The sequence below is a fragment of the Sebastes umbrosus genome, chromosome 14 (genome assembly GCF_015220745.1).
Source record: "Sebastes umbrosus isolate fSebUmb1 chromosome 14, fSebUmb1.pri, whole genome shotgun sequence".
Classification (NCBI taxonomy): Eukaryota; Metazoa; Chordata; class Actinopteri; order Perciformes; family Sebastidae; genus Sebastes; species Sebastes umbrosus.
The window spans coordinates 17,200,271-17,344,449 of record NC_051282.1 but is presented as its reverse complement, the minus strand read 5'-3'; the positions used below and the strand labels follow the sequence as shown (position 1 = coordinate 17,344,449).

Genomic DNA, 144,179 nt, shown 5'->3' with positions numbered 1-144,179 from the left:
TGGGACCAACCAGGTGGCCGATGTGGTGTTTGTCATCGAAGGGACGGCAAACCTCGGACCTTACTTTGAATCTCTAAGGAAAAATTATATACTGCCAGCTATTGAGTAAGAACAATAAGACACTCCTCCTTTGCTAAGATATTCCTTTATTATTCATACTGTCATGTCTAAATGCATATGTTCTATTTTTGATTTTATTTACAATAGATTTTTCAATGGAGGGCCCCCAGCAGAAACAGATTTTGGTGGAGATGTGAGTGTTTCCCCCTTTTTTAAATGAGAAAAGCATTTTTTTTTTTAGAAAAGCATGTGTTAATATTGCTAATATAAATATTCCTGTCTTTCTTATGTCCTTCTAGTATGGAGGGACACAGTACGGCCTTGTGGTGTTCAACACAGTGGACTGTGCTCCTGAGTCATATGTCCAGTGTCACGCACCAACAAGCTCTGCCTTTGAGTTTGTCTCGTGGATCGACAGCATCCAGTAACTTGTTAAACATGATTTACTTGATTATTACACAGTTGATATTCTTGTGGTTAAACGTTGCTTTATTTTATCACAACAGAGATAAATGATTTTGCAAATGTTAAATATTACCCTGTTTTTCCACACAGGTTCATGGGAGGTGGAGCAGAAAGTTGTAGTCTAATTGCTGAGGGACTCTCTGTGGCCTTGCAGCTCTTTGATGACTTTAAGAAGATGAGGGAGCAAATGTAAGGCAGTCGTTTTGTTTCGCACTGCTAACTAATTCCCTGAACATTTTCAAAGTACAATCACTGCCCACCAATGGAGGGATCATTACTAAGCAATTGCTCCCTTAAAAGTATTTAACACTTAGTCTACTACAGCTTGGAAGTGTATCCTGTTTGGTCATTATAAAGTAATGAAATCTGTGTGAGCAATCAAGGTAACAGAACCTTGTTCATGGACAAAATTGTTGACCTGTGACTTTTAAATTCTTACATTAAATTCAACCTTTTTTTGAAAATCCACAATAAGTTAGCAACTCAATCGGTAATTTATTCTCAGATGGGTTCTAGTAGTGATGAAAATGTTTTTGCTTTCTCTTTTTCTACCTTTGCCAGAGGTCAAACCCACAAAGTGTGTGTGCTGCTATGTAACTCTCCTCCATACCTGCTTCCTGCTGTGGAGAGTGTCAGCTACACCGGCTGCACAGCAGACAACTTGGTCAAAATCATCAGAGATGTGAGTTATCACTTATATTGTCTCCATTAGGTGCTAAGTTGGGTATGACACATATAATTGTGTCATTATTTGAGGTAGTACTGTATCAGTGATATTTGTATTTGATTTACTTTATTTGATTAGGTAAAAAGCAAAATGAACATTACATGTATTTCATTTTCATGTTTTGTAGAGAGGAATTCACTTCTCTGTGGTGGCTCCTCGGAAACTGCCCGCTCTACGGTCTTTGTTTGAGCGGGCGTCTCCAGTAGGAGGTGCAGTTGAACCCCACCCAGACTACAGTCAGGACCCCTTCCACATGGTTCTAGTAAGAGGCGTCTCGCTTCCAGGTGAGAAACATCATTCATTTGTTTGTGTGAGGGCCACTGCGCTCAGATCAGTTTGTCCAAATCAATTTAGATATTATAGTAATATACAGAGGCCTTGATTGTTGCCTTGTTGCACTAGACTGATGTGAAATCACTTAATCATTAAGTTGTTGGAGAAGGGGACCTGACAGGAGTTGGTTCTAAATGACTACCGTGTCCTCAAATGACTGTCCAAAAGGACAAGCACATCTTCCACATGCCATAAACTAATGTTAGGGCATACCGACACATGACCTAAGGATACTTGTACCATCATAAATGTCTGTGTCTGTGTACAAAACGTGATGTCTGACCATTCACACTCAGACTGTTCTGCAGATTGTCTCGGCTTTATTCCGTGTCAATAAAGTCCATCAGATCCACGAGATCGGTTTCATAGAAGTTTGTTTCTCTTATGTGTTTTTCGTAATTCCACCACAATATTTTCTGAAAGAAATAGAATTGCATTAGACTGTGAAGATATGTTTAACAATACTTATAGTATGTACTATCGTGAAACCCCACAGATGGCAAAAGATATCTGTCTCACAACCCAGAATTTAAGCACTAAAATAACAGTCACTCATATATGCATTACCCAATCTTTACTAACATCTATCAAAACGCCCCTGATAAAAGAAATTGTACTGCTACTTGCTAAGCATTAAACACCAGACGAAGTTAGCGGCTGGCTGGTGCAGGTGGTTAGGTGTAGCCGGTTATGATTCTAGATGGCTGCAGTAAATGCAAATTCAAAAACGTATTATGATGTCAAAAGTTTGACATCATGTCCAAAGCACAACAGATGTCGCCCGATTGGGAACATGTTGTGGGAGAGATAGAGGTAAAGTTACTGACACTGACAGCATCGGAGTTGAATGACTTATGCGCAGCTCTCGGTCTAACTGTGGATAAGAGTGACAAAGACTTTCCTCGTAAGCTGAGGAGGCATATTCTCCAGTATCTGGAAGGGGAAGATGTTATTTCACGAGAGGACGAAGGAATGTCTGTATTACTGCACTTAAATGACAAAATTGACGACCTAAAAGAGGAATATGGCGATAGTGATGAGACCCAGCCTCAACAAGTAGTGCAAGAATACCGCCCCGTGGACGAAAATGGTATTGCACCCACTAACTCAGATGAACAAAGAAAGTGTTTCTACCCCCCAATGCAAAGGAAGAAGCCTCTGTTGCTAGTCAAAATGTTGCTTATGTCCATCCACTGTACAGAAGGGAATTAAAAATAATTGGACAAATTGGAGAACCAAATCAAAAGGATAAATTAGCATACACCAGTTTGGAAAGACAAATTCAAAGGATTGAAAAAAGGATATGACGAGGGAGAAGTTGTCGATGTCTCTTTAAGGGTGCAACACTGGCATTAATGTTGTGTGTTATCTCCTTCCACGCATCTTTTTATCTTTTTTTGTCTGTGCTTTTCAGTGTGGTGCTAAATTGCCCTTTTTATAATTTGTTTTCTCTGAGACACCTCCTCTACCAGCAGCAGACTTTCCATATGGTTGCAAGATACTAGTTGCTAATTTCACATGTGTTAACTGCAGCAGGAGGTGATGTGATTGGTCATGTGAAGTCATTCTTTAGTTGGCGGTAGCTTCAGCAGTCATAAATAAAGATTTGAGCTACCTTTCTGTGAGTAGGCATGGATTCCTTGGTAAATATGTCTTATCCGTCACGTTTAGTGAAGCACCATTTTACTCTTACATTGGAAGCCTCCTTAAGTTTACATCTCAGGACTGTGTAAAACTGTTAAGCTCATCCCACTGTCTGTCTCCAGTGTCTGTTTCCTCAGGTGGAGGACCTGGGCCGCTCAAACCTGTCCTCCCTCCTCAGGCGCTGCCTGTTAGTCAGCCTCTTCCGCCTCTTGGTGGAGCTTCACAGCCCCCTCCACCCATGAACACAACCCACCCTTATCAGGTAATGGGCAAGCGGCCACGCAGCGTAAGGCTGCCTGGAGACTAATTCCTGCCGCCTGCTTTTGGCTCCGTTTCAGACAGTGGTGTTTATGCTCCTTCCCTAAAACGTTTTACCCAGCATTGTCTTCCTTTAATCTGCTTGCTGACAGAATCCGGCCCCCATGACTGCTGCTCAGGTGGCTGCACAGATGGCCGTGGAGGCAGCCAACAACCAGAAGAGTCGCTGTGAGTTACCAGTGGACTCTGTGGGCCTTTTGTGAACAATTTATGTTAGCCAAGCTTTTAGTTGCGTGGTTTCTGTCTGCATACTGTATGTGTGACTGTGTCTGCACTTGTCACTTTTTCTGGAAAACAATTTTCCAAAGATAGTATTGCTGTCCTTTTTTGGTATTTACTAGATGCTCTCACCAGGAGTGGACTATAATAACAGGATCTTTAGATTAGTAAAGATTAAAAGTAACCGGAAATAAAGGTCAGAATGGATTTTTTTTTTATGTGCCTTGTAGGATTTTAAACTTGGTATCTGTTCTGACTTTTGTTCGCTCTGCCTCCTCCAGTCCCGGGAATGGTCAATCAAGGTCCTTCGTTCCCCAGTCAGCCAACCATCCCATCAGTTGCTGGGGTGAAGCTCAATCCACCCAGCCTTATAACAGTCACTACATCAACACAGCCCTTGATGCAACAGCAACAAGTTGCTCCCAATCAGCCAGTCCCACCCCCAGTACAGCAACCCAACCAGCAGGCGCAGGCACCACCTCAGCAGCAACCCCCCGTGAATCAGCCCATAGGTCCTTCAGCACAGCCCATCATGGTAAGTTATGATAATCAAGACCAATAATACCCATATTATCAGTTTTATTGTTGTTTTTTAATGGAAGTTTTCCATTTTCTGTTTTCGTAGCTGAAAGTGTAACCATTATGTACTCGATGTGTAACCTGATAAGTAGACAGAGCCAGGCTAGCTGTTTCCCCCTGCTTCCAGTCTTTGTGCTAAGCTAAACTAACTGGCTGCTGGCTGTAGCTTCTCATTTAATGGAAACATACGAGAGTGATACCAGAGTGGTGTCTTCTCATCTAACGCTATTCCAGCTATTCCTTTAATAATACAGAACATAATATGTTTATATAAACACTGCAAGGAAGTGTGTTTCAATACACACGTAATATTCAGTTTCAGAATATCCGACATGCATGTTTAGCTATTGTAGAACTGTGGCATCTCTTTACTGCATTATAACCTTTTCAGAATTATACTAATTGTCTTAAGGGAGTGCTATAGTTACAGTTTAAAATCCCAACCAAGGCTTTGTTGCATCTCTGGCACTGTAAATTCAAATTAGATTACAGTTTATGCGCAGATTCAGCTTGTCTTAACCAAAATCTTTCCCTCCTGGTCCATCAAGTGACACCATATTGCATTTTCAAAATAATTGTTTTCTGTTTCACTTATTTATTGAGCCTGCATCATTTATCCCATCAACCAAGCTTTTGTCAGTGTAAAATGGGTGTCCTGAGTCCACCAACATGTTTAGATGAACTGCCTTGAGATCAAGACTAGACATACACAATTAAGTCAAGTCAATTTTATTTGTATAGCCCAATAATCACAAATCACAAATTTGCCTCAGGGGGCTTTACAATCTGTACAGGATACAACACCCTCTGTCCTTTACAGTACGACCCTCTCATCGGTTAAGGAAAAACGTAACCAAAAAAACATTTTAAGAGGGAAAAGAAATGGAAGAAACCCCAGGAAGAACTGAGGAGGGATCTCTTTTCCAGGATGGACAGACGTGCAATAGATGTTGTGTGTACAGACAGAGCAACAACATAATGAAAATACAACATACACAATCCATATGACAAAAATGGATGCATATAATGTGAACATATATGAAGAGATGGATCCAGGTGGATGTCAAGCAGCTTCCAGGCGTCCACAAACAGATAGAGCCAGAGCAACACGACCTCTGTGCAGAAATACCAGGTTTAAACAGGCTAAATAGACATGCAAAAATCAAATAGCTGCGCATCATTCTAATGCTGATTTAGAATTTCAATGTAAACGTTATGGAAGTTAACCCTGTATTAAATTGTAGTTCATAATGTTTTGTAGTGAGTTATGGTGCGTTCAAATGAAACTCGTGAGCTAACAATTTAGCAAACTAGCAAGTGGGTAGCATAATGCTGGAAATGCAAAGGCATAATGACAGAGGAAAAAGATGAGGCCGTTGGGAATATCAAACATTTTTTCAGACCTATTATAAAATTATGAAGAAAAACAATATACGACTAAAATTTACAATATATTAACTTATTATGCACCAAAAAAAAAATTAACTTCCATGGCCTCCTCCATTTCTGACAACGTCAACAAACACGTCACAAGTCGTGGACTCCGAGCTTTCAGAAACCTTTACACTTACGAGGTCGTAAATACCACGAGGGGGGGCGTTCATAGGGGCTCAACTCGTGAACACGGTAAACATGACCCCATTTGAAGGCACCATACATCATCGCCAACATTCTGTGGAGTTTAAATAACTCACAGCACTCAGCTGAAGACTTGATTTGGTATTCTCACCCCCCTTGTAAACACTATCAATGTTTAAATCAGATTAATATTTTCAAATGCTAAAGTTAGATATCAGAGAACCGAGACTTGAGTCTGTGATGCTGTACTGCCAGCAGCCTAGAGCTGAGTTTGCAGACTAACACACTGTCTGAAGTCTAATATCAAAATGAATTTTAAATGTAAGTACTACTATCAGATCAAAACCAGAAGATGTTCCCTTTTCCCTAGAAAATCATTGTGGGTATAGTCAGTGTTGTTTTTTTCCTCTGTTTTCCAGTTCATTCATTCATTCATTCATTCTTCTTAGTAGTACAATATACTTGTGAGTCTCATGTTGATAAAGATTAAATTGCCAAATCTAATATTTAATGATGTTCCAGTTGAATTATGTACAGAATTACATGCTTTATATTATTCACTTAATGGAAATCATCTATTAGGCTGTGTTTTTTCCTTTGAATCAACTTGTATTTCCAACTGGTAAAGGGATTAAATTGTACTAGTACACTACATGTAACCCTCTCCTGTTCTATTTTCTTGACAGCCTGGTGTATCTGGACCTCCAGGCAATACAAATCCAATTGTACAGCAACAAAGTGTGGCCAATAAGATTGTAGCATGGACGGGTGTTCTGGAGTGGCAAGAGGTAATACCTAGTAAAAGGTCTGATTTTGAATGGTTGGTGCCCTGAAAATAAAGCTGTAAAGTAAAGCAATATTAGAAACCTTTAAGAGAAAGTGTTGTTCAGATCAATCCCTGCAGTCGAATCACTTATAGTACTGACAACAGAATGTTAAGTGGTTAGTAGGATTAAAACTCAGCGTTCTGGCTGAGGTGAAAGCCATCCTAGTTCAGTGCTCCCACACTTTAGTCCTCCAGTTTAAGGGGACAGAAGTCAGTTAATGGAATAATTCAACATGATGGGAAATGTCTTGATTTGCTTTCTTGCCAAGAGTTAGATAGAAAGATTGATACCACTCTGTACGATAGATATGAAGCTATAGGCAGTAGCTTAGTTTAAGCTTTAGTCCAGAAGGACATCAAATCTGCATACCAGCGCCTCTAAAGTTCACACGTTATGAAGATGTTATATCTCTTTTTGTTTAATGTACAAAACCAACGTTTTTGAACGCTTTTAAAAAAAGTTGTTGTATGTTTTTTTTAAATTGTGATTTTTATGAGGGATTATGTGCAGGAGTTTTTCCTTGGCCAGGCACAGTAACTTCTCCTCTGGTTGCCTGGTAACCTCACAGTGACGACATGACTTCAGGAGCAAGATATAATGTTTTAATTAGTGAGCTTTAGAGGTGCTGATAGGTGGATTTTGTTACGCACGTATATGCTAAGCTAAGCTAACCGCCTGCTGTCTCCAACTTTATATTTACCTGACAGATATGAGAGTGCTTTTATTTATCTACTCATCTAACTCTGAGCAATAAAAAGAATCAGCGTATTTCCCAACATGTCGAACTGTTGTTTTAGTTAACTTTGATTGACCTGATGTGACATTTCAGCTTTAAACTGTTAGAACTGGAGTCGGGAGCCTCTGCCCTGCTAACATACTGTGATCATCACCACTGTCTAACATATCACTGTTGTGAGTCTTTATAAACCACCTGTCATTGATTATTGTACAGTATGATTAATTGCTCATTATTTTACCGTCCTACTACTATTGCTTTAGCTCAAGGTCAAATCGATTTAGTTTGCAGTTGCTGTGCTGAGCCAGGAAAATGGATGTTAATGGCTTTTATGCGACACTCATGAGGCCTTCAAGTGTTTGTGTTTGTGGACAGACTCGGATCAATCGCCTCTATTGACTATAGTCTCATCCTCCCCCTTGTGTTTGTCAAAATTATCTAAATCCGTTAAATGGACAGGAATAAAAGTGGGAAGCTCGGGAAACTCTAAATCTTGCCTGTGAGCATGTACAGCCACAAGCAACCCTGAGTGGACAGATTAGGAGCACGAAACATTGCTCTTAATCTGCTATTTCCTTCTCCAGTTCCCTCATTAGGCTTTCAGCTCTGTAAGTGATTCTGTTTTGGAGTAATCTGTAATGTTGAGGAGAATTACACTACAGACACTAAAACTCGTTTGAAGAAACGGCTGTTGATAAAAACTCTCACAAGGGATGCCAGCACACTTGGCTGGAGCTCGCTCCGAGTACAGTGTTATCAATATGGTTCGCTCTGTTTTGGCTGAATTTCAATCTGTTAATTCCGGAAAGCTTTTGTTGTCTAAAATGTGGGGTAACTTTCCAGAATGGTTTTGCTGACATTATTTTTTTAATCCGCCACTGATTTAAGGTAGATGTGTTTTATGATAGGATTGTTTTGTTACTGTTCACATCTCAGGCTCCCTTTCATTCTAGCAAGCCCTGGAAATAGATAACCCATTTGTCTGCAGAGAAAGGCCAGCACAATACATTTGTAATGGACAGCACAGGGACTACAGTAGGCCTGACTAATATGTGATTGATTGATCATTGATCCTGCATTGATGCCCTGAAGATGAAGCGTGCTGGCGGTTTTCCCAGTGGGATTGCAGCCATTGATGCGCTTAGAAAGTACTTCTTTTTTCTTTCATTCTTGACGTTTTACTAAGGAACAGGTTATCTGCAGGTCTTTAAAAGTCCATCCATTCGTCCGTTTTTTAATTGCTTGTCCTGATTGGGGTCACAGTGGCAAAAGGGTGATAAGGCAAGCCCCCACATGTCCTTTTCCTCAGCAATATTCTCCAACTGCTCCAAGGCCAGCTGGAACATGTAATCCCCCAGCATGCCCTGGGTCTTCCCTGCAGTTGTTCCTTCCCAGAGCATCTCCAGAAAGAGACACCACGGGTGTAATGGATATCAATGGATCACAACAGCAACCCATGCACCCCATATCATGCAGTGCCTCTGCAGTTAGAAGCTTTTGCCAGATTAAAAAACAAGCATGTAGGCTTTTAAAAGTTGCTTTGATTATGTAATATGTAGTACTTTTTTTACTAAACAAATGAAGAGACCGATTTATTGAGTTCCTTGTCTGTTTATTCGAGAGATGAGGCACCCAGTCTGCAGAGTGGGGAAAATCCTGACACTTCTTCATAATGCATAATCTGTTATACAATTTTGACAGTGTCTTATCTATTCTTTAGGCAGAGCAGGATATAATCCCTTAACCTTGAACAAAACAGAGACCCATTCATTCTATCTATTCTTAACACAAGACACAGGAAAACATGTTTTTGCAAGAGCTTGACCTTTTGCCTAGTTCCAGCAGTGTACCGGCTTAGTGAAGTCAATCAAAGGGCTGATCATATATAACTGATTTTACACTACATTACCTTGTTGAATTGAAAGTGTGGTGGTTCTGACTGCTTTGTTTATTATTGTGTTTGGTCGTAGGGTCAGTATTGTAAAGCTTACTTAACAGGTATCATGTGGGATTTGAAGTTGTTTGCCATGTGCTCCAGATGTTCTTTTGTCTAACTTTCCTCTTCTGTTTGTGTCACTCCTCACCCCCCCCCTTTCCTGCAGAAGCCTAAAGCCTCTTCTATGGATTCAACCACCAAACTCACACGATCTCTGCCATGTCAAGTGCATGTTAACCAAGGGGAAAATCTGTGAGTAGCCAATCAAACACTATGGACTTTATCTAAAGAGGTGTTTTTTTTTCGTGCACATAGTTTACCGCTGCCATTGTGTCTATAAACAGAAACACAGACCAGTGGCCACAGAAGCTCATCATGCAGCTGATTCCACAGCAACTACTGGTGAGACCATTTTTTAAATGTGTGAAAGTGTTGTGCTTCTTTATGAATGATGCATAACAAAGTCCTCTCTTGCCCGCTCCTTCTCTAGACGACCTTAGGTCACCTCTTCAGGAACTCCCGAATGGTTCAGTTTCTCTTCACCAACAAAGACATGGAGTCGCTGAAAGGCCTGTACCGCATTATGGCCAATGGCTTTGTAAGTTTTCAAGCACTCTATTTCCTGAGATTAAAACGTGTGTTCCCTCCATGTCCCCAATCATATCCATCATTCAGTACACCTCAATACATTTTCCATGAGTGCAACTGAGTGCAGGTCCCACCTCTGTCCAGTAGTTGGACTGAGCATGAAGCTGCGTTGCAGTGTTGTGTGAAAGACTCTAGAGGGGGTTCCAGGCCATACATTTAGTCACCTTCAAGCCTGATAGTATGATTTTAATTTTAAACATGCTTTTTCATCAGCTCAGACAAAAACCTTTAATTGTTTAGATTCAGTTCCAGAATAGGGGTTTTGTCAGTGTGGTGCATTGTTAATGAGGTAATACCATTGAGAAATAGCAGAGGCATTAATAGTATTCAATCCGGCTGGGGCTCTACCTCGTTGCCTGAATTTGATTTACGGCCCAGAAAGCACAGTATGAATTAAGTTAATACCATTTGCATTCAATTTATAAAACTGATATGTTTGATTGGGCAAAGAAGCTCTGGAGTAAGTTATGTCCCCCAAGCCCGAGCCCATCCCATAATTACAACAGGGTCCCATGTCAAGGTCTTAATCTGCCCTGTGACCCCTCCCTGCAGGCCGGCTGCGTCCACTTCCCCCACACCACCTCGCCCTGTGAAGTGCGGGTGCTGATGCTGCTCTACTCATCCAAGAAGAGAATATTCATGGGCCTCATCCCCAACGACCAGAGCGGCTTCGTCAACGGCATTCGGCAAGTCATCACCAACCACAAGCAGGTCCAGCAGCACAGAGCGGTGAGTGGTGATAGCCAGGAGGAGGGAGTGGGGCCGGTGGGAAGAGAGGAAGGTTTCAGTGTGGAGCGGGGAGACCAAAAGGAGGTGATAATGAGCAGGCATTATAGAGCAGCACTGGGGAATTGAGGTGCATTGTTTACGGCATTAAGGTGCATTGTTATTGACATTTCATTTAGCACGTCCAGTATCTTCACAGCAGCCACTAACGTCTCTCACTCTAGTAGAGGCTAATGGGGCTAGCATTAGCTAAATTCCTACTGCAACATTAGCTGGCTGTTGCTCTCCCACCTCATTATCTCTGCTTTAGTGAGGGAAATATAGGTGCAACACATACCGTGTGCACTCTTTATGTTGAATTGGTTGCATCCTGTGCATTATGTACTGTGATAGGTTATTGTTTATGGTAAATATACTGTGTTAACATGCATTAAGGTGTAAAAAACAAGTGATTTGATGAGCATTTTTCAAAATTTTTGGAAAAATAATCAGCAGATTCATCAATATTGAAAATAATGTTAATGTTAGTTGCAGCCTTTGTCTTGTTTTACATTACTAGTGCAGTGTAATGCCATCCCATTAGTTAAAAAATACATTCATGCGTCCTTGTGAGTTGATTACTTCATAAAAACACAATCATATCATAATCAAATCAAAATTCATAAAAAGCACACTAGTTGCTCCGCCATCTATGCTATAGTATGAAACGGTGGAAAGTTGTAGAGTCGGCATTGAACAAAGCCCAACACGGTTAGATATGCATTTTTAAACTTCAGGCTGCACAGATGTTAACATTACATGAGTCACGCTGTAGCAGACACCATGGAGTGGTGTGTGTGCCAATCTTCAGGGACGGGATCAGGAAATCTAGAGACAAGGGCCTCTCCTTCCAGCCTCGCTGCTAAAGGTAGACCACTTCTTGTCTCCGAGTTCATTACAGGTTACAAATGCTGCTGCCTTGTCCACATGACATGGAGATTTCACTTCCCCTCTCTGCTCATCTTCATCCCTGGAGACAGGGTGATTTAAAATGTGTCCTCTGGATTAGCTGTCTTTTCCATCACAGGGCTCCACTCCAGCTTATTGCATCCAGTGAGGAGGGATGCTGCGTAGCTCTGAAACAATGCAGCATCCAGTCACAGAGAAGCAGCAAGTCTCCCATTTAAAAATGAAGCTGGTTGTCTGGATTACATGAGTTAGATTACATTTTCTCTTCGCAGTGTGCTCTCATCAGCGGCGACGGCGCTTGTTTACTCACCCTTCTAATTTTATGTCTTCGCAGAAGCACATCAGCCCTACAGTATATGTAACTTGAAGCCGTGTGTGTGTGTGTGTGTGTGTGTGAGCATCAGGGCATTTAGAGAACGCACAAGACATGAAATTGTAATGAAGTTTTTTTTTTTTTTTGGCTCTTGTGTATCATCACATATTCAGTGCTGCATTGCTAATAGGGACGCGCTACAGCAATCTTAACGTAATTAAAATTTCCATTTGGACCAGTAGTTCAGGGTTCTCTGTGCAAAGAGCTGGAGTGGCATTCTTCAAGAACCAGTTTGTTCTCTTTTACAGCAAGACAAAATTGAATATTTCACCCCTGAAAAGTGATGCAGGCCCTAAATCGTGATCGGGGATTTTACAGGTTACTGGGTTAAAGACGGGAGATAAATCATTGACAGGAGAAGAGAGAAAGAGGCAGCTGGTTTGTTAATGTTCTCAAAAGACCTAAAGCTGTGTGTTGCGCTGTTATAGTTGGTCAGAAAACACACCGTGCATTAGCGCAGTCCCAGGGTGATTTGTTCAGATTCAGCAAGATGGATGAGTGAAGGTGTTTTTCTATCGTTTTTTTTTTTTTTCCTGAGTCTAGTTAATAATTTGTGTTTAGAGGAGGGATGAAACACCCTTCATTCCTCCTCGTCTCTCCCTCAGTGTAGCCAAGCCACCACAGCACAGCTAACTGCTGCCTGTCTCATATGTTGCCTTTTTAAGCAGTCTTCATATTGCGATTTTAAGTACAGGAGTGTGCAAATAAAATGTGAAATGGGGTCAGTGTACCTTTTTCGAGTTATATTTCTGAATAATCAGAAACTACCTAGCAGGTGTGTCTGCAGAATCTGCTGGCAGGTAAAGCAACAGGTTGCTTCTTTTCTTCCTCCTCGGCATTTAACTCCGGATGGATATTGTATATGACTTTTTTTTTCCTCTTTAGACTTTGCTAACAGTTTTAGTCATCAAGCTTCAGTTTGTTTTAAAACCGTGAAATCTGAAGCATCAAACAGTGCAGCAGGTGGTGCTTGAAGTTAAGTCTCCACCGGTGTATCATCACATCCATGTTTGTTTTTGCTTTCCATCTGCACACTCATGAACAAAGTGAATATTTGGTTTCAGCCCAACACTCTCAAGGTTGTTAACGCAGTAAACACCCATTACATGCGGAAAATATGTGGACTGAAAATACAGATTATGGATTGATCATAACAATACAAGAATATCCAAATATCAAATCAGAGGGTTGTAGTTTCAGATTTTTTAAAATTAATTTTTAAAGGATAGGTTTACACTTTTTCATGACCTGACATGGGACAAAATCCACAGCCCCCTTTCGTGCAAAGATTCAGAGAAAATGTGGTGCTGAAAAGACTTTAACCTCGGAAGATACCCTCTTGATTTGTCTAACTCGGACAGCTGAAGCCTCATCTTTGCTTCAGCTGAACCTCAAAATACATTTTTGCACAAAACGATGGCTGATGATTTTGTCCCCGTCGCTCACATTGAAATTGAAGGGATCTCTTTAAGGGCTAGTATGAGAAAGACCAATTACAGCGACCAGTAAAGCTTTTAATGTACTTATGGGCTTGTGACTATTTATGTATTGAATTCTTTATCCAAACACTCTCATTGAGATCAAAATCTCTTTTTCAAGCAAACATACATAGAACGTGCTTGTTTATGGACAGACCACACTGAGGATGATGCTCTCCTCTTCTTTGACGGTTGTGGTGCTCTGGAGCAAAGCGGTTAGCCACAGTCACCCTCAGTCTTTAACCTAAGCACAGGACAAGCAAGAGGAAACAACTATGCATTTGTACTGCAGGGCCTCTGTAAGGTGTTAATGAGTATAGAGGTGAAGCAGAGGTGAGAGAGAAGCGTGTGCATGCTGAGTCGATATATAAAGGTGATAAAATGTTCCGTACGACACCGTTGGAAAAAATCGACTTTCTGCTGTTTCACTTTCTCTCTGTTTCTACGCAGCAGTTGGGAGGAGCAGGTCCGATGCAGCCTGGTCAGGTCGCCCCCAACCAGAACTTCCTCAACAGGCCCCCTGGCCCCATTCCTGTCTCACACGGCAACGTCCAGCAGCAGGTAAATGAACCATCTCTGTGCTGGCATGTCTGCCTGGGGTTTCACACCAGTTTCCCTTTCACGCTGCCTGTTGTTGACACCTTTTACTGCCCTGGTGCCCGCTGATCTCTGCATGCCTTACTGGTAACCCTTTCCTCCACTGTTTTCTCACACTCTTCCTCCCCCTCCTCCTTCTCTCTGATCTGTCCTGTGTCCAGTCTGTGGTGGTGGGTATACCCCCTGTTAGTCAGGTCTCAATGATGGAGGAGCAGCAGAGGCAGAACAACATGGTGAGACCGCAGTAGCCTCTTAACATACAACCAACATGTGTTCAAGGTGTCCACGGGTACTTTCCTACTACTATTACTTTAAGGGCTTTTTTTAGATCATCTTTCAGTTATAGGTTTTTATCTTTTTCCACTGTGCAAATGATAAGTTTCCTTGAACTACATAGATTAGCACACGACAGATTTATCAGTACAATGTACATTTTCCAACACAATGTCCTTTATCTGTCCTTGTTTTATGTTGCCCATATAGATATAGTGTCAGTAAAAACCATAAATAAGAAGTAAGCTGCTTTTTTCTGCGTTTATTTTGAATGGTGTTAAACTCATTTTCAGTCTTTGTGGACATCCTGTCTTTTTTTAGGAATCCTGTGTTATACATGTAGAAAAACACAGACGCACTGTCAGACCCATTCCACTGCTCAGCATCAGGCTGGCGGACAGCTAACTTCCTATCAGCATGTGTCGACTACCCGTCCCTATTGAATGTTCCTCTTGTAGCATATCTCATTTATAACATGCATGCCTTCGTTTGTATATTTTATTGAATAGGAACTCTTGCATTGTGCATGAAGTGACGAGCACAAAACCAACAGCACAGATAGACCTGTTCCAAACATAATGGTTTACTTCCACCCTGTATAACTGTTCCTGTTTATACTCCAAGGCTGCATTGATGTCATCTAAAACATCTTAGACAATAGCTTCACTAATACCAGCCTTAAGGTGGTAAACACTCCTGTATTCCATATAAAACCAACAAAGAATTATTTTCAACATATGCAAGTCGACTTGTGACAATCACTTCTAAAAATGCCCTGACAGGACGTAACCACTTACTCAAATTTTTGACCAGTAACCAAAATCTACAGGAAATTTTAATCTTGGTATCTGTATGTTCTATTTTTCTGTTTTTTAGAAGTAGGTCATAATTGGTTTTCTTATACGACATCTTAAACTTTCCTTCAGATGACGATGAGAGCAGCCGGACCAGCCAACCAACAGCCGCCGGTCAGCGGCGCTCCACCCAATCAGGTCGCACAAAGCGGACAAGCGCAGCCCCAGGGTCCCATACTCCGCCTCTCAAACCCTGGAGCCAATCCACAGCTTCGTAGTCTTCTCCTCAGCCAACAGCAGCCAGTAAGAGTGCAACAAATGGCTGAGTGAATCAGCCTGTAGTAAATGTCTCATACAGTAACTTCTGGGAGTGTGAGATTGTGTAGAGGTTAACGTGGCTCTTCTGTCTCTGTGTCTTTGCAGCAGGGTGGAGTGTCTCACATGTCAGGCATGATGTCCCACCAGGGTTTAGGGCAGCAGTTGGTCCATCCGGCACCAGGAGGGGGGGCTCAAATGCAGGGCCAGTGGAGGCAACCCTTGGGAGGTCAGCAAGCACCCCCTACAGAGGTGGAAAGAGTTCAGAAACATGTGACTCAAGTTGACCAAACTTTTAGAATATAGGTCTGAAAATTCACTCTTTGAAGGGTGATGTCCAAAAGAATAAAAAAAAAATTCAAAAACTCATGTTGATAAAAATTGAGTTTCTTAGTCAGACATCCAAAGATAAATGTAGAAAGGCCTTAAAGAGCAATTTTAGTTCTTTTTATCCCATTTACTACCAATTCATGCCAATTTTACATACATACATTACATTTTTATTTTTTACACATTTTTACAAAACAATGTTTTTTTTTCTAATTTCACATGCAGCCATCTGTATCTAACAAAACTTGCAGACATGCTTGAGTTAGATATTCCATCCCAGTGTGCATGCTGCCCAAATTTCTTTATATATTACTTCATTTTTGTGCACATTGATTGAAAAAAATCACAAAACTTCTGGTGCATTTATATATTGATTTGAAGCTCCAACTTTGAAGATCTCCATTGTTAAAAGATCAATGTCCTTTTGGTGGCCAGACTATGATCCTGCAGCATGGTCCTGTGCGCTGAGGATGACTTACAGCCAGTGAGAGAGGCCCCTTGTCAGTCATTGGTTGCCATTTGTGTTTTGACAGGTGATTCACACTGCATTTCCTCAAAAGACAATTCAAATACTGTATTCTAAATCTTTTTCACCTCGCTCTTTGAACACAGACGCTTTGCAGTTCACCTCTGCCCCGACACTACCAGTGGTATCATTCGATTGTAATGCATGTTCATTTGTGTTTATGACGAGCAATATGTGTGAATAATTACTTCAAAGAAAGAAACAGCCATGTTCACACTATGCTCGTCTAGATTTGCTCTTCATTTGTTGCTCAGGTTTGATTTTCTGACAAAATAGAACAGGAATACATCATTGTTGACTTAGAAGTCCCGGGTGTCTAAGCTTTGAGGCAACACATTTATGCACGATGTAAACATTTCAAATCACTGTACGGTACACAACAGTAAAGTACCTTGGTGTTTACCTATGTCAATCAAATATCAAGTGCCTCTAAGTTGACCTCCCTAACAAAATGAATGGAAACAGATGGCTGCATGGGAGAAAAAAAACACGCTTGAAAATGTGTGGTATGATTTAGTAAATAGTGTGTAGTAATATAAATAATGTTTCCAGATATAGGGGCAAAGCATGACTTTAAACTGCAATTCAAATCCAGAATTCATGGTGCTTACTGTATGTTTAATTAAGGTTAACACCTAAAAGTACTCAAAACTATAAAACATTCTCTATGGAAAGTATCAATTCTGAAAAAAATAAAGAGAATCCATAATTTAAATCTTTAAATCTCTTCCTCTCTCTTCACCCCCTCCCAAACATCCCAAACTTGTGTGCAGGTCAGATGCTGATGTCTGGAGGTCAGAGAGGTGCTGTACCCCAGCCCGGGATGACCAGTGTCTCCAGTGTCATGGAGGACGAACTTCTCATGGACCTTATCTGAGCGTTGTGGAGTCAGAAACAGGATTTTTAGTTGAATCTCATCAGCCATTTGCCAGTTTGGACACATGCATCCGCTCTGTTGCTTTATTGCTACAAATGTTCAACATAATTAAGGAACAAATCATGAGTAGTTTCGGGGTTTTTTTCTACGGGACTGAGCAGCTGAAGTTAATTAGGGGCAGACAATGCAAGCATTAGTTTTTCATGTAAATGGTCAAACCGACAGCACGCTAATCCTTCATGCTACTCACCGGATGAAGCCAAACCAGTGGAAACAGTCAATTATGTTATGCTTCTGGACTCTACTTTTCTATACGTTTTTTTTTTTTTTTTTTTAGAATTTTATCATTGTAACCAAATAGTTATTTTTCCTTTTTAATTGAAATTTTTATCTTTTTTTGTTAGGTTTCTTTTTTATTATTATTATTATTGATAAAGATGTTTTATTAGGATAAAATAAAATGATGGAGTATTGAGCACTGAAGAAGTTGTCTTCATTGTGAAGAGGTTTTGCTGTTGCACTTGTGCTTGTGACGGCCAGCCAGAGTCTCCACCGTCCTGCCTCCCCCTGTGTGAATGCAGCTTGGACCCTTAAGGTGAGAGAGAGAGACTGAAATAGACTCAGTAATAGATAGTTCAGTGTCTTTTTCTGCCAAATAGTGTCACAGTGTTAATTTTAACTACTCCAATATGTCATGGAACCATAGAGAGTCCCCTCGTGCCAAGTAGTCCTACCAGATGGCATCAGTTGGCCATGTTTCCCTTGGCATAACGTACAATCAGGCTGACCGCATGCGCACATGGCAAACACTCCATATATATGCCCACAGTCTGCTTTCAGAACGTGCACTTGCATGCACACACACGATGCATGCGAGTTAAATCCCGCACACCAGCAAACACTATCCTGTCATGTACCTGATGATGACTGATGGGTGCTGAAGCTGTATAGCCGAGCCGGCTGAGGAGAGTGACACGGGTGAACTTTGCTCAACCTCACACGTATGTTCGTGACACGTTCACGTATCGGTTTGTGCATTTTTTTTTTTTTTTACACTTTGGACACTGTGTACACACACATGCACATTCACCAACAGGAAGTGATGTCAGTCCCTGTCACCTGGGAGACAGAGACGGTTGCTAAGATACCGTGACAGTGGGTTCTTGTTTCTGAGCTTTTCCTCAGCCCCGCTTTCACATGGACTCACACAGATAGACACTAGTCCCTCAGTGGCTGGTGTTCATCCCTCCCATCCCTTAATCACTGGCCGGCCCTCGGAGCCCCGGCTTAGCTTCACTTTATCTTCCTCTCTCTCACTCTCTCTCTCTCCATCTCCATCTATCTGCCTCTATCTCACTATCGAGCTATTAGCGCCTGTCTGAGCTCATAAGTTTTTCAGTATCTCTTTTAATAAAAGCAAAAATGTTCACAAGTCCATGTGATGAACTGTAGTGGTAAATAAAATGGTGACTAAAGTGACCTCAAATCATGATGGTCGTTCAGCAAACATCCTCCATAATCATTTTTGGAAAATCAATACTTAGCGAATTACATTATAAGAACAGCATTGTTTTTTATGCTTTTCCCTTTAAACCTTCCTAGCCTCATAAAAGCTTCATCAATTTGATGCTTTTTATTTGCTCTAAAAAATATTCTGGTTCCAGTTGGGTCTATTATATTTCCCCACCAAGGCTCATGATGTTAGTATGTCACCATGGTGATTCTGTAGGTGTGTGCAGTATGTCCACATTTTGTTTTGTTTCTTACAGAAACTTAATGAAGTAACCTTTTGTTCTATCAGAGAACCATGACCTGATTAGGTTCGATTTTCTCAAACATAATAGAAATCCTTCATTTATTGAAATACTGAGTTCAATAAAACATGAAAAGTTAAGAAATAAACAGCAGAGGACTTAATGTGTGGTTTAAGTGTCAACCTCTGACACTGCTGCCATTTCTGATCAGCATTGGACACCTGTAGGGATGCATGGAGAAATATGTACGTGTGATTAATTTCACAAAAAAAGATAACTTGGGAGCTGTTGCTTAAAATCATATAATTATTTATATAAATATTGTATTAATTCTGAAAAGAGAATCCTGATTTTGAGATTGAAATTGGCTCATCGGGATTTGAGTCACAGTGGTGGAAGGTTAGGGAATTGTCCACCATCTTCTCCTGGGGGATCCAGAGGAGTTCCCAGACCAGGCTGAATGTGTAGTTAGGGTGAACTGGGTGGCTGGCTGGTCCCAGTTCAGGAGGGCCTCACCGCTCGTTTCCGGAGGGAGTTTTCCTTCATTCTTGGGGAAGCTGGAGAAATTGAAACCGAGTGGGCAATGTTCAAAGCCTCCATTGTGGAGGCAGCTGTCTACATGAGCTTTGTGGACTTGGAGATCGTGTCCCCTGGGGTGTCATGTGGGGGTTGCTGTGGGAATATGGGGATGCAGGGCTGTTGATATGAGCCATCAAAGCCATCTGGGCCTTATACACCCAGAGAGAGCTCCTTAGTATGTTCTCTGTGGGTAGGTACATGAGGTACAGTATTCTCTCACACATATCAGTCCTTTTATTTCAAAGTTATTGTAGAAGAGCATCATTCTATTGTTAAGAATGAAAAAACTGTTGAGCTTTAAGTGTTTTTTTTTTCTGTGAGGAGAAAAAAAAGTTCATAATTTTGGGTCAAATGACAAACAATAGCTAAAAGTAGCCTACTGGTAAGGGATACATGGTTGAAATTGCTGTGGATAAACTGTTGAAACAGTTAAATAAAAGTAATGGATAAATAGTTTAAATAGCTAACGTTAAATGTATCAGATGACTGTGAGTGTGAATGGTTGTCTGTCTCTATGTGTCAGCCCTGTGATAGTCTAGCGACCTGTCCAGGGTGTACCCCGCCTTCACCCAATGTCAGCTGGGATCGGCTCCAGCCCCCCAGCGACCCTGAATAGGATAATCGGTTACAGATAATGGATGGATTGATGGATAAATGTATCGGATAAATGGTTGAAAAAGTTAGCTTTAAGTAAGAGACAGTTAAAAAAAAAAAGTAATAGTTAAATGTTAAGCAGGGATAGCTAAGGATAAACAGTTGAAGTGGTTAGCTAGAAGTCATGGATGAAATGTCCAGCGACATCTCCCACTCCAAGTGGTAGTATTATAAATGCAATTGACCAAACAGAACTAAACATCAGTTCAACTGTATAAAAACATTATTGCCTTATGTAATTAACAGATTAACAAGTTTAAAATCAATTGAAATGAACAGATTTGGAACATGAAGGGGTACCGACAGGGCTGTGGGGGTCAGCCTACTCAGACGAAACAAAGGTTGGGAACAACTGGCGACAAAGTGTTGGTTTAAAATATGTAATTAGGACACAGAGATAGAATCAAACAGATGTAAAATAAGCAGGTATGACAAAATAACTCCTGTCATGCATTAAACATCTCAATATAAAGCTTCTGAGTATGGAAATGACTCATAGATTTATGACATTTGCATTATAAATGTGATTAAACACTTTAAGTGCACTTAACCTTGCCCATTAGATCCATGAGTCCTTACATATGACCGACGTCTGGGCTGTTTGACTGCTCTTTACTGCAGAGTGCTTTGGGTCAGAGCAACAGTGGCTTAAAATACAAACGCTCCAGCTACGTGTTGGTCGTGTGGCATTTTGGTTGTTGTCCCTCCCTGTTGTCGCCATGAGGAAAGAGGCAGTGGACCAGGTTGAGGGCCAGTTAGGGGAGGCTATGGGCTAGAGATGACGATTATACAGCCTGGTGGCAGAAGTGCTGCTCAGCATAATGGGGTTTATAGGCCTGGAGGCAGAGTTTGTTTTACGCCCTGCCGGAGGAGGTGTCGACAGGAGCGAGCGATGGAGGAGCAGGAGAGACAGTCTTATTATTAAGCCTCGCCACACAAAGAGTGAATGTGTTGTGATGGTAGAGGTGCTAGATGAGTTTAGCCTGCACATGGAGAGATTAAGAGGAGGGTGCGGGTCAGAGGAGCATATAACACCTAAAATTGGATTTGTCTTCAGGGGCCGATGGTTGAGGTCCACTTGGCTTGGGTGTGGGAAGATCAATGGTACTATTGGGCCTAATGGATGCAGTTGCCAGATAGGGCTGTTTCTGATAAGGGAGGAGTATTGGCTTTAGTGGTGGAGATACAAGCTTGGTTAAGTCTGTGTTTAAAAGAGCTTCTTTCTCTGTGGGTGAAAACACAGTGTTTCAGGGTGTACACAGGCATAAGCGTTAGAGCGTTCAACCCTTGCTTGCTAGTCACGACAGCCCGAGTGTTCAATTTGGTATCACACAGGTTGGAATCTCTGCAGCCGGTGGCGTGCTGTTTCACCATCAGATACGGATCAGGGCTCAGTTAGGGCCTCGGAGGCTGTGGAGAGTTCAGTCTTGAGATATCGTGTGAGGAAGGAGGGGGGAGATGCAGAAACGGCAGGAGGAGAAAGGCAGGCGGCGTGTTCTCAACACCACCGGCGTTTCTGCCCCACTTCCTCTCGCCACGCCGTTCCAGCACAGCACGGCGATGGCAGAGGTTTCACCCCAGCGCAGCAACTGCCGCCGAGGCCCCGGGACCTGGACATAACCCGGGGCAAAGAGAGCGCCTGCACGTCTCTCAACCAATATGCCAGCACAGCATAACACACAGCAACACAAGGCAGAGCACAGGAGGAGAGAGCAGCCTCATCCACCGGGCAGAGGCAGAAATACTAGATGGCAAGCTTTCTGTCTTCATATGAGGCACATTAATCCTCACAGTGGCTCCCATCTTTATTCATTCATCGGCCTGTGGTGTCCACTCAATCAGTCAGTTAAAGGCTGGCCTGGTGGAGCGAGCCCTGCACACCCACCACGGTGAGGGAGGAGGGATGGGGAGGGGAGGTTATACTCCACACCATATAGCCTGAGCAGACACTGCAGTACAGAGATACAAACAGAGTGGGTTGGGGAGGAAGAGGAGGAAATGTGAGGGGGCTCTTTTAAATAATGAGGCAAGGGGGGAGGAGAAAGGGAGAGACAGGGCGAGATGAGACAACTGGAGGTGAAAAGAGAGCAGCCTTGTATCAAGAGTGAGCGAGATTGAGAGGTTCAAAGTAAAGGAGGGAGAGAACAGTCAATATCAAGAGCGAGCGATAGGGAGAGATCCAGGACGACGACAACACCTCCACAGACTACAGAGGTATGTATGTGTGAGAGAGGGAGGGAGGGAGGGATGTGGTGGTGGAGAGTGTGTGAGAGTTAGAGAGAGGGAGGGATATCCACTGCACTGTTGTGTGACTGGAAATTTAATAGAGAGAGAGAGGGAGGGAGGCAGGAAGGCAGCAGGGGAGGGGAGGGGAGAGGAGAGAGAGAGAGAGAGGAAGGAGCGACGCAATGCAAAAGCACTGAGCGAGAGCTCGTTGTTGTTGGAATTACAGAGGACTGGGACAGGCTGTGGACGCTGCTAGACCCTCACTGCAGAGCGTGGGGCTGTGGGGGGGTCAAGTGAGCGAGAACATATTGTGCATAAAGTGGAAAAGGGCGGCCAAGGCCATGCGGAGTGTGCAGTGTGCAATGTTTAATAAGAGAGATACAGGTTGGCCACCCTGTTGCTGCATCCAGACTGAATAAGCAGGGGTCAGTCATTACCTGCTTCTACATCTAAATTGTGTGTACGTGTGTGTGTGTGTGTGCGTATATGTGTGTGTGATAGAGCAGAGCTGGAAGGAAGACACGTGTGTGAGGAGTGTGTGTGAGAACACGTGCCTGTGATGGAGAGCTGGCGTTGAGGAGCAAGGATGTGAGAAAGAGCGATCCTCTGAGTCTCGATATAGAACGTTATCAATCCAGCACTAATCACCCGTCTGAACGCCCCCCCCCCCCAACACCTCCCTCCCTCTTTCCTTCTGCTATCTGATGGACACTCAACCACCCACCCACTCTCTCACATACGTCCTCACGTTAATATCTTGCTGAGATGATTGACAACTCAACCCTGATCACACCTGTAACCTTAACCTAACCTTAAACCTCACCTCACTCCCCCTTCAATTATGCACCCCCCCACTCCTCCTCCTCTTATCCCATGCAGCCTCTATACTAAACTGCCCTCACTTGAGATCAATCACGTAATTTCTCTTTTAAAGGAGAATTTGTAAAACAAACACACAACCTCTCCTCTCTCCTTTACCTTCCTCTCTCTCCCTCCATCTCAGCATGTCAATCAATACACCTGTATAGGCACTGTACTGTATATAGCCCACCGTATATATGTGATGGGGAACTGCAATGGCAGGCAGGACTCCAGTCCAATGAGGCAGTGCTGTACAGGTGGGGCTCAGCATTGTGTGTGCTTGAGCGTTGCCAAGGGAACCGGCCAAGCAGCAAATGTTCCCTGTAACAAGCTGTAAACACCACCATCATCATATTATAGAGATTACATGACCATATGGACACACGTGTGCCTATGGGATTTGAAATACAAAATAAACTGAAGATGACAAAATGAGAAGTTAAATATTAAAATGCAAACACTGTAGAGGGGGTGAAGTGTGGGTTCATTATAGCAGCAATAACAATAATGAAAATAATTATATAAGATGTCATTTTTATTTTGGGGTTATTAATATTTAACCCTTTTGCCATGGGCTGTCTGCATGGGGTCTTGTGTGCAACGTGCAAGGTGATATGTCTGCAGATTATATTCATATTTTTGAATAAGAAAATAAATATTGCATTATAAATAAAGTTGCGTATTCAATGCCCCAGCATGCAGCAGAAGCAGTGTAACGTCCCCTCGCCGTCGGCCAGTGGTTTCATCCACCTGAAGATTTCTGAGACAATTCTCATTACCAGCGGTGGCAGCGCAGCACTTGGAAAGGGTGAATCAATCTGAGAGAGAGAGAGAGAGAGAGAGAGAGAGGAGAAACAGTGAGGGAGACAGAGGAGAGAGAGAGAGAGAGAGAGAGAGGGAGAGAGGGAGAGAGGAGAAGAAGACAGCGTCGGCGGCGGCTCTGCAGTGGAATAACGCTGTTTATTTGAGGAGAAGGTGAGAGAGAGATCTCGGAGTAGCGAGTTGAGCGGAGACGCGTTCCAGAACTTGACCGCAGCATCCTAAAAAATCAAATAAAGGTGAGTCTCTCATCACTCTCGAATGTTTCTGTTCGATGACATCCAACGCATTCGAGATGCAGATTCTAGAGCTCTGATTCTCCAATTCTGTCTGGCGCGTGTTGGAGTGTGTGCGCGCGCTCGCATCCAGGACAGTTTTGTGCGCATCTGCTCCAACACGCGCAACAAACGCAAACTAACGCGCTGGAATGGAAATCCGCATTCATGACCTGATATGATGTGTGTGAACTGTCCTCGTGTGTATTGCTGTGTACAGGCCTCCTCCTCTGCATGGCTCATATCCAGGAATTACATACATGTATGACGAAGACAGAGAGAGAGAGAGAGAGAGAGAGCATTGGGCAAAATACATTATCTGATTTTGATGCATAACTTTTCTTAAAGCTTCTTTTTTTTTGTTTATTTTTTCATCTTTTTGTTTGTCAACACAAGTTAATCTAACCTTGGAAATAAAAAGAGGAGCATCATCCACTGTGTAGCGCATGCAAGCTGTTGACAGGGCTTAATATTTGATCCGGTTAACGCGCAGCTTTCACTCAAATATACTCCCATTAAACCGCCCTAATCGGACCCGTATGCGGTGTTAATTTGTGTGTTTGGGGGTTCAGTTACCCTTTGCTGGATCCCCCTCTGATGACCCCAGATTTGGAGGAAAAATGCGCAGGCACCTTGCGGCTTATGCGCGGTGGGTTAAGCTCTGAGTCAGAGCCTGGGGGCCCCTCCGGCTGAGAACAAGGAGCAGATAGATTAGGACTGATGAATGAAGATCTACTGCCTCTATCTGCGACACAATGATACGGTTATGAGAGGATTTGAATGCTAATGTGCAGTGTTTGAGAGAAAGAGCCGAGCAGGCTGCATGGGACTGGCAGGAGGAGATTGCTGGCAGTGTGTGTGTGTGTGTGTGTGTGCTGTGGACCAGCTGGATGATCTCCTGAGTTTTATGATAGAGAGAATAAGTTATTAATGGGGTGTTGGAAGGTGAAGTGGGGCACTGGGGCAGGATTAGACAAGAGAGGGGTGGGAGGTAGTGTTGAGCTGTGTGTAGGAGGGATGGGGGGGTTTTGGGTGCACAGAGAGACCCCAAAGACACTGCAAGTTATTGCAGATTTGTATATGTGAGGATGGAAGAAGATGAAGAATTTAAATTCTGGAGGAGTGCTGTATAGGGCATTTTTGTTCGACACATCACTGTCAGATGGCTGGTGTCATTTAAAACATTTTGTCATCCCCACAGGCCGATTAATCACTTCTGTTTTTTGCAGCTTGCATTTTATGTCCATGTGATTTGTATTCATGCACCCGTATTACATTTAACGCTTTACCTGTAAACTTTCTACACCATCATAGCTCAACCCTGGAGTGAATGACCATGATACATACCATTTATGAGCCCTCACATCATATTCTTTCCATTAGATCCAAATGGGCCTACAGAAGTAAAACTTTAAGAGGATGGCAAGTTTTTATGTTGCCTGTAAAGAAACAGTATGTGTTTTATCCATGTGAGCTTGACGTTCAATAGTGAGGAAGTGAGGCTTCTCTCCCAGCTGATCATGGACTGTATGTAACAGCACCAGTCACTGCAAGGCCCGGGCTTCATGAGAGGCTTGTCACATGATATCACATTTAAAGGCAAGGTCTATCCAGCTCAGGGCAGCGCTTCAAAATATCAAGACGTCTCGCTGCTGCAAAAGCGAGGCCAAAATGTCAGTGGAATTTGTTCGTCTTGAACTTTGTCGCTGCCCTCCTCCCACTGCCCGACCAAAGCGTTACCTAAGCCAAAATGAATTCGGGTTACTAAAAGGCAGCCATTTATGAGAATGTGGCCACTCAAAGCAAAAACAAGAAAATGGTCTATTCAGCGTTTGTGATGTGTTTTTATTATGGATGGAGGGATGTAAATTCCTTCAAGCCTCATTCTCTGGAAATTCAGGGACAGGCTGTACTGAATTAGTAAAGGCCTGGAAGTAGAGGGAAAATATCGCACACCTTAGGTCAAATCTCCTTTTAAGTCCTGAAGGATCAAAGTCACGACACCTCTTGACCTAATATGCATGTTATTAAAATTGAACAATGTCATGATTCACAAGGAAAGGTTAACACAGATTAGTTAATGGGATGCTGGTGGAATGTTTTATTCAGTTTATTCCCCCTTTAAGGATTCTGGACCTGCAACAGGCTCCACCTTTAGACTGTTCCACTGGTGGCTTCAAGAGAAAGAGGAAAGACATTTTGACAGATTTTTATAAATTCTAATATGTAAGAAAGCTGAACTCATACAGCTTCCTTTCAACAATTCGTACAGTAGCAGATCCACGTTTTATTCTAGCTAGCTATTCAAGCTCCTGTAGAAAAAAGAAACAAAGAAAGGAAATCCTTTTTGCCCAATATGACGACTTAAAAAAAATAGCAAAGAAAATGTGCAACCATCTTTACAAATTTTACCTGTCAACCGTTAATTTGAACACATAGGCACGTGTCCCACAAAACCGAGAGCCGACTCCTTCCTGCGTCGCAAATTAAGCACCGGCTGAGCGATTCCAGTCATTTGAGGAATCAGGCCAGGCTGCTCTTTAATTTCCGAGGCACACCACTTATGCATGGCCGATGAGCTTGATGAAAACAAGCAAGCAGGTTAACAGGGACATGGTAAATTACACCTGCACACCTGGCCTAGAGGGAAGGTGTGACTTTGAGATAATGCTCAGGCCCCCACTGCTCCAGCGCTGTTGGAATTGTGGAGCCATTGCGGATTATTTCCAGAGGAGATAAGAAAAAGTCAAAACAAACACACAAGGGGGGGAAAGGGCACGAGAGGAGTCCAGCATATAAACCATTACCCCCTAAAATATCGCCCAATGTCAACGTTTTGTGCATCAAATGAAGCTAAGATGCTTTCAATCTGGTTAGCGTGTAGTTTGTCTTTCCTCGTCCCCTTACTGTACCTAAAAGGACAAAGGACTGCATTAATTCTGAGGGACGTCTCTGCTGCTACATTAGAATGCAAAGAGAGTAACTGTTGCCCTAAATTTGGTGTCTGTGTGAGTGTGCGTTTGTGCGTGCTTGTGTGTTTATGCACATACACTCATTTCTGTGTATGGGAGAGAGACAGAGATTATAGATGACACTGAAACTGCTCTAATCAGGGCAAGCTGGTCGCTGATCTCTTCACAGGGCGAGGGTGTCGTTGATTGATGGCTGCACGACTTGCTGATGTACACAGGTTGAAGGGTGAAGGGAGAGTCGCTGATCAGCCATGAGAGGCTGAAAATTGTGGGAACAACCTCCGGCTGTCCCTTAATAATGCAGCACGACGAGCCCCCATCTGAGACGCTGGGATCATATCACACATGTGCCCGCCGGTCGCCACGTGCTTGCGCCATGCCTGGACCTGGGGACGGAGATCTGAGATTCTGTTTTTGCGCATGATATGGCACAATTTGAATCTCAGTAACCAGGGGGCTGGGAGTGCATTAGCACTGACCCATCCACAGCCGCAATGCTAAGCCGCCTATGATGGCGGGGTGGATATAATCAGCCGTGATTGGTTTGATTGAGTCTCCGTCGAGGCCTGGGTGCTGACCCTTTGGGGATCATGATGACTGTCCGAGCATTAATTATTGAATAATAGTTGGAAAAATGGCAATGGTTAATGACACAAATGAATGCTATAATCCATTGAAATGACATAATTAGAAATGGTGAGATTTCCCCAGAGGAATATATTCTCATCATGACCTAAAGTGGAGAGGGATGCCTGAAAAATGGCCTGAGGCGATGCCTTTCCCCTCCCTCTTCATGAGTTTGTGAATGCTCCATGGGAGAGTTGTGTGGCGGTGCTCGGCCAAATATCTGATCATGCGTTTCTAAAGATGGTCAAAAGTAGCAGCTCGCTCGCGAGTCATCGCGGTAACTCGAGAGACTGAAACAGTCTTTATGCTGTTTGAGATGAGAAGGCCAGAGAGAGCAGTCAGCCCTGCGTGTCTGATATTGAGTTTGGCAAAGAGAAGAGATATTATCTTCTTCTGGTTAGACTAAGTATTAGTAAATGTGATTGGGTAATGAAGGCGGTCAGGCCTCAGTGACCACCGTGCTTTGCAGCCACTGCTGGCTTGGCTGCATCTAGGCACAGAGTCTTGAGGGAGTTTGTTTCGGGTCAGTGATGGCATAAGAGCTCAATACAGCATTGCAGAGTCAGGCTGGGGCCTTTCCTCTGTCTGCCTCACTGACTGGCTGCGCTGGCTGGAGGCACAACAGTAGTGGCATACTGATGCTGATGATGATGACACTATAAATATTGATGATGTAGATGGCAAGAAACAGATAGTGCATGAGAGCAGTAAACATGAAATTATAACCCTGATGACCAAAGTGTGATGTTTAACAGTTTTTTTTTTTTTTTTTTTTTAAATCTCTCTGTTGTTTTTTTTTTTTTCACTCCTTGTGATTCAGTCCTGACACAGAACGGTTTGGTTTCCACGGCGCTCTGAGAGATCACGATGAGACGCCTGGAGAGAAGCGTGGGTGCGCTGTCGCACAAGATGACACGTAATCAAACGTCCTTTTTGGATCTGGTTGGAGGTTGTCGTATTTTTAGGGGCCGCTACGGTGGTGGGGGGGGGCACTGATGTCACGGTGAGATGGTGGCTCCAGAAGAGGGCGATGAGACATGCCAGCAGTCGTCCCCGGAGGCCGCTAAGAGCCACAGAGGAGGTAGTTAGTGAAGCTAGGCGCCATCGCTGTGATAAATCACAGATTGGGCTGTATGGTTAAGACGATTACTCTCAGTGCCATCACGTGAACTCGAACATGCCTTCACTGTTTGTTTTCCCATTCCCTGGACTCTGCGCAGTATATGTAGAGTGTTGACTCAGTTGTACTAGTTTATTTATATATTTTGCCCCTCTTGCACTTTTCTCTTGTGGTAGCTTTGGATAGGGCGGTGCAGCGGTGAGGCGCTCAGTCTCAAATTTCCCAGTGTGGACTCTTGAAACAACGGCTGTTAATTGGTATGGTATGGTCCACTATTTGCCATATCTAAAGTCCAAGTGAGTCCTAATTTCATCTTTTTATTGAAATGGAGAAAGTTGGAGGCCATAAAAAACTTATTTGAAGCATTCAGAGACAGTTTTCCTCTCAGCTGTGTGCCTGTGGTGACCTATGTCTAATAATACATCAGAGTGACCTGCAGATCACAATTGTTTTGTCAGTTATCAGTCATTGCTTCCCTCAGAAATGTTGTCATTTGGAAGTTTCATGAGACGAAAGCAGATACTATCCGCGAACTTTCCCATCACACTGCAGGGTTTACTGAACTGACGCCCCGCTTTGGGAGCTGCAGAGCAGGGCCGCGGACGCCCCGAGCCCCCGCCGACGTGACGGAGACACGCAAGATGGTGAGTGGTTACTATGGCAGGTTACTATGGCAACCTCAGGTCTCTGTGAGAGCTTCCATTTCGCACAGCGTGGGAGAGAGGGAGAGAGAGAGAGAGAGAGAGAGAGAGAGAGGGAGAGAGGGGTGGAGAGAAGAACCCGCAGAGAGAGGAGAAGGGTGGAGAAATCAGCAGAGGAGGTGAGGTGTGGAAATAAACAAGCCTTAGGTGTAGGAAAGGAAAGGGGGCGAAGAGAGGAGCAGATGCGGGGGAGAAAGGAGGGGAGTGTAAAGGAGAAAAAGTGATGGAGGTGTGTGAGTGATGGGGTGAGAGGAGTGAGGTGTGAGAGGAGCAGATCGAAGGGCAGGGGAGACGATCACGTGGCCCGTTAGACCAGATCTGCACCGCATCCACACAGACGCTGGAATATTTCAGCGCTGCTTTGCAATCATTCTGGTGCTGCACAGTGTGTTTCCACTCTTTATCTCTCGCTTTCTTTTCTTTCCTCTCCCTCACCTCTCTGATTTAGTTGGCACGGCGCTCGGCTGCGAGAGACTTGTGTCAGTCTTGGTGACTGGTCTCCATGGAGACGTCCATCAGTCAGTCCGTGTCAGTGTTTCGTGGGCAAAGCCTTATCGTGTTTGTCAGTGTGAGTGTTTATCTGTCTGTGTATTAGTCAGTGTGTCACTCATAGGGAAAGCTGGGGCGAGGCCTGAACGGATGGGGGCCAAGAGAGTGTTGCTTATCACGCATGCATGCACATGCCGTTTGTTTGTTTGTAAAACGACAGCCATTTATACACAAAACTGTAAGGTGCCGTGTACAGTCATGGAGCTGGAGATGCACAGACAGATGGACACATAATTAAAGCCTATCCACCTCTGCTCCACATGTTGCACCACACTGTCTGAATGTTTTTCTCCCTTTTTTTCACCTCTGAAATCCTAATTAAACACTGAGCTCTGTTACAGTGTAAGATCTGCTGCAGAGGGCTGCTGATGTTGCACAACTCCTTTTTCTTCTGCACATCTTTAATGTTATTTTGTCCATTCAGTGCAATATGCCACAATGTGTCAGCAACATGAAACTGTCACAACATTATGTAACTGACTCATTACAATGCCATTAATATTCTCATATTGTGGTCTTTGCACTACCTCCCTGTTTTACACTAAATATATACAGATGTGTAGTGTGTTCATACAGACTACAACTTGACAATTGTTAGTCAGCTGCATTATTGTCATATTTGTATTAAATATATAACATAGCCTCCCCATTACTTATTTTACAGAACTGCTCACTTGTCCCTTTATCATATTTCAGTTTTTAATTTTTTTAAATATTTTTTTTATTTCTAATTGTTGCTGTTCTCAACATTGCATGCCTTTATTCCCATGTCTTTTTCTAAAATGTGTAGCATGAGAGGAGGCCAGAGCTCCATTTGTTCAATCCTATATTAATGACCTTGACCTTGACCTTGAGTAGTGAACTAATACTTGTAATGATATTACTTATTCTGATCACAAACAAGTGTGTCTGCACTGAAACAGTGCTCAGGTGGTGCAGTTTGGTTGAGTGTGTGTTCATGGTGGAAGTGAGACGGACTTGACTTATTGTTAAAGAGGATATATCAGGAAAAACTCACTTTTTCAGTGTTTGTGCTCATACATTTGGGTATCTGGAGTACCTACCAACCCACAAACTGTGAGATAAGACAACCCAGTCAGTTCTTTGTGGGCTGTCTAGATCAGGAAACATGTGATTCAACAAGTCATTGAGATTTGGCTCCCCTTCCTATGTCACATGCAGGCTCATTAGAATATATCGCCCACAGCTTGAGAACTACCTTTGCAAAGATGCACCATATTTTTCTCTCAAGCCCATCAGAGCAGACTGGGCTTTTTCAGGAGGGGGTCTTAAAGAGACAGGTGCTAGAACGGAGCGTTTCAGACAGAGGGTGAATACAGGTATCATCACACACAGTATGAGAAAAATAGTCTTTTTTGAACATTAAAGCATGTCAACATACTATATGTCTCCTTTAACTTTAAAAACGGCAGCTGTTAACTCCAACGTGTTGCTGTTGCACAGCGTTGTTGAAAATAAGCAAGTTCCCCGCTCCAATTAGAAAATCAGCGAGCTGTGTCCTGGTATGTGGATGTGCAGCACACCAGCCTCCAACTGTTAGATTTATACTTAATAATAAGAGTGCACACTCTGGGGCTCTGCACCACCTAAATAGTGCAAACTATAAATCCCCTCAGCATTACACACAAATAAATGAACATAAAGGCAGAAGTTGACTCTTATAAAGAATCTTTGAATGCTCCTCCAGAGAGTCTCAAAAATGTAACTGTAGTCTAAAATGGTGCTGAATATTAAATTCGGCGTAGCACAAACAATGTGTTTTAGTCAAATATTTGCATTTGTGTAGGAGTATTTGTAATTGCTGTAATTGCCCATAGCCTCATATTATTTGTGTGGCTGCAAAACATTCTCCACGCATTAGTTTGCTTTGATTTCAGTATGATGTAAAAAGATTTCCCTGATGTACCGAAAGTAATCCATCACAGTGAATATATCATTTTTATGTTTTATGAATACCTCCTTATTGTTTTATGGTAATGCAGTTTTAAGTGTAGACTCCTTTGGAACATATATCGTTGACTTGATGATGCTTTCACGTGCTGATGAGATGCTGCGAAATGTGACATCCGAGAGTTAGCTGCAGCATTTTGACAGACAATCCAACCCAGAAGAAGCAAGTATATATTTAGTTAAAAGTAGAATGTGAACTTGACAGCCAACTATTGTTATGCTGCTGTTATACTTCAGTATTATCATAAGCGATTGTAGAACAATCACTTTAATGCATCAATAATCCAAGGAGTGTCAGTGAAAGAAAAACACATCTCCAGTTTTATCCAAATGAAAATAGTTTTTCTGTCTCAACAAATGGATCCTGTTGCCAGAAAAGCAAAAGGATACATGCGGAAAAATCAATGGATTATTTCAGAAAATGACTCTTAAAATGAGAATGAGGATTTAACAAGTTAATTTAATTGATGACAGATTTGTGTTCGTAAGCAAACCCGATATACTTACCTTTATCTTTGCACCTGAATGTAATCTGGAAGGAGGGGGAAGTTGTCATTCTTTTGATGATTGTCTCCTGATAAAGGAACACATTGTTAAACCAACCCACCCATCTCTGCTCATAGACGTGGTACGTAAACTTAAACACAACGTCCTGTAGCTTGTACTCTCAGACTTGTAACTTTTTGTCATGAGATACACTCACTGAATGCAGCATAGACTGACCCCATCTCAGAAATGTCACCAAAACACACACACAAACAATCACATTCAGAGTTGACATGCCACAGTTTGACCTCCCGAAAGAAATCACACACGCAAACACACACACACACACGCACGCACACACACACACACACACACACACACACGCACACACACATACACACACACACACACACACTCACACGTGCTTTCTCCTGAGCAAAAAAAAAATAGCGAAGCAAGGGCAGCATGAAACACAGAAATGCTGAACCAAGTCCTCCTCTCCAAAACAGCTGGGAGCAACAAACGCTCAGCTCAGAAACACTGGGAAAAGGTTTTAGAGCAACCCAAAAATTGTGCAGTTTACATTGCTCTGTAAATGGCTGAGAGACATTTTGATTAGCTGCTGGCTTTGGCTTCCCCCTCAGCGCACAGGAATTGAGTGTATCAACACACTTAACAACCTTAAATACGGATTAATTGTTCACCAAATCGGCGTCCCGACCAGGCAGCGCCACAGAACGGACAGTAATAAGTGGATTTTATTTGAAGTTGAGAGCTGGCGTAGTGAATGTGAAGATGTTAACATTAAAAAGACTTTTATCCCAGCATGTAGTGACAAGTGGTATGAAGCCCCCAGTTAGGGATTTGAACATGTGGGGTAGGTAATGTAATGTCTGTTAATGGGAGTGCTTTAGCAGGGTGATGAACACAGTGACTTTTAATCTGCAGCTCTTGGCCCCCTCTGAAGGGGAGGAGGTCCCCGCTCCTGTAGGAGCAATTCTGAATAGATCAGGGCTCCTCTCTGCATCCTGCATCCTAATGAGAGCAACGGCGCGTCTTTGGACATTGTGAGTGGGAGGACGAAGTAGGAGACAGATACAGTGCAGAGGGGGCTGCAGTATATCCTATTTGACAAGGATGAGTGGTGATTAAAATGTGGAACGCTGAACGCTCCGGTTTAAGAAACCTCATCAGGCTGTTGTGCTGTTTTCTAAAAATAAGCGCTTATTGTAATATTGCGCCAATAAACCAAACTGAACAGTTTGTTGTAGCAAAACACACATGGAATGCGTGAGAGTGTAACGGCATCTGAGGCTGCATGTCCTGTCATGAGATGACATTAAGAAGCTTAATAAGTAAACAGGGAGGAAATGAGGAGGAGTTTCTGTCTAATTAATAGTTTATCACACAATCATAAGCTCAATTGACCTTCTGTACATTCAGTACAGTGAGGAGTACAAAATGAGAGATTAGCTCGACTTGTAACAAGGCATTATAAGACATCACAAGTGCATTTACTACATTATGGATATGTTATATTTATTACAACAGGGACATGATAATTAAACCAATGTGAGGAGAAATAACTTGCAGTGTTCTATGTGGCGTTATACAGGAAGTCAGAGTAGTCTTCTGAAGTTTGTGATAATGATGATTTTGTTTTAAGGAAACATTGATGAGTGTATAATTTTCTTATAATCCACTAAAATGCAATTTAATGCAGGCATTTTCAAGTAATTGGGACTTTTAGAGCATCTTGTGTCTATAATTTCACACATTTTCATTCAAAGCTGAATGTTAATAAAGGTATGTGATCAAAAGTGGGTGATGAAAAAGATGAGAGTATTGGTAGGAAAGTCTAGTACACATGTCATCAACTAACCTCTCTATAGAGAGTGCACACTTTCGCCAAGGCTGTACAAGCTGTGTTTGTTTAAAATGTTTTACAAATGTTCAATCTGCACAAAGCTCCACATGTATCAAAATACACACAGTGATAGACAATTGTGCGATAGTGATTTTTTTTCATTAAAATAAGTCCATTCATTTATGAGATTGAAGAAGTTAAAGATTTCTTGCATTTGCACCAAAACCCAATCACTTGTTCCTTGGCTATTTGTTCTTTGAACCAAATCTGATTTGTATAGATTCAAATTTATCCTCCTGAAAAAAATATGGAGGGAAAAATCTCCAGTTTCCAGGTTGAAAAATAATAGTTATGAGTAGTTTGGGCTTTTATTGTTAACAATCCCCCGTTTCGTCCACAGCTTGAAAAATGACATACTGTACCCAAAATGAAATGGCTCCTTTTCTTTAAACGGTTTGGATTACAGTTCTGGGGCCTCATTACAGAAACTTAAATCTGAAATCATATCTTATCTCAGTTTAGGATGACATTTAGGATTTTTGGTATTACCATCCTAACTTAGGGATTTCCCAAGTTAGGAATCCTTTGACGGAACAGTTTGTAACATTCAGGGGGATCTATTGGCAGGAATTTAATATAATATGTTTTCTCTAATGTATAATCACCTGAAAATGAGAATCGTTGTGTTTTCGTTATCTTAGAATGAGACGTTTATATCTACATAGGGAGCAAACCCTTCATGGAGCCGGCCGCTTTGTTTCTACAGTAGCCCAGAACAGACAAACTACTGTGTTAACTTTTCCTGCTTCGGCCGGAGTCGATGACGTTACTCGCTCCCGTCACTCCACTGAGCCGCCGGGAAACACAGGAAACCTTTGTTGGTCTTGAGGAGCTGCAGCATTTATTTCTGCACAAACTGCAACTTCCACTAAACATTCACTTGATATTCTCAGAGCTCTCTCTTCCTTGCTTCACCAGTCACTTCCCACATACAAACACACTCTACGCATTGACTCTGCTATTCTCCAAATGACCTCCGCTGCTCTTACAACAGCTCTAGAGAGGGACATTTGAGTTTTCACGTCGGCCACCGTAGTTCTTCTACATGTTTGGCACACAAGAGAGGTTTTTATCTGCAACCTCACTGCTAGACGCCGCCAGATGTTACACAGTGTACTTTTTAAAGATTGGGATGGCATAGACCTTTTCTAAATTCACTGTTGTTATGTCTGTATAGCCATGACAATGAAGATGGGGAGAAACACATTCAGACACTCTTTCCTCTTTTTTCCCAAATTGAACAGCCGTCTTTTTTTGTCCATGATAGCTAGCTAGTGACAAGTGAGAGCTGTTGTTATTATGGTTTGTCCATCTCAAGTAGCTTACCAGTAGATTATAAACCTAGATACTGTACAGGACAGGACAAGACGAGTGCCGGCTGAAGAATCTAAACAGTTATAGTTTCTTTGATAGGAGGTCTGAGATAGGAAACAGCCATGAGTTTAGGAATTGCTTCTGTAATAGGAAAGTAGGATTTTTCCTGTCTTTGAAGCTTACAGTAAGTTAAGAAATAACAACAGTTAGGATATGTTTCTGTAATGAGGCCCCAGATCCTGGTTTATTCTAAAAGTAAAAACACTTTGGAGTTTATAATCAAAAACTCACAATTAGTCTAAGTGATACTGAACCAAATTTACAGAAACCCCATCATGGTAGAAACGTTGGCGTTTTTCACACCTCTTTTTGTGTTTCTTTTAATTACTGTATTATTACTATTATTATACTGTTTTGTTTTGGGTTAGAAAATTGGCAACTGTGCTTTCAGACAATGTAGCCCAAATAAGGTAACAGACTCATATAGCGTCTGCAGCTAGTTAAGGGGTTAAATTGGAATATACAGTATTAGGTGAAATATGATTTGAATGTGACTTTAAATTGTTCCAGATATACTTCAGAGGGATTCATAAGATTGTATATCTGTACACAGGACTCTGCCTTACAGTAAAACATATCTCAGGATGCAGATAAATGCAGTGTTTGACATTGTAGCATTACATCCTTGCAGATACATATCTCTCCTTCAAAGCGCTTCAGGTTACAACGTAGCAGCCACTTAATGATATCAGCTATCAAACACAGATTGAGTCAATAGGTAGGCAGACTCAAATATGTTTCTCCATAAACCTATACTTGAGGGGAAATCACTGCTTGCAATAGGAGAAAAAAAATCAATATCAAGTACAATAGTGGTGTTTTCACCTGAATCTGGTAGCGTGCTGGCATTACACACCCCTGTCCTTAAATCCCTGTCGAGGGGGGAGTTATTGACTGGCATCATTGATTCACCTGTACTAACATCTAACGTCTGAATATTTCAATAACCTGGGGGGCTCCTTCCCCTGGGAGCCACACATGAATCAGGTATAACTGAGGCAACACAAAGGACGTTAGTACGCTATTAGTCACACTGCTTACAGTGTGTGTGTGTGCGTGGGCAAGTGACGTCAGGGCTTCATTCACCAGCAAGGCCAGCGCTCGTCCAGCTTTCTTTCAGTGCCATGGGGTGGGAGGGTAAACACAGCGGAGGAGGCCGGCAGACAAGACAGAGGGAAGGAAGTGTGGGGCTTCCTCTCTCCCATCCAGCACAATACCACACAGCGGCATCCCCCCCCCACCGCCTCACCCCCCCCATCACCACCACCCCCACTTAAAAACTATTCACAAGCACCTTCTGTCATAGCCCCATATTCCCACCCCCATCCCCCCCTCGCGATCATTAAAAAGAGAAAACCCTCTGCGTGACTCGGCTACTTCTGCAGAATAAAACTGCTTTTTTTTTTCTCCATTAAATCAGGGCTTCTGTGTCCTGATGCAGAATTTCCCTTTTCATTTTTTAAAAGCCCCCTGGTCTTTCATCCCAAAGTCAATTTTGCCTGGCGGTTAGTCAAATGCTTTAAATGTTTATAAGTGCCTGTGAAGAGTGTAAGCTTTAAGTGTGATAGACTACCCTGGGACCAGGACGGGGCTGAGTGTGAAGGAAAAATGAGGCTAGATGAGCAGACTGGGCTAGAAATTAATGCCTGTTGGTGGCAGACTGTGGAAGGTCTGGATGGGATTATAATGGGCTGATTATGGTGAAACTGTCTCTATGGCAGGATTACTATCTGACATGACTATAGAAAGATGCTGTAACAAATGAAATTAGTTTCATTGTATTATTTAAATTATTTAATATGTATTTAGGTTAGGTGGCACAGTTTATATTTAGTCTGGCCTCTGTACTGTATGTTATTCTGCATGAGCTGCTTTATTTCCTGGTTGGGACAAATCCGATATTGCAGGCTGAGTAAAGGGGGCGCCTGCCAAATGAAAATTTAGTGGTTGTTTTATGTTAACTAGCAGACACTGAGGGTATCATATTATCATATATCATATTATTATCATATTAGCGCTGATTTATCATGTCCTAAATTTGTCTGCGTCTTATGAGCTGTGCAGCATGGAGATCACACTTGTGATAGAGCAGCTCCGCCTCGGCCAAGGAAGGCCTGGAGAAATTAACGTCTGGGAAAGTGAAAGACCTCTCTGCAGCCTCTTACTTGATTGTATTGTGGTCAGTCATATTCCCTTCTAATAAGAAGCACTGAGATGAGACTGATTTGGTTTGGCGCTTTGTGTTCAAATGTAGTTCACTGGAGGGGCCAGCCTCTTTGGAAATCTGAATCACTTGAAGAAGTTGTGATTGAGCTGATGTGGTATTTAGAGGACGTTCGTCTGCTGGTCAAAGGACTTTTAAACGATGAGAAATCTGAAAACGTCTACGTCTCCCTGGTACTGTTGGATGTTGCATGCTAACACTTTAGCATTCACTAGCCTAGTATATATTGAGAGAGAGTAAGCTTTTGGCGCTATGAAAAGTGCTAAGACTGAGCTTTGAGCACTTTCAGTGCTAATTAACAAATAAAAGCAGCTATGATCAATATTTTATATTAACAATGGATCACATGACTACTTGTTTATGAAAGGGGTCACTCGTAATGACCGGCCCTGACTCCTACAACATTATGTTCCCACACAACTAAACGTCATCCTTAATTATGTTTTGAGGGAAATTTATTTTCTCCTGGATTATGGTTGCAGTTTTAAACAGCATTAAATACGTGATTATCGTTGTGAATTGAAACAAAACAAAACAAAAATGCTACAAAACTACTTTGTTATGTTTAGGGATCAAATTGGTTAGGTTTAGAACATCATAGTTTGGCTTAAAATAAGAATGTTTGTTACGTTATTTACATTACAGATGTAAATAAGTCAACATTGACTTTCACACGAGACACAAACAGGCCTGTTTGTCACTCTTGACAGTGTGGTTTTCGCTGCAGGAGGCAGCTGTTTTCAGTAAAAAAAAAAAAATAATGTACCTGCTCAGTAGCAAACAGCAGACAGACACAGTTAGAGACTAGCTGGTAAACATAGTGGAGCATTTAGCAGCTAAACACACAGATATTTTTCTCAGGAGCTGGTGGAGTCCAAAACAAAGCTACAAAGAAGAGTAAATCTTGGACTTGCCATGTGACCAGAAACACGACTCCAAATGAATGCTAATGTTGCTCCACATCTAATGGATGTGTAGATAAGCAACTGTTTGCTCACAAGTTCACCATATAAACTTAAATGTTGATAATGCAGCACAATCTCATCCCAACTTGTCACATATGGTCGTTTTGTCACGCCCCTCGGCGTCACAAAACCAACATAATTACCCTTGCCGCCACTTTAGGTTTAGGCGACAAAACCACTATAGTTGGGTTTAGGAAAGAACTACATGGTTGGGCTTTAAACTACTACGCTTGTAAAGTGAAAATGAAACTGAATGTTGTGAACACGGGACACAAACGAACAGCTGATTGTAACGTGAAAGTGAAACATAATGCACGGGACATGAATGGTTACCGGTTTCCTAGATTAAAGTCTTTCGCTCTTTAAAACACATCACCACAGTCACTCCTGGCACTTTTTCTGAGCATTCACATTGTGATTAATGGAAAGCTTGGTGCGTCTCATACTGAAGCTAATATGTGCAGTGGTATCAAACGCCGATGGCCGTGACAAAGCCTCAGTATTTGACGCCCTGCTCAGAACGGGCTGGATAATAAGTCTGTTGTTTCCTCTGCCCCCAAATAGTGAAAAAGTCAGTTTATTGCATTTAAACATTCACTGGGCTGCATATGTTTAGTAAAGTGAAAAGACTGAGCTTACATTATTTTCAGTGCAAATACACACTGAACATCCCTCCTATCACTCACATAGTGTATAAAACTGGATTGGCCAGGCACACAGTGAGTTGACCATTGAGATAGGCACCCAAAAATGTGTTGTAGTCCTAAAAATGGAGTTCAAAAAGAATCTCCACAAAGATAGGAGAGAGGGGATGATCCTCTGTTCGACACAGAGAACCACTTTTCCCGTGAGACTTCGCCCCCTAGTGATGCCTCAAGTGTCAAGACTGTGTCAGTTTGTGAGGAGACATCCTCTCGTCGCTGTTGGCGTTCATACTGAAGTGGGAAACAGAAGGGTTGGAGGGAACCAGGCAGAAGGTGGATCTGGGTTCTTACTCCTGCCCTCTTCATCACCCTCGCTACACCAACTCGCTGCCAGTTGTAACCAATTAGACCACAAGCATTGTTCCTCTTTACAGACATCTTGTGTGCTGCAAATTCTGCCAGATTGTTTCTGAATCGTTTTTTATTGGTATCTGTTATGTGGGCTGTTAAGGCCGATATTGATGCTGTTTAGATCGAAGCAGCCAATTTCCCTCAGAATTTTATTTTTCTCAGGGTGGTAAAGTCTCGGAAACAGCAGTTACAGTATAACATGGCGGGGCACTAAAAGAAACACAAGATAATAACAAAAATCTAACTGCTTTCTGTGGAATCTGATCATTAAATTCAGCCCAGATTAAGAGCTTCAGATGGTGTCGTTGAATCAATATTGATATTGTCCATCATATCAGACATGGATCAACGCCAGCTGAATTTTAATATATAAGTTAATTGATTAAACTGATTCAGTAAATCGAGTGAACCAGCAGCTGCCATGAAGCATAACATGTATCGCACATTGACAGAAGTATCAGCAGCTGTGGTACAGTAGGTAAACTAAAATCTGTCTTTGGTTATTATTTTAAATGACTTCCTGGTCTCAGAAATTGGGGTGTGTGAGAGCAGCATTGCCTTAAAGCCTCGCAGGCACAACCCTGGTTGGCGAGATGTCACCGCGATCAGGAAAGGTCATGGCTCTATTCCCACCGCACACAACCGGACATGATGAGCTTTTCTCTTTCATTTTTTTCTCGTTGGCTGCATGAGCTGCCATCTTGGTGTGTGCAGAGTCATTATTGATGTGCAGACAGGACGCTGGAGAGACGGAACGCACTCCTGTCTGTTCGACTCGCCGCTTGTTCGACTGTCAGCGCATCTTTCTGGTTCCCTCTCCGCCTGTTTCTCACTCTTTGTATCCGTTAGAGGAGTTTCCGTCTAACCATCTGCTGCACAGTCCATTCATGGTCAATACACTCAACTGGTGATCACTCGATTCTATTGGAGAAAGAAGCAAAATCCTCCTTATTCTGCTTCTTTTCCCACCCTCCACTCTTACAATGTGGTTCTGTGGTCACAGGTAGAGATGTACTTGAGGGTTAAATTATCCAAACTCAATTACCCAACCTTTAGAGGCTGACATAAATCTTTATGAAGTAAAAATTCACAGGAGGATACATCATTGCAGCTAGGATCAAAAACACAAAGAGGGTCTTTTAACCTCTTCAACCCTACGGAGCCTTTGGCGAGCCAAGCATACTGGGAAACCAAGCACGGATGCACAAAACCTGATTTGGAATTCCTGTCAAGATCCCAAAGATATCAAATATGTCAGACTGAATTACACTGAAGTACTGTATGTGTAAAATGATGCACGGGGCATTGAGAATTTTTCATCTGATAGAATCATACAGCTTTAAAAAATGGTCTTGAATTTTAATATTTTATAGAACAGAGAATATACTGTATATGTAATGCTGTCCATTGGTGTGGGAAAAATGTTTTATTCAACTTTGAAGCTACTCTTTGAAGCTCAAGGGAAAATTTAAGAGGAATACTGGGAACAATCTGGGTCGACGATTAAAGGGGGTAAAAAGCATGAATTATGTTTTTTCTTTCATTACATTTAAAGGACTATAACAGTAGTTTTGCATGTTTTATCCCATCCACTACCAACTTTTCATACTTTACATCCCAACCAACCATTCTGCAAGCCATGTACCATTTTCGAAATTTGATTGTTCCAAGACTCCACTGGTTTCCATTTATTTCCGTAGGAAAATCTTAGCTATTAGCAATACGCTCTTCAAACTTGTTTGAGTTAAAGTACGGTATGTAGTCCATCAATGCTACATTAAATTTCACATGAATGTTGTGAGGTAATGCAGTGCAGACTTTTCAAAACGATCTGAGCTTAGATTGCATTACAAATCAGTGATGATGTAACAGACAAGAATGAATGCAGACGTGATGTTCACTGTGATGGAAAACACAACATACGTTTTCATACAATAATTTATTTTCAATCTGAACAGAAATTAATGACAAATAATGGCTGTCTGGAGCTGTAGGAGAAAAAATTATTTCTCATACTTAAATTCTACATCTACACGATTCATCTTCCTCAATGAAAAATTCAGAATCAATGATTTATATATATTTTTTTAATACAACTCCTGCTGGGCACAAGTTGTCTTCTACTTCACTGAAAAGTTCGTTCTGAGTGTATGTTCACCAGAGTTTCCACATCAGTCAGTTATATTGATGTTCCAGTTGTTTGTACGCACATGTCTTAAACTGAGATTAAATGTGAGCACAGACAAACTTTCCTCCTTCAGCAGATGAATGTGAGAACAGCCTTCTGAGGGAAGCTCAAATATCCAAATGTTAATGAAGTGGACCAATTTAACTCAAACAGCGTTTCCCTAACCTAGTTAGTATACTAATAAGTATATACTGTATATACATGCACTTATTTTGACCCAAACCGTGATCATTCCCTGAAACCTAACCAAGTCGTTTTTGTGCCTAAATCTAACCAATCCTTAGAGGGCGGGTCCATTAGTTTTGGTTTTTATATCACTCTGTAGCTTCCCAGTGGTGTTCCTTATGTATTCATATTCAAACATTCAAATTTTGGTCGAGGTATGTTCTAAAACGTTTTACCTCCTGACGTAGGATACAGCATGATGACGTTGCTACATATACCCTTATCCATCGTTAGTGTGTTACCTACAGTAGATGGCGGTTAGCATGCTCCCTGTTTGGAGAAGCAGACAGGAGTATGAACTGCTGTTAGTTTAGATCCAAAAGTCACACAATAACAAGTAAACAAACTAACCGATCGAGGCAGCGGTGGACCGGCAAGTTCTATGTTCTGTGGGGTAAAATGACTGTTTTTGTCAAAGGAGTCTGGTGGCTTTGAAGAGAGCATAGATGTATATAATGTCTTTAGTTCCCTGTTGGAAAGGGCTGTCTGATGTAAAGGTAAAGTGGTCAAAATATTCTAAACATAGCGTAAACTTAAACTGATATCGATCGATGACATCGGTTTTGCTGCTGCCCTCGTCCACAGCAGTACATTTTTGTTTTGCTCCCATGCTGGTACTCCTGTCTGTTTCTCCAAACTGGGGGCGTGCCGACCGTCATCTACTGTAGATAATACACTGACTATAAGTACCTCATACAACCCCACTTCAAAACACCTGAACTATCCCTTTAATGCTACCTTACTTTGGTAACCTACGTCTCTGCTTTTTGCTAACGGCTGAGGGTGCGTTTCCATTTGAAAAACCCAGAAAAAAAGAACGCAGATGGAGTCGACCTTTAACCATAGTGTTGTCACATCATGCAACTTTGAAGGCACAGACAAACAATTTTGTCCTGCCGATAGAATCAGAAAACGCTTCTATGTGTCCCTCTAGGGAGCATGGACAAACAGCATATTTTGTTGTTTAATATGGAGGACTTGTTGCGTAGTAAGAAACTGATTGAGAAAATAGGTTGTCAGGGTCTTTAAGGAGCTAAAACACACTAGTATTGTCCTTTAATTTTCTTTTATTTCTTTTTTTACTTACCAGAATGTCAGTTTACTTACCTTACATGTTGCCATTGGATTATCACTCATAGGAGAGATGACCCTGACCTTTGCTCTGGTGATTTGTGGTTGCTTGTCATTTCTGGCGACACACAGGACAAATTAAAGTGCATTCACCTTCACTGTAAATCACAGCAGCATCGTCGTCATCAGTGCTCAAAGCAGTGATGCGGCCCGCTGTAATGCAGCCTCATGGTTGCAGGAGTGTTGATGTCACTCACACTCATGTCTGGTTCGTGCCATTTTGTATACGAGTGTGTATAGGGTGCTAATGAGGGCGGAGGAGGCGGAGGAGAGGGGTGCATGTGGAATTGGTGGGATACAGCTGGACGGAGTGGGAGACTGTGGTGAATAGGTAACCATGGTAACTCTGTTGGCTAAGATTTGAATGCAGAGAGAGAGCAAAAAGGGGGAAAGGAAGCTGCAGTGTGTTTGTGTGCAGTGGAAGGAGAATGAGGTGGGGGTTAAGGGTTAATATGCATCATTGTAGCAGGTTAATCTTTCATCAAACTGCGAGGTCAATGCAGCGTTTACCCCCGCCACTGGACACTACAGTGTGCAGGGGGGTAAATGGAGGTCCAGGAAATTAGTAGTAGTAGGGCGGAAGGAGGTGTAAGGCAGCTAAGAGAGGAGGAGGGAGGAGGAGGAGGGGGTTTGAATGAGTTCTCAAAAGAGTTCGCAGAGAGGAAGAGAGTGTTCCTACTTTTATAGAAGGAGATGGGAGATAGGGGGGAGGAAGATATCAAGGGAGATGGAGAATGGAAGAAGAGCGAGAGGATGAGGAGGGAGAGTTACAGGTAGAGACTATTGTAACATGTGGATAGTGATAGCAGTGAGGTAGGATACAAGCAACCAGCCTCCAACCAGCTGTCAGCTCCAACTAGTCTCAGTCTCCTCTATGGACTCTCGCTCACCACCTCAACCCAACATCTGAGCTACCATCTTAACCTCAGCCTCAGCCTCCACCGGCTCGCCTTTTTTTTTTTTTCTTCTTTTTTTTTTGCACCTTTCGACTCTGCTCAGACGCTGTCTACCTGAAATAGCTCTGGCACTTAGTTCTCGCTGGCAAGAAAAAAAAAGAGGAAAAAAAAAAGGTGGCTGGAAATTAAAATACATAAAAAGGTGAGAGTCGATCCAAAAATAACACTTGAGTGCCTCTTTATCCGTCGCTGCCGCCATCTGTGTCGGGATACAGATGAGGAGCAGTTGCAGGGCAGCACCATCCGCTGTCCCTGATCACTGTTGCATCGTTGCCTGGTGTTGCAGTTGCTGTTGATGTTGCAGTTGTTGCTGTTGCAGTTGTTGCTGTTGCAATTGTTGCTGTTGTTGCAGTTGCCGTCCTACTACACTGGTGTCCTGTTCTGTCTGATCAGAGATGCTGCTGCCGATATGATTTATCATAGTGTCCTTGTGTGTGTTTTAATGTCATTGAACTACTGCGTACGCATTATTGATCAATCTCGCCCCCACCCATCCAGCCCTACCTCTCCTCCTTCACTCTCTCTCTTCGTCTACATCTCCACCTGTTTCATATTCTTCCCTCTGTATTGTCTTTTGCCTCCATCTCTCCGTCGCGCTCTGTTTTATATGCGTCTCTGTGTTGTCATTCCCCTCCCTCCATCTCTGTCTGTTTTATATTCATCTCTCTATCCAGCCCCTCTCCCTTCCTCCCCTCTTTCTCTCTCTCTCTCTCTCACTGAGCGAGAGATTATTAATATTAATGTGTCTCTTCTTCTCTCTCTCTCTCTCTCTATTTTCCCTCTTTCACTTTTCTTTGTCTTTCTTTTACTACTGATCTCTTTTCTGCTCTTCCCACTATTTATACCTCTCTCTGAGTCTTTATCCCTCATCATCTCTTTCACTCAACCTCCCCATCTCCATCTCTCTCTCTTTCTCTCTCTCTCTCTCTCTCTCTCTCTCTCTCCGGCCCGCTCTCTGCAGCTGTTCAGTATTCATCTATTACTGTAGTGTTGATAATTCCCTTCTCTGCCTGCAGCCATACAGTCATCTATCAGATTAATAATCCTTCTCCCCTTCTCATTCTCTGTCTCTCTTTCTTCCCCCCTGTCTCCTTTCTTACTGTGCCAAGTGAGGATGCTCAGCGTGTCAAATGAGTTTGCGTGTCAGAGTCCCATCATTACAACCATCATCATTAATAACCGTATCTAGATTGCTGGATGCCCTTATTAAGGTTATTCAGGTCTAAATAACCTGCAGAGGCAAAGAGGCTCTGTGCCTCTCCAGGCTGGTGGAGCCTGACTTGAGCTGGCCATCTATTAGTGTTAATGTAGACTGCACCATTCACTACCATTCTCCAGCCCCTAGAGCATGCAATGCTGTGCTCGTACAGGAATGGAATTACCATTTTAGTCCCACCACCGCGTCTATGCTGCTTACTGGATTCAGTCTCTTATTGTGTCCAAGGTTTGGGACTTGATTCGATGAGTATGAGTTTAGTTAAAGGTGCTGAGAATAGCATGTTCAAACATCAATATATCATAGTTGTATTAATTGTTATACCTTGGTATAATTAGCGTTAACAAATGAGAGTATTGCTGAGATGATTGGAAGTCTCTATCTCACACTAGGGGTGTTATTAATGCTTCTCAAAATCAAGACCACATGTCCCATAAACCCTGTTGCTTCCTGTCACTGAGCTTTTTTTTTGTACTGAAGAGGAAGTTCTTTTTTCTTTCACCCCTTCCACCATCTGCCATTGCAAGAAAGCATTCATTTGCACTGGGAGAACGGTCAATTCCCCATAAAATCCAACATTGTTTCACACTTTGTAAACAGGGAATTGTAGTTTTAATTGATTGTATGATTGAATTTGACTGTATTTTGTTCAGCAGATCACACCCATGACTTTTAATGGTTATCTTTCTATTTATATTTATTGCATGTGGAGATTATTGTGTTGAACATATGTGCATCACATACGTCTTACTTCCTCTATCTTTTAAAAACCTAGTTAGTGCTGAAACTATTAGCTGATAATGAATTAATCATTTAAATACAAATTATACGTGTTCTAATCAAAGCTTTACAAATGTTGTGCTTATTTCTTTCATATTGTGTAAATTTACTTCTACTGGGCAAATGTCATTATTTTTAGACATTTTATTGTATCCAGGTAACGAAAATCAGCTCCTGCTCACTGTCAACACTTATAGCCTAGTTCATTTGTTGAATAGCTACATTATTTAATAAAGTTAGTGTCTGGTTGAGCTCATTTTTTGTTAATTGGACTCTTGGATCACTTATTCTCCTATATGTACATGTCTGAGTACAGGACTGCAAAAATAATTTGATTGACTATATGATTAATCGATCAATTAAATTGTTTTTGGATGATTAAAATAATTCCTAATTTCTAAACCAAGTGCAATTTTCCATTGAAAATCTGCCTTACATGGGAACCTAGAGTGGAACTAAACGTGACTGTTTCAGCGTGTGTGATGGTGCTCATTTGTTAACAACAGTTATACCATGTTTAAAAAATGAATGTCTCTCTTTCATTCATGTTTTCATGTTAAATGCAGTCATGTAAAGAAGGAAATACCATGTTGTCCTACTTTTGATTCCATGTTTCCACATTTCCGCACCACCTCCTTGAACCATTAATTACAGAAATCGGCTTCCACCTGCCCTGGGTGTAAGGATTTGATTTCTGACAAAATGTCTGCTCAGGGATTATGTGGGATTTGATATGAGCAGTGACACAGAAGTTCTAATGCTTCTCAAAGACAACCCCTCCCATGATAAGCTATATACTGTAGATGTCTACCTATTATTTGTTCTATTCATTCTCTGTTGGTGGAAACACGAAGCGCAGTCTGTGTTCTATCTTTAATATCTGCTCTCTCCCTCTCCCTCTCTTTGTCTCTCTCTCTTTTGTTCTTCCACAGTAACTCCTGGATTCTTCTCACTTCACAAAAAGCCTCACTCAAATCCCCAGACAACACGAGAAAAAAAGGGAATAACATCTGTTTATCTGCATATTTCTATGTTCAAAAAACAAGAGGAGAAAACACAGAGATCGACAGAGGACAAAAGACATCTCAGAGGATGCGGAATTAGAAAGAACAAATTGCCACTGGAGGACCAAAGGGAAAATAAACCTCTTCTCGCAAATCCACCAGCGTGGAGTCACCTCACCTGTACCTTCGGATTAAAGAGCAGGGTCATGTCCCAGTTGCCATGCGCATCGCCACGCTGACCTGCCTTCCCGGCCCTTCCCCCTTCCTCTTTCTATTGGCCCAGCTGCTACTGCGGCTCCTCCTCCCTGGGCCGGAGTTGGTGGGAGCCGCCTCCTCCTGCCCCTCCCTCTGCACCTGCTCCAACCAGGCCAGCCGAGTCATCTGCACCAGGCAAAACCTGGAGGAGGTGCCCGAAAGCATATCAGTCAACACAAGATACCTCAACCTGCAGGAGAACTCGATACAGGTAAATATTGGCTAGAGGGAACTCACTCATCAGGTCAAATCATGTCATGTCAATGTTGATTTGTGTCGTGCATTTTACTTTGCATGAAAATGCATGACAAAAGTTTTGTATATAAATATCATAGAGGCACATAATATACAGCATATAACCCACCTTTTAGTCCCCCAAAATAAATACATTTGTATTATTAATCACTGTAATTTGCAACAGGTGATTTAATTTAATGGTTATATGTATATATATATATATATTTTATCTGCTGGTTGTTCCTCATATAATGAAGACTGACTGGAGGTCATGGCTCGTTTTTAATTACAACTACATCACAGCATAAATGACACAAACAAAAACAAACATTTTCAGCACCTGGCCTAGACATCTTAATACATGTTATTTATTTTCATCTATTATCATTGTTCCTATTTATATAGTTATTGATGAAAAAGACAAATTAACAGGTGGAAATGAAGATACAAAGGGCACAAAAACTGATGGTTATGTGTATGCATTATTTTTTTTGCCCATAATAAGACGGAACATTTGCTTTTGCATGCCAGTTGTGGATGTCAGGATTGACTTGTTGATGCAGGTTGTCTCTTGGAAACTTTAGCTTTGAGAAAAGACAGAAACGTAAACGGCAATAATGGTAGAAAAAGGCACTTAAGCCTCCGCTGAACTGAGGGAATATTTTATGAATTGAAAGCAAGGCATATTTCCATGACACCGTGCTGCCTTTTGTATGCATTACCAATTTATCTTGAGTCCCTAGACAGCGTTATGTGGCTTTACAGCTGCAAGGGAAGATCATTTAACCACAGACCATCGATACAAAGCACATGAATCTCTACAGTTATAAACAGAGTGGGTTGGTTTTACTCTTTGCAGCAGCATCTGAAGTAATTGGATCCATCGTCATGTTGCTGACAGTGCTTTGTTCTTTTGTGATTTTAAATTCATTTCCACTACATTTTATCTCATCTAATGAAAAGCAACGAGTATCCTAAACATTGTTAAAATAGTCCGGTGCACCTCTCATCATGTCTGTTTGTTGGACAGAGATGCCCTTTTTCTCCTAGAGAAAACATCTTATTAAACATTATGTGACGTTAACGGAGCATAAATGGGACATTTTGCCACATGGTTTGGTATATGGGGTTTTAAGAGATGCTGTTCACATGAAAGACAAATTTAAGAAATAATAACGATATTCGTTGCATTTCGTTTTTAGCCTACAAATTCCGATTCGGTTTGTTGTATCCTGCAGCCCCACTTGAAATGATTAAAAATCTAAAAATGTTTTAACACCTGAAGGCATCCTAGATTCTCTGGCTTATTTTTTCCTTCACTGAGTACCCTGAGAGTAAAGCCTTGACAGCTCCCACCCCCTCTTAACATCTCCTCCCCTCCCTCTCTCTCCCCCCTCTTTGCCTATCGCCCCCTCCCGCTCCTGCTCTACATACAGAAGAGGCAGTGGCCTGACTCCAGGAGTCTCCGTGTGTCTCACAGAGGGCTTTGGCCACACATATCTCAAACAATCAGAGATTTAAGGGGCTTTTAGTCGTGCTCACTGGCTGTGTGTCTTTGCCTTCTCGCCAACTGAGCTCCAGTTGGGCCGCATCGATGCTAGTGTGTGCCGTCCAGGGCCTGTGGCGCCCATGTTTTTCAGAATCATGTCTTCCAACAGAGAAAACATATCTATTGGTTGTTCATTTGTAAAATCGATTAAAGAAAGATGTCACACAGAACGTTTAGACAGTTTTAAAAATGTATTAATATATCTAATTGTTTTGTCTACCGTGGTGATTTGTGGCGACGGTAGTCCAACACTGATAAACAGCTAATTATCAAGGGATTATAATGTGTCAGAAGAAAGTCCCCTGAGTCTCACTGAGACAACAGTGTGAAAAGCACTTTAGTGTCTGGAGCAGGCACTGAAATAAGGGCAGGGTAAGGAATAGGACAGGGTTTACAGTAAGTTCACCATAGTGCTTAGAGATGAAGTCCAGTGTTAAACCCTGCTTTTGCTTGTTGAATATAAGCATTGAACTACAAATTAAAGGTGCAATGTGTAAGATTTGGCCAGAATTTTAGTTTAAAGCATTCAAAACATGAACTAACCTTATCAACAGAATGTGAAGAGGTTACAGTGTTGATGTTATGTCAGAGACATCTATGTACTGAGTTGCAGAGGTATCTACTGAAATGAGCATGCTAACCAGCCACCCCTGGCCCGTCCTTTCTTGTAATACCACTTGTTTCATTTCCCGCTCTTGGCAAAGCAGTCCCCTGTCGGCGGGGAGGACGAAACAAAAACACGACTCGTTTCCTTGTCTCTGCCACCCCGGACCCAAGCCAATAAACAAACTATCAAAACGTAACTTTACAGGGACTGTATGGCCCCCGGTTAGTGTCACAGTAAACACACAGATGGCTAGCGTAAACTATAGGCCGACGCCTCATGTGCAGATTATAAGATAGCAGTGTTATTTTGACCGGCTCTTGCCCTGCTGTTAGTTAGTAGTTGGCTTCTGTCTGTAAATTTAGATTGTATGGACCCAGCAGTAGAAGTGAAATATTAACCCTTATTTGTTTGGAGCAGGTGACGTTGCACCTTTAAGTTTGAGAATTATTCAGCATCAGTTCCCCACAAATTGTGCCTCGCCATGGTACCACGGTTATACAGCAGGTTGTGAAATGGAGTGATGCGTATTGTTTTATCTATAACATGGAAGCTCCAATATGGAGGTCAGGGTGGCCCTTGGAGCCAAAACAGAGGCTGTTTAACTGTCTGGTGTCGCTGTCAGCAGTCAGTGGGAGTCTGTCTGAGAAGCCCACCTTCCCCTGCAGACAGCAGCAGTAGTCACTGGGGTGGAAAGATCATCTGTTACCGTTATGAGCAGAGAAATTCATTATTTATATTTGTATGGTTTGTTTATTTAAACATGCGTTTAGACATATTTGTGCCTGTGAATCATTAATTGGCAATATTTGTTTTTCTTTACATGGTTTTGTAAGGCTTTACTCATCTCTAAAATGAATAAATAATATGTTAGTATTAGAACTTATTGTCTGCTAAAGGTTATATGGCATGATAAGGCTAAGACAAGTCAAGAATCAACAGCTTATACTGCATGTGATCCTTAATTAATAAGAAGTGACAGACAAATTAAAGTCATTAAAACAGAAAAGAGCCAACTTCAGAATGTACATAGTTGATTCCACATAGTGCAGGTTAAGTCCCCCTGAGTTTGTCTCAAATGGCTCTTGTAAAACACATTAATCATCCACTTTTTCATTTTATTCCAAAACCTTCCATTGTCAAATGTAACCACACAAATCTCAGTTGCAAACACTTATACAAATATATTTGTAATCTACATGAATCATTCTGCATGTTGTACAGTAATTTCATCATTATCTGTCCCTGCAGGTTATCAAGTCAGACACTTTCAAGCACTTGAGGCACCTTGAGATCCTCCAGCTCTCCAAGAATCAGATCCGTCAAATTGAAGTCGGAGCATTCAATGGCCTCCCCAACCTCAACACACTGGAGCTCTTCGACAACCGCCTCACACTGGTGCCATCACATGCCTTTGAGTACCTCAGCAAGCTGCGGGAGCTGTGGCTGCGCAACAACCCCATTGAGACTCTGCCGGGCTATGCCTTCCACCGTGTGCCCTCGCTACGTCGCCTGGACCTCGGTGAGCTCAAGAAGTTGGATTTCATCTCTGACGCAGCCTTTGTGGGCCTCATCAATCTACGCTACCTGAACCTGGGCATGTGTGGGCTGAAGGACATTCCCAAACTGACAGCCCTTGTGCGTTTGGAGGAGTTGGAGCTGTCAGGAAACCGACTGGAGATCATCCGACCCGGTTCCTTCCAGGGCCTAGTTTCCCTCCGCAAGCTGTGGCTAATGCACTCACAGGTGTCCGTTATTGAGCGTAACGCCTTCGATGACCTGAAAAGCCTGGAAGAGCTCAACTTGTCCCATAACTCCCTGCACTCCTTGCCCCATGACCTTTTCACGCCCCTTCACCAGCTGGAGAGAGTACACCTTAACCACAACCCCTGGATCTGCAACTGTGATGTGCTTTGGCTTAGTTGGTGGTTGAAAGAGACGGTGCCCAGCAACACCACCTGCTGTGCCCGCTGCCATGCTCCCCCATTCTTAAAGGGCAAGTACATTGGAGAGCTTGACCAGAGCCACTTCACCTGCTATGCGCCGGTCATTGTGGAGCCACCCACAGACCTCAATGTCACTGAGGGTATGGCAGCTGAGCTCAAGTGTCGCACAAGCACCTCCACAACATCTGTCAACTGGATCACCCCTAACGGCACACTAATGACCCATGGCTCTTACCGGGTGCGGATATCCGTCCTGCATGATGGCACACTCAACTTCACGAATGTCACCCTCCGTGACACGGGCCAGTATACCTGCATGGTCACCAATGCTGCTGGCAATACCACGGCGACAGCTGTCCTCAATGTCACTGCTGCTGATGCCAGTGTCAACTACACCTACTTTACAACAGTCACAGTGGAAACAGTGGAGACCCTAGTTGATGGAGATTCTGCATTCAATGCCATCAATGAGACATTCTTCGGTGTTCACCACGGCCCCACGCCCTCGGGCCACATGGGGCCAGAGGGTGTTCCTACCACACCCTCCTCTCTGTCAGCAGGCTGGTCCTCCCCGTCTCCTCGGGCCACCCGACCCACGTTCACTGTGCCCATCACTGAGCCAGGCTTCTCAGGCCTGGATGATGTGATGAAGACCACCAAGATCATCATAGGCTGCTTCGTAGCCATTACCTTCATGGCAGCTGTGATGTTGGTGGTGTTCTACAAGCTGAGGAAGCAGCACCAGCTGCATAAACACCACGGCCCTGCTCGTGCCATCGAGATCATCAATGTGGAGGATGAGCTGGGGGCCGGGGCCAGTGGTCGGGGCAGCGGCATCTCAGGAGGTTCCACGGTGACGCAGAGCGGAAGCAGTGGAATAGGAGGGGGCCAGAGCCTCAGGCTGCACCACCCAGAAATAGTCAACCTGCCGAACCTGGCCCGATCGGAGCACCTCAACCACTACTACAAAACCCATCACTTCAACAACAACATGATGGGCCTGGGTATGGGCACGGGCTCTGGTATGGGCCTCAACAACAACAACAACCCCTCGCCTTGCTCCCTGTCTCAGAACACGTCAATATCCTGTTCCCAGGTTCCAACCAGTGGAGGAACAAACACAGGTGGCACCCTGCCCTCCCCTGTGCCCCTGCCCCAGTTGGGTCTCCACAGTTCTCTGAAAGGCCTTATGGGGAAAAGCCAGAATGAGCCCCTGCTTTTTAAGAGCGGCTCCAAGGAAAATGTGCAAGAGACTCAAATTTGAGTAAAAGTGAGAGTGGAAGTAAGCGGTAAGACAAAAGAGATGCTGGTAGAGACAGTGAGACAGAAATAGCCTGTGAGACCGAGTATATGAGACTGATTGTAGCTTACTGTCCTCATGGACAGATTCCAGAGAAGATTATATTTCACGTAGTCACTGCTTTGTGTTGTCAATCTGTTGACAGAGAGAAGCAGATAGGAAGACTGAAGGGGACAGAGTACGATATCTGATCAGCACTGGTCCCACCACTAGCATCCGCACATACTTTTCAACTAAACCTGACACAAAGATATACGATGTAAACCACAAACATCAGAATCATTCAGTTTCCTGTGCAGCCTGCTATAGTCTTTGCCAAAGTCCAAGATCAAGCCAACTCTTTTCATTTGCATCCACAATCACAGTGGAAAGCTATGAATAATACACATGTGCAATGAGCCTCTCTAGGTTTTTCTACAGATTGCTTCGTATATTTCCAGACACATTCAGTGTATATATTTGGAGGGAGACATAATATTGGCCATTGAACATGTTGTCAGATTAGTGTTTGGCAGAGACTCTGACTAACAAACAATGGTTTGGGTGAGCGGTACGGTCCCAGGTTTCCAGGAAGCACTAAAACAAAACAGAGAAAGCAAAATTAGAGCAGTACAGCGATTCTGTCCAGGACACATGTATCAGAGTAGTACTTTGCAGGGAGACAGAACAACAGCTATTGTTTTTCAAGAGCGGTTTCACTCTCACTTTCTCACTTTTTCCCCTTTTACACCTTACTGGCTACAGGCTTCGTTGAAGGAGGAGAGAAACAGAGTGCGTTATCATGGGAGAAGAAAAATCCCATGGCATATAAAGGACAATGAGAGATATAAAAAGGACCGAAAGTACATATTATATATACCGTAAATATATTTTCATTCAAAGAAATAAATTATAAAGAATCTTTATCAAGCTTCTGACTGAAAACAACAACGTCTGAAGAATATATAAAAAAGAAAAAAAAGAAGTACACACAGCCGTTGTAGTGGCTCTCCCTGACAACTTGTCCGAACTTGGAGCAAGATGGCCGCTCTGACTGTGCTGCATAAGGACACGTCTAGGAGAGTGGCATCCGTTGAGAGGGAGCTAAAACAAAAACCTGGCAAAGTGTTTGAGTGAATTTATTTTGGTCTCGACTTTTTTGTAGCCACACAAAGTGTTTTCCCTCTCCTGTCGCATTCACATAAACAGGGTCATTGGAGAAGGGAAGTCTTTACACTCCACTGCGAAAATATGAAATACGACTACAGCTCCTCATCACTTGGTATACAGTGTAGCTATAGCATTAATAATAATGATCATACTGGTAATAATGATAACAAGCTTTAGCTTTATTTGTCATAATGGCCATTTAATGAAGAACACATTAAATGATCAACACTATGTTACACTATTTTACTGTAGAGCATGCTCTCTAAAAAAAAAATGAATTTACATTTGCTCAACATCTGGTTTTAACATATATCACAATGATGATATGACACATTATTGTTATTATGTTATCATTATTATCATTCATATGACTATTATTATTACTCCTTGTGCCTACAAATAGATGAGAAGTACTTTTTTTTCATTTGTATATGACACTGAAGTTGTTTTGTGACTGATCCTGTTGGACTTCGGCTAATGAACGGCAGTGGGACGGACTCAGCGCGCCACTAAGTGAACTCCACATGCATCAGCAGGAAATAACCTGGCCCTCAAAATGGCTTCCTCTGTCCAGCCCTCACTGACTTGTCTGCTCCGATGTCTCAAGCAGTCAGGACCCCTCATGTTATCACGCATTAAAGACAGGACATGAACCTTTGATGAAGACTGCTCCTTTGCAGGGGATTATTTCACAACTGTATCTCAGTGTTATCGTGTATGAGTGGATTTCATGGCAGCAGGGAGCTAAATGGACGCCAGGCATTGCCAAGCATTTTTAAAGGTAAGCGAAGCTCGTTCAGTGAAGGAGAAGGTGACATACAGTACAGTATACAGTGGTGGGTGGATTTTTTTCTAAAGAAAAAGGACAATTAAATGAAAAAATATAGAACCTTATAGATCTCTTTTAAAAAAACAAAATTATTATGATAAGTGTTTTTCATTTTGGGTTTTTATCTAGTTTGATTATTTTCTGTTTTTTTAAATCAAGTGATATCTTTATTGTAATATTGTTATTGTTATTATAATTAGCTAATTACACTGGTTATAATTATGAGAGATGTTCTGTTAGCAGAGGTCACTTTGAAAATTAAAAAAACCTGGCACATAAAATGGCAGTTGAAGTGTGTGAAATTTGGTGGCTATTTTATTTTATTTTTCCTTTTTTGTTCTAATCAACTTTAATTGTAGTATCACTGTTTGTATCCCTTTGGCTCTGCTTGAGATGAGACATAGCGAATGTGAAATGGTCAGCACTGGGTCCTTTTTTTCTGCACAGGGGGACAGGAAAGGCCCTGCTCTGGTTTACAAGCTCACTCACACTCGCTCTGTGCTTTCCTGAATGTCATCGCCATCACAGTGTTCAGAGTGCGATTGCGCTATGTCAACACCTCGTTGCCATGACTACACACTCAGACAAATGCGCCAAACGGCGTCACCATCAGCGCCTCGTAAGGCACCCCGTTGCCCCTTGTCAGTCACGTTCCTTTTAGGTGCCATATCTCGACGAGCCGGCCAGTGTTCCTTCAATGGTAGCAAATCACCCTGAGCATTGTGCCCATGTCCTCACATAAAACTACCCCCCCACCCCCCGCCCAACCCTCAGCATCCTGCCATCAGGTTTCCCTGGCAACTGTTGCTGCTGCGACAGCCCTTATCACAGCGTCTTGATTTTGGTTTCGAATGCTAAACAGACAGGAGCAGACAGTATAGAATTTCATCCGTGTGTACACGAACATCCATCGCAAAGATCTTTTCCTTGTTTCCTCGTTAATGTATTTGATTTGTTTACACCAGCAACTGTATTTCTTACACCACTGACTTTCTGTCAGTGAATCGTGCAATTAACATGCCACCATCCCCTATGCATTTAATTTGCATAGGCTCCACACCATTGCTAAACACTTTATGCACCCTACACTTGTGATTAACACTCATACCCTGCATCAGTCATTAACATATTCCTTTCCCAGCACAAGGGATCCATATTCCCCTCACAAGTTATTTACATATTCATCTGCCTCTGTGTGTGCAAATAACGGAGAAATTATCATGTGGGCATGCTAGTGGGTATGACAGCGGTGTGTGTGTGTGTGTGTGTGTGTGTGTGTTGGTTTTGTGTATATCAGTGGCTGAAAGCAAGGACTGTTACAAAAAGCTATTTCCCCCTAATTCCTCAGATACTGTGTGCCCTGCCTATCGCCTGTAGTAGCTCATCACTTTGGAAAAGCATTGTGTAGCCCCTATAGCTCCTGTGAAGTGGCACAAACCAGAGGCCATGTTATTGAGGCTCGGTGGTAGAGGGAGCAGCGGTTGAGCCGGAGACACACAGTCACAGTGCTGCAGTGTCTGAGTCACAGAGCACTGAACACACTCCCAACACTCTAATGGAAATGCTGTGTTTACTGTGCAGGAAGGGACCCGTTCATTCACCCATTCAGGGAATAGGTGAAAAACACCAGAATATGTGTGTGTGTGTGTTTGTGTGTGTGTGCAGCTCTGGATTATGAAATGCCTGTTGTACTGTTGTATAAGGCAAAGAAATCAGGACATTTGAAGCGCTACGCTGTTTATGGCAAAAGATGTTACACCATTGTTGATGCAATACTGCTCAGTGTGTGTGTGTGTGTGTGTGTGTGTGCGTGCACATGTGTGTGCGTGTTCAGGTGGGCTTACGCTAGCTAGGTTGTGTAAGGAGGGGAAGAGGGAGGAGGGGCGGTCAGACCTCCATTTTAAATCCCCAGTTTAAACCAGCTCTGTCTGTCTCCCTCTGCTTCAGGCTACTTTTATGATCCTCTCACTGACACTTAAAGTAAAAACAGGATTTTTTTTCTTCACTTAAGCAGCTCCCCCCTCCTCTCTCTCTCTCTCTCTCTCTCTCTCCCTCTCTCTCTCTCTCTCTCTCTCTCTCCATCTCTCTCTCTCTCTGCATATTGGGATAAACAACCCAACTGATGAAAGGTCTGTTCAATCAGGCCAACCTCTCCTTTCAAGAGAACATCCCCAGCCTCTTAGCTCTTTGTCAATCTGCCACAACAAATAGAGGGTCAAGGGTCAAGTCTAGTGGCAGCTTCTGTTTGTACATCCTCAGCTAATCAAGGTTAGCGTTCCCATTTCGAATTGTGCCATTTGTTTTTATTGTTTTGCCCTGGCTCAGCTATATACGACAGTAACACCTGTTGGTGAAGCTTAAGTGATTTTTAATGTGCATTTTCAGTGGCTGTATTTATGGTTAATCACCTTGACAGTGATGTGACTTTTAGTCATAATCATAACGATGCACATGAAATGATTTTCTGCTGCTGCTCTCTTATGGCGCGTGAGGTTTGTGTTAGCACAGATACGAGGGCCATCCAGGTTCAGTCTGCTGCTCATCGTGGCCACACTTGCGCCGATCCCTGGGGGCGGTGTCGCACACATGTTGACCTCGGCGCTACGGGCCCTTTGTGAGCTCCACGCGGCTTAATTTCTTTTCTGTCACCCCCCCTTTTAAAAATAGCAGTGAAGCGACAGCAGAACTCAATGCATTATTGATACGCATGGTGTCAATGATGCATGTGCTTAGGCACCAGTGCTAATTTTCTCCCCATTGCAGGGGCCAAGAGCATCAAACCGCTGTAATTTATATGCGTCGTTATTGCTATTATTTTTCACACGGCCATCAAGACGGTCCGTGAGAGCGGAGCCAAACGTTGCAGCTTGTCTCCTCACATGATGGCTGCTGTGATTCTGTTAAGTGCAGCAGTGTTTTGTGTGCCACTGTGTCACCGAGCCCCCACCACCACCCAGCAGCAGCCCTGTCTTACTATTCACTGTGCCTCTGCTGTCAGGGGCTGGTTTCATCACCATCACGCTGGTCTAAAGGCCGATTTGATGGCACCAGTTTTCAGATGCCCGGGTCATTCTGTTATGGGAGGAAGAAGAGCTTTTTTTGTGTTTTTGTCACTGTAATGTTGCTTCTGCTGGGACTTGAGATGTGCACAGACATTTTTCTGTGTCATCACTGTGAAAACCCTGCCCTGAAGCCACTTATCAAAGCTTACTACACACACAAGCACGTGCACATGTAAGAACCACACACACTCCGACACTGACTGACTGAGTGATTTATTGATTGAGGTGGGGCTTTCTTAAACAATTTGCAGCTGAGTGCAGTGGAGGTTAACACAAACCTCTCAACCGCACTGCCATTGTGCTTCAGTTTTACGCGTGTGTGCTTTATATCCTGTGAAGGTGTCCTTAATTTGAGAATGGCCAGGACATTAGCACATGGCTTATTTCCTTGTTGCCTTGGTAACCGTGTCGTTGGTCACAAGATGTCCGTTTTGGTCGTCTTGCGAGCTTTGAGCTATACGTGGTGTCGGAGGGGGCTTGTCAGTGTGTGTGGGCCGTGACGTGAGAGTGATGAGTGGTGTCTCATCCCAGATGACTATCTCCTCTGTGTCACTCAGCTGTGGGTCAGCGGCCTGTGAGCTGCTGCTCAGAAGAAAACTGAGAAAAATCCACACAGTCATTGAAATAGTAAAATGGGACACGCTCACAGCCCATGTAATTGTAAAGTACCGATTAATGGGAATAGTAAAGCCGGAGCGCAGCTTAACACAGAGCTTCTCATGAATGCTTTATAAAGGAGGATATCAGTGTCGTCATGTGAAAACCTTGTAACTGATTACATTTTTATGTTTGCACTGAGAAAACTCTACAGCCCGTGGTGCCGTTGAATCCCTCTCAGAACTCTGTGGGGTAAACTGAACAAAATGGCGCGGCAGGTTCAAAAGAAGGCTGTTGTTCTTAGGTCCTGAAAAGCTGGCATTTGGGGGCGATGCAAGGTTTTCACCCGACAGCGACCATATTGCGCTTTCAAACACAGATTCGTGTTTTGAGAACAATCTGGGTTGTCGCGGCTCGTGTTGGGAGTTGGAAAACATTCTTCTGGAGCAACTTCATGCCCTGAAGCGCTGTGGAAAACTCCCCTTCAGTTGTGTGATGTGTGCGGACCCGGGGACTTGTGTTGGAATGTCCTGAACCATTCGTAACTATTAAAGGATGTGCTGACCCAGCAGCTGCGCTCCTCTCAGAGGACAAGCTCACTGTAAAGTTTCCAAACGCTCATTCCACCCAATCCACAGAAGCCCGGCTCCCAGATTAACTGTTTATGGGCACCTTGGCTCGGCATCATAATCACACTCTGCTGTGTCTGATGTTTGTTTGAAGCTGGGCGGGGGCCATAGAGTACATCTCAGTGCTTTGAAGTGTAAATTCAGGTCTGGTTGGAGCATCGTATGGAGGGCAGCGAGGAAATAGCGACAGCCATATGGATATAAGCTGGTGGTTTGATAATAGAGCTGTTTACTGAGGTGGCAGGGAGGACGTGAGGTCAAACCCTGACCGGACGTCAGCAGCGAGGGTCAGAAGTTGTCTGGGCTCAGAGAGGTGAAATCAGCCCTGACCTAGATAGGCCTCCCTTGCTGAGCTTTGAATCAGACCTTCAACATCCTCCCAGTAAAGGAAGTTTTAAAAAAGCAGGAAACAGTTGTAAACAGTCATCAATATGAAATAAACTTTTACTGGGAGATATTGATTTTTCTTTACCCTTTTTTGTCTCCACCCCCACATGTCAGCTAGTGAGGCATGCTGCTTTTTCTCATCGGTGCTGATTTATTTATCCCGTCTGGCCCTTAGTACCCTCATTTCATGTCTGCTCTCATTTCTGCTCCCAGTCTATGTGACACCGACCTCACAAGTTATATTTTTACCCCTGATGCTCATGAACGGCTATGAGCGACGTTCAGCAGGCGTGACAACAGCCTCCGTGTTTCTGTGCATCCCGTCATGGCTGTGCCACGTTTACCAGGCTCGGCCGGCAGTAGACGCCCGCTTACCACGCAACAGCTTCAGTCGCCTCGGGCCTCCCCACCCTCTGAGCCCAAAGGAAATAGAGTGACAAGGGAGGACAGGACAGACAGAAATAGAGAAAGAGAAAGGAGAGATAGATTGAAAAGAGACGAGGATGACAGGAGGAATGAAAGATGACACATTCTGTCACTCCATATCTATGTAGGTTTTAGAGTGTGTTTGCATGTGTGTGCATGAATGCAATATGTCACACACATACACACAGAGGCCCCAGCTCTGCGTGCTCAGTGTGTGTTTGTGTAATGTCTGCATGAGTGGTATAAAGATGCATATTTATGCATACGTCCGAGTGGGTTGCGTGCGTACTTGTGTGCACTCGAATGCGCACGGTGTCCGTGTTTGTGTATCTGTGTGCGGCAGAGATAAAGACATGAAGGAGGAAGGGCCGCCGTGGTACTTATATGTCACCCAGCGCTGGAGGGGAAATGACTCCTCTCTGTCCCCGACCCATGGGAGGCAGAGGAGGAGCACAGCTGACTTCTCCTGCTTCTCTGCCTTTTTCTCACCCTCTCCTTCAGAAATGTAGCTAAAGCCTCAGTCACGGCCTCTCCCTCTCTTTTTGACTCACACACACACACACACATGCTCGTATGCTCGCTCGCTCACGGGAGTACGTCTCGCATTATCCCCCTTTCCTCCTCTTGTGCTTCTCATCCCCTTAACCCTCCTGTTCCCCTCCTCCGCTCTTCTCTATCTACCTCATGCTTCCTGTTTCACCCCTCCCACCTTCTTCTTCTGCCATTTTTCAACCCCCTGCAGCTAGATGTCAACTTGTGATTCTGTATTAACCCCTTGATCCACACAAACACACGCACACACTCTCCCACGCTCCCGTTAGCCCCCTGCACCACTCCAATCCCCTCTCAGGAAAATGGAAAACAAACCCAGCAACAAACCAAGGCTTCTGATATTTCCTTCCCTCTGTTCAATTAAACATGGCCTCCATCTGCTTCTTTGTTTCGCTTCGGCTTTTCTTCTGCAATATTGACTATGGTTGTTCTTGTGATTGTTTCTTAAGACTGTGTTTTAACCTGTTATAACCACAGATGTACGTATTAACACTGGAGGAACATGTCACGGGTGTGTGTATGTGTGTGTGTGTGTGTGTGTGTGTGTATGCGTGGAGGAGGGTGGATTTGTTCTGCTTCAAGGTTCTGTGCCAAATCTTTTTCAGAACATTCAATCTCTGTTCATGTGCCATACTGAGAAATTTATGAAATAAAAATAACGTTTTTTCACAAAATTCAAAGTGCGATTGGGGTGCTTATTTTTTGACTGTAGGTCTGTTAACTTTATACCATGTGTGCTAAATAACTTGAGCACAACAGCAACAAACCTGCAGGTCATTGTGCCTGTGTGTGTGTGAATGAATGTATGTGTAATCTTAATGTGTGTGTTCTTCCACGTCGCTGTTATTCTCCCAGAGAGCCTCCTCTTCCTTCAGTCAGCATCAGTTTCTTCTCAGTGTGCCGCAGCAGCATGTTCAGAGTGTGTGTGAGTGTTTGGAAGGCATTGTGTCAGTGTGTTAAAGCTGATTTGACACTGAGGCTGTGGACCGGCTGGCTGCAGGGTGTGTATCGTGACCCGAGCGGCTGACCTACGCCTGCGCCCCACGTCTGCCCGTATGCGTGTGTGTCTTTGTGTTCATGTGGGTGCATGTCTGTGTGTGTGTGCTGTTCGTGGGATGTTGTTTAGCCTGCGGTGAACACTTAGCTCGTGCTGGCTGGGGGTTTGCCAAGAGGTCAGCTTCTGAATGCTACTGACTCAGGGTTACAATTATTGGCTTACCGTGTGTGTGTGTGTGTATTTATTATGTGTGTGTGTGTGTGGGTGCAGGTTGGGGGTTGTTAGGGTGGGTTAACATTGATCCACTCGGTCTTAACAGTGATTCTTCTGTAACGTTTGAGGAATAAATTGTTTTATTCAACTATTTTAATATCACAGCTCTGGCGGTTAACTGCCTGTCGATCGGCAACAAAGGCATTGATCTCTGAACGTGTTAGATGTTATTTCAGTGAAGTGCCTCTCTAAACCTATCACTAAACTTTGCTGCAAACCTGCTGACAGCTGAGCACAACGGATGATAGAAAGATTTAATGTGTGTGTGTGTGTGTGTGTGTGTGTGTGTGTGTGTGTGCGTGAGTGCGTGTGTGTGTGTGCGTGTGTGAGTGTTTGTGCGCCCTCAAGCAGAGCTCAGTGTCCTTATTGGGACAATGTACAATATAAAAAATGGCCAGGTTTAAACTGTTCAATAATGTAATTTGGAATGAAACATAATCAATGACTCTCAGCAGAGCTGCAGACATGAGTCTTGATTTGGCCCTGAATGCTGTGAGACTTGACTTACTTAAGAGTTGAAGACTGAAGAATTCACTGGACTTGAAAACCACAATGGACTTGAATTAATGAATCGTGTTTTGAATATTAAATTGTTAGGCCTACACAGTGAAAGGACAAGTTCTCATGTGTGTAACACGACTCAAAGGATCCAAACCCAAATGGGTTGCAATAAAGGGATAGTTTGGTTGTTTTGAAGTGGGGTTGTATAAGGTACTCAACCATAGTCAGTGTGTTACCTACAGTAGATGACGGTCGACACGCCCCGAGTTTGGAGAAGCAGACAGGAGTACCAGCATGGGAGCAAAGCAATGTACTGCTGTGGACGGGGGCAGCAGAAAACATATTTTAGACACCTAAAAAAATCAATATCAGTTTAGGTGTAGTAGTGTACGCTATATTTAGAGTATTTTTACCACTTCATCTTGCCGTCAGACAGCTACGACGGGTAACTGAAGCTGTTACTGTATATCCATCTCTGCTCTCGCCAAAGCCACCACTGTTTTTGCCAAAGGAGTCTTGTGGCTTTGGTGAGAGCAGAGATGGATATAGCAGCTTCAGTTCCCCATCAGAAACAGCTGTGTGACAGTAAGGTAAAGATGTGAAAATATTCTAAATATAGCATATACTTAAGCTGATATTGATTTTTTTAGTTGTCTAAAATCCGTTTTTCTGCTGCCCCCATCCACAGCAATACATTGCTTTGCTCCCGTGCTGGTACTCCTGTCTGCTTCTCCAAACTGGGGGTGTACCGACTGTCATCTACTGTAGGAAATACACTGACTATAGTTGAGTACCTCATACAACCCCACTTCAAAACTCCCGAACTATCCCTTTAAGACATAAGAGACTTGCAATGTGAAGACTTGATTTCTTTAGCGTTTGACACTTGGCTCGAGATTTATATTTGCCCCAAAAGACTTAAAAAACTGCTCTGCTTTTACATTACATTTTCAGTAGAAGTCACAACTCTCTAAAACTAAAAAGAAATAAATCAAAGATGTGAGGTTTCATCCTTACAGTCTATACTATATAGACGCTATCCTACATTTATAAACTGTACTGAATTGTATTACCTGCAACTATTTTAAATCATACATGCAATTGTTTGAGTCTACTACATAAATGCTCCAGTTTCCCTTCTCAGAGCTTTTACATGTAAACCAGGAAGCATTTATTCTTTTTTTTTTTCCCCAAAGCTAGTAATCTAGCAATTTAGCTTTTCTTTTTTTTTCTCTCCAAAAATTCAGTAAATTCTGTAATCAGATTATTGTAATCCAGTTACACATTATGTATTACTCCTCCAGCCTTTGTGTGGGTGTGCGCATGAGAAGCAGCAAAAAAAAAAAGGAAAATGCAAACAAGCACTGTCCTGTTTTGCATGATTTCTGCGCGCAATCCATGTTAAAGCATACAGGTTTAAATTGCATGAGCATCATGTCATTTGTATTGCAACGTTTTAAAAAGTGTGACATGTTCTCTGCATAGCTGCATGGTGGGAAATACAAGCGCTCTTTCTACAGGAGTCATGTGTTGGAACTTCAAAACTCCGATGCGACACCACCTCCCTTTCGCATAGCATACCTGCTATCCAGGGTGCAGTTTACGGTCGCGCTGAATAGATTATGCAAAACCAGCTAACAATTCTAATTTTCAACTCAGCGACACTAGTATCTACATGACTCAAGGGTAGAGCAGCAAGTATGTATTTAAGATGGGAACAGACTGCATGAAATCCAGGGCAATTTATATGTGACAAAACAGTGAGGATAAAGCATGCAACTCAATCACAAGGCTCTATTTCTCTCTCAGCTCTAGTTAGGTTAAAATAGTTGTGATTGAAGGTGGTGGTGGGGGGCTGTCAGGGAAAAATAAAAGCTAGTGGAAGGGCAGGGATTGGGATTTGAGGAGGAGAAGGGGGAGGGGAGTCCTAATGATGAGCGGCAAACAAGTTTCCGTTTTCTGCCTCCCCTTCTCATGAAAAGGCCAATTCTTTCAGTTGGCTGAAATCTAAGTGATTTCTCCCCCTCCTTCTTCCCTTCTGGGGCCTGTCACATGTCACTCTCCTCTTCGCTGCCATTTGTCTCTGGTTTTCTGCTCTGGTGCTCAAGCCGCGTTGGCGTCGTGGTTACTGTGGGAGGTGAGCTTCGTCTGGAGGTCAAGGCTGGCATTAGTCCTGGATGTGAAGGTCGGAGCCAGAAAAAGGTGCCTCTGTCTTCTTTAATTCAGTCTCGTGTGATGAACGGTCCATGTCACCCTTCCACAGCCCCCACCCGCTCTTCGTCTCACCACTCTCCCGTTCTGCAGTGATACAGTTGTAAAGTGTAACCTTGGAGACAGGGGCTAATCATCCATCCCATAGCTACCCTTTCAATCCTTCTCCCTCCACCTCACCACCTCGCTGTCTCTTTACACCTCTCCTCCTCGCTCTCGCCTCCCACCTCCTCTCCACCTCTCCCCTCCTCTTCACCGCAACAGGCTATTTAGGTATTTCATTGGGTTTACAGTATTTTCTCAATTATCTTCCTACCTCTTTACCGCCCCTCCCTCCCTCTCCCCCCTCATCCTCCCCTCTCTTTGTTTGTCCTGTGGAAGGACGTTTGTTTTCCTGTGGGGGTAGAGGGGAATCGACATCGAGAGATGAGTTATTGATTAGAAAGCAGGTTGCAGGGGAGAGGTAATGCGACTCAGAGAGAGAGAGAGAGAGAGAGAGAGAGAGTGAAGACAGGATGACACGTACAACCTATGACACATCCTGCATACTGTATCAAGGCAGCATACCCACGCACGCCGGTGTAACATATGTGCAATGTGGTGTGTACACGCTGTTACATGCACACATGATTAAAGGTGACACAAATTGTCACTGTTGTGTGAAAATCTTTGCAATTCATTAATTTTTTAACAGATTAAGGGAGACGTGGTTATCTGTGGGTGGAAATCAACATCCCATCAGGCTCTTGAAAAACAGATTTTGCTTCACTTATAATAATCATGAATCCTTAATTTCGATTAGCTTGTTTATGGGGTGTCATCTCCAGTGGGAGGACCAAAATGAATTTGCAGTTGATTGGATCACCCTCTCAACAAACCAACAGATGATTGACATTCATTGAGACTATGAACCAAGACATTCTCACTCCCAACTCCTCAAATACCGACGCTTGGTCAGTGGCCCTACGCATCAAACTATGACGCTCTAGGTTCCCCTCTAGCGTCAGTTTTACACATGTCAGGGACGGCGTGTCAGTTTGTGTTCGTTACATGCGTAGTGTCTTTTAAAAATAAACTTCCAATGTGGGTTTACTTAGTTTTTAGGTTTACTTACGTAACTACTTGGTTAGATTTAGGAAAAGATCATGGATTGGATTAAAATAAGTATGTTTGTTACGTAACTGCAAAATAAGTCAACGTTGACTTGGTTTCACACGGGACACCAACAGCGGTCTCCTGAGTGAAAGCCCTGAGTTTGTTTGACTCATCCAACCTAAACCCCACCTGCCCTACGCGGACTTTCTCACTTTTTATACTACATCAGTTGCTCTGACCGGCTAATACTGACGGATGGCTTTAAAAGACAGATTAGCGGTACCTCGGTCTGTCTTAGACAGAGAGGGGCACTGACCAAGCGTCTGTATTTGATGAGTTGAGAGTTAAAACGGGTTGGATGGAATGAATGGATTTGAGTTAACAAACAGGATGGACAGTTGATAAATCTTGCTTTATTTTATTCTATCTGCAATGCCAGGGTTTAAGATGCATGTTCATGTGCTCAGGAGCTGAGATGCAGTGAGTTGGCGCTCAGTTCAAACTCAAACAAACAGTGCTGCTGGTTGTTGTCATATAAACAATGATTTGCTGATTTGTCCGACTCGTAGCTGCCTGAAATCGATTCTCAGTAGATGTTTTCCGGACTAAAATCACAAGATTCAGGGTGGCTTTGTAAGGCGATGCATGTTGGTCAAGCTCAAAACAAGGCCGTTTATTTCAATTCCCCGAAAGGCAACACATAGGAGATATCATTTTCCACCTGACTGTGACACATTTTAACTGCACTGTTAAGCACACCATAGCATAATGAAAAACCTACACACTTTGGGCCACATGTGGCTCTCATACAAGGGCAGGTATGACACCAGCAGATTTGCAGTTAGACAGAGCAGAGAATATGTCATCCCAGGAGAAGGTCAAAAAAATCCAGCAAACAACGCAAGATGTAATTTATAACAAGGATTTACCCAGGGACACTATTTCATGCACAGCTATCCATGAAGAGATGTCTTTTTTTTCCCTGAGAGCAAGCATATGTTCTGTCAGACACCGGTGGAGGCATCGACGTAACACCAGTCCACCAGCCAACGTGTGTGAGTGTGTGTGCTGTAGAAACAGCTCTTTAAGGCGATGCCAGAGTCTTCTCTGTGGTGCTCAGTGTTTGCAGAATGTTGACTTGTGATATGACGCTATCACAGGCTCCAGTCTGGACCCAGCGATGGGCTCACGTCCACGCATCCGTTTCCATAGAGCTCCTCAAACCCTGACATCCGACAGGGCTCTGACAGAGGAGATGAGAGCGTTTCAGCCGGCCGGATTGCAGCCTGCTATCTCGGATAATTATCTCTGATATTCAGCATTCCAGACTAGAGCAGAACAACAATCAAACAAACACGACGCGATTATGAATGCATTACCATCCAGCAGACAGGCAATCAACACGCAATGTCTTGTCGCGCAACCCTGCAGAATCCTGAGTCCTCTCGGGTTCCTAACACATTGGAGGTGATTGACATGCAAACAGAAGCTGCTTGTATAGAATAGTCAGCTCGCCATCCCCCCTTCCCACCCTCCCCCCCCCAACTTGCTTTTACTCTTCGCTGTGTGTCTCCTGCTAACATAAAGGTGCTGTGTATGTTTCCCCAAGGTGAATTGGCTGGCTTGATGGTGCACGCTGAGACGTGATTGTGCACTTGTAGTACATTTTAACATCCGTGTAGTGTGTGGCGTGCAACCTTCACTCGTGCACATGGTCACTGCTGCCACCACTCCCTTCCATCCCTGTGCTGCAGCGCTAAACGATTCAAGTAGTTGCGGTAATGACTTGAGGCAAGGAGGCAATGGTTGAGGTGAATCTCTCTCTCTCTCTCTCTCTCTTTCCCTCTCAGTCTCATCAGCGTCTTCAATCCATCGATTAGCTACAGAGGAGTACTGACAGGCAGCAGCCACTGCGGTCCTGCAGGGTTGCCTGTATGTGTGTGTTTGTGTGTGTGTGTGTGCGTTGGCCTGCAAGTGTGAACAACAGATAGGGATACAGACAGCAGACACGGGGGCAGAGCCTGCAGTCGTGCACACCTATGCGAGGGAGTGCGGGAGCCTTATTTACTCCACTACCTGGTTTATTGAGTCAACCCCCTCAGTCAGGCTCTGATGCAGCTGCCTGCCTGCCTGCCCCCTCGGCTCGGCTGCCTCCGCCACCGCGGCGTGCTAAGTCACCAGGCTTTAGCAGCGTTCGTGCCCCCTACAGTGGAGCGCAGCCACAAAAGCACTTTCTTGTGCACATGCAAGCGTCGTTGACCATGCAGGGGCACGCCACATCTGCGCCCGCCCCGCACACGCCGGACCTTCTTACGCATGGCGGCAGCACTGGTGCCTAATGAGACGACATTATTTATAGTCCGGCGTGACAGCAACGGCCTCACCATTAGACTGATAATGAGTCACTGGGATATTGATGGATGCTTGTCTATATTGGTATTCACCAAGGAACCGGTGCCACTTCTCCGGGTTGCCGTGGATACCAACGTTGCCTGCTAAATGACCCAATAATAATAATGATAACAATGACAGCACTATGTGGAGATTGAGTTTTAAAACCACAGGGAGAAGGACGCCGGCCGGAGCGAGAGTAATGAGGATGGAAAGAGAGCGATACAAATGAAAAGGAGGAAATAAATGTGTGTGGGGGGGTGGTGGTGAGGGGGTGTTGTGTCAGGAGTTTGGGTTGGTTGGGGGTGAGTGGGGGGGGGGGGGGGGGGGCATAGAGGGGAAAAAATACACAATCGATGATCAGTGAAGTAGCATTAGCATTGTTCACACATCCCCAGCCTCACCCCCCCCCCACCACCCCTCCACCCAACCACCCCCAGCTCCCCACCACCCCCTTCCTCTTGCGGCCTCTCTGTCTTTCTTGCTGCAGCGTTGCCATGGCGACCGAGAAATGTGGGAATACCTCTGTCCTTCAGAGAGAGAGAGAGTACAAGAGAGAAGGAAGAGATGGAATGAGACAAAGGGCGCAAGGAAAGAAAGAAGGAAGGAGGGAAGGAAGGAAGGAAAGAAGAGGGGGGGACAGAGGATGCAGGGGAGCTCGAAGATGGGGTAGCGGCAGACATCGCTCACTGGCTGCTGAGCGCACATTAAAAGCTTTGTTTAGCCCTTGAAGGAGCAGCCAAAGTATGAAACATTGTGATCTTAAACACTCGTGTACACACATAAACAAATGTGCGTCAGAGTCGGCGCCCCGCTAATGCATTCAGCTCCCTTCGCTGGCTCCGCTTCCATGAAAGAGAGTTAGTGGAAAGTGTTTTGAGTGAGTTTGTGTGCGCAAACACACACACACACACACACACACACACACACACGCTCTCTGACACACTCTTCTCCTGTCTCATTCTATTGAACACACACACAGACGTGATTGTGATCACACACATGTTAATCAGTGGCCATCCAGGCTCCTATGTATTTACCTGGTCTCTGTGTTGTGAAGCCATGGTTACTATGACAACCCATTTAGACTGAAATAGTCTCAGTGCCTTTTGCTTTCTATTGCGTGGCATGTTTCCCTCACCTTGTTTACCCTAAATTCTTCCCCTGACCCCCCCCCCCACCTGTCCATCCATGCAAGTGACTGGTGCATTAGCAAAGTGAGGTGTCCTCCCCCTTCCCTCCTCACCCAAACTCTGTTGCCGCTCCTGTTGTCCCCATCTCCCTTCTCCCGCATCGCTCTCACCTTCCTGCCAACCTGCTGCAAAGATCCTCCTCAAATTCATTTTATTGGCAGCTAGCATTTCCATGGAAACATCTCGAAACCATGGCAACTATTTGAACGGAGCCAAACGCTTTCAAAACTGCTGCACTCGTCCCCTCGCTCTACCTCTTTTCTCCCTCTCCCTCATGCTATCTTTACTCACTCCTTTTCAGTATGGACAATATTGTTGTCGCAGTCAACCTGCATGAGTGTGTATAAATGTATATACAGTACGTGTGTGTGTGTGGTACAGTACAGAGTCAACTTTTTATGCAACCCAGCATGCCATTACTGCATTTGCATCCACATGCATGGATTTGAACTTTTATGGGTTTTGGCCGTGTGGCTGTGTGAGCCGATTGTCTTTAACACACACGTGTGCGCGTCCATGCATGTTGCATCCTCTCCTTGTGCACTCTCTGCAGGAACCAAACATGATTATGGCCGAGTGCCTAGTGCCTAAGCCTCCTCTCCTCCTCCACTACTTACCTTGAGCTTGTCCTTTCAAGTGTTTCAGCAGCATGCCTGTCTGTCAAACTTGTGACTCCTCCCCCGGGATGCGGCCTGATGATGTGAACCGGAGTAAGACTGAGCTGACTGGCTGCCTGGGAGTCAAGTCACAGCAGCCCTCCCCTGACTCGGCCTGCCACTACTGCAGCTACTGTGGTGGTGGACTCCACAAACATCCAGCAGACCGAGGTGTGATCTTAAAGCTTCAGTAGGTCAGGTTAGTGCCTAAATCAAGTGAGACACCATGTGCCATATTTGAAGTGAAGTGTTATTATTGCATTTTTAACACTCTTCTGTCATTAAATTATGACAGCCAATATAATCTAAGTTGCCAGTTTATTAGGTACACCTGGCTAAAACTAATGCAGTATAATACAGTAAAACAGTCCTGCTGTAAATCCTCCCTTTATGAAGGTTATAAACAAACTTTTTTCAAGTTTTGGATGAAACAGTTTTGAAGAGGTGTTGAGTGTATGATCATTTTGGAGGATGTAACTTGTGGTGATGTTGAACTGTACTGCATTACACAGAGAAGTTTCTATTATTTAGAGTATGCTCACTGATATAAATGGGGTGGACAAAAATATATACTACTAATACATAACTGAACATTATAACTTTCTTGAAGGACTTACTGCAGGACTGCACTCGTTTTAGACAGGTGTACCGAATAAACTGGCAACTAAGTGTATGTTATACTATTCAATTATACATAACACCAGAAAGCTTTAAAGGAACAGTGTGTAGCATTTAGGGCGGGATCTATTGGCAGAAATGGAATATAATATTAACAAGAATGTTTTTATTAGTATAAACACCTTAAAATAAGACTTGTTGTGTTTTCGTTACCTTAGAATGAGCCGTTTATATCTACATAGGGAGCGGGTCCTCTTTACGGAGCCGGCCCCCATGTTTCTACAGTAGCCCAGAATGGACAAACCAAACACTGGCTCTAGAGAGGGACATTTGCGTTTTCTTGCTTTCGCGTCAGTCACCGTAGTTCTCCTACGCGCTTCTTGAATTTCCCCCGTGATCAATAATCTATCTATCTATCTATCTATCTATCTATCTATCTATCTATCTTGGCACACGGGAGAAGTTTCAGTTAGTTGCAATCTGCAACCTCACCACTAGATGCCGCCAGATCCTACACAATGCACCTTTAAACCTATACCAACAAAGAAAAAGGAAATGCGTATATGTAATTAAGCAAATATCTTTAATTTAAAGAAAGAAGGCAAAAGAAAAAGATTTAAAAAAAAGTTGGATGTCAATGTTCCTGGTAATAAGCATGTTGGTCTGCCTCTTTGATGTCAGCTATATGCACATTCTGCCCAAGGAAAGTGGACCAATTAGGTAAACATGACAGTGCTATGTGCGCTTATAGACATCATGCAGCATGATTTTTGGGTAGCTGAAACAGATCAAAAATTGCGTGTGAGAACCTGAATATGTTGTTCCAGTGAAAGGCAATACTCACTTTATGACAGCGGAGCACATAAAGCGTTTACCAACTCTGATAGATCCCTCTTCAGATGAGACCGGGATGCATAGTAGAGGATGGCCAGCATGAAGCTTCCTATAGCTTGAGGTTCAGTGTGTGTGATAATAGACTGGAGCTTTTCCAAAAGTAAAAGTTTAACCAAAAGAAGTCACAGCTTGACTGGACTCGCATGACTACAGTGAGCTGGATCTGACTTATCATCTAAGAGCTATTAAAAGTTGTTTATTTTTATTTTTTTTTGAGGCTCATATCAGAGTAGCTTCTTTAACACAGGGGGCTTTGAATGTGACAGCGCTGACTGAGACAAGAGATGTGAGGAAAACATTTACACAGAAATGCAACCAACAATGCTTTGTGTGCCAAAAAGGGAAGGGGGAAAAAAAGTGCCATAACTGTGAAATTTAATCTGTCCTATTTTAGATCCGTCTGTAATAATTGATATCTCACCACGACTCTGATGCGACAGAAGGCTTTGATTTTATCTGAAAGATCTAATTGTAAGGCTGTGGTCATACAAGCATGGGGAAACTAATAACATCACTCTCAACACGAAACCGGGCAGATAAAATAATTCCCGTCCTTAATGATAAAGGATGAAGTGCAGATATGTGGAGAGAAATCTCTGTAGAGCTGCACTTATTGTCTTCATCAAAGGAAGCCATGCAACATATATAAAGCATTAATCACTATTCTGCTTGAATCATGACAATCTAAGAGTTGTGCAGCTTGTCTGCTTTCTCACCTCCCCTTTGAGTTTTTTATGTACTTTTTTCTTTGCTTGCAGTTTTTCCAACCCCGGATTCCTTAAAATAAAACATTTCCATTTTTTTCTTTTGCAAGTAAAGTGAAATTAGCGTAATTGTTTTAATGAAAAGACCTCAAGGCATTTTTTTTCTCCACCCTGTGATAGCAGTTGAGTCCCTCACACCTAAAGCACAAGGCTGTCCCCGAAATCAGAGAGGAAGCAGAAAACAAAAACCACGGTAACAGCAGAAAATTATAACAAATAGTACGAAAAAAATTACCAAAAACAATACCCTAAAATAATAATACTATTACTAAACATAATGCAGATGAAAGCACAGCCATATACACAAGTCTATTCCCCAAAGACCTGCTCAGGATTTGCTCAGTGGGGGGAAAAAAACAATTACAGTGGCATGAAATGAATAAAAGGTATATTCAGTTATCTGAGTCCTTTGAAGATGGGTGAGGACGAGTAAGCAAATCTAATTCAACAGCGAGGGCTTTCCGTTGCAGAGGAGCCTATGAGGGGCAAAAACTCCCAAAATGCAGAGATTAGTTGGTGCCAGTTTCTTCTTCTCTGGGGAGTCTTGTGTGCGTGCGTGTGTGTGTGTGCGTGTGTTTTGTAAGGTGCGTGGGATAACGTAGACCGATCCGGTCTGTGCCAGGCAAACTTCAACAGTTGCAGGATTCCTGTGAGTTAATGATGAGGAGCCAGCAGAGGTGAGGACATTATGATCAAACACATGCAGAGAGAACAAAATGAACACATTCGGGGGGTTGACAAAATAACAGAGGCACCCTGGCAATATGTGAATATCAAGCAGCTAATAAGGAGGACCACCACCCTTTGCTGCCTTCAGAACGGCTCCAGTTCCTCTCTGGAAAGCTTTCATGCGGTTTCTTGGACTGCGTGTTGGTGGAGCTTCTTTCAAGAGGGGAAGTAACGGACGGGGGAAGGGAAAATCTTCTGATAAAAGTTCAATGATGCTTCTGGTTGAGACAATGCTGCTGTTCGTGAGTTTTTGTTCCAAACATGTCGTTTCCCATAACAAAAGTGTCCAAGGCTCTCTGAGTCATTTATTTTTCTGGGAATAGAATAGATAAAAAATGTTTTAGAAGTGTCCTGCAGTGTGCGCTTTCTGGCCTCCAAAGGGTATTCTGCCCCTTGTTTTACAGTGCAGTCGGTATACAGCTGTGGTTCCCGACCTTTTTTGTCCCCAACAGTCCTGTCAAATGATTAAGTTCCAAATATTTTCATTTGAATTTATTTTAAACTGAATGTCATTTAACGGAATGAATTATGATTTTACAATTGTTTTTTTTTTTAATACAGTGTTCAACGTATCCTCATACATGTATGACATCTTACGAAAAAGTTATTCCTCTTTCATTTGTTTTCCTGCGAATGTCCAGCAACACGTGTCAATTTCTGCTCGTTACATGCATTCAGTCTTTTCAAAATAAATTTCCGTCTTCACAGGAAACAACTTGGTTAGGTTTATGCAACAAAACTACTTAGTAGGAAAAGATTGTGGTTTTGGTTGAAATAACTGCAGAAGTGGCGTTACTTAAGTACGTAAGTTACGCACCAAATAAATCAGCGTTGACTTCTGGTTTCACACGGGACATCCACCTTGACCTCCTCCCTACGCCGCATTCACCACTCTTTATATTTTCTGGTTCACGATTACTAGAATTAGGCCTACACATGAACTGATTTTGTGGGACACGCACGAATTACAGTGCATTACTTTTCGTAGATATAGCTACGAACAGTGTATGAGACCAGCCTGCAGTGTGTGGGATTTGGCAGCATCTAGTGGTGTGGTTGCAGATTGCAACCAACTGAGTACCTCTCCACTCTCTCCTGTCTTTCCGAGACTGCGGTGAGCCGCCGGGTGCAAAACCGTGGTAACGCCGTGGTATTTTTCAGGACCTTCGCCTTACTTACTTCAGGAGCAACATAATTCCGACGGCAAGCAGGTCAGAGAACTATGGTGGCCTTCAGGTGACGTAAAAATGCGAAAATCTCCCTCTAGAGCCAGTGTTTGGTTTGTCCGTTTTGGGCTACTGTAGAAACATGGCGGGGCAACATGACGGACTCTGTGAAGAGGACCCGCTCCCTATATGAAGGCCTCATTATGTCTATTTCATTACTGTTTCATTACTGTTTTGGGTGATCGGATTGCATCAGATAGAGCTTGACCACATGAAAGTACAGGTGTAGATGCACCAAAAACGCATTGAGGACGGGTTGTGATCTGTGATCTGATCCACAAACAACAACTACATGGACGGAAATACATAACGCTAAGGATGTCATGAGTAGCCTACCGTTTTTTGAGCTCCGTAGATTTGGTAGTAATCAATAGCAAATATTCAAAGCTTCGGCCGTGTGTGTGTGTGCTTCCTGTGTGTGTGTATGTGTGTGTTGTTAATGCAAGGTGTAAAGGGGGTCTATGATATATGATCACAGATTAGGTCACAGTATATTTCAACATGCATTTGCCTGGTGCAGCTGTGTGTCTGGACGCAGCAGTGTGTCTTGTGAGTGTGGAGACATCATGATGGAGCAGTGTTTGTACCCGAGGCTGCATCTGCCATTTGAAATGGCCTCATAGTCCTTGTCTGTTACATGACCATGCAGATCAATCATCAGACATTTATAATGCCAGTGCATGACTGACCGTAGTTGCTACAGATCCACCATCATATCTCACAGTTGACAACCGATACTGAGCTGAAGGCATCTTTGGCTTTCTCAAAGTTTAGGCGAAAGGGAAATGACAACCAACTAAAATATATTTATTTACTTTATTTTATTTCTTTACATTTTGTTCATTATGTCAGCTATCTTTCTTTTCTATTCTGAAGATTTGTAAAGCTCAATGTATCATTTCACTGAGACTCCCGCTGTCATTCAGGAGTTAAATATGTGGTCATTTTTAGGCTGTAGTTTTGTACCGTTTAGTAGCCATCCTTTTGATGGTCTGTCTTCACCACTCTTTGGTTTGTCAGTGTTTTGCATATGTTTTCATGATTTTCCAGACCGTTTCCTTTCACACTATGCAGATGGATTTACATACACAATATGTGGCTCATTCATGTGTGCCAACACATTAAACACCTACACATGCATGTGTGTGTGTGCGCACCCACACACGTTATTTATGAGAACCTTCTGTCGGCTATATTTATTCCCTTAATTTCCTGTGTTGTCACTGCTACGTAGCAACCTAAAAAAAGGTTAAACTTACTTTAACTCCTTAATCTAGTCCTAACTCTAACAGTCTTCTCCGCCCTTTACTATCATATTAATCAATTCTGAACAAAATCTCTAATTCAGCAGACATGTTCATTGCAGTGAATCAATATACTGACAAGGCATGGCTCTGAGAGCAGCCTGTAAAGACTGGGAGCAGTGAGGAACAAGGAGCTCTATCTCAAATCTACTGGTGAGGTAGTAATAGTCAGACATCTTACAAGTGTTGTACTGTGAAGGCTGGGAGCTGTCACCAGTCTTTTTTTCATGCAGTGTCCAATTTGGTTAATTTTTGTCTAGAAAGAGGACTTTGTCCCCCATCACTTACATTAAAATTGCTTCTGTAGGGATCTACTGTACATAAGGCCAGTGTGTCCTTTAACATTAGAATCCCGCACCTCCAGGTCTAATGGATATGCTCTAAAGAATATGATATTTTTGCAGTATCTGCCAACAAAAAACCCTGACGGATTGCTTCCTTCTGGTTCGGGGAGTGAAGGAGTGTCTTTGTTCATAAGTGAGGGAATGTAAGATGGAGAATTGGACTAACAGGAGTCTGGTGTGGGATCAGTAGGGATGGCCTATTGTACCAACTGTCATAATGAAGAGGGAACTGACACGGAAGGCAAAGCTGATCTCACCTTTGGTCATGATCTCTGAGTAGTGATGAAAACAAGAAGATAGAGTTGCCTTCCTTAGAGATCTGGGCTCAGTCTTATAGGGACAATGAGGAGTTCAGATTTCTTGAAAAAAAACTTGAAGAACCTCCGCTCTTTGAAAGGAACCAACTGTGGTTCGGGCATCTGATCTGGACGCCTCACTGTGGAAGGTTTTCTGGACATGTCCAAATGAGTGGAGACTCCAGAGAATACCCAGGACACACTAAAGGGATTATGTGTCCCATCTGGCCTGAGAATGCCTTGGGATACACTGGGAACACCAGGAGTTTGAGGACGTGGCTGGGAAGAAGGACGTCTGGGCTGAATTGCTGAGTCTGCTTCCCTCGTGACCTAGACCATGTTAAGTGGCGGGAAAATGTTTGATATACTAAAAAAAAATGACAGAAAATAGGGTTGTGTTTCTAGAAGGTAACACACAAATTGCGAAACTCTCGCGAAATGGTTAAGGTTAGGCATTGACCTGGAATGGTTAAGGTTAAGATAAGTCATCAGGCAGCGAGTCTCATCTCTCTCGTCTCTCCTTTTGCAAGTTTTCGCAATTTGCGTGTTACCCTCTAGACACGACTGGTAAATAGTGTCCAAGTTGAAAATGGCTGAAACAAACCTAAATTCTAATCCTATGTCAACTCTGCTTGGATTTACAGTACTTGATTTCCACTTGGGGCAGCACGGTGGTGCATTGGTCAGCACTGCGAGGGTTGCAGGTTCAAACCTGGCTTGGGGCCCTTCTGTCTGGAGTTTGCATACTCTCCCCGTGTTAGCATGGTTTTATGCAGGTTAATTGTTGACTCCAAATGGCCTGTAGGTGTGAATGTGAGCGTGAATGGTTTCTATGTGTCAGCCCTGTGATAGTCTGGCGATCTGTCCAGGTTGTACCCCGCCTTCGCCCAATGTCAACTGGGATTGGCTCCAGCCCCCCCCCCCGCGACCCTGAATAGGATAAGCGGTTATAGGTAATGGATGGATGGATGATTTTCAGTTGCAAACACTGGCTTTGTTTTATTTTTTTAAATATTTACGTCTCATTTCACATCTAACTCGACTACAGCTTCTGTTTTTTGTTGTATACCAAAAAGTCTATGTCAATAGTACCTATTTAATCTAAAAAACTCTAATAAACACACACTTTGTTGATAAGTAATTATATACAAATACTTAATTTGGAACTTGAGTTTTGAATCCGACTTGCAAAAACATTGACTTTGTCCCAAACTCTAATCCTTATGACCCTAACCAGTCCTGTGAAAAACTCCTGTGAGACCCAGCCAAAATGTCCTCACTTTGGAGGATTTTCCTTCATATAGACAGAAGCTCATCATCACAGAGTCGCCCCTCAGTGTAGACAAAGCTGTCTGTTTCTGCCAGCCACATGCAGTCATGAAGTTGTCATTATTGTGAAATGTGAGGGCAGCTCTCTCCTTTAACGCCTCCACCCCCCCAGATACATTGTGCTCATTATATGGGTCGTGGGCTCAGGGAGGGTTTGGGCTCTTTAATCAATGAACACGATGACACAGGGTATAAGTCACACTGGTATTCAATAGAGCATACCATGGCAACCAAAAAAAACAACAGAAGATGAAGACAAAAAGTGTGGTGAAACGTACAGTACGGCGTTCAGGATGGAGCTGTAAAGGAGGTGGATGGACAGAGAAAACAGGTGGATGGTCCTATATGATGTGTGTGTGTGTGTGTGTTCTCCCTCTGTTTTAGTTCTTATACTGTAATTATATGGATGAGACTCACTGCAAGGCTCTTTCCCTCCAGTGCTCTTCCTCTCTCTCTATCTATCTCTTCCTCTCTCACTCCAAGTCTGTGATTTCATGTATAATTACTTGCATAATTATAGTTCCCTCCATCCTACTGTTTCGGGAGGTCTGTTTCTGTCTCTCTGGTATCTCTTGTCTTTCTTTTTCTTGAACACATATCCGCACACGCAGACATAACAGTGCTTGCACCCTACCGATTCTGCCTCCCTCTCGCCTGGTGGTAAGACTTGTCTTGTCACTCTCTTTTGTCTCGTCTTCGTCTGAGGCAGGCCTGTTCTAATATTGGAAAGACAGCAGAGCAGATACAGTGTGCAGGAGGAAGCCGACGGTTTACTCCTGGGCTGCCATACTTCCTCATTAATGATTCATTCAGACATCACAAACTTAAAGAGCCTTAAGGTGTGTCACAGGGAATGAGGGGAAAACAAAATGCTGTTTTTTTATGGCTTACTACTTAAAGCTTTCTGTGTGAGAAGGGGGGAGGTAGCAGCATTGTAAACCTCCACCTTCTCATGTTTTGAAAGTTTCATAAGGCTCGCGGATGATGCCAGTAGATACAATTAGTCTGATTGCTTAGCAACTGAACATCACTTTTTGAGAGAGGGAACAGAGGGTAAAGCTCAGGTGGAGTATCGAGGTTACACGCTGTTTTTCTGAAGAATCTGTTTTTCCCAAAACTCCCATGCAAAGTAGCATGCGGTGTATCTTCAGCGCCGCTTTCATGTGTCAATCAGCAGAGTAACACACCACGCTGTGTCTCGGGTTAACTGACAATAAGATTATATCAACACCACACATAATCCACACACACACACGCTAGCAGAGTCATTTACTGCTCGACAGGGTTCAACATTTAAGCTTTGTGCTGCACTGCAGGTCTACTGTGCAACCAATCGTGGCCTACTTTCAGGTATCTGGAGGATTTTCCCTGCTCTATCTGGGCATTTATACCCTCACCCTATTTCAACTCATCTCTAACAACATGCTGCATGTAAAAGAGGAAAAGCTGTTGTAGTCAGAAGTGCTGGATGTTTTAAAGTGGGTGCCAGGAGTCAGGAGCTTCACTCAGAGATGCGTTGGTAATGTAATAGTTCTTAATAACCTGCCACTCACGATTCCACCACAGACCCTAATGATGGTCAGTCGTGGTCTTTGTCACTGTGCTCTTACCCCCTCTGCTGGAGAGACAGGAGACCAGGACCTGATGCAGTCAGTGGTGGGACGGGCCCGGAGAGTATAGTACCCTCACGTCTCCAGAGGAGGGGGATGTATTTATTCTGGAGCGGGCAACTCCACAAACTATCTGATGTGTTCAATCTGAACTTGGTCTTCCTGTGTCAGATGGTGGAGTTAGGGGGTGTGCAAGTGTGTAAGGGAGGGCGGGGTCACCTGGGACGGCGGTCTGGGTTGCAGCACATCGGTGAGGCTTTAATTTGGTGTGCGAGGCGAGCCGCGGTGGACTCTCCCAGCAGAGACGGTGCCGTGTTTGTTTTGCGGGTGTGTAAATTAGCGGTAATTCGTTTGCTCAGTAATGACGTGGGAGAGCTAATTAGGGCAGTGTTGATGGGTGCATTAATTAGTCTCTAGTGTGTGATGCTAATGAGACCCTGATTCAGTGTGTGTGTGTTTGTGTTTGCATGAGTGTAAGCCATGTATGTGTAAAGGCCTACCACTATGGGTCATGCCATGAGGAGTGTAGTATGAGAGCATGTGGGAATGGGACGACAGGGAGAGGGTGTCTGTGAGTCAACATGTGCGCCCTCTGTGTGTGTATTTGCATGAAGGACGCAGCAGGTCTATATCTGTGTAGAAGAGCCCCTTTAATCCTGGTGGCTCCATGATGTCCGCCATGCCTGGCTGAATAGTGATCCCTCCACTCAACCGTCACAGGGCCGACGGGCCCCTGCTCACACATCACACACCTAGCACCAGCCGGTCGGTCACACTGCAGAGGTTTCAGTGCTACAGCTGCATCACAATCATAAATTCATCCCAACCTATAAAAACGTCCCGGACTCACAACAGACAACACAGGGAGCCGTAATGGATGAAAGGCTGTTTTATAAGTGTGTTCAGTGACAGGTCCACTTCACAGATAAGACGGATCCATCTGTGTGTGGTCACAGCAGGGCAGTGCTACTACACTACTCTGTGGCTCCTCTCAGTCAGGATGTGACAAGGTGGCAGCTTGCTTTAAGAATTTATTACTGATGTGGCATTCGTCATAGCAGCGGTGAGAGGCAAGCGTATAGGAGGAAGGAGGGGGGGCAGATGGATTGGCTTTAGGGCCTCACCAGTGATCTATTCTAATCATATTTATTCATGACTATCCCATTATACATAATCCATTACTATTCCTGTTCGACTGTATCCTCTGCTGTTTCGTGCTGTCGCTCATTTCTTCGCCTCCACTCCTTTCTCTTGTACAGCTGGGGAGAAAAAGAGAAATTTAAATCAGCATGAGAGGCCAGTAGATCATCCTGTTTAAAGAAACTAGAGTCATCTGTGGCTCCGAAACTTTCACTGACAAATACAATAAGGTGATTTATTTTTAGCGGAAGCGGCTAGAGTTTCAACTGAAGTTTCACAAGAAGAGATCAGTCAGAGGACTGAGGAGATGGAGGTTTGTCATGCTGAGCTTTATTGAAGACTGTCAGAGAGAGACGTGTCCTGACCCAGGCCAAGCTCTCACTCACTACTTTGAAACTACAGTATTATGGGAAGTGAAGTTCAGCATACCTCGAACCTCCAGCTTGCACTCCACTTCATCTTGCCCGAGATCATTGATGGCCCTGCAGGAGTATCTGCCCCCGTCAAACGCGCTCGGCTTGCGGATATTCAAAGTCAACACGCCCTGGTTGTTCTGCATCAGGAACTTGGGGTCTTCACCGATGATCATACTGTTCTTCATCCAAATGATCTTCGGCTGAAGAACAGAGTGTTGGATGAGGAGGAGGAGGAGGAGGAGGCAAATTTGGCGGGATGTAGGAGAGGAGAGGAGAGGAGGAGGGAGCGTATAAACAGAGCGAGGCATGTAGGGAGGGTGGGAGAGCAGAGGGAGGAGGGAGAGGTGAAATTAGGTCAACATTTCGGCTTGACAAATCTTTGCCGATTCGGAGGGATAAAAAAATGTGTGTTCAAAGATCTTTCTGCTCCACCTCTTGTTCTAGCTTCAGACATAAAAATACACTTCTGCTGCAAAGGCATCAAAATCCTCTCTGACTGTTTGACACTCAAAACTCGTACAATCCCTCTGAAAACACAAAGCATGAGATCTATGGCATACCCTTGCAGCAAAGCTATCAAGGGCCAACACAGGTAAAGTGTAGGCTGCAGCGCTGTAATGTATAGTTTACTCATTTGTAAGATACAGTAGGGACATTGCTTATATTCCACAGGTTTCTATGCTAAATGAAATATGCAGTATACTGTACTTTATCCTACCCATTTCAACAGAAACACACCCTTATTTAATCATTATTTTACTCTTATTTCATCCATTGGTTGCATGATAATATTTACAAACTAGAAATCACTCTATATTCCATGGACAAGCTTGCCACCAAAATTCATTCAAATATGTTACTTTTTAAAAGAAATATATATCTTGATAACAAACAAACAGACAAATAAATCATTAGGATCACTGTGGCAGAAATAAACTTTAAAAAAGGCTTAACCAATGCTTCACGAGCCAGGACCACACCATTTACTGAGATGCGAATGAGTTGTTAAAGCTACTATGAGGAACTTTCATTTTGTGTTGATTTTGGCGATCCCTGTGGACAATAGCGGTAGTGTTTCCAAGCACACGATAAAAGAGTAGGTTTTAGCTATGGCTGAAGCATTTTCTGCCTTAGAAACTCCTAAAACTGGCTGCGTAGGCTGGAAACTGGCGTTCTGGGGCTTTAAGACTGACTGGGTTGTTGGCGGGAGGTGTGGGAAGCAACAGAACTAAGGACAAGCGTTCTGAAGTGGGTGGTAGGAGGATGTTGGGGTTGCCTGAGAGAACCTAGCATCCCGGTGCCAGTAATGAAAACAGGAGGATGTTGTTGAGGTGAGGTAGAACAGCCAAACCAGTATCGCTAATGAAACGGGAGGTTGGCTGAGTAAGTGGCTCCGATGTTTTTGCCGTTGATTGTGGAATGTTTGAGGTGTGGTCCTGCTGCTGAACCTCAGCTAAGATCATCTCCAAGCTGATTAATAAATAATACAAAATAAAAAAAATATGTTCACTGACACACACTTGTTTAGTGTACATATGTAAATACCTTGGGGTAGCCACGGACAGAACAGCTGATGGCTGCGCTGTAACCTGCAACCACACATCTGTCCACCAGGGGCGCTGTGAACTGGGGGGAATGGCTCACATCCTTCTCTTTGAAGCCTGGACGGATATAGGCCAAACCTGGACAAGTGGACATTTCTCAGTTTATTTTTTTATTTTCACTTTTTGACACAGCGAGTTGCAGACCAGTGTGAGTTTCAGGTCCATTAGAATTAAAACTCTTCTCCAGTACAGCATACTTTATTCACCCAACACTTTCAGTTATCTTGCCTTCATTAGGCCATTTCCAGTTCCCTTATTTGAGGTTGGAACAATACGGAATCTGTTCCCTGGACTTAAAAATGGATATTTAACCTTTTTACTCATTGACGGCTTAAGATGAAAGATTGTATTCTGAAAATATGGTTGTGATATTATATGTTTTGTATTTATATTTACTTGTAAATATGTGTAACCACAAAGAGTAATGGTAGTAATGTAGTAAAGTTGTTTTGTTTACTTGCTATCTTGATGATTATGAGTCAATATAGAAGGATTGTGTAAAACATCGACTGAAATGCTTCATCAGTGACCAACTGTTGTGTCTTTCCGCTGCTTTGGGATTGTTTTGTCTTCCATACCACATGCTGTTAAACTAGCAAACTGTTTCAATTATCAAGACAGGAAGCTGACTTTTGTTTCATCACGATGTCAGGTGGGTACTAAAATCAACAATCCTCACAATTTTATAGGCCAGACTAGTGCTTGGAACACAAAAGAGATTGGCTGGTTGGCTGCCACATTTTCTGGTAGAGTAAGCAAAGGCACCAACACAACAACAGTAGCAGCATTTGGCTGGTGGCAGGTGTTAATTTCCCAGCCTAGTTGCTTTCATAATCCGCGGCCAGTATTAAATGTTATTTAACACTCTGTCAAAGAATGTTTCTGTTTAACATAATCAGTGTGAATTCATTTTCCTCTAAATTATGTTCAACTAATTAATCACAGCCAAAAAATAATAGTTCTAATGTTATTACTGTGTTGAAAATCATATTAGAGTTTATATTTTTATTAATATTTCCGTGTGTAATCTTAATCACAATACCTTCCTCTTTTCTGCATGGTGCTCATTATATGGCATAAACAGCAATGCTATCATGTTACAGAGTGCGCTGCTCTGCGGAGATTACATTACCTGTTTTGTCAATGATGGCGGTGTTCTTGCTGACGCCAGCCTCGTCGCTGAGGCCACAGATGTTCTCGCTGAACACTCGAAAGGAATACTCGTTCCCCATGACCAGGTCAGACACAGTGCAGCTGGGCCTGCGGTTGTGCTCATAGACCGTGAACCAATCCTGATGTGAGAGAGGCAGAGACAGAGAGACAGAGAGAGACAGGGAGAGAGGAGAAGCAGAGGTTCAAAAGAGGCTTATAGTTGAGGTTGAGATCTGTATACAGTAAGCTCTATCCCCAGCATCCATGTTCTTGTGGTCCATCTTCCTGTCGATTCATACAACATAATGACCATGACAGTATAGGGAGGCTTTGCAGTTATGTGACTAATCTCAGAGCAGCCAGGCTCCCACCATGAAGGTCCACTGGACGCTTCTGGATGTTGGAAAATAGCAATGATGGAATAGCTCCTGTTAACAAAACTGGGACCTGTCATCTTTGACTTCACTGGACACTAGTAACAATTAGGTGCATTTAATGGCAAAACCAAAACTATCCCAGATATATCTTTGTTATAGTATGAATGTGTAAAGTTACAGATTGCAGCTTTAAATTGAACAAACCTGTTTTTCCTGTCATTGTTTCCTGTCGTTGTTAGCTGGTTTTTTAGCTTTTCCTGTCATTGTTAACTCAATAGACAACTTCACGCCAATTTAGGGTGCATGGCCCTGTTGCCCTGTGCCCTAATGTAGAAAACAAGCAAACCGTGCTGAGCAGATAAGCGCGACACCGAACCCTCTGAAAACTAATGTGAGGAAGCATTTTGGATCTGACACCAAAGATCATGGATAAAGGCAACGCGTTCTCCCAACTCGTCAAATAGTCAGTGGCCTTCGGCGTCTGATACCGAGGCACCCTTTAACATCTGTAAGAGACACATCGGGCATTCAACAAACTCCAATGTAAACCCATCCGCGTCATTATTAGACGGGCAGAGCAACGGACGTAATATAAAGAGCGAGAAAGTTGCGTAGGGAGGAGGCTGCTGTTGATGGTTGGGCTAAACAAACAGACTTTCACCCAGGAGACCGCTGTACGTGTTCCGTGTGAAACCAAGTCAACATTGACTTATTCTACTGTAGTTTTGTTACTTAACTAACGTCACGTACGCAAGTTATGTAACAAGCATACTCATCTTAACGCAAACCACAATCTTTTCTGTATGCATGCAACGAGCAAAAACGGTATGTTTCCTGTGAACACGGAAGTTTATTTTGAAAAGACACCATGCATGTAACGAGCAGAAACTGACACGCCGTCCTTGACACGTCAACAACTGAAACTAGAGGTGTTCCTAGAGAGTCATAGTTTGAAGCGTAGGACCACTGACCGAGCAGCGGTATTTGATGAAATGGGAGTGAGAATGTGTTGATAAAGGTAACGCTGTTTGCTGACTTAAATATAATGGAACTGCCTTACTGTAACGTTCTCTTGTACATTATGTTAATCCTACAAAGCGTTAAGGATTAGGCTACGTGGAGAAACTTGATTTTTTGAGTGACAGCTCTTGTAATTGGTCAGGGATAATCGATCAGATCTTGACCTAAAATGTATTTACTGACACAATTTACTGGTAACACACAAATTGTGAAACTCTCACGAGATGGTTAAGGTTAGGCATTGACCTTGAGTAGGTAGGGTTAGGATAAGACACTGGGCAGCGAGTCTCGTAGGAGCTTTTTGCAAGTTTTTGCAATTTCGGGGTTACCTTCTAGACACGATCTGAAACCTCCCAGTACACTCCTATATACTTCTCTCCCACCATGCGTACCTTAGTCTTCATGTCGGCCTTCTGAATAGCGTAGCCGATAATCTCGCAGTTGCCGTCGTCTTTGGGCGGCTTCCACTCCAGCGCAGCATTGAAGCCCCAGACGTCTGTGACATGCACATTAATGGGAGGACCGGGCTTCTCTAGTGGGTTTATGAGAGGAGACGGAGATAGATTTGGTATATAGCTGGTTGAGATAACTACTGTAACTCTCTTCCCTGCCTGTGTAGACATGTGGACAAGCTTTTACAGGTAGAGAGAGGTAGATTGATAAACTGGAGCAGGAAAGTCCCACAGAGAGAATGAAATCAGCATTCTCAGCGGTAGAGATTTGGTAAAGATTGACAGATTAGCAGAGCAAAAGACAAAGGTTCAAGGAAAGAAAAACTGTGTTGGCATAGAACTGACAAACTGAAAAATAGTAGCTTTGCCTGCCTGGATTACAGAGCAGAAGAATGCAGTGTGTTTATCATCGATCTTTCTGTGTGGCCTAGCGCAGTACAGAAATACTGTACAACATAGTAATGTACTTGTCATTAATCTTCCTCTGCGTGCTCTCCTCTGTGGAGTACAGTACAAACAGCGAGCAGCGCTCCTGTTTCTGCCCGTTAATCCTTCCTGTTCTGTCTCCTGCTCAAACAGTGCAGTGACAGATCAGCTGAGGGGGTGCTGATCAGAGGAGCTGCAGCCTCTCATTAGCTCAACCTTCTCAGCAGAGGAAGTGACAGAGTAGCCCTCAAAATCCAAGCCTAATCCCAGTCTACACGCAAATAATCCCAGCGGAGCCCCGCCAAATAATCCACCCGACACCCTGACCCGGGGAGACAAGCCGTGAGATGAGGAATGAGCTGGCGGCCACAGTGGCAGTGCAGGAGCCAGGATTATACCAGAGAGAGGAATCAGCGCTTTGATGATTTGCTACTTTGAGCCACAGATCCCTGGGAGTATGAAATTAGGAATTATCATCAAATTGGAAAAAAAAAACTCTTGACATGTCACAGATTTGGGTTCAAGCCATCATCCCCTTCGAAACAGGTTATTAACCATGTACCTTGTGAAGTATGAGTTAATCTTCATGAGGGGACGTGCAACAGGAGTGTGCATCTGTCTAGGTGAAGCTGAGAGGTGTTGGTGGCGTGGCGGGACTGACCTACAACCTGGATGAAGATGTCAGCGCTGTCTGACACGTTCTCAATCTGAACAGACAGGGTGTACTTTCCAGAGTGGGTTCTCTCTGCAGAGCGGATGAAGAGGATGCTGTCCACTTCGCTGGTACGAGTACCCACGGTTTTGTCCTCCATGAGAACGCCATCTCTGGACCAGGTCACGACAGGACGAGGCTTACCCTGCAGTCAGAAATCAGAATGAAGTATTGTAAGAAATATTTTTAGACTAAAAAAACTTGTGAAATAACAGAATAACTTGGTGCAATAAGTTTGTAACTGTCAGTTGGCGTAGAACACTTTTCTGATCATGTGTGTGCCTTTTTTAGTCAGAAAATTCCTTTCATGTTTTGCCCGTGAAATATTCTGGGGCATCTTATTCTAGGCAAACATGTCTCAGCTTTAGTTACACCACATATTCCTTCAGCCGTTGGAACAGACTGCGTCCAGCTCTTGGATAAGATGACAGAGCTGTGGGTGCTCTTTTTCTCCCAGGAGAACATCATGTAGCCACGTCCTCTGTCTCAGAACAGCCTTTTCATCTCCTTCTTCAAAAGCAAGCAGAGCCATGGCTCACTTTTTCTTGTCTGTTTTTATTTGTAACAATGGCTTCCCCTTTGCTACTTACGGTCAGCTTCTTTATACCAATGCCATCATTTGCAGTTTGTTGTCAAATAGCTGCAATGCTCCCGGTGCCCTTTGAGCTACAGCTCTATCTGCTACTGCAACGTTTACACATCTCATTTGCATTTCACAAGAAAAAATGCCCTATCAGATTGCAGCCATGGGGGAAATCTCTTATTTATTTGGTTACTTCACTTCTTGAAAACATACAAGCGAAGTGCATTTGGACCCATACATTAAAACAGGCTAGCTGCTCTTTTAAACATAACATCTCTTGCCTGTCCTTTTGGTCTTTACTTCAAATAAACCACTCCAGGGTTCCCCTGCAATGACCCATTTTGTGTGGATCATGGAGTGGCTTTTTTAGGTTTCTGTCCAAACTCTACTGCCTTTTTTCTCCAGTCTTCAAATAAACCAAACTTAAGAGTTTGTTTTAAATGCTTCAGAGTCTGAAATAGCCATTTAGTAAAAGGTTGATGTGGAAGCAACCTAGTAATCTTTAAGCACCTCGTATTGTTCACTCTTGGCAGAACTGGTTTTGCGCTGCTATTGCAAATCTAGAGTATATATTTTAAACTAAAACGGCAGAAGCCAGAGCTTTGCCAGACTCGGACTGACCTGGAAGGGGATGACCAAGTTCACCTTCTCGCCCACAACCACGATGAATTTGGTCCTCAGTTGGCGAGGCAGGCGGATCTTTGGAGTCTCTGGGTCATGGACACGTGAGAGACGGAAAAGGGAAAGATAAGTAGAGTTTGAGTGGGCGGTGTGGGAGACTGTACATGTGTAAAATGTACAGCATGTACAGCTTTTATGTGTGTATTAGTGAGATAAGGAAATACACAGTGGAATTATTCCTTCCTTGTTATAATATTATTGTAAACCTCATGGATTATTTCTTAACGCTAAGACCCAATGGTAAGCTTGATAATTAGATGTTGTTTTTTCACTGAGCAGTACTTGAACAGTTGCTGAACATAGTTACTGACTGGTACCAAATATGGATTTATGTATTCATATGTGGATTTATAACAATCAAGAGCAGTGTGGTCCATATTTAAATATGACCTCTTAGTTGAATTTCTGTAAAAAATGAAGGTTCTTCTCTGACCCATGATCTCTTTGATAGTGACGGCCTGGGAAAGAGTGGCGGGGGGGCTGCGCCCGGCGATGTTGATGGCCACCACTCTGAACAGCAGCTTCTCCCCCATTGTGAGATTCTTCACCCTGTACTGGTTATTTTCCACTAGTTTCTCGTTAGCTTGCACCCACTGATCACCTGTGGAAAGAGCCATCAATGAACAGATCAGAAAACCAGAGACGAGTAGCTGATCTCAGGATAATGTTGAGGAGCTAATCAGGAAACAGGTGGGACTAATTGACTGTTTGCTAAGCCCCGCCCCCCTTAGTTACTGTTGCTACACCTTTCCATTCATGCACAGCACATTATGATGTCTACAGTGATAATGGCAGTAGATTGACCGCTCAGAATTTTTTGAAATAGTGTGATGTTAGCGCCATGAATTGGTTGAAAACTCTACGGCAGACTCTTCAATTCCAGCTGACTAGTTATAAAATGGGATATGCACATGACGACTACCAAAAGACTGAGTTTTTTGTGAAGCTGGAGACACACTAGATATGTAGTCGTGAATGGGGCAACATAACCTGTAACCTGACAAACAAATTAGTTGCTCTTAGGTATTGAAAGCTCTGCTCTGTTTCTATTGTACACGGTTGCTCTTGTGTTTGTCTTTGGTTTGGCTAAAAAGAGACACCACACTGCAAGCTCTTTAAGGTGAGACATACAGGCAATATGCACTGGTCAATTTTGAGATTTTGGGCTATTTTGCTTTGTCTTCTTTCAAACTAGTGGAAAGAAAACATCCAAAATACACATTTAGGTGTTTATTTACTACTTTGTCTGTGTCAGTAGATTCTAAATTAGTATTAGATGATGTCTCATTTGCATATAAAAACAGATATTTTCAGAGAACTTGTAATACAAAATATAATTGCCTTAATGTAAGTAATAAACTGGAGAAGTTTTATGGTGATATCTATTAGTTACTTTTTTTAACCCTATTCACCTGTCTTCAAAATGTATGGAATTTTACAATTCATATCTTTAAAGGCCTTTTTTCTCCAGAAATCTCCACTTCAGTAGCACTTACTTCCCAGTTTCATTTCTATCTATATTCTGAATGTTTTTACAGAGGAGTTTGTTCATATATATCATATATCATTCATAGCCTGATTTATATACTATTTTATCTCTAAAAATAAAAGCGAAAATGTATTTTTTTTATGGCTCTATTTTCTGATTTATGGAGTGAAACAAAGATATTCAAAATTCTTCTCTGTAAAAACCTTTGACTCTAATATGTCAACAAAATGAAACAATAATTTTGATCCTGGCTTTATCAAATGTTCTGTTCTGGAAATGTATGAGAATTAGCACATATTTACATACATTTGTATGTATGTACATATGTACATAATGTACATTTGCATATTTAAACATACAATTTCAGAAAAAGTGGTACAAAAAACAATTGTCTTAATGTAAGTAATCAACTAGGGAAGTTTCATGATGGTATCTATTCTTTTTTTTTGTAACCTTTTTTTAGCCTATTGATCAGTAGTGTTTCTTATTAGAGGTCCTTGACAGACCTGCTGTGCCGCCATGTTACGGTTGCTAAGCTATGATTGGGCAGTAGCTAGTTGGGGGAGGGGTTTAGCAAACGTTTCCAGGTGTATTTAGCAGCTGTATCCTCCTTTAACATGGCTTTGTCTTGTTAGCTAGCTAAAAAAGACAAAGAAAGTTACGCTGGAGGAGGATGAACATCAACCAAATGCATTCTTCCCAACCTGGAAACCCAAAAGTTGTCCTTAATAATACAGGTCTATAAAGCATTAATAATCAATTGATTTAACTTTCACATTAGTTATGAACTCTTTGTATAAAGTGTCAAACATTTTGCATGTATTTACTTCCTTCTTTGCAGTACTCAATGATGTAACCGTCAATGCCGCCCGCTCCGATTTTCTCTGGAGGACGCCACTTGAGAGCGCAGGTAGTGTCTGTCACATCATCCACCGTGAGACGAATAGGCTCGCCGGTGGGGGCTGAGAGAGACAGGAGCTAATTAATACGTTAATACCCAGTGTAAATGGGATGGGAGGTAGGTTAAGCTGCCTCAAAATGAGCATTGTGTGAAAAGCCTCTGTTAATTAACCATTCTACTAATGATAAATGGCAACGCACCAATGGGCATGAAGGGCGTTGAGTTGGCGCTGGGCTGAGAGACGCCAATGCCGTTGACTGCAAACACTCTCATCTCATAAAGTACACCTTCAAGCATCTTCTTAGCCTCATATGTGGTGGACTCATAGACATCAAAGTTGAGCCTGGTCCATCTGGTTGAGCCCACCTTCTTCCTCTCCATCAGGTACCCTGGAGGAACAACATAAAAAAAAGTCAGTCTTCCTTAGAAAAGAGTTCAAAAACATTGCAATGTGATAAACAGAGTGGATTCTAAACGGCTGTTTTCTCCAGGGACGGAGACATCAGATGTGAACATTGGCTTCTGTGTACGTTTCAGGAGTACCTTTAATGGGAACTCCGCCGTCATAGGAAGGAGGGTCCCATGTGATCGTGCCAGAGTCCTCGCCAACTGATATGCATTTGACATTCTCAGGAGACTTGGGCACATCTGGAGAGGCAGGTTACAGTTGGAAATGGAAAGAGAGGAAAGATGAAACGAGGGAGAAAGGAGAAAAGGCAAGTTTTTTAGGCTGTACAGTACTGGATTCAAACCTTTTATTCTTAGCTTTGCATTGACCCTAATTAAATGATTTAGATTTGTCTTTCATAACACTGGTCATACCCACTTCGCTGTCAAATAACTCTGTAGTTCAGGTGTCATATGAGTCATTTTGCAGCAGCAAAGATTTAACCAGTTTCGTCAAATCATGTATACTTTTACACGACTGCTAACCGTATAGCATGGCATAGTTTTTTAAAGCATGCTGTAGTGTTTTAGATATTTTAATATACTATATTACTATTCATTTCTCTGTGGTCTTGACTGGACTTGAAATCCATCACAGTGAATATCTTGTCTGCTTATGTGGAGCCACAATGATGGTACAATGATTACATGGTAAATCATGTATACTTTTATACTGATCACATTCTGAGCATCACAACACTGAGCATGTTGTATTATTTTGTATTAAATGTGTTTTCTTTTCATTTTTGTCTGAATATCTAACTCGGAGTGGAGCCTTGAAACTCACCTGAAATACTTTACAGTTAAAATCCTGTCTGCATTTGTTGGTATCAAACTTATGCTGATATGATGACAAAGTAATTTCTCATCTTTAACTGGATTAAAGCACCACAATAACCTCGCTTTACAAAAAATTAAAGCAGACTGTAACAGATCATATAGCTCAAGCGTGAAGGATCTTAAAGTTTATTTCTTAATTTTTTAATTAATGAAAAACAATGGCTGTCTTGAAAGTCCAAAAAATTCAAATATTTAGCACACATACAGCATGTTTTGATTGTAGTACTGGGATGGACCTAAAGTTCAGGTGATAGATGGTTTAAAAAGATGGCACCAACAGTGAGAATTTTTTACTCATTTTATGTCAATATTTTCGAATCATCTCAATTCAAGAGCAAGGCCCGAGGTGTCAGGAAAAATAGAACAGGAGCAACAAGAGGAAATCAGAGGTGGAAAAGGAAAAAGTGAGACTGACCCACGACCTTGATAAAGAGTTCAACCTTGTCCTCTCCAAAAGGGTTAGTCACGGTGATGGAGTAGGGGCCCTCATCTGCTCTCACCGCCCCTTCAATTACAAAGCTGCTTTGGGTCTGGTCGGCCTCCACACGGACCCTTCCCTCGGCCTCGGACACCACCTACCACACAGGGCGGGACAACAAATAAAGGAGATTGTTGAAGAGAGGGGTGTCGCATGACGACGGCACAGCTGCCACAGTGACAGGTGATTCAACCTCTCCAGTTCATGTTTCACTCTTCCTTTGTGCTGTTCGGTGACTAACGGCTGGATACTCTGATTGACGCACAAAGGTAGAGAGTGTCTGACGTGTGTCTGAGTGTGTATGAGGTGAATGGTGAGAATCCTCTCTATTCATACTCACTTCGTTTCCTTTCATCCAGCACGCAGTGGGCGCCGGCTCTCCTGTCATCCCAACGTCAAGGCGAAGTTTGTTTCCAGCCACCACGGTGATGGTGTTACTGTTGCCGGCGCCAGTGTCCAGGAAGATTTTGGGAGGCTCTTTCATTCATTGAGCATTAGAGGAGAAGATGGAGAGAGAGAGGTCATTCAGGTGAGAAGCATAACATACAACTCGTCAGTGACCCTCGGTGCCTGAAACTGACGCACCAAGGCATCCTTTAGCGTCTGTATGAGATGCACCAGGCTTTCATCTAACTACAATGTAAACCCATCGGCATCATTATTAGACATCAGAGCAACTGACGTGGTATAAAGAGCAAGAAAGTCTGCGTAGGGTGGGAGGGGAGAAGGGATAGGTCAAACACAGCCTTTCACCCAAGAGACCGCTGTTCATGTCCCGTATCAAACCAAGTCGACGTTGACTTATTTTACCTTACGTATTCAACCTACGGCAGTTACGTAACAAACAACGTACTTATTTTAACCCAAACCACAATCTTTGCCTAAGCCTATCCAAGTAGTGTTGTTGCATAAGTAAATCTAAAAACTAAGTAAACCTACATTGGACGTTTATTTTTAAAAGACACTATGCATGTAACAAGCGGAAAGGGAGACGCTGTCCCTAACACGTCCAAAACTGACGCTAGAGGGGAACCTACAGTAGAGCATTATAGTTTGAAGTGTAGGGCCACTGATCGAGCGTATCAAGGTATTTGGCGAGTTGGGAGAGAGAACGTGTTGGTTTTGAGGGAAGACACCAATATGGTTATTTTGGCTTTGAAGCTTCTTGAAGATGACATTCTGCATGTGCTATTAGCCAGCATGTTAACTTTAATTAGTTTATCCTAGAATCTTGTTTTGAGTTTTTTTATGTGTCGTGACCTTCAAGCGCTTCAATTCAACATTTAGCTTTATCTTTTCAAAGAGGGGCAGCGCACATCAGTGTTGCATTTCATGAGCTGGTGAGGAAAAAGAAGTTTAAAGAGCAACATGACAGCAGCTGAAAGTCTGGTGTTAAGCTGGTCTTTATAACATATTGGAATCTGAAATTGAAACGAAACACTTAAATTACCACAACGTAGACTACCTTATGGGAGCACATTGGTTGGCGACTGAAATGTTGAAGTAAGATTTTGGTTTTCATACATTGAACTGGAAAGTTAGTTACTGTGAGCACCTTTGAGCAGCAGTACTTGTTTCCCTTAAAGACACATAGTGCAAACATGCTTTTACTTTGAATATTGTTGTTTAAAACCTATTTTTAAAACTAACTTTTCCCTAAGCCTGGTTAGTAGGGTGAAGCAGTTTTCATACAGGTTTACAGAGTTAGAGCATTAAAGCTGTAGAGTAAAATAAATAAATAAAAGTAACCTCCATCATATTGACACTAGGTGTCCTTATATCCAACTTTAGATGAATATTGGACCTGTATCAGCTCCCTCACATAGATATAGCATATACTACATATTTTACAAAAAACAACACTTACCTTCTTTGGGAACATATTCAATCTTGACCTCTGAGGGGTAAAATAAAAGAATCAGTCTTATTCAAATATAATTAGCTCATCAAATGCTTCATATTGTGGTCTGCGTGTCGCTCTCACCCAGGAAGTTGAGTTTTGCAGAGAGAGAAATTGCGTAGCCATCAGGGACAAACGAATAATCTCCCTCGTCCGAAGGCACCACGTCATCAATCATCAGTTTGTGGGTCCTGGGGACCAGATGTTACCAGATGTTACCAAGGAGACAACACTTCTTGTGACCCACAATTATGCACAAGACTGTTGCCCTAGCAACATACTCCAGGAGGCAATATGGCAGAGTGAGAAACATACTAAATGGCTTTCACCTTGTGTGACCGCTGTTGCCTTGGCGTATCTCCTGCCATGGGCGGCTCTGATGGAGGGATTACTGAGAGAAACCCCAGACCCTAGGGGTGTGTATGATGTGTGTGAGTGTGTGTGTTTGTGTGTGTGTGTGTGTGTACAGATTGCAGCCTATCCAAAAAAATGGGTCAAATAACTCAGAAACCCCTTTGGTAATAGTTTGCCGAGCCATGTGGCAGACAGTGCTTATTGTGATAGCTATATGATTGTGTGAATCTGTGTGTGTGTCCGTGTGTGTGTGTGTGACTGCACATGACGTTTCAGACAGTGAGCTTCAAACCACAGCAGTCGGATATAATACCTTCCGATGTGCGTCATTTTGATGCGATCACTGGGCTGGACTTCCACGCCGTCCTTGAACCATTTCCCCGTCACTTTTTCATCAGACACTTCACACTTGAACATGGCCTGTTCAGCAGCCTTCACTGTCAGGTCAGCTATGCTCTGCAGAATCTGCAGCTCCTTATCTGAAGCAAAGACATCACAGTGTCAGGTGGCAGTGTGTAATTATGGGTTAGAAATACATTGTAGTCACATTATTACATGAAGGAATCCAGCAAACTTTTATTTCCTCTTTTTCAACAAAAAGGAATAGTTTGACATTTTTTGGAAATAAGCTTTTTCGCTTTCTTGCCGAGACTTAGATGAGATGATCAATACCACTCTAATGTCTAAATGTGTGGCTGGAGACAGTGAGCTTAGCTTAGCACAAAGAGTGGAAACAGAGGGAAACAGCTAGCCTCACTCTGTCCAAAGGTAATCAAATCTGCCTACCATCATCTTTAAAGCTCACTAATTTAAAACGCTTTATCTCTTGTGTTTAAAGTAATGATCTTGAAGATTTAAATACATGTTTATAAGTCACTATCTATCATCGAATTAGGTAACACAATTGTGATTGATCCTATGGCCCACTGATGAAAGCCCTTGCATTTGCAGTATTACAAACTGAGCATCTGTGGCAACATTACCAGGAAAAATCTCAAGCAGCTTACAGTTTGTGATACGTTTTCCATCACCCAGCAGTCGTTAGTCTGCCAGAGAGGGTAGGGAGAGCTAATGCAACACACTCACTCTTCAACTTAAGTGTGTGTTGAGCGGCATACTGTTGTTTACAGTCTCTGCTAGTGTTGCAAGTCAACGGTTATTATGACCGAACAAACAAATAGGTGCAATAGGTGCAGCCAAAGAGAATGAAACGGAGATCTTCGCGATTGTAACTTTAATCCGCAAAAAAAAACAAAGTGTAAAAATGACACATTGCTGTAATATTTTTTTGCAGTAACTTTAAATCTAGTTCGCCGATCCACACTATTTCTAGTCTTTGTGCTAAGCTAACCAGCTGTTGCTTGTAGCTTCCTCTTTACCATGCAGACATGGCAAGAAACTGAATTAACATATTGCCCAAAATGTCAAACTATTTCCTTGAAATTACTTTTATATTATATTTAATATAATGTATAGAACACATTGTGGGACATGACAATAATGAAGTGGTTTGCATCATCTTGGGGTGCACCTTATTTAGCGATCTAGGTATGTTCATCTTGATCACCTGATGTACTGGAGTGACCACTCAGACATTTTCTCACACTCCAAAATCAATTTAGGAGACTCGTCTGGCTTGCATTAACTACTGTATGCAGCGACGGAGACAGCCTGACGTCTGAGGGGTGAGACGGGACCCAACCATCAATTTTGGTGGTGTAAAAGAAAATGAGCATGGCGAATAGTGTGATGAACCACTGATACAAGGGATTAATGATGTAATATTAATTATGACATGAGTAATGGCTAATTTATTGCTTTCCATGCTTGTCAGGATGGAAAACATCAACATGTGCTGATGTGTGAATTTTCTCTAAGTTCCTAATTGAGCAGCCATGTCTGAAATACTTGTTAACAAACTTTAAACACCAGCTGATCACCCATGAGTTACTGCTTCTGCTGCTGTTAGATGTATACGAGGATTGTAATGACTTTAACAGAGGAACCATACCTTCAACCTCCAGTTCTGCCTTCGACTCTCCGCCGCTGGTGATAGCGTAATACGTTCCAATATCCTCCTTAGTAGCTTCACTTATGATCAAAATGTGCTTCGTCCCATCCTTTTTAATGCGATACTTTGAACCTGCCGTGTCTCTGTTCAGCTCTACGTCACCTTTCATCCTGAGAAGACAAAACACACACACACACGGAGAGAGAGAAGGGAGGAAGAGCTGATTGACATGTCTGCAATGTTCTACATGGCTGGAGCCTTCAGGGATCACAAGGCTTTGGCACATTTTTAAAACGGTGCAGAAGGTGAACATTTCCTCAGATATAGTTTGGGTTTTAGAACGAGTTCTGAGGGTATATTAGAATAAAAAGTGATAAGAAATGTATGAGTAAGTAATTTTTCATAGGAAAATCAGGTATGTTTACAATCATATTGATATAATTTTGTTTGCATATGTAAAATATGTGAAGTATATCCTGAAATTCAAGGTTTTGAGACCGAGGGTTGTGTACTGTAACAATACACAACAAGCAAAACAGTCTTTGAAACATGTGTCAGAAAACAAAGTTTGCCCCAACGCAAAAAATAAGCAAGTGACTGGCTACTGTTATTTGCATACCAGCATTTGTTTCTGTTTCACTATTTGTGTTCATGTTATGTAAAAGTTTGCATCGCTAGAAACTAGATTCTAATATAACTCTCCAACATCACTGTAATTAACAACTGGGCGGGAGAAAACAGCTGGAAATGTCATGACATTATGGTAACCATTCTGTATATATACTGTATATTCATTATATATTACATGAACTGAAAATACTACTCGTGAGTTTTGCCAACATTTACCATCAGACTTTTTATTGTTGTTTTACGAGACCTGCAAGCCTTTGTCTCAATGCACCAAGTCTAGTCATTTATAGTGGGATATTTGTAATCTGGGTAATAATCTGACCTCATAGATTATTAAATGACTCGTGCATTTCCTATTTGACTGATCTACTGGCTCACCATTTGACGCTGGCTCCTTCCTCGGACACTTCCACCTCGAACTCCACCTTCTCTCCCACCACTGTGTGAACGTCATCCAGCGGCTTGGTGATGGTGACGGGAGGCTCTGCGGACAAAACGCAGAGCTTTGAGTCAAACTATAAAACTGAGTCATTAACAAACTGTATCTACAGTAAATAGTGATACTGACCAGGAACATGAGCGGAAGATGAAAGAAGTTTGGTGGATGAACAGAGCTGGAAGGTATCAGTGTGTTTTTTGTAAAGGTCAACAAATAACTAAACTCGGGCACATGCAAAGTCTTGATTTCCCCTCATGTATATGCTGCCATATCAAGCAGAATAATGTGGAACTTTATCTTACAAAAATGGGATCTATAATTCAACATCATTGTTTATTGTGGGACTATATTAGTATGTTATGTTATGGTCGTAGATAATTCAGTTTAATTGATGACGTCGAACAATCTGTAATTAAAAATGAGCAAAATTAGATGTTTAAGTGTTTGTTTTACATGTGTGAAGACGGTCTGATGGAAATGGAACATAGATTCATTGAACATCAACATCAATCAGAGCATGATATTTTTTTTTTTTAAAGGAAAACACGTTTTTGTTTTCAACCATATAATCCAGACCTAGTAGCTACAGCTTTAGTTTTACTAGTATTTCTTGACAACACTTTTGTCTGAGTAACCATCAGATGTAATTCAGGTATTTTTGTACTCTCCCCTCCTCTGTGGATTGGTGGTGGGTGGCATCTATATTAGTGTTTTCAATAACTCCTGAAATCCTTCTGAATGCCACCAAATATGGCCGGCCTGTAGAGGTGGAAGGTACCTCTCCTGAGGTGGTGGAAGTCACATTGTGTAACCACATGGTGTGATGCTTGATGCTCTGCTAGCCGCAGCTATTTGTCATCGTCAGCATCTAGTCGCCCCTCCGGACGTCTCACTTCTCTTCAACCTCAGCTGGAGAGCCCAGAAACTCTCTGAACCACAGAAACATGTAGCTACGGTGTGATTGCGGGCCTCACAAAAGTTTCATCAAATAAGCTCGATGTCTTCAGCGTAATTTGTGTTTGTTTCTCTGCATAAAAAACTGAAATATTTTTCCCTCAGGAATACATGGAGCAGACATAACTAGAAAAATATGACTAAAAGCGGACTGCACAAATGGCCCAAATTTGCGCAAATACGAAAATTCTCTTAGCTTTCTGTGTGAAAACAGCTTGGCCTCACCAAATGGCGTATAAATAACACGTCACTTTGTTAAAGCCTCTGAACACCCACACAGGTGTGATTAGTTAATCTGGCTCATTAGACCTCTGCTCAGGACTGTGTCAGCGTGTACACTACTTGAGTGACATCTTCCTGAGTCTCCTCCTGTTTAACCTTTAAGGCGGGACAAAATGCATCTTTATAATTTTTATTGGTAAATGAGGATTTGTGACCTTTAAGTCATTTCGCGTGTTATCACTACTTTTTTCTTTTTTTTTTTTTGCTTTTAGCGTGTCATTTTGCACCGCAGCAATAGACGCTCGAAGCAAGTGCTTCGGAAGTCAGGTGATGTAGTATACAGATCAACAAAGTCCATATAGGAAGGTGGACGGGGTGGACCTGTGGGTCAAACAAACAGATGACTTTCACCCAGGAGACCACTGTTCATATCCCGCGTGAAACCAAAAAGTCAGACGTTGACTTCTTTACGTTTATTTAACTTATATACGTAATTTAATTTACGTAACGGATTACTTTAACCCAACCTATGATCTTTTGCTACACATAACCAAGTAGTTTTGTTTAAATTCACAACGTTAACCACGTGTTTAAAACTTACAACCGTGCGTCCATACGTGACGACTTGGGAATGAGAACAAGGCGTTAAATGACACGTGAAAAACTTAAAAGTGGCATACTATTCATAGGCCTTTCAGTGAAAACTAACTTAGTTGCTACTTACCATTTATGAAGAGTGAAGCAAAGGGACTACTTAAAGTAGCAAAATCATAACTAGTTAGTATAAGAACATAATATTTCCATGAATCTACATCTTTTTGCTTCTGGAGCTTTGTGAGTGGTGAATCCACTTCACCACAACACAGCAAAAGCCAAAGTACTTTATGTCATTTTTAAAGTACTGTGACTGATAGTTTTGACTAGTTGTCATCTACTGAACTCCCCACTGGCTTCAACAATGTCAAGATGAATCAACAACAAAAGGTACTGATGTAGATGTTTGCAAACAGCAACATGAATGATATTTTTTTATGGACACAGAGTGTGTTTGTGTCCATAAAAATCTGTGCACACACACACGGTTTACTGTAGCTGTGTGGAGCAGAGTCTGTGGTGAAGAGCTTACCCTTCTTTATGGCCTCTGATAATGTAAAAGCAGGATGGGCAGCAGCGAGCACACAAAGTAAAGCATGGGATTAATATAGAAGCAGTAGACCCAATTACATCTATTAAAACCTCCCATACACACACACACACACACACACTGAAAACACACAGAAGAGACCATTGACTTATACAGTAAGCACCAGAGTTAGACTGAAAACACCATCGATAATAATATAAAATAATATAATATAATATAATATAATGTAATATAATATAATGGCTGTCCTCGACCAAAGAAATTTGACTCACCGTCATATGATTGTGTTGACTAATCGATTAGTTGATTTAATCTACAGATCTGAAAAACTGAGTTTCACAACAAAGAACCACACAACAGCACCACTTTAAATCTTGTGTTTACCAGAGATGTGCTCATAAGTTTCTTGGAAATAAGTCATTCAGCATGAAAAAAGCATAAAAAATGACTAATCGACTAAAGAAATATTAGTCGACTAAGACCCAAACGACTGATTAGTTGACTAATCGACTTAGAAGATGCAGTCCAAAATATAATATAATAAAATATAATAAAACATAATAAAATATAATATAATATAATATTGTATAACATACTGTATTATAATATAATAAAATATGCAGTAATATAATATAATACAGTATGATATAATGCTTGTCAATTAAAACCGAGAGAATTGATAGTAGTACATTATTATTATAATTATAATTATAATTATTATTATTATTATTATTATTATTATTATATCAACAGTGCAAGATACCTTGAATACTTGTACTTAAACATTTTGGAATAAAATATAAAATGTAGATATTCAGATTATTTACTACAAAATATTAATAATTCAATTAAAACAGCAATCAAAGTGACCTTCAAAAACTCCCATATCAGTCAGCCTCTGATGAATATGACAGCACATTAATATGTACAGCACGACAACAGTGACAATAAACAAAAACAGAGGAATTTCACTCGCACCCATTAAAAATGAGTGAGCAGACAACAGAGAGCAGCGTGCGACCGTGTGGCATAAAAGCAGTGAAATAAACAGATGACAAACAGACACGGGAAGGGAGCAGAGCTGTCAGGCCCCTCAACGCTCAAATGACAGCATTTGCTAAACCGAGCAGAAAAAAACCTGTCTCCCTGCTGAAAGAAGGATTCCTCCAAAGAAAGTGACTCATATACCTTTGACAAAAACCTCCGTGAAGCACTTCTCCTCCCCGACCACGCACTCGTACGCTGCGTCATCAGACAGGTTGCACTTATTGATAGTGAGCGTCCGCTTGTTGCCCACGCTCTCAAACACATACCTGGACGCACGGGGATGATGGGGGAAGATTATACGAAGAGGATGAAGAACAAACGAGGGGAGAGAGACAAAGAAAGAGAAAGAGAGAGAGAGAGAGAATAATGAATAACTGCTTTCAGCAAATATCAGATGCAGAGAGGCCTGAAGACGACGAGAGTGACTCACAGTTATAGACTGAAACAAAGAGTCCACACATTCTGGTTGAGGCCTTCAGAGCACAAGTATATGCTCCCACACACACACACACACACACACACACACACACACGCACACACACATACACACATGCACACATCAAAGGACTACCTACAGTAATGTCACAGGCTCATCATCACATGCAACTGAAGGTAGTGATGGGAAATATTCCCATGGTTACAAGTGTTCACATCATCGGACCACTCAAGGTGGCGACTGCCATTCATAGTGAGTCTAACTCAACAGATGAGACGTGTGAGGTAGTAAAACAACGTGTTTATGATGTTAAATAGCATTGAATTTGAATTAAGTTTCTGTAAACGAAGGATGTTTGCGGCATCCATGTTTCAGACACATGTAGGTCTTCAGAAGAGAACAATACTCCACCAATTTAGGCTGTCCTCATACACTATTTGTAGTAATTAAATAGGCTTCCTACAAAAAAATCAATCTAGTATAATTCGTATATAACAAATAATAATAACTCTGTGAGCAAGGACAGGTGACGTAGTATAAACAGCAATAAAGTCCACTATATGGAGGAAGTTGTGGAAGATGAATGTGTCCAAAAACACAGGAAAGGCAGGAAACCCCTGTTCCATGTCCTGTGTGACACCAGAAGTCAACATTGACTTATATGTTACGAAATCATGAAAGTTCACCAGAAACTCCTCCAGCTCCGAGGGGCCTCCAGCAGCGAACCAGCCCACCGCGGACAGACCAAGATTCGGCTTCGCTGCTGCCTTCGACCTGCAGTCGGAGCTCCGGCGGGAGAGCAGCGGCTCCTCCTCCGACCAGGAGCAAAGTTTTGCCTCTCCATGGAGCAAAGCTTTGCTGCTCCCCGCTGGGGGCCAACGCCAACACTACGCTGCTGGAGGCCCAGGCCGTATTGCTGGGCCCGCTGGAGAGAAGGGAGGCACGGGAGAACCAGAACCAGGACTGAGCGGGGCAGACTGTCACACCCTGTTGCAGTAAAATGAGAGGTTTTCTAAAGGGACTCTTGTGCTTGGAAACAGTACAGCTTTTGTCCACAGGGACCGCCAAAATTAACACAAAATTAAAGTTCCTTGTAGTAGCTTTAAGACTTCCAGACGTATTTTAACCAAAACTTTGACTTACTTAAGTACAGAAGTTGCGTAACAAATAACACCACTTCCATAAGTATCTAACTCAAACCCTGATCTTTTCCTAAACCTAACCAAGTAGTTCTGTTGCCTAAACAGGCTCTGTACTGCAGGGGCTCGAGCAGGCGCACTGATCGCTCATGTTGCTGGACAACACACGAAGAAAATAGCAAAATAACTTTTCGTAAGATGTCATACAAACCGATGTATGAGGATATGTTGACCAAGTCAGCGATGAACTCCTATAACATCTCTCACTTTCATCTTTCAAACTAGTAGTCTTCGATGCTGGCTCAAGTATAATTCCTAATTATCTATATTGAAGTGCAAAATTTCAAGTAAAACTGTTAACCAAATAGCAGAAGAAAGAAGAGAAATGCTACATATACATGCCTAAAGTTTATCCTCTGCCTGTTACTTGGTTTGTGTGGCTGCTTTCCTTGCAGGTACTGGACGTGGGCGTGGCAATCAGGGTAATCAGTAAATTGGCAACACCTGGGCTCATCAGCAACACTAGCAACACCTGGGCGACACTGGCAACCAAACAAAGCACTCTGTCTTCTGTTCTTATCTTATTAAACAAACTATTGCATGGTTCAAAAGGACAATAGAAAATACAATTTATTCTATATCATTGAGATTGAACAAATCTGCTTTTCTACTTCTAGACTGACATCCTGTCCATTTTCAACATTGAGTGTTAAACTACCGGAGCTCAACTGGACACATAAAGATCCATACAACATTACCATATTCACATTGATCCTGTAAGCAGTTTTGGCTTTCTACTTTAACCACGGCAGTGGTTTGTTTGAAATGAAAATAAAGAATGGCTCTGACTCAGTAACCTAAACCATTTTATTATTCCTTAGCTCTCGATGGTCACAGAGCACAGCCTGGAAGAACCTCCTGGGAGGCTCCGCTCACAGTAACTGTCTTCATCAAAACAGGAAGAGGACTGCCGTACTTTCAATGAGCAGCATTAAGCAACTCAAAATGGCAGATGGTGGAGCCATTGAAAAAAAACAGCTGTACCCTCTTCAATAAAACAGCAAAAGAATCCTTTGAGGGAGGAGGGGAAAGAGGAGAGCTCGGCAGGCTGAAGAGACTCAAAACTAACATTCATATCTGAGTCACAAAGTTTGTTCCGAAAGATTCTTGAATTAAAACAATCGTTGTGACTCATCTCAGTGCGTTTCTAGTCCATGTGCAATGCCAAGGTGGAAAAAGTTTCCCAAACAGCAACTAAGCTGTAGTACAGTATAATCACGTTTAATTAGAAGCCACTAATTATGCTAGTTAGTCCAACCATTTACAAGTTGTTCTCGATGACAGTTGCTAGGTAACATTAACAGCCCAACACTCCAGTGAACATGTTAAGTCACTAATACAGCTTTACACGAAACGCATGAATTGTATTGGAATGATGTTACCGCCTGCAATGATTTGACAAACTAATTTTAAGTGCATTTTTTTTTTTACAATACATAACTAACGTTACCTATGAAGTGTGTTATTGTGATCATTTTGAAGAACACGGTTTCATTTAAGTTGAACTAATCAGTATTTTTATATTAACAATGGAAAAAAAATTTAGCTACGAACCCACAGATGATTATCAACCAACTCTGCAGGTTCCAGTCAGTACTACAGAGCGTCTTTTAGTTCATGTGTTTTAGTTTTGGTCACATTTTGGTTTTACGTTCCACAACTTTACTGTTTTACTTCAATCTCACCGCTCTCATCAACCTTATTTCCCGCAGCTGGGAGCTCTGATAATGCCATTACCCTGCACCAAATGGCACACAGACGAAGTTATTGACTAGCTGGTGAACATAACGGTTGTACAGTGTAGCCTATAAGAGCCAGATATTTCCTTTATGGACCAAAACAGATCTTAAAGAAGAGTAAATATTGGACTTTGGGTGGCTAGTAACACAACTTTGTGTTGTCTGGATGTGTAAATTGGCAATTGTTTGTTAACATGTTAGCCATAACAACTTCATAAGGTTGTCAAAGTTGTGTTTACAGCTTGTTGTGATGCCTCCAAGAGTCCAAAACATCAGTTAATTCAGGTTAAATTAACATTAAGTCTCTTTTTTTTTTCTGGTAAACTTCCAATTCATCATCAATGAACATGGAAACCTACAGGTAACGTCAAAGACACACATCCATTTTTGTATAATTTAAAGTAAGCTACTATAGTGCAGTGCCTGTTCAGGGCTTGGCCTTTCGGAACGGGCCGATTACTTGGCCCCTGGAAGTGCTGCTTGCAGTATTGTCGAGAAACGCTCATCGCTCGTTGACTCCAGGGAAGTGAAGAAGAGTTTGGTGGAAACATTAGTATATCCAGCATCCAGCCGCAAGAGTGAACTGCAGTCAATGAGCCACGGCCTGTAAAGGTTTGCTACGGGTGAAATGCTTGACTCTGTAGAGCCCCAAAGCCCCGCCCCCACTGCTGCACAGAGCACTATCGCTTGTTTATTCAAAGTTTATTCATATTTAACGTACTGCTTTTTGAAATTGCACCAACTTCGACACTGCACGTCCTTGGTCCCCAGCTATACACCCGCCAAGTGTGAAGTAGATCGGATGAACGGTTCTCGAGATATGCAAAGGACAGACAGACAGACAGACGGACGGTCGGACGGATCCCTTGCTTTATAGTTAGATAGCCAACACTTTTTGCATGGCTTCATGGAGCAGAAAGGGCCTCAATGTACTGTCAAAATCATCAGATTTTAAATAAACAGTCCTTCAACATCACGGTTCAGTACAATGTCACACTCACACAGACACAGACAGTATACTGTATTAATTTGCTCACTTGGCCGATGGTTTGATTTCCTGTCCATTTTTGAGCCATTTGACTTGAGCGTTGGGGTCAGCCACTTCCACGGTGAGCTGGATCCTCTTGCCCTTCTGCACTGAGTAGGATGCGTCCAGCTTCCTCAGGAAAGCTGACAAGAAAGTATCCAGTTAGTAGAGTTCATCCACTGCTTTAACAGCCAAATAATCCATAAGTGCCACCCAGCAGCCAGCATATGCTAACACACATTCCACCTGTTGTCCCTGCAATATAACTCCCCCCCGAGGCCTTTAAATGCTGCTGGTATTTACAGCCTGCTGCATTAAAGAGCTCTTGTTTCCTGCCTGCCGCCTCACTCCTAGTGCACAGTCTTCTGCCTTGTAACACCTCTCCTGTCTCTTCCCTCGCTCCTCACCGTCACACGTCTTGGGCTCCACCTTCTTCATCTTCTTCAGCATCGACAGCATGCCCCTCAGGTCTGTGATGCCGTACTCAAAGGCAATCTTCTCATAGTCACAGGGCTTGGCCGCCTTCAAGATCTCCCACACATCCACTTCCGCTTCCTCTACCACCTTTTTCTTCGCCCTGAGGAAGAGAACCACATTTAAAAGATCCAAATTTAAGTTATTAAGTATGTCTGTGGCTGATGAAGATGATCGTACCTTTTCTTGAGCAGGGCACTGAAGTCTAGTTCACCAGCATCCTCATCTCCATCTCCACTGGAATTAAAAGAAAAGAGATTCGGGGGGGATTATCTTGGTATGTTTATAAACCTGAGCTATTTACAACACTGGTAGCGAAAAAAGAGCATTAGGAAATATACATTCATTATAAAACATCCCCTTTTATTCCACATTACACAGAGCTATAAATACACACATAAATTACAAGACAATTATAAACCAAACAAAGACAACATGAGCAAATACAACAGCACCCAACGGAGTTCTAATGAGTTAGTGGCTGTAGTTAAAGCCTACCCTTTTTTCATCCTGTGTTCGGATAGATGCAAAAATAGGATGCTATGTTCCTGAGAACATAAAGTGTTTGATGAGGACTACAAGCTACCATCATGCCCTAAATTCAAGTGACAGACAGAAATCACAATAGACGAGCACATGTAAGCAGCAGACGTGACAAAAATGAGCTATAAGCAAAATACTACTGTTCAAACACAAACATTGAATATCACGGGAAACACAAGCGAATGAATGATGTGAAGCATGGCTAAGGTGATGTTATATGGAAGTCTGAGACATATTCAACAGTGAAGTACAAACTCAAGATTCAACACAAAAAAGGCACTGAATCATATGAAACTATGGCTACATAAACCCTTCATTACCCCCTTCACATGCACATTTCCAGATGATGAGAAGAATCCACGTGGTCTCGAGTCATCAGTCACCCTCTTGCGCTCAACAAGGTGACAAGTGCTGTGTGTGGCACGCGCCAATAAATGTCTCCAGGCTCGAGTGCTTGTTGTTTTCCACTGTGATCAGTTTTCCTGCCATTGTTGAGGCTCATTGAACCCCTCGGAGAGCAAGATAAACGCCAATAAATTCACAGCCATTCCGAGTGCTCATGTTCGTCCTATGGATGAACGGTTCATCCAAGGATAACATCCATCCATGTTGTGCCTGCCATCCCGTAAGCGAGTACATTCTCCCCAGGTGTTAATGCTCTTGTTTTTCAGGGCACGCATGATCACCAAATGGTCGGGTGAGCATGAAAACAATGTTAGCCGTGTACGGCAGCCACAACAATAGCTTGATGTAAACCTACTTGAGCACTTTTGAAAGATTATTTAATGCTGCATCAGATAACACCATCAAACACCAAATGATAGGAAAAGGGCGCTACAGGATGTTTGTTTAAATGCATTTTTTTCTGAATCTACACTAAAGTTCACTGATATAAAAAAGAGAGATTTTCCAATGCTGTTGTGTAGGACCAGAGTTCACATGAAAATGGGGATCAGGGGATTACTATAATGAGCTCTCTTTCATGGTGCGAGCATGTGCATTGAGAGCAGAGCACAACATGCTCATCTCTCTCACATCAGCTATATACGGTATATTATTAGAAACACTTCATCGAAGCTGCTGCAGAAGGAACTTGATGTGCACCATGAAAACAGAAACTGAAATGCAAACGGTGTTTTCCTCCAAGTGTCAGTGACACAAACGGATGCTGATGCAGAGTGATAAACACACCGTGATTCAGAAGGATTTTCACGTGTGTTAATGTAAACCTTAAGGATTCTCTATATGTCATTCAGAGCATTAACATAGCTGCAAACAACTATTTGCTATGTAAAGATATAGAGGAGTAATGTCTACCTGAGCAGAAAAGATGTCACTCTCCCTCTGTGTGTGTGTGTGTGTGTTGTAAGCCGAGCATTTCTGTGCTTTGTTGACATAGTCGGACCGGCCGTATGTGGATGTTCGTGCATGTGAGTCCGTCCCTTCAAAACTGTTTGCCCTTTTTGTTTCTTCCCCTCCCTCCCTTTGTGTTCATGTCCCACTGACTAGTTAATCCGCTCTGCTAACGCCGTCCCGACGGTGGGTCGGAATGATCTGTGTATTGGTCGCGGAAGCCAGTCGCTCTGGTGAGTATGTTCTAACCCCCGTTGACACTGTTAGCTCTGTCAGCACTGTTGCCGTTGTTAATGCCGATACGCACCGAGGGAGTGACGAATAAACGACATGAAAATGTGAAATATTCGCCTGCGAATATTATACGTATAGGGCTTTTATTGTGAAAGGTAGGAACAGAAATAGTGTATGTCGCTTTTTTTTGGAGCGTAATATTTACATTCTGTGTGAAAGTATTCATGACAAAAACAACAGTTTGAAAAAATATATTGATGTTCAAATTAATCACACGAAAAAAATGCCCCCAATGTGTAAATGCCTTAAGATGCCGCCATTTCAGCTGAGCCATCTACATTTGCTCTTGACGTCAGAAGTGAGAGCCGTGTGGAGGCAATCCTGGCCAGACTCTGAATTTTATTAATAGCTATTTAAAGTGAACATAACAAAGTTATTGGTCAACATGAGATAACGTGCTCACTCAGTCATTTGAGGCTGAAATGCTTTGACTGTTCAGGCCGTCTTCAGCCCTGCGTGACAAAACGCAGCCCCATACTTGGCGCCCACCTTCACCCAGCTGAACCACTGTGACCTCCATACTTGTGGCTGGAATATAACCACATCCTTTTTTTCGGTTTGTGGTGTGTTACGTAGCCCCCGACATGATCGGCATTTGATGTATTTATTTTGGCATCTGTGTGTAGCATTGTCATGACATACAGAATAAATACTGTATGTTTGCTGACATGCTTGTACACTTCAATCAAGGGTAAACATTGTATGAAAGCAAGAAACGCTGTTTCTCTCACAATGTGATAAACTCTCACGGACTGTAGTGCCAGCACATAGTATATATATTCCACAGAATACTTTCTGTTTCCCTTTGAAAGCTTCTCAGCTGGCCAACCAGTCAGCAAAGCGACAACACAAAGAAGAAAAAATAGCCTGATATGCCCGGGGCATGTGATGGAGAGTTTGGTCTATTTCAGACATGAAACACACATTTAAAAAAAAAACTAAAAAAACTCCAGACATAAGGAGGGAACCGGAGTGAGTAAAGAATAGAGTCAGACAGACCACATGTCTTTGCTACTGTAATACATGTTGAGCACAGATGAGGATCCCAGAGGAGACAGGATTCTCCATACTCACCTACTGGAGGTTGAGCTGCATGACCTCCACACAACACAACAAGGTGTTTCTCATTCATTATCTCTCCAGCAACATATTTGAGTTTTAACCAACTTTTCGCTTTTCATTTATCTCACTAACCTCCCCCCTCGCCCTCTCTCTCCTTCATATCAGCATTCTGCAAATAAGCACACTGACATCCTGTCTAAACCACAATATGATGCTGTCTTTTTGCCTGCTGTGTTTCTCATCTTACCTGCGCCTTTCTGCTCTAACGAGGGAAGGAAATTATATTTTTAAACACAGATTACAAATATGAAGACTAAAGGTGTCAGTGTGAAGGTGTCGGCTGATTTACGATCACACAGGACACGTACAGTATACAGGCTGAGAACAGCTGAATTTTAAAAAAAAAAAAAAACTCATTAAAAAAGCAACGCAGTCACAGGATACACAGATGCACTTCACACAAGCAGAGGCAGAGACAGAAATAGACGGCGAGGGGAAGAGATACATGTATAAAAAAGAGGAAAAGGTCCCTTCAGAGACTGTCACAGAGACATGTGACGAAATACATAAGATGCTAAACCATGAGGGACTCCAGGTGAAGCAAAACACCAAGGCGGCAGACGCACTGAGACGTGACAGAACGAGAGAGAAGGCAGACAGACTGACTTGTACAAAGTCGGCTACAACTGAGGGATAGACAGACACACAGGCAGAGACACTCGTTGAGACTGACAGATGCCCAGAGGCAGCGATCTACAGACGAGCATATGGGAGACAGTGTGACGGCGGGTGACATGTTGAGTAGACCCTCGCAGACACTGACACTCACGATCGCTTAAACGACTCTAAGATGTTGTCCTCCTGCTCCTCTTGTACAGCTGAAAGCAGACAGAAGGAGAAGGACTGGTGAGGGCCCGGCTGGGTTAATTCATTACACAGCGGGCTTGAGCAGCAAAGGAATAATGGACTGATGACCTCGCTGAGCCACTAAATGATAGCACCTAATGTGTATCACACTCACTGAGTTATTGGCTGCCAAAGCCAGTTACATAGTAATGGTGGAAACGCTGAATGGAAGATGACAATAATGAGATTGTCTGTCTCCACACCTACCCTGCACGGTGACTTCGAATGTGCAGATGTCGACCTTGTCTTTGGAGGTGACCTCGCAGCGGTAGCCACCTGCGTCTCCATCCACTACTTTGATGATGCTCATCTCGTAAGTGTAGATCTGACAGAGAGAGAGGGGGGGTTGATGTGCTAGGGGCACACACAGCTAAATGAACACTCACGTAGGTAGCACACATGCACAGATATGCAGTACGTGCTCACCAACACACTCATAATTTACAGAGAACACAGTTTGACCAATATCGGTTGCTAAAGCCATCGGTCGGCTAAAGCCACCGGTCTGCTAAAGCCATCGGGCCGATATTGGCTTTTATTAGTCAGCTAGTTGGTCAGTGCAGTTTGATTACATACTCATCATTCCCTCCAGTCAGTTAATTCAGAATGATTTATAATTCTACAATTTATTTTAACATTTTGGTAAATAGTAGTTGTGTGTCCATTTGTGCAAGTTATGCACAAATGGACACACAACTACTATTTACCAAAATGTCAAATAATGTCAAATAATGTGAAATAATGATTCAAATATTGACGAAAGTGGCGTAACTTAAGGAAATGAACAGCGGTCTCCTGGATGAAAGTCCTGTGTTTTTTTGACCCACCTATTTACCCTGAACTCCTCCTTATGTGGCGAATTGATTTCATGCTGACCATCCCGAAAAAAATTAGAAATTTGTGTTTATGTACACAAATCACTACATTAAATTTCGTGACGATTTCACGAACTGCTGTGCAACTGGGCTGGAGAATCGCCTTTCACCGGCTTCACCCAGTTACTATAAATAGTTTTTACAGTCTATTTTGTAGCTACATTTCCTTTTCTTTGTGGTAGTTTACATCATATTGAGCCTTAATCTGCATAGAGACATGTGATGTCTTGCAATTTTCCCTGTAGCCTATCAAAGACGGTCACAAGGTCACCTACACTTGACCCACGTGTGCCAGTTTGATTGACATCAAACTCAGCCCTGTGATGACAGCCTTCGCTGCTTTCTTCACAGCCATTGGATAAAAGCCAGTTTGTCCTACAGTGGTCTGACTTTTGAAAACTAGAGCCAATCAAAATGTGGGACATCGTCTCAATATGTGGGATGCTGTCATGTCCCACTTTCCATTGTTTCCAGCAAGGAGGGTGAAAAGAGGAGATGTCACGCGTCATATCCTTGTGTGTCAAGTTATGCCATTGAGTCCTCTTACTGCTGGTACCAGTGTCCCCAATAGTAATATCCAAAATTTAGGCAAGGTATGAGTCCAAGAAACCGAAGAGTGATCTAAATAACACTAGGAAAAACGAGGGGTGATAAGGAGGGCCAGCAGGGCTAACGAGGGACAGGTGAAAACATTCAGGGCGGGGCAGACAATCATATAACATTTGCTAATTAGCTCTAAACACAAAGTACAGCTGAGGCTGATGACGATGTCATTAGTTTGCAGGTATTCTGTCATAAACCAAAGTATTTGGCAAGTTAAATCTGATAAAGATGCTGGATGTAAAGTTAGAGGATCTAAAGCTAAGCTCCATCCTCTGGGGATCATGAATATCTCTACAAAACTTCATGAAAATCCATCAAATAGTTGTTGAGATATTTCAGTCTGGACCAAAGTAGTCGAACAACTGTTAGAATGTCTAATAATCTCTGTAACAATGAGTGCACAAAGGTTATATTAATGAGCATACACACCTTGGTGTTCCTGTCATAGACCTCTTTGAACTGCACGTGCTTCCCAGCTTTGCTGCCCAGGTCCAGCCACTTCCCCTTCAGCCATTTCATGGTGGGCTTCCTCGACATGGTGGAGGAGTCAACTTTAGCCACAAACGTGACGTCCTTGCCTGCCAGGATTGAGAATGAGACACAGTAATTAATTCAAATAGATTAGCTGTCTGTACTCCAACAGGGATTTGGCACTAAGTGGGCCACTCCTTTCATTTTGGATATAAGTCAGGATTTTTATGGCGGATCATCTTGCCAGACCTTTTGTTGCTGTGACACTCTCCGGCCTCGCCACGAATATGCCGCTCTGCTCGGACAGCTGGGAATCCTCCCCTGGTACGTTCTCTGTGATGGGTGGTGAATACATGAATCACAAAGGACAAATTAAAGCTGGAAATCAACATCCGGGCACCACACAACAAACAGATTGTGGACGACAACAGGAGACAAGTCGACCAAGCAAACAACCAAACCAGCAGTCTTCTTAATCCCTGTGCTTTCACGGTGAAATCTATTTGCTGATCATTTGGGAAACTTAATAAGCATAATTTCCGTCTCAAACCACTAAATTCCACCCGCTGAGCTCAGGGATCTATTCTTTTTCTACGGTTATTAGCACTTAAAGTGAGCAACAGTCTTTCCGTGAGGCAGCGAGTAATTCCTTTGCTGTTACACTGCATAAACCATTTGGGACCCTCTGATAAATGACAGGCGACCATGGAGCCCCCAGGAACAGACTGGCCCCAGGGAATAAAGAAACTCCTCAGATCACCTCTGAAGACATCACATTAGGGTTGACTCTCTGCAATCTTCTGCCACCCTGACAGAACATAAGCTGAGGATGTACACTGTTATCTTGGCGATAAAAAACAAGCTGCTCTTTTATCCGTTCACTTGTTTCTTTTGCAAGTAAATTGATGTAACCTCTGTAAGGTGTTTGCTTGTCAGTTGATACGCTTTACAGAGACGCTAATGTATTAGTTTCTCTTACCATCAGGAGGCAACTCTGCATCAGAGGGGGGAAAGAGAAAGAGAGAGCGGGGAACACATCAGTCTGTACAGTATATCTGCACTGCGCTGTTAAACACAAGCGTTAATTGGCCCAATGATAATCTTGACTTCAGGTGAGGAACACTCACACGTTAAATCAACGTGTTCTCACACTCCAAAAAAATACATCTCTTTTAACATTAACAAATCACGTTTTTTCTTTTACAGAAAAAAACTGTTAACGAGTTATGTCTTCAGCATTCGAGTTCAAAAATCACTTTAATTGTGCTGAAGTCAGGAGGTTGACTATACATAATCTGCATAAACTTTCCTGAGTCAGACATACTGTAAGTGTTAAAGGAAGAGAGGGTTTATGGACAAGCAGCAGGTAAAGAGAAACATCGGACCACCAATCAAGAAGAGTGAGTAGGGCCCCGGGTGGACATCCATTGGACGAGAGCAGTTGCTGAGAGAATGGATCCAGGGTCACGTGTCAAATAAGGTCATGCGCATCCATAAATTCAGAGAGCCACACCGTCGGCGCTTCTTCCTTTCTCTCTCTTCCCCTCTCTCTCTGCTTTTATGGGCTCAGTTAATTTGATCTTTTAATCAAAAGTGCCCCTGAGGACAGATCCAAGTTCAGATGTTCAGGATGATTTAAAAGGTTTCAGTTAGAATGCTAAGTGGGTGAAGCTGATCCTGGAATGGCACCCAGGGGACACTTTTGAATGTTTACACTGTTGCATGGACAGTTGTTGTGTTTGGGATGAGGGTTGCACAGTGAAATTAACTCCAGACACGGTCCTGGGCTCTGGGAAGGGACGTTTGGGATTTTGGACTGCAGGGACTAATTGACTAAAATCCTCCTGCAGATTCATAGTTTGGACAACCACGTAGCCAGAAATATTAATTTAGGTGGACCTGTGGGATATAACGTGTGCAAGAACCAAAGTGAGCTAAGGGGGCATGACCCCCTGGAGAAAAATGTGGGCCGTAAAAGCCCAAATTTGGTTCATCTGGCACATTATTCCATCATATATACTGATCTTAATTACTGCATATTTTAATTACATTACCTGCCTCATTGTAAACAAGTATTGAATTATTGTAAAGGAGAATTAGACTACTTGTGACTTCTTTTTTAGCTAGAGATGCACCGATACTGACTCAATTAGCTGGATCGGGTATTGGTGACAATGGGGCAGATCTATCCAATTAAATTCTATATGTATATACTATATACACTAAATACTGGAATTTTAACTCCTGTTTAGGTTTACACTTGAATTGTAATTCCTCCTTATCTCTAAGATTTTTTATTAAATTGCTGATGTACGATTTGTTATTTTAGTAATAAATAACAATTCAGTCATTTATATGTGTATTTATTTGTTAATTTGTTTTTTACAAAGTTAAGTAAGCCTGATGTTGCCTCACACATAAAATAATGATACCAGTCACTTCCACACAGTGAGGCATACAGCTTATTAATTACACACTGATATCGGATCACTACTCTGTATCGGCCGATACCCAAAGCTCAGATATTGCTATCGGTATCGGGACTGAAAAAGTCAGATCCTAGCATCCCTAGTTTTAGCCCACACAGTCTGTAAATAACTGACGGATCCAAACTATTTATTTACTGATACCTTCACTGAGGATGCCCCCTGTCTGTGCAATCAATGTCTTTTATCATCAATTACTTTACTAATATTTGCCACTGAAGACGACTATCTGCTCTCTACGTGGCAGGACACAACCTCTCAACCTCTCTATAGACTCTATATGATAGAGCATGTGGGGGCAGGACTGATAAAGGCAGACAAGCATGTTTCTCTATCATCATCATGCTCACATTGTTTTGGAGCAGAGGTTCGTGGTCGTAAAATGTTAATCAAAACTATTTTATTAGAATCAAAAATTAATATAATAAAGCAGTCGGCCATTTGGCCGGCAGCCGGCGCTTATATATTATAGATATTATAAATTTTTATGATTATTCTGGGTGTGCCAGTTTGAGATTTAGAAGGCACACCGGTGGCTGGTGGACTAGTGGCTGGGGACAATTTGTAACAACCCACATTAAAGTATACAGTTACTCTTTATTTTGCAGGTCTGGTATTCCCTCATAACTTCCGAATCATTTCTAGAAACTTTCCAGGAAACAACGATGTCATTTGGTACTAATTTTATGAAAAATAGAGACAGAGTTTAGTTTCAGACGGTCCTTCCAAGAAAAGCGCCACATGTTTCTGTCAAAGTGAGAAAGCCCTTTAGTGACTCTCGTCCATCGGGCAGAAAGGCGGAAATCAGATTAAATTATTACAGCAGCAAAATCCACATTGAGGGGAGGTTGGGGTGCATAGATGGGTCTATAAGATGTCGGACTTTAACATGAAAGACCTCAGACCTGTTTGTTTCCTGTTTCCTACCAGTGGTTTCTTTTTTCTTTCTTTTAATTTAACCATGACAATTCTTCATGTTGAATCGCATATACTTGCCTGTTGACAAATTGTCCAGCTTCACCTGCTATACACTGACTACAAGCATTCAATTTAACTTGATTATTTAGTGGTTTACTAGAGCTGCACCGATTAATCGAATAATCGATTAGATGTCAACTATTAAATTGATGGCCCAACTATTTTGAATATCGATTAATCGGTTAGAGAAAAAAAGAAAAAATTCTCTGATTCCAGCTTCTTAAATGTGAATATTTTCTGATTTCTTTACTCCTCTGTGACAGTAAACTAAATATCTTTGAGTTGTGGACAAAACAAGACATTTTTGAGGACGTCATCTTGGGCTTTGGGAAACACTGATCGACATTTTTCACCTTTTTCTGACATTTTACAGACCAAACAACTAATCGATTAATCAAGAAGATAAACAACAGATTAATCAACAATGAAAATAATCATTAGTTGCAGCCCTATTGTTTACCAATTGAACATTGTCTGTATTTTACTTATATTAAGTCTTTCTAGGAACCTTCCTAAAGAATAATTAGGAAACAATTAAGACTTTATGGCCCCGTAGAATAAGAGGTTATTAATATACTATCCCAGACTGGATATTAAAATAGTAACATATCACTCTGTCCATAGAATATACTACTATACATAGAATATATAGTAGTGTAATTTCACAGTTATTACTTATTCAGTATATCATCCATTTATCATCAGAGCACCATGAGATAAAATCACACAGAGTCTTAAACTCCTTCAATCTCATGTTATAATTACCAGTGCGGTTACCAGCAGGCTTACACTGTAATATTCAGCAGTAGTATATTGTAGTACATCCACATATCACACATGCATATGATATTCACCCAGCATAAGTTCAGGCAGGATATATCACTCTTCATAAACCAGACCTCATCAGTTCATTTCACATTGAAACACTCTGAAACGTTCTCTCGGATGCTTTGGTGGAAGCAATCTAACCACTTCAATCACCATGTTTTTTATTGCTGTCATATAGACTTCACTGTTATATTTGTATTTTACTTCATTGTTTCATCTGACAGTTTATCTGATGTGTCTTGAGTTGCTTTTAAGTTGTGTCTTTGCATTGTTTTCATCCTTTTCTTCTACGTCCCTTTATCTATTGGCTGTGATGCACTTTGTCACTTTTGTTTGCAACACATATTGTGATCATTATTATACTCATACGCAGGCTATATCTCTGCAAAAAAAAGATCACGTTCATAAACAATAATGAATCCATCTGCTGAGTGAAAGCATTTGATCTTAAACACCAATGATGGCCGTCACCAGAGCAGTCACAACACTGTCAGACTGTCACACTCGGTAACGGATACACATGTCCACGAACACACGGAGGGGTTGACACAAAACAAGCACAAAAACAGGAAGCACAAGCAGGCTGGAAATAGTGTGCTGTGTCTTTTCCCGACCATCCCTAGGCTCACTGTTCGCTGAATGAAAAGAAACAGTTGGTACATGGAAATTAGTTGTGTGGACAATGAAGGGTTAAAAGACTGTACTGCTCTATGTGTGTATGTGTGTGTGTGGGGGGGGAGGGATTATGAATGAAAGAAGTGTTCATCAAAAATCAGATTAAAGACAATGAGCCCATTCACTACAATAAAACTAGACAACAATATCTTCAGACAGGCTGTAACTGCACACCTACACACACACACACACATACGTATACACAGACAAACACACTAATGACAAAGCAAAGCGCTTACCTACAGCAGGCTGGACGTCTGTTAATGAGGAATAAGCACAGGTTAAGCAGATGAACTGGCAATGCAGACATAATGTACTGTAAGTATTTCATACGCAGACTGAACATAAACACACACACTTATGACAGAATAATACTTAGTGGTGGCTCTGTGAGTTATATTGGTCATTTTAGAGACAAATCGATGTGTTTAATTTAACAGATGAGTGAAGCCACAATGAGCACACACACACAAACACACACACACACTTAGAAACCATTTATCCAGGACAGTGTATATCCTCTACAGCCACTGAACGTGACATAATAATGTAAAGGGGAACAGCAGCAATTTTTAACAATAATTGCAGAGTAAACCAACATAACGGTTCACTACTCCCTACTCATGATCCAGGGAGTTCTATGTAGAGGACTACATAGTGAGCTCATTGGCAAAATGAAAAAACACTACCCACACTACTCTGGTCATGTCAATAGTTTTTCTCTGCGTCGTTAATCATGTCATTGCTGTCGCATAATTACAGTGCGGCAGATCAACATCTGCTGGTAGACCATTCATAATATATACTGTAATGTATTTTTTGAGTGATAAATACATACGTAAGCATTTTGTTGACGTGTCTGTTAATGCTCTGAGTGAAGTTAAGTTCCCCTTGGTAAAGGTAAGAATTAACGGCTGTTGTGAATGTGGGGGCGATAAGCATATTTTCCCAAATAAATAAATACAAAGTACTTTGTGGTCGTTTGTGTTGTGATGTGCTGCTCTCCTCACATTAAATATTATTTTCGTGCCACAAATCAATTTTTGTCTCAATCGGGCTCCTCTCTTTCCTCTCGTTCGTCTGCCTGCATGATGGGATATAATGCTCGCTTAGTGACAATCGTCGTCCATTACTTTTCACGATGCATTGTGGGATACTTTGAGTCCACTATATAGGGTATAATAATTCTCAGCATACATTCGGACAGCACTACAAAATGGCGAACTCACTATATAGTCCACTATAAAGTGAGTATAGTGAGTGATTTTGGACACAGCCAATGACTCCCTGAAATCACTCCAAATGAAGTGGTTTTCCTGTTAAAAGTGTCTATTCAAAATGTGATAATATCTATAAAAGTTGCACCTTTTGTTGCTGTTGTTTCATGCCATGCAAAGATACTGTTCTCTTGACATATGAGCAACTTGTGATCTTTAACCTACAGTATATATATTTAGTATTTAGTGGATCTTGGATATCTGTTTATTGATATTTTTATACTTGCACTCTTTCCTACTTTCCTACTTTGCACTGCAACTGCTGCAACACAATTTCCCTCTGGATAAATAAAGTTCTATCTTAGTTTATCTTTAGATTGCTGCACTGACTGCTGTTGGTTAGTATCCGATACTTGATCTGGGACCCCAAGTCAGGCCGGATCTAAATTATATTCAGGTAATTGGGTCGGGTAAGGTCTCCTATCCTCCCTCCTAAAAGTTAACCCAGAGATAACCCATTAAAAGTCTGGGATTTTATGTACTCAAATGTTCAGGTAGTTTTCCACTGGTCCATTAAATTGGGCCCAAAACTTTATTTCTGCTAACTGCAGCTAATTTACACTCGCTAATTTAGAAACCCGCCAACACTATAATCTGCAGTGTAGCCGTTGCTTGGTTGTTTAGTGGCCTTGGTCGTCTGAAGACAACAGTAACATCATAAACGTTAAATGAAAAATGGCTGTATTTTTATAGCACTTTAATTCAAGGCACTTTACAACTTGCATCACATTCACTCATACACACACTGATGGCAGCATGCCACCATGCAAGGTGCTGGCCTGACCGTCAGCAGCAATTCAGAGTACAGTGTCTTTGCCTAAGGATACTTAGAGATGTGAACAGAAGGAGCTGGGGGTTGAATCGCCAACCCTGTATATCCAGCCCGTTCTCACTCCCAGGGCGTCAAATACTGACGCTTTGGCACGGCCGTCAGTGCTTGATACCACCGCACACAGCGCCCTTTAGCGCCAATATGAGACGCACCAGGCTTTCCATTAACTACAATGAAAACCTATCCACGCAATAGTAAATGCGCATGGAAAGAGACACACTGGGTGGGTGGGAGTGGAGGTGGATAGGTTCTTGAAAGACAGTGAACTCAACAGAAAAAGTATTTAGGGTACAAATCAGCTCTTTAAGGCGTCATTACATATGCAGCTATGGCAGGTCACACAAAAGGTCAGGGAGTTAAGAACAGACTAAAGTTAAGTCAGCCATGTTCTTTTAGGTCGAATGTTATTTTATCTCATTTATCTTTGGTTCCAATAGATTCTTTTGGGTTATTACTGTTGGCCAGTGTTCCCCTTCAAAGACAGCGACTGAGCAAACATGAGTAGCAGTATTAGTACAACTCACTGCTCCACCTCCTTGTTGCACCTGCACACACACATTTAATCACTCTCAGCGAGCCACTTAAAGTTTGTGCAATAATTCATCTCAAATGATAGCGACTGCACATACACACAAAGAAACACGTGTACAATCTTCTTGCTCTGCCCCTCTATTGCAGATGATCCATAATATGAATTGACATTTAAACTGTACACAAATAGACTCTACACATGAATGTACAACAAAGTATGTTTTCCTCTCTCAGGGGACTCATTACTTATTACTGAATGCGTGCCACTGGCAGAGGAAATCTCCATAAACATGCTTTATCCACTCTGTAGCCCTTAAAAGACATGCAGCACACTACATGATTCTACCTGATCTATACATACACATATATCTCACATGTCATGTAGCTACTCTGCTGTGGGCTACACCCACACACAATTATTTCACACATTTGGCTGAATGCATTACCCTCAACTATGGATTGGGCTTGAAAGGTCAGGGTTTTCCAGCACACGGGGAAGTGAAATGAGCGGAGCAATCTGCCACTCTGAATCTATCTCAGACTTCTTTCTCACACATACAAAACAGTATCATCTGGTGACCCACAGCAGGTTGGGAAACACATTGACACTCGGTGACTAACCGATCATGAAGTGACCGCAGTGAGAAACACACAACGAAAAGTCCAGAGAACAACTAGCCAGTATTTCACTTCTACTGTGTGTCGTTGTGTTGACTGTAGGATTATTGGAGCTGCTGTATCGCCCCTCACTGTGTCATAATGCTTCAAAATGAACCATAATTAAATAAATGCTTTATTCTATGGCTCTGTAAATTCTTAATACTCTAATTTCCAGAAGTCCACAGTAATGAGACACAGCTCCTTTAGTTTAGATGAACTTGTTGATTTTCAGAGAAAAGATTAAGATTAAATTATCACTGATGTTGCAGAAAAAATGTAACATCATGATTAAAATATGTTATAGCAGATGTGTCCTCAAGACAACAAATTAATGGGGACATATCATGAAAAACTTGCTTTTTCAGTGCTTGTGCTCATACATGTGGGTATCTGGAGTGCCTACCAACCCACAAACTGAGAAATAAGACAGTTTTTTGTGGGCTGCCTATCAGAAAACATGTGATTCAACAAGCCATTCAGATTTGGGTCCTCTTCCTATGTCACATGCAGGCTCATTAGAATATATCACCCACAGCTTGAGAACTATACATTTGCAAAGGTGCATCATATTTTTCTCTCGAGCCAATCAGAGCAGACTGGGCTTTTTCAAGAGAGGGTCTTAAAGAGACAGGCGCTAAAACGGAGGGTGAATACAGGTATATTCAGACTGACAGGATGAGGAAAATAATGTGGTGTGTGTTTTGAACATTAATGTAATGTTCTAGTAGAAACCCAAGTATGAACCTGGAAATGAGCATGATACTGTATGTTCCCTTTAAAGCAGCAGTGGGTAGAAATGGAGCAAATATGATAACAAATAAATAAATTATACAACGGTCACTATATCCTGAGAGTAATGCATGAGACAGGTAATCTGAAAAAAAATCATGTGCCTCTGTGTCCTCCAATGTCCTCCGGTGCTCCTAACGGCATCTGCCGTCCAGCTGCCGTCTATGAGCCGGCTGTCAATCACTTGCGAACTCCGACCAAATGGTCAAACTAGGCAGCGATGATCAAGTATGAACCAATATTCTGTTACTGTAATATCTATTTCTGGCCTCAAATGATTTCAGATACTCTTGTAGTGTACTGTTTAGCTGTAAAATGAGAAGGTTTGTGACCCAGCAGCTATGTTGAAAGATGAAAGAAATGCCAAGCACCGCCCACCAGTCGGAGCACAGCCAATCGGAACGCTCTCTCTGTGAAATTACCTGTGATTGGTCAAAGTCTCCCGTCACAGGCTTGATTTTTTAAAGCCTGAAACCAGAGCCATGAGGAGGTGCAGATGTCTAGTTTTCTCTCACTTGAACACTTGAACTACAATATGTTGAAAGATTATTATGGAATTTGTGCCCAATGATGCAAAAAATTGTTCTGCCTACTGAAGATTTAGATTAAATCAGTTTTTCAAAGGCGTTAAATAAATAGGTGGTTAAACCGAGTCTGTCACAGCCATGGCTTTCCCCTGTCTCTGTCAGTGTGTGTTGGCGTGGGCGTGGCTCCCCCCTGATTACAGCTCATTCACCTCACCTGTCCAGTCTGCCTTCCATCTCCTCATCAACACCACAGCGTATCTACTCCAGTTCTACAGCCACTCATTGCCACATGTTTCAACTCTAGTGGTGGATCCTTGAGCCATTCCTGGTGATATTTCCTAGTCTAACTTATCTTTGCTGTACTTTTGTGCTTTGTCATTCACCTTTTTCTCCACCTGCCTCCCAGCCAGTCCGCCTGCATTACCTGCCCGCTCACCAGCAACCCTCCTCACTGTACATCTGCCTCGCTCCTGTTCCTCCACCATCCTCATCACCACCTGCTATACCTCCGGCTCTTCATTCCCCCATCTCCACTCTCCAAAAAACCTTACTCCCTGTGTACTGTGTCTGCGTTTGGATCCTCACTCACTGATTGTCACAATGTCTCAATGTGATGAGCAACTTTCTTTTAATTGCACTTTGTTATAAGTGTTGGTCAAAGCTCCAAAGCACCCATAAGGTCTAAATGAGGAGTGCTAACACTGCTAACAAGACACTTTGACAATGGAAGCTGAAGGACAAGTATGTGCAGATTTAAGCTAAAATAGGAAAGTCAAACACACACACATCACCCATACAGTGCATAGCCTACATATATGCATATATACATGTGACGCTTACCCATAAATTAGACACCTTATATTTTTTGCACCCAATTTAATTAGCACCTCTGGTGCTTAAAATAAACTCATAACACATCCTCAGTGCTAATAAAAGAATATAAAAGAAACACAGTATAGTGTGTGTGTGTGTGTGTGTGTAGCGTCATGCATATCCCCACACTCAGTCCCATCACCACAGAAGTTCATTGCTTCTGTGTTTGTTTCATCTTAAGTCTTACCCTCCTCCTCCTCTGATGTCTCTGAATGAGGGGAAACACACACATTATGAAATATAGGAAACACAGGATTAGGATGACGGGGAGGATGATGATGATGATTATCTATAGACAGATACATCTATGGGACACACAGACACAGAAACACTGAACACAGTGTGTTTTTCTTACCCTTCGTGTCTGAAAAAGAGAGAAAGAAGAACAATTTATTAGAAATCTATTAAAAAATTAAACAATCTATATCAGAAGCTTTTATTAATATATTAGTTTTGAGTGATTATTGTAGTTTAACTGTATAATAGCTGATTACTGTATGCGTGACTCAAATAAATTGGATTTCTGGAGCGCAGCTTGAAGGCTCAGATTAAATGTCATGAAGGCACTTACCAGCAGGGGCTGCTGCAACCTCATCGCCCTTGGCTGCTGCAATTAAACAATAATTATGTAAAATAATTTGTACATCCTCATTATTTCATATCATACAACCACAGCAGCACAGTGTTTGGATAGTCACGGCTTCCAGAGCGGAGACTCTGTAAACTGTTTAAAGAGCCGCATCTTGTGATCTGAATCCTCAGGAGACAATAACTAATAATTTATATCCATAACTGAGGGCACTTGTTCATCACTCTCTTTATCTATAATATTATGCATCCTGTTATATATACATTCTGCTGTACAACGTGTACACAAATGCTGCAAGTTAATCCGAGGAAGCACAAATTTGAAAATAGAAATCAGGCACCTTTAACATCCCAAAATATACACTTTTAAATAAACCGGTTCATTTCAGTAACATAAACACACATTCACAAGTACCCGCACAGGGAAACTACATCCAGGCAACCTTGCTTTATGCACCTCTTCTTGATTTCTGTAGGGTTTGCCTCCGGCGAAAGAGAGGATATTGGATTTCAGCAGGGGAATAGTGCATGATTCAAATGAGGCTTGGTTTACAGAAACAGTGAGGCTGCTGAGATAAATATAAGTAAGTTTTTCAGAGATCATGAAGAATAATTGGGCTTAAAAAATTCTGAAAGGGGCGGCCGCAAGACAAAAATGCTTTTGATAGGATAAGTACATCAAAGTTGCAGGATCCCAGATCTAGGTTACTTTAGAAGCTCAAGGGTGTCTAATGAGATGGCAGATTAGGCATGACTTTCTGTCTGCCAGACAAACTAAAGCACAGCTGCACAGTAATAATTCAACTTTGGCAGCATTCACTTAAAGGATAACTTTGGCATATTATTCAATCTGGACTCTATTTCCCCATGTTTTTGTGTCTAAGTCACTAATAAGAACAATGATTTTTGAAAGTGGTCCAGTATTGAGGGAGAACGCTGTAACTAGCAGCCGCGAAACGAGCTGCGAGTGCAAATGAAAAGCGTCAATGTAACGTTACGTTCACTACAAGTGTTTGTTTCTGCCACTGACTGTTCAAGTCCTCAAGTCTCAACGAGAAGTCTCGTTGTGAAATCTGAATATCCATATACTCTGGCTCAAATAAATACGGGCGGCCATCGAATTCAAAGACCTCGTCCACATTGTGATAATCATCTAAATATTCAGCCATGACATTGAAAATCTTTTAGATAACACTGAGCTATGCTTTCTGTACTCCAACACAACAAACTATGCCCGGCTGGCACTCTCGTTTCCACCATAGTATTTTCCACTATTCCACCGGTGTCTTCTTGCAACACGTCACCTCGCCAGATATCAGAACGAGACTTCTCCTTGAGCGAGACGCTTTCCATGATGTCAGACACTTATAACAACAATCAGAGCCTGTCATGTCAAAACCAAACAGCAAACAAAAAAAAGCAAGCAAGTCAGAATTTTGAGATTTATGAAGTTTACTCCTCTTAAAGGGACTGTTTGTAACTTCTTACACATATAAATCACCCGGGTCGGTGTCCCATGCAAGCTTGCATATGCGCACTCGCGTGTGGCTACGCTGTTCAGACAAGACTCCAACACAAACTACACGGAAGCACCAAAAACGCAAAGTTATATTTAGTGAAGCCCGTCTTGCAGAACAGTATTGGCCGCGGTCGTAGTACGCGGGGGAGACCGTAGCTTTGGTCTCCAGGGCCGGAGTCTCTGCTGTACTCTGCTCCTCTGCTCCTCTGCCTGCCTTCACTCAGCTCGCTCCACCTCACGTGCATGCACGCACACTACACACTGCAAAAGACTTCGTAGCTCTGAGAAGACTCTGACGAGCTGCAGCTCCTCCAGACCAACAGAGGTTTTCCGTGTCTTGTGAAGTGACGGGGCTCCGCAGTGAGAAACGTTATCGTTTCCGACCGGGTGCCGGTGTTTCCCTCCCACCACGGTCAGGAGGCTGAAGCAGGAAAAGCCAACACTAGGATCAGCATTGATTCATGTAGAGACCTCCGTCTGGTCAGCTAACATTACTGCCAAGCAGGTGAAATATAGAGTGATATTGTGGTTTTAGCTGACGTGTGTCGCCTCACTGTTTTGAGCGATGCTCGTTCATGTCTATTTAGAGCGAGCAAGTGCGAGCCCGATGCTGACATTCGTTGACTTAACGGCCACAAGTGTCGCTATTAACAAGTAATTTCTGATTCTTACTAACAGTCCCTTTAACATGTACACCACCTTAACCCTCTGAGACCTGCGGGATCACGGGCGGTCCTGACCTACATCACTGTCTTTCAGAGGCTTTAGTAGGTTCATCAATTTTAGAGCTAGAGTGAAGGTACAAATATCATATGAAACTAGAAAACCTAAGGAATCCATTTGTACCAACCATGTCATGTTAGCTTGTTAAGGAGGGGAAGGAGTCTAAGTAATGCTCCAAAGTTGGGCTAAATTTTGGCAAGGAAAAATTGGCATGGTCATTTTTAAAGGGGTCCCTTGACCTCTGACCTGAGGATATGTGAATGAAAATAGGTTCTATCCGTACCCACGAGTCTCCCGAGAGACATGCCCACTTGAGTGTAAATTGAAACTTAACTACAGCTTTGAGAGCACTCTGTTTGCCCATCACATGAATGATGTAACTTGCAAGCTAGGTCCACTGATTCGCCAAACCTGCTTTCTTCCAATAGTAACGAGTAACGAAGATGCTTAGGGAAAATGTATCGTAAAAGTATATATTTTCTTCGGAAATTTAGTGGAGTAAAAGTGACATTTGACAGAAATATAAAAACTCAAGTAAAGAACAGATACTCCCAAAAAATACTTGAATACTGTAACAAAGTATTATTACTTCTTTACATTACACCACTGAAAAAAGTTTCAGTGCGTCACTTTACCAGGGACGTTCTGTCGAGGCAGCAAAGCGTATATCGAGCCACAGGAATGAGTGAGGACTTCATCTTGACAAACGCCACAACTGCAGAGCAGTCCCGTGAGCCTACTTAAGTGGGTCTAAGATATCAAGGCTCGGCCCGGCCTTGGCACCTTGCTTGTTTTCCAGGCTGGCACACTATGTCTGGCATACTGGTGGGGGGGGGGGCAACACTTCTATTTTGGTTAAGGTTTGTTTTTCAGGCATCAATCTGTTAATGCGTCTCTCAGCACTTCAATCCAAGAGGGGACCCGTGACGCACCAGGCACTAAAAACTTTCTTTAGGCTTCTGCTGAAGCATCGACCCCGCCCCTCTACTGTAAATCAGAAACTCGGTCACTGAATTTCAGATTACATTGTTTTTCATGGAAGTTTTCCCTTGATGTCAGCGTGTTTACAAGAAGGATTTGAGCTCTGGTTTGTTATCACATAGCAGACAGGGGGAGGGTTTGTTTTTTAGAAACAATCCTCATCCTGAGAGACAACTGGGGCGTTAAATAAATGTCATAAACTGGTTCTATAAAGCTTGTTTGGATGTAAAAGTCCCAATTGTATGAAAACCCAGTGAGGGCCTCATTTACTGTCAGTGGAGTGACTGCACATCAATAGAAGATCTCAAATGAGAGTTTTGGTTCGTCGGCATTGAAATTTGAGAGATAGTTAAGGCGCTACGAAACTCTCATTTGAGGTCTTCAACCTCAGAAATGGTATATTCGGTGTGACATTTTAAACAATCTAAATTTAAAGCTGATGCAAATTCCTGCAGTCTCAAAATGAGTGTGAGCTCTCCTAAACAATACATGAATAAAACAAATATTTTGGTCACTAAAAGCTACTATAACTGTAAACTAGAAAAACACCTTGAAGAGCTCGAGGAAATTAAACTTGCTAATTTCTGAGAGGTGGTAAAAAAAACCCAGCCTAATTCATATTCCACCTGAAGACCTTTTTCTTTACATCCTAACATTAAAAAAATATGATGACAAAACATCACAGGCTAGCTATAACAAAAATAAGATATAAGATCTCTCTACCGTGCCGCGGGGTGCTGTCTCACTGCAAAGAGGCAAGGTGGTGAGATTCTCAACAATCACTGTGCATTTTCCTCCTTTACCTCCAGCAATATTTGGCCTGCAGTAAATTGAGTTTCCACAAAATAATTTTTAAACCGTCAGTGTCACTGCTACCTCCTCTGCAGATGATTACACATGGATTTTATAGATATTATCAGGATCATCCTTTCATATCTAATTGATAAGCTCTTCAGTGCTTAGTCTTGCCTATTTTTTTTCCGTTCAATGGTTTACAGTGTGAGATTCTCTATGTCCCAGGTGAAAGATTTTTTGCAGATGACCAGAGAAAAAAAACGCTAATTATTAGGCAACACCAAAAACACAACACAGAGAAAATATTTAAAGCCGTTCAAGGCACATTTTATGTTGGCAGTTTCAAGTGGCAATGAGAGGTAAGTGTGTGAAAAAAATGTATTAGAATATCCAGAAATAACAAAGACGGGATGTGATGTAAAATGCACACTGAACCAGGCGGCAACCTCCGGATCTGAAAAGTGAAGCCATTGCAGAAGTGCCTTAAACTTGCATTCTTTCTAATAGCCAGCAGGGGGCGACTCCTCTGGTTGCAATAAGAAGTCAGATTGTATAGAAGTCTATGAGAAAATTACCCTACTTCTCACTTGATTTATTATCTCAGTAAACATTGTAAACATGAGTTTATGGTCTCAGTCGCTAGTTTCAAATCTTCTTCAATACAGCATGAAGTCCCATTTAGAGTCAAATAGACCCTAATGCAGGGTATGTTTTAGGGCGTGGCTACCTTGTGATTGACAGGTCGCTACCACGGCGTTGTCCATTCTGGGAGTTGTCTGTGTTTTCGTCTTACAACTTTAACCCTTTCACAGTGGGTTTTCAGTTCATTAAAGTTAATTGTAACATTTTGGACGTCTAAAACCGTCTTGGTCAGCATTCGGTTGTACTTAGCTACACCCTCTTGTGTCATTTCTAGTTGCAAAATACCAAGATGCGACATCCAAAAACCAAGATGAAAGCCGAACTACGTCCACTTCTTATAAACAGTCTATGCACTGAATACTTTTGTTTACAAAAGGATGGCAAAGGAATAAAAGAGCTAAAAGTCAAACAATAGTGAGTCCATCTTCCTCTGAACAGAGCACTCCGTCTTTGGGCCTCTGTTCTCTCATTCAGGGGCCTGAGCTAGAGGTCTAGGGTTCATAATGTTTGCCATGTTCTCTGTCTTAGTTTAGCATTGAATATTACAGAACAGCTGTGGCTGATGGGAATGTCATTAGTTCTGCAGGAATATGACCATAATTGTGACCTTCTGGTGGTGCTAGAGGAAAAGTCAGAGGATCACCAAAGCCACGAGGATTGATGCCCTGGTCACAATGGATATCTCTACCAAATTGCATGGCAATCCATCCAATAGTTTTCAAGATATTTCACTCAGAACCACAAATGTCAACCTGCTGGTGGTGCTAAAGGAAAAGTCAGGGGATCGTCAAAGTCAGTAGGATTCGTCCTCTGGGGAACAAGAATGTTGCAGACCAACTGACTGATTGCCATCCATAGAGCCACGCCACTAGCGTTATTATAAATGACCAGTAGGAAATGATGGAAAGCTATGATCCTGGTCAAAAAAGGGCTGAACGTTTTGTTTTAAGTCTCATCAGTTCCATACTCAACGCTCATATTCAATTTGGGCAGATAGGGCGAATCTACAGCATCTCAATTAGTGAAAGTGTGACGTTGTTCTCTACTGAAGCTCCACGTTGTGATTTAGGTTTGATAAGATGGGTGTATTTTTTCCTGTAATTATCCCTAAGTGACCTGTTTCTCCTTCAGCCCAATTTACCGGTCCTCTGTCCGTATCACAGGCCTGTCTGTCTGTCCTGCTTCGTGGGAAAAGCTTTGAGCAAACCGTTAAGTCACAACCAGAACAACTGTGCCCCTTCAACCCTCGGCGCTAATGCTGAAGGTAATGCACAGCTGATGAACACGCTGTCTGTGCGGATCCATCTCCGCTCTCATTACCGTCCACGCTTCATCGACGGTCCTCCCTGGCCTAGATAATTTCGCTCTACAGCCGTCTGTCTCCCTGTCTTCCAGGTATCTGTTAAATGGATAATGTCTCTTGCGGTCTCCATTCCTTCTTCCTTTTCACTTAATGCAAATCCCTACTCTCAGCACTTTTTCGTCCCACCGTTTCTTTGTCCTACTTTAATCTGATTCCACTTTCTTCTAAAGAGAGGGAAAAAAGAGAGTTAAGCAAGATGTGAGCCCAAGAGGTGGAAACTAAAACGGGGAGAGAGAAGAATGAGCCGGGGCAACGGAGGTCAAGGATGCCGTGAAGCCTCACATTAAGAGCCTGAGGATTGGGTTCTTAAGTGGGGGAGATGAGACGTTTATATTTAACAAATATCATGTGAGACGCTTGTTGAAAGATGATTTTATTTACTCATTTTTCGCTGACCCTGCCACTGTTGATACTGCATTTAAATACTCACATTACTAAATGCACTCTGCATCTTAATTATAGACCGTTTTTATTTCCAAAAGCTTATCGCTGATATAATTTTATACTTCAGGCCTTTAATGCTTTCAAATATGACTCCGGCCATAAACTGATTAAGATTAAGTAATAATACCAAAGTTAAGACATAGGGGGGATTTTTGTGTGTGAAATAAGTATGTGTTGGTTTTCAAATAGCAGAGCACTGCCGGGGTTGGGGATTTGTCTCTGACCACGGATACTAAAAGATGTATGTTTTCTTGAATATTCAAGGTGCTTAAGATATAAGCATTCACTAAATTGCATGGAATGTTCTATATGCACTAAACACCAAGGTTAGACATGTTTTATTCACAGTTTTGCACTTTAAAACAGTGTGTTTCAGTCGGATCGTTAAACTAGTCATAATTAACGCACGTAAATGTTCTTATTAAACGTACAATAGCCTAACTGATTCATTTGGCCATTTGGGGGGGCAGACATTATTATTCATTTGGAGTCGTGTTTGTGTCACCTGATGAATATAATAATATATATTCTCTCTCTTTTAGCTCTGTTTTTGGTCTCCAGCAAATCCGGAGGGAAATATCTGTCTCTTTAGCTGCTAAATGCTCCACTATGTTCACCAGTCTGTTGTTTGCTGATGAGCAGGTAGTATACAGTGGGTTTTTAGAGCTATTTGACTGGAAACAGCTGCCTGCTGAGGCTTAAAGCAATGTTATGAGCAGTGAATCAGAAAAGTAAAGTTGAGGGCAAGAAAACCAAAACAATGAGCTGAAAGCCTCTACAAAGCTGCGTACATTTGTGATATAAAAATATTAATTATAGCTGCTCTAAGAATCTTCAACATTCACTGAGCTGTTATTGTAGTTGGTAAGTTTGGAAAACAACACATCCTCCATTATTTATGACATTTTTGATGCCATAATGGTGTTTGACAGAATGCGGCTTTCATGAAAAGTGCATGAATCAAAAATTTCCGCTAATCAGATGCTCTAAAATCATTTCAAATTATAGTGTGTTTGTTAAGATAGTTCTATCTGTGGCCTACCACAATAAATACCAATCACCCCAAAACCAACATTTTTAAGTGTAAAGTGTTAATTGCTACGCTTCATCTGTCAATCACGTTCACTGGATTTTTTGTAGATGAGATTTGAGTTATGTACGCTCAAGTTTTCATAGTGAGACCTACAGAACTAGACACAAAGTCTCTAAATAGATGTTTATTAATGTTATCTAACATGCCAGAGATTATTACAACGAGAACCAACAACCTGTATGATGTTGTTTATGGACTATTTTATCACACACTGGAAAACAAACATCGGCAACACTTTACAGTGAAGATTTACATTTCTGTGCTCATCCTCTCCACAGTCTCTCTCTCTCTCTCTCTCTCTCTCTCTTTCTCTCTCTCTCTCTCTCTCTCTCTCTCTCTCTCTCTCTTCCCGTTTTGCTTTTGAAGGGTAACCTCTGTGGAATGTGCTTCGTTAATCTCTCTTGACATTTCCCTGTCTTCCTTTGCTGCGTACGTCTCCTGCTTGTTCAGTCGGTTAAGCCAAAGGAGTCAGGCCAAGCCAAACATTAGAATCTTGAAAATCTTTCTCTCTCATCGCTGAGCGAAGCCAAAAGGGCACGAATTCCTCATACGCATTTGTTTGAATGTGTGTTTTGATGCTGAGCAGCTGTGTCTTTAAGGGACGTCTAATGCTGCTGCTGAGGAATGCACCACTTAAGTGGTTTTGTTTCTACTGGAGCTTGATGTTGGAGGACTGCTGAATACATTAAGTCACTTAAGCGTGTCTACAACCGTAAGCTATGGCAGCGGCAGACGTGTTAACCGGAGAGTGGGGCCAGCGCCGCCTCCTCTCTGGCTGAGCACAACGCCAATTGGTGGTAACATATTCCTGCAGCTCATACTCTGTTAACGCAGCCTGGTGCCCTTTTACACAGCACCCCAGATGCACTCCTCTACACTGCAAAAGTGTGCCATTCACAGGTGAAACTGTAAGCTCATATTGCCAGCATGTGTGTGAGTGTAGCTGTAGCCTATACAGTATACCAGCTAATCCAACAAGTAGCAGGTTGCAGGTTTAAGTTACTTCTGGGCGTGCGATCTGCTCTGGAGGCAAAATGTTTGAGTGAAACCTCAAAGTCCAGAGCCAAAGAACCACAGGACGTCTTTCATAATACACCCACGTATCACTTGTGCCGTTAATATTTCCTTTAGAGGCTAAAAGTTTATTTGTCAGCAGATGGTGGCACAGAAAAGCAGAACGAAGGGAAGCATCGACATATATTGCAAAAAAGTTTGTTTCAACCACATGAGAAAATAGATATCTGTACATCTAAAAGGAGCAGTGTGTAGGATCTGGCGGCATCTACCAGTGAGGTTGCAGTTTGCAACCAACTAAAGCTCCTCCAGTGTGTGGAGAACTACGGTGGTCAGTGTCTAGAGTGTGTGTACGTGGGAAGTGAGTGGTGAAGCAAGAGAGAGAGATAGAGCAGCGGCGAATGTGTTTGAGCGAACAAGTGAGCTAACAGAGCAGAAGATAGTTTAGCTTTGAGAATATCATCTGTAACTGAGAATATCTTTTTTATATAAGGTAATGTGAGTACAGTGATTTTTGTATGTGATGTTTGAATGTATATAATGTTTATAATTGTTTGTGATTTCTGTGTCGGACCCCAGGAAGACTAGCTGGCGTCATGGCGTCAGCTAAAGGGGATCCTAAGAAACTAAGCTAAACTAAGCGGATGTAGAGTGGAAGTTGCAGAAATAAATAGTGCAGCTCCTCAAGACCAACAGAGGTTTCCCGTGTCTTGTTTCCCAGCAGCTGAGTGAAGTGACGGGGGTTAACTCTGGAGTGAGTAACTTTATCGACTCTGGCCCAAGCAGGAAAAGTTATCACAGTGGTTTGTTCGTTCTGGGCTACTGGAGAATCATGGAGACCGGCTCCGTATGTAGATATAAACTCTAAATTCTAATCTAACAAAAACAAAATGACTCTTATTTTCAGGTGATTATACGCTAAAGAAAACATACTTATTAATATCATATTCTATTTCTGCCAAAAATGTTGCACACTGTACCTTTAAGTGTTGGCATTAAGCCAAAACCATCTCACATACACGTTAGTCCGTGCTTGCATTCTATTCTACGAGATAATTTTATCGTTTTTCACGTTAAAGTAAACTGAAACCCAATAAAAAAGAAAAGGTGTGAGGGAGAATTATTTTTAAAGGGGCACTGCACTGATGTTACATGCCAAGATCAGCGGGGTCTTACTTAGCCCATAAAAATGGTTATAAAATCTCTTCGATTTCTCTGGAGCAAGCTAGTTAGTAAAAATAACCCCACTGGTGTCACCAAAGTTATCTTGCTTGGCTTTAGAGACTATCGAGTTGCATTATAGGAAGTGTAGGGTCCAGCGTTTTAGGAGCTTAACTCATGGATTTACTAAGAGAACTGGATACAGCGTTTGAGGCGGGGCCCTGTTCATGAGTTGCTCAGTGACGCATGAATCAAAAAAAAATTTGACTGCTGTGCATAAAATTGCTCGGATCATCCAAAGATCTTTTGCATCCATTGGGCCCATATGCAGGCGCAGTAGCGTTTTCTTTAACTCCGCCTCCCAGCCCTTGCTCCAGCCTCGGTCTGGGTCTCATTCAAATGAACAGAGGAAGGGAAATAACTCAGGATTCGGCTATTAGTGCATTTTACAACTTTTAGGACCTAATGACTTAAAGGGACTGTTTGTAACTTTCAGAAATGCTTGTTAACAGCGACACCTGTGGCCGTTAAGTCAACGCAAGTCAGCATCGGGCTCGCGCTTGCTCGCTCTAAATAGACATGAACGAGCAACGCTCAAAACAGTGAGGCGACACACGTCAGCTAAAACCACAATATCACTCTATATTTCACCTGCTTGGCAGTAATGTTAGCTGACGAGCGCGCATGGGATCCCGACCCGGTAGATTTATACGTGTGAAAAGTTACAAATAGTCCCTTTAAATAAGGACTATTCCAGTGTTCATACTGGGAAGTTGATTTACCTAAAAAAAAAATTATCAGCCGATTTACAGACGTCTCTTTCCCAATGTAAGTCTACGGAAAAGAATCTTTTTGGGCCCAATCGCATCACGTGACGGACACGGAAATTGTAGTACCACCGTTTGGCCACTACAGAAATTTGCTTCAAAGCCCGGTGCTCTCCCTGGGGGCTTGGCTTAATACCTCTTACGAGTCCCTGAAATTATGGAAGAGTAATACTAAATTGCTGGAATGCCCCTTTAAGCCTCACTGTATTGGTACAAACGATTTAGCAACAAGCTGGTTAGATTTGCTGATTTTCTATCTCCACTTTTTTTGTCTCCACCTACTCAGACTGAACTCAACCAATCAGATTGCCCCAGCTTTAAGAGCAGCTCTGCTTCTGGGAAATGTTTTTAGTAACTAAGACTCCAATCCAATCCACAATTTATACGCACATTTGGCAGCGCTATTCAACAGGGAATCCCTCAATGCCTTAAAAGCACCTTAATCCCACTTTAAAAGGAACTCATTTTATTATAATGCCCCATGATGACACGCGGCCAAGCTGCTGCTACTGTACTTAAACCACACCATGGTGTGACGGAGATGTGTTTCTCTACTTGCAAATATACATCATCGAAATAAGGGAATGTTGACAGTAGAGCATAAAGAGAAGATTAATATTCAAACAATCTATTTATAAGCCAGAGTGTGTGGATGAGTATCAGTGGTATTAGTGGCACTTGGCATGGCGTCCATGCTGGGGGCTGAGCATGACTGATGGAGTTTCACCATTTTACGATGAGGATGAAGAGCGGAGCTGACGGCAGAATCAGGGTACACCTAAGCCTCTATCACTCAATCATTTGGCAAGTTGATTTGACAGTCTTGATGATATGACTTATTATCATGCACTGAATGGAGTATCACCCCCTGTAGGAGGAGGAGGAGGTATGGGATAAATCCTGAGTAGCGATTAAATAGTAGCTTGACATGCAGACTAGTAATGGTTGTTGTAAAACTAACGCCAGAGGACAGACAGTCCAGTAATTCTAGTCAAATATTAAAAATAATAACCACCTGCAAGCGAAAGTGTCAGAGCTGCTTACTCTCCGCAGTGTACACTGTAAGAGCTCCCAGTTTTAAACACAGTGACCAGGAATGGAACGGGAGAAGTGTTTGCATATTTGGATGACCTACTTTTTGTTTTTAGCTGCTGAGCTTCAGCTAGTAAGGGGGGGGAAATGGAATATTTTTAATATTTTAAATATTTTAAAGGATTTCTTTTCTCATGAACCTCCATGAGAACTAAAGTTAAGCTTTAGAGGATAAATATATAACACTCTCATCCAGCCAGTCTATTCGATCCTGTGTGGATTAAACTGCTTTTGGCTGACAAAAGATCTTAACAGAAATATTATTATTACATTTATTTTCAGCCTATAATTATCATTTCTTTCCAAAAAAAATGCAAATTAGCAGGTTCATTACAGATGACGGTGCAGTGATCGTTCAGTGTGTCATCGTAGAACATTCTTTTAGGGATTTATTGGGTTGAGGAGATAAAATGTGAGAAACTGTCAGACAAGCTTGTATCATAATTGCAGCCTCTCAAATGTGACAAATGTGACTATTTCCTGCTTCTTACAGCGTTCTATGGTGGTAAACGGAGTATCTGTGGATACTTGGACTGTTGGTTGGACATAACCAGCATTTCGAAGATATTGTATAGAGCCAACAATACATCAATTAATCCGGAACATAATCAATCAATCGATCAATTAATCAATAATAGAGTGGTGAAGGAATGACGTATTTTTGCAGGCCAACCCAAAAAAGCCAATGGGATTTTTCCATTAGATTTGGATTATTGTAGAAAATAAGCTCTTTGGCAAACAAACGTTTATGATACTTACACGTTTTGTTCAGCAAGATAATCTTCACAACTAAACACCACGGCCGCATGATTTCACGTCACCACCACTAAGCTAAAGGTGGACTAGTGTTTGGCGTGATGATGCTTGGTAGTCTCATTTAGCCACTTGTAAGCAACCGCCTTTTTTAAAGGTGCGGTGTAGAGGAATTGGTGGCATCTAGCGGTGAGGTTGCACATTGTAACCAACTGAAATTTCTCCCGTGTGCCAAGCGTTTAGTGGAACTACGATGGCAACGCAAAAGCACTAATGGCCCTCTCTGGACGAACAAACGAAAACACAATGATTCTTATTTTCAGGTGCTTGTAAAAAACATACTTATAAATGCTATATTATATTTCTGCCAATAAATGCCTCTAAATGCTACACACTGTTCTTTTAGGACACGTAAAGCTTCAAAATTCACAATTGGGGCATTCACTGACGTATTTCATATCGTACAAAACATTAAAATCTCTTAAACTTGTGTTAAGCACAGACTTTATTTCCGGAAACTGTCCAAAAACCCATTAAAAAAACCCACTGACTTCGAGACGAGGGAACCGAAAGTGCTAATATGCTAACTCATTTCTGAGTTTTAGGACTCATCCCTGCTGCACATAGGAAAATATGTTATTTTCAGCCCTTGCACTTCATCAAACTGTCAAGATTTGATTGGAGGTTCAGATGAATGATCTGTTGACATTTTATGAGACTGATATATTAAGTGGCAGTTTGGTGTTGATTTTATTGTTGCAGGAGGGCCGCATTCCTAAATGTATTCTGTTTCATGTTGATCTCAGAAGCATGCACTGAGCTCTGTAGAGACCTCACTACAAAGAGAAGGGTCACTAATACTGTTTGTCTTACTGAAACAAGCTGATAACCCTGTAGAGGTGTTGACACCCCTGTGTTATTTCGCCTATGCGTGCTGTACCGGTCATGCATTAAGCCTGTTGTGGCTGAGGACTGAGGAATTAGACACGCAAGCCTGTGGAGGGAATGTGAGGGACGGGACGTCTGTATATAACACTGGGTTATTTGTGATGATGATAAGAATTACGGTTTGTTTGGATTCCACCAGTGATGTCTCTCTCCCCCTCCTCCCCTCTTCCTCCTCTCTGCCACACATGAGGAGGAAGATTTATGGATGAACAAGGGAGGAGGAAGGAAAGGATTTGGTAATAGGGTTGGAAGAGGAATAAAAGGAGTGCGAAACTGAAGATTAGATTTTATGGCACTGCTGTAAACTTTCCTGACGATTTTAATGAATTGTTATTATGTGAATAAAGCAGTCTCAGCATGAGAAAACAATTGCTAAATGCAACTCTAATTTAGGGATGAGGAATCTGTGGTGTTTGGTAAACAAAGGCAGCTTTAAATACCGTATTAAGCTGTCATCCACTTCAGCTTTCCATTCATTTCCTTTTGTCTTCTAGCTCGCATCAATGCAGTCTGCGCTCCAAATAGGCCAAGGCCTCTCCCAAATCACAGAGGAAGCTTTCAGAATAAGGAATACGTTCTGGCTGTGTATCCACTGTGTTTACAGAGACTTTGTTAATGATATATCAGAGCTCAGTTCACTTTTCACACACTGGTGTATAAGACCTCATAGCGCAGTCGCTTGACTCTGCATCTGTCTGTGATCCATCAAGCAGCGGGGGCGTACCTGTGGGAACTTGATGATAGCCCCAGTATGAGGTAATGCTACACTGGACCAGTGGTGAGACTGGTTGGGGGGGTGACAGGATGTTCGTCTCTTTCTAGCCTGCAGCCAGAAGAGTGACAGGAGGTTTAACCTTCCACTGAACAACTGGTACTCTCCAAAAACAAGCAGATAGACACGTAGATGCCCAGTGGGCTCGTTTTTACAAACATGTTTATGTTAGGTCTATAATGTTTCACAGAGATACTCAAACTACAAGTCAGACTTCAGAGATATGCCTAAATTCATCTGTTGCAAACTGTCTTAACTATCTTACGTGAGACACATTTGTTGATAGACGTCAGTCGTTTTGGTCTTATCGACTAAGATTTCTTTAGTCGATTAGTTGTATATTCTGCTTTTTACATGCTGAAGGATTTATTTCCAAGAAACTTATGAGCGCATCTCTGGTAAACACAAGATTTAAAGTGGTGCTTTTGTGTGATTCTTTGTGGAGAAACTCAGTTTTACAGATCTGTCGATTAAATCTACTTATCGATAAGTCAACAAAATCATATGAGTGTTAGTCGACTAAGAAGTTCTCTGGTCGAGGACAGCCCTAGTTACTAATTTGCCATACATTCTGTAATAAAATAAAAAATCAATAATGTAAGACTTTTTTTCAATCGCGTCAAACCACTCGGCTCTGTTCACTCCAGCAGAAAAGGTTGTAGTAGAAAATGTCAACAGTGCAGCCGTGTAGCAGAGATGAGATACTGTTGCTTCATGTGGCAGGACTCAGTACTTCTGCTAACAAACAAAAATGACTGACGATGTCTTCACTGCTGTATATTTCCAACAGGTTACTGCGGCCTCTAAAAGCTTTTTCCCTTCTCATTATTCACTCCACATTGTTAGAAAACCACAAATCATGAGCCATGTTTTCCTCTTTTTTTTTCATTTGGTGCCGCTGGTCAGCAGGTGAACTAATTTGTTTTCTTCTGGGTTTCGCGTCAGCTGCGATAGAAACATCATCAACACGCCCACTCGCTCACTGTTAATTCTCTGGACAGTGAGCAGCTCTATTCACACAAAGGCTCAATCGAACATTACACAGACTTTGTACTATAGGGAGCTGACAGGGTAAAGTCAGACATCTACTCCAGATAATGTCTGGATTAGTTCAGGGTTCCAATGCATGTGTGAAAGGGGCTATGGAAACATGGCTCTATAGTTCCTAGTTAGCCTGGAGGAAGGGGTGGCTAACTTTTTAGGCCTAAAACTGTCTAACTTGCATTAGATTAGTTTAAGAGAATTCAGAATTAAGACAGAAACACAACAGACCAGTCTCAAATATGTTTGTGAAACTGGCTTCAGTCTTACTTTTGCCCTTAATGCTCTTAGATTAGTCTAAAGGTAGACAGTTAAAACTGACCCAACAAATCAGCCACCTTACTCCCAGTCTAACTCTGAGCTAAGAGCCGTTATCAGTGAAATCAGTGACACCTGTTGACCAATGTTCCCATGGCAACAGTCAACCATGTAATGGAGCGATTAATGAGAAGGGAAAGAGCTTTTAGAGTAACCAGTTGGAAATATACAGCAGTGAGGACAACTGTTTCTATTTGTCCAAAGACACGTCCATCTGAAGGCTGTTTGTTCTGAGCCATAGTCAAAGTGTGTCTTTGTGAAACTGGCCCCTGCTCTGCCCCGTCCTAAGAGAGAAGGATGGGGTGGGGGGTGTTTGGGTAGAGATGCTGGCCTCTGGCAGTGTTACTGGTAATTAAAAATTGGGTTGTTATTTCTGCACACGCTCAGCAATGGAGCAGCGCCAGCGAACCGCCACCCTGGCACCCTGCAACTATCAGCATCAACACGTCTAATTATTGTGTAACTGGCTCGTTCCAAAGAGCCCACCGGTTCCTCACACAACGCAAGTCAATAATCCATTGCTGTTCGTGAGAAACAATGATCCCGCTGGGCTAACGAGGGGCTAACTAAGTGGACACACACCTCCACTCCCAGAGGTGCGTTTCCCTTCTTGGATCCAAAAGGCCATAGCTCCTATATGCTTGAGAACTATTCCTGTGGCTGTTTATTTGAGATGCGTGCTTCTTCTTGATCCCCATGGCTTCTTGAGTACCGGCGGCCTTAACCGTGGAGAGCACGGCGCCACGGGGGGGAAGTCACATGAGCTGTAACCAGCTGATAGACAGGGGCAGAGGGGTGTGATGAAGTTCAAAGGAGGGGCAACCATTTGGGATGGGTGGAAACACAAGAACAAGAGGAGCCCCGAGAGAACTGGTGTTGGCAATATGATATGAGTGATGTCAGGACGCTGGATTGGCGACACATTGGTAAGAACATATAAGGAAACGTAGGAGTGGAATTACTGAGAATAAAAAGGGTAAAGTGTTCTGGAAAAAGGCTTTCATGAATGCATAACTGCACGTCCACACTGCCGAGTGTCTCCAACGTGAACTTTTAAGGAACACCTTTTGTTTTTAGCATAAAATACTTTAGATTTTATCCGGTGGAGTTTGAAATAAGCAAAAAAAGATCTTTGAATTTCTATCAGCCCATGACAGAGAATGAGACACCTCGACTGAAATCCACAAAAAAAGGGAGTTCTGACTTTTTCCACACAATAACAGCGATATGGTGAACTTCCTGCAGACTGGCGAGAGGAGATGGATGCCAGCGGAGGAGACAGCGTAACAGAATGAGGGAGGCAATCAGGGTCAGATAGATTAGGTGTCTGAGGTGCAGAGATACGACGCAAGGTAGTTACACCTGACTTGGCAGAGGTCCCTCTAACAAATCATCCCGCTCATCTCTCCGCTTTTTATCTGCTACTTCCTCCTCTCCTCTCCTCTCCTCTCCTCTCCTCTCCTCTCCTCTCCTCTTGCCTTCATTCCCTCCTCTCCTCATGCATGCATTCGTTTCTCAGGTTTCAGACCTGAACAGCTGATTTACGGTGCTTTGAGGTCACCATTGACAAAGGCAGCAGGGCATATTTCAGACTGACACAAACATTACGACATGCACTACAGCCTGTATAGTTTAATGTCACATATTACAGTGTTGTATCTGTATGGTTAGGCTCTGCTATGCTGCTGGAATCTTGCACGTGTTGACAGGACTTGTCTATGAGGAAACAGGGTGTTGTCTTTCTTTTACACAACCTTCATTTTATGATATTTTAAAACTCAAATTTTATTAATTTGAACTGTTTCATCACTTTAGGTTAACAAAAATGTAATAACTACATGTAAAAATCAGCAATAGGGGTTTGTAGCTCAAGTTTATTATAGGGTTCATTGGGTTCAATTTGCAGCATTGGGTTCATACAGTCTTGTATAAGATGTAAACACATTTTTATATCATCGTGATTACTATTTGTTCTATTTTGTTTTGTTTTTGTTTTATCTGTCTTGTCTATATTCCTGTTTCTGTCTATTCCTATGTATTGTATGTCATTACCCCTGTTTTGTGTACTGACCTTTGAACGAATAAAAAAAGAAACAGAAAAAAAGATATAAACACAAAGAATAACTACTTGGTTTCTGTATAAAATGTAATCACAGAAAATAACATAGCAATTAATTTCCTCAGTTCTAACCTTATGTCAGACATTACTGTAGGCATGCCTACTTTTGCCCTTTCACCATTCCTGCTTTCTTCAGCTTAATGAACCCGGAGGACCTGAGAGGATCCACCACCCGCCACCCCCCCTCTCACACATTTGTGTGAGCCTCCCTTTCCAAGAATTTTTTCTTTCCATTTTGATAACCAACATTTAATCAAATAAAACAAATACCAAGCAAACACTAAAACCAAACACATTATATTTTTACTCTCTAAACATTATAAATATTTGACATTCACATGCTGCTTTCATTCTTTGCATTTCTGTCTTTATTTGTTCAAAACCTTGACAGTTTGTTCCCCTAAAAGACAGACACATAGTCTGACTGTAACATTGTCGGTGAAGAAGAAAACAGTGCAAAGACACTGAGCACGAGCTGATGAAGACACAAGCTTGTCACTTACTGCTGAATGCCAAAACTCATACCACAGATTACAGAGTAACGCTCATGTTTAACAGCTTCCATTCACATGCCAACTAATGAATTACATATTAAGAGATATAAAAAGTCAAAATAAAGCATCTTGGTATGATGTTGGTTTATTAAGAGTGGACTATAAACTAAATTAAAAACTAATGATCTTATGAAAACCTTAACGTATTTGTCCAAAATTCAAGTGTTTTATTAAGAATAGGTTCAAATTATTGGTTTAAATTTCAGTTTTTACCCCTCTGCTCATTTCACTGCATCATCAGCTTCCACTTAGTTTTTGCTCAGTGAGTTTCTGTTATAATCGTACACAGGTTGGACCAGCTTACCTGGCTTCTGGGGCTCAGGCATGTCTCTGTCTGTTTATAGTGATTCCTCTGAAGGCGTCTTCCTCCCTCCTTGTCTGTGGATCTGCCTGCATTTCCTGCTTCATCCCTTTTTATCAACTCAACATCCCCCCATCAAACACACACACCCACCCACACACACACACACATACACACACACACACACACACACACACACTACCACTGACAGTGACTTCATCCCCCCCACCCCAACAAGTGGAACAAGGAGGGGAGAGAGTGACAGAATAGCTGTCACTTGAAACCTTGGCAGGAGCTGCAAGGCTTTGAGGAGCAGAAGGAAGACACCATGAGGGGTAAAAGTGGTCCAGAGCCATAAAGAAAAGTCCAGCCCTCGAGGAAACCTGCCAGCTGATTAACTCATTAGGCCCTGGAGCATTGACCAACTGACGGATGATAATCAGCACTGACTGACAACGTGATGGAGTGACGCAGCAGCGGCTGAAACTGCTCAGATGTTATGTGTTTAAATGACGTGTTAAATATCTTTCTAGTAGACTGCACAAGAATGACTATGGTTGAAAGGTGGGGTCAGAGTTACTGTAGGTGTTTGTTTCTTTTTGCTGAAGGGAGGGGGGTCTGACATTTTTTGGGAGCAGAGGAGGGTCTTTTATTTATCATTTTCTTGTAGGACTGAAAGATTGAATAGATACATCAACATAGTTATGTCAAAAACATTTTGTGCCCAATGGATGACATGTAGAGGACAGCAATCATGAACAAAATCTCTCTAAAGAACCGTTTCTTCACTAACCAACAGCCTCCTTCAGTTTATCCTGCATTACAACAGCCCTAAAGTTAAATGTATCAAATAGAGTTTACCTATGTAATGCATGTTCAACCCAACTTGTTGTACTAGTGGATGCAGAGAAAACATCACAGTGACAGTGGTGATAACTGCTCATTTAGTAGCTCTTTGTTTAAAAGTAGAGAGCAGATTGACAGTTACTAATTACATTCATTATGTGTGATTTGGACAAAAAAAATATTTAAAAATTAGGGCTGTCATGCGTTAACACAAATTTGTTTTGACGCCATTAATTTCTTTAACACATTAACGCATTTGATTTTCGGAGGTTGTAGCGGGCTCAGTTTAAAAGCTAGAGTGAAGATACTGGGACCATATGAAACTAGAAAACTAAGGAATCCACTGGTACCAACCACGTCATACTAGCTTGTTGGGAAGGAGGTTAAATAACACTCTAAACTAGCGGTAAATTTTGGCGATGAAAAACTGGCATGGCTATTTTCAAAGGGGTCCCTTGACCTCTGACTTCAAGATATGGGAATGAAAATGGGTTCTGTGGGTACCCACGAGTCTCCCCTTTACAGACATGCCCACTTTATGATAATCACATGCAGTTTTAGGTAAAGTCAAAGTCAAGTCAACACACTGACACACTGACAGCTGTTGTTGCCTGTTGGGCTGCAGTTTGCCATGTTATGATTTGAGCATATTTTTTATGCTAAATGCAGTACCTGTGAGGGTTTTTAGACAATATTTGTCATTGTTTTGTGTTGTTAATTGTTTTCCAATAATAAATATATACATATGTTTCCATGAAGCAGCATATACGTATGTCCACTCCCATGTTGATAAGAGTATGAAATACTTGACAAATCTCCCTTTAAGGTATTTGAACAGATAAAACAAATGTGTGATTAATCTGTGACTAATGACAATTAGATATTCAAATCGACAGCCCTGTTAAATATATATTAAAATATGAAGCTCAAAATCAGGATTGAGTAGCGAAGTTATAGTTTCTATGTCCCAACCAGCTATCAATAACCCTGACGAGGGTCTTGTTTTGGGTTTTTTTAAAAGTAAAAGTAAAATGAGGTCCCAACCCCAATAACTTCCATACAGTTCCTATTTGAAGAGGATGAGAAGGAAAAATACTCTGAAATGAAAATGAGAGCAAAGCAGCAGCAGCAGCAGCCTTGCGTTCCTAAAGGCTCTGACAATCCCATTTGTTCTCAGTAGCCATATAGCTGTCAACAGGGTGTATTTTATGGGACCGAAAGCCCTCTGCAGGGATGAGAGGAACAAGGTCAAAGACAGTGGAAGGAGGTCACTGACCTCATGAATTCCTCCCCAACCCATCACAGACATGACTATCAACACACACATGCTCATGCTGAGAACTTGCCATATATTTCCCACTTGTGTTGCGTAATAAGTAAACAGTATTTTTAATATTGTACACATGCGACTGTGGCCTTTACCCTCCTTTCTTTGATTCCAAATGGCAATGCCGACCAACAATGGGTATTATAGCCATCACTGTTAAATTATGCATTTAAGCAGCTTTTCACTTTCCATTCATCCGCCT

The 144,179-nt window shown here is 42.4% G+C and overlaps 3 protein-coding genes and 1 long non-coding RNA gene across 14 annotated transcripts in view; 3 read left to right on the top strand and 1 right to left on the bottom strand.

The window, feature by feature from the left end:
• med25 (mediator complex subunit 25) overlaps positions 1–17,535 on the top strand; it is a 21,719-nt gene extending 4,184 nt beyond the window's left edge. For 2 of the 6 annotated variants that reach the window (XM_037792480.1, XM_037792481.1), the window contains exons 2-20: positions 1–105; positions 208–253; positions 360–484; positions 616–714; positions 1,087–1,207; positions 1,380–1,536; positions 3,352–3,491; positions 3,640–3,715; positions 4,048–4,301; positions 6,610–6,711; positions 9,589–9,674; positions 9,767–9,824; positions 9,913–10,020; positions 10,623–10,799; positions 14,046–14,156; positions 14,354–14,425; positions 15,392–15,562; positions 15,683–15,803; positions 17,204–17,535. The exon at positions 1–105 is cut by the window's left edge and continues 45 nt beyond it. In XM_037792480.1, coding sequence (XP_037648408.1) covers positions 1–105; positions 208–253; positions 360–484; positions 616–714; positions 1,087–1,207; positions 1,380–1,536; positions 3,352–3,491; positions 3,640–3,715; positions 4,048–4,301; positions 6,610–6,711; positions 9,589–9,674; positions 9,767–9,824; positions 9,913–10,020; positions 10,623–10,799; positions 14,046–14,156; positions 14,354–14,425; positions 15,392–15,562; positions 15,683–15,803; positions 17,204–17,307 — 2,233 coding nt within the window. In that variant the 3' untranslated portion in view covers positions 17,308–17,535. The remainder of the gene's footprint in view (positions 106–207; positions 254–359; positions 485–615; positions 715–1,086; positions 1,208–1,379; positions 1,537–3,351; positions 3,492–3,639; positions 3,716–4,047; positions 4,302–6,609; positions 6,712–9,588; positions 9,675–9,766; positions 9,825–9,912; positions 10,021–10,622; positions 10,800–14,045; positions 14,157–14,353; positions 14,426–15,391; positions 15,563–15,682; positions 15,804–17,203) is intronic. The other 4 variants (XM_037792483.1, XM_037792482.1, XM_037792485.1 and 1 more) reach the window with 4 other exon arrangements.
• A 2,999-nt stretch (positions 17,536–20,534) lies between these two features.
• lrrc4ba (leucine rich repeat containing 4Ba) lies at positions 20,535–62,148 on the top strand. Of its 3 annotated transcripts, XM_037792730.1 has the most exons (4): positions 22,540–24,439; positions 29,747–29,838; positions 47,875–48,412; positions 51,843–62,148. In XM_037792730.1, exons 3-4 carry the CDS (start codon positions 48,167–48,169, stop codon positions 53,799–53,801), a joined length of 2,205 nt encoding a protein of 734 aa, XP_037648658.1. In that variant the 5' UTR covers positions 22,540–24,439; positions 29,747–29,838; positions 47,875–48,166; the 3' UTR covers positions 53,802–62,148. The 3 variants fall into 3 exon arrangements, with proteins under 3 accessions (XP_037648659.1, XP_037648658.1, XP_037648657.1); XM_037792731.1 differs by lacking the exons at positions 22,540–24,439; positions 29,747–29,838 and adding an exon at positions 20,535–22,508; XM_037792729.1 differs by lacking the exon at positions 29,747–29,838.
• An 18,624-nt stretch (positions 62,149–80,772) lies between these two features.
• mybpc2a (myosin binding protein Ca) lies at positions 80,773–141,932 on the bottom strand. Of its 4 annotated transcripts, none has more exons than XM_037792371.1 (30): positions 141,808–141,932; positions 123,328–123,363; positions 123,112–123,120; positions 122,944–122,964; positions 112,550–112,633; positions 112,259–112,407; positions 110,559–110,676; positions 110,275–110,323; positions 106,374–106,430; positions 106,127–106,296; positions 105,730–105,862; positions 101,460–101,584; positions 97,891–97,996; positions 96,883–97,052; positions 95,185–95,350; positions 94,602–94,708; positions 94,485–94,514; positions 92,958–93,094; positions 92,555–92,714; positions 91,396–91,500; positions 91,053–91,241; positions 90,779–90,913; positions 88,896–89,063; positions 88,403–88,491; positions 87,148–87,343; positions 86,001–86,140; positions 84,192–84,351; positions 83,001–83,137; positions 81,469–81,655; positions 80,773–81,158 (listed from the first exon to the last, which is right to left on the bottom strand). In XM_037792371.1, exons 1-30 carry the CDS (start codon positions 141,827–141,829, stop codon positions 81,124–81,126), a joined length of 3,390 nt encoding a protein of 1,129 aa, XP_037648299.1. In that variant the 5' UTR covers positions 141,830–141,932; the 3' UTR covers positions 80,773–81,123. The 4 variants fall into 4 exon arrangements, with proteins under 4 accessions (XP_037648299.1, XP_037648300.1, XP_037648301.1 ...); XM_037792372.1 differs by having other exon boundaries at positions 123,328–123,360; positions 141,808–141,908; XM_037792373.1 differs by lacking the exon at positions 122,944–122,964.
• On the top strand, positions 113,695–132,724 carry LOC119501776. The gene is made up of 3 exons (XR_005209918.1): positions 113,695–113,704; positions 115,152–115,157; positions 132,569–132,724. It is a non-coding gene; the product is annotated as an uncharacterized LOC119501776 (long non-coding RNA).
• Positions 141,933–144,179: the final 2,247 nt, after the last annotated feature.

Bases quoted from the DNA above. Each gene is read 5' to 3' on its own strand.
- mybpc2a (XM_037792371.1), bottom strand. From the start codon at position 141,829: ATGCCTGAGCCCCAGAAGCCAG. The intron at 94,709-95,184 runs GTATTATATCCG...TCTGGTCCCCAG, and splicing joins AAAATGACGCACATCGGAAG to GACCCACAAACTGATGATTG. The intron at 81,159-81,468 runs GTATGCTGAACT...TTTTCTCCCCAG, and splicing joins GTGCAAGCTGGAGGTTCGAG to CTGTACAAGAGAAAGGAGTG.
- lrrc4ba (XM_037792731.1), top strand. From the start codon at position 48,167: ATGCGCATCGCCACGCTGACCTGCCTTCCCGGCCCTTCCCCCTTCCTC. The intron at 48,413-51,842 runs GTAAATATTGGC...CTGTCCCTGCAG, and splicing joins TGCAGGAGAACTCGATACAG to GTTATCAAGTCAGACACTTT.